This window comes from Varroa jacobsoni, unplaced genomic scaffold (genome assembly GCF_002532875.2).
Source record: "Varroa jacobsoni isolate VJ856 unplaced genomic scaffold, vjacob_1.0 contig00626, whole genome shotgun sequence".
NCBI lineage: Eukaryota > Metazoa > Arthropoda > Arachnida > Mesostigmata > Varroidae > Varroa > Varroa jacobsoni.
The window spans coordinates 1-134,573 of NW_019214501.1; the positions used below are offsets into that span (position 1 = coordinate 1).

Below are 134,573 nucleotides of genomic sequence, written 5' to 3' on the forward strand. Positions count from 1 at the left end.
TATATATATATATAAGTTTGTTCACAAACTCTCGTGTGTTTGACTACGATGCATGCTCACTCCCACTAGTTGGCTACACGTCGCTTAACGTACTTAATACATGTAAAAATAACTATAACATTCTAAGAAAACTTTCTTTTGAGATCTTCTATAGACGAATTATTCTATGAAATATTTTTTAACGAAAAATGATTTTATACAAAAACTGATTCAGTAGTAACGACAGCCTTCAGCTACCTTTTGCGTCGATGGCTCATGATGATTTTTCTCTCATAATTTACGCTGCATCGAGAAGTTTGAAGGGGCTCAATATTATCATATCTGCGGCTATGTTTAAAAACTTTTCCGCATCAAGACATCGATTACTAAATCAAAATGGGTGGGTCAACGTCTGCCAGATACTCTCCTACAACGTACCAAGGACCTGTCGCCGCCATTCATCTACAGATATTTGATTTAATAACGAAAAATGAAGATTTGGTAAGATTTGAGGCGATGCAAAAAGATCAGTATAGATAGATACTACGTATTAGAGTTACGTCTAGTCTACATATTGACAATTTCGTGTCTCTTATCTCTCAATTCATTTTGTATTTCCTCTAACAGATGGCGCATTTTTTATTCTTGTGTCACTCATTGAGGGTGAAATTGATTGAGACCGTAGCACATGAAGCCGCTCACTGGCAGAGATATCCGTTCGCTTCGTTTTGAAAGCGCGCCGTTGAGTCACGGCGCATCATCTCATTAGTTGAATGATTACATTGAGACGCTTCAAGACGTTTAAGCATTCGGATGCTTCGCTTACGGGGATGCCCAGTCGACATCTGTATCTCTGAGAAAGGATCAATGACAGCAAGATCAAAATCAGCAACGGCGCCAACTTCAAAATGAGAGAGCGGGAAGTAAAAAGCCAGAGTGCGAGAGCAGCCTGTCACAATGACGATCCACTATCGTTACCGTTTTGGGTTTTGCAATGTAAATAAAAAAAAGTGAGAGATTCTATTTGAACGTAACGGAATGGTTACGTTTCGTTCGTATCCTTGGCCATGTGACACGCTCGCCGAACAGCGGCGGGCCGAAAATGAAGCTCGAAGTTGAGCTCCAGTCGTCGCTGACGCCCACCTAAGCAGCGCAAGCCCCACTTATCTGTTTACACAGTGTCACGGAAAAGTGGCCGCAAGATGTCGCAATGGACGAGCGAAAAATAGACCGCGACAGACAACGAACAAGAGAGGCAAGGGTAATTTATCTTACAACTTGTTAATGCATAACCAGTGGGCCGGCAATAATAACGATGACGCGATCGCTCACGGCGATTTCATTGCAAGACATTTTGGCGCCGATTAATAATCAAACTCTGTCTTTGTATCTCCCTCTCTTCTTTAAATGTTCCTCTAGCTGAACCTCTACGCTTTCCGAAATTTTCCCCATTCCCAGTTTCTGTTCGACATACGCATGCGTTTCACTCGTACTTACCCTGGCGGCATTACTGCCACACTTCAGTTTGACTATTGAGTGCTCGCGGCAAACATGTCAAACTGTGTGTACTGTGATACCATTTCTACAGTAACTATGGCTGCCGCTGAACTTCTGTTTCTGCTGCTGCTGCTGTTGGATACCAAATGATTTTATTTATGTAATCTAACGTCAACGGGACGGGTGGGCCAGAGCAGGGGTCGCGCCGATAGCGGCGAACTCAAAGCGAAACGGGCACTGAAGAAGGAGAGATCGGCTCAACGCAGTTTCCCAGTTCCACTACTGCTTTTGCGTCAACGACAGTAACCATTGCCGTAGCGCCCGCTGGCACGCTGAAAGGAAGTCGTTCGCAGCGGATGCTCGGCTATTGCGCCCCGTTTAAGTTGCTGCTGACGCCGTTACCACTACGCAGCTGTAGCGGCTTATGGCTCAGTTGTTACTTTGACCTTGGTAAACGGGAGAGAAGCTTTGAAAAACAAGAGCAACAAACAAGATAGCCAAACCGTCACGACAGCGGTGGTAAGCGACTGAACGGTACACCGTGAGAGTACTGCGGGAGCCCATCGTGAGATACGAAAAAAACAGCGTAAGAATACAGGCAAAAACGGGATGACGAAGAGATCTGCAGTAGAAATAAGATTAAAATGCTATTGCGAACGAAGTGAGCTTCGTAAAATCATTACCGCTATTAAGCTAAATCGTATCGTATTGATGTCGTGGAGATGGTAAAGCAGAACAAAGACGATCTCGACGAGGCTAATATGCTCTAAAGAACATGTGTTAAAGGAACATTATGACTCAATCAATGTAACTGTAGAAAACAGCCGAAGGAACATGGCGAGCAACAAATCCGAAGATCTTATTTGTCCATACAATACGTGCACAGTATTAAAAAAAAAAAAAGTAAAATTATTGTAGTCATCATTTGAAGTCACGGTTCGATTTATACAGTGATAATCGTTCAAGCCACTATATTATTATGGTATCTTGTCCGAGACGTTCTGTGTTCCGTAAATGCAGTAGAACACATCTTTACTCCTAGTACGACACGAAAGTAACAAAGGAACGCTAAAAGTTTTTGCCTACATGAAACGGTTTCGAGAGCCAGAAATGGCTGTTCTTCTCTACGCTCATGCCTGTCTACTATCGAGGTATTTAGAATATATTTATTCTAGTTTTCCAAGTGTTCCGAACGGTCTTTCAGCAAGCTAGAACGGGTATTAGGTGCATCCATGAAGCGGCACCTAGCGGTGATGACACAAAGTAACGGTCACTAGTAAAATCCTCTAGGATCTTCACCGAAACGTCCAAATCTACTAACACTTGCCCCCTAAAAACGTTTTGTTCATTAATATACCTAGGTTTGTTTAATAATGTATAATAAAATAGTGAAGTCAAACCAGCTAATATCATTTTAAGTAACACAGCCTAATAACAGATTTGAATAACCCGAAAAGCTTCAGAAATTTAAAAAAAAATCCTTAACAGCACCAACAAACTTGTACTTCGACGCCGTAGTACTTCAGCATGAATTTACTAGTACTATACAAACAAAGCCTGAGTTAGTCATACATAGTCCGTCGAAATTAATAACGCAACGTTACACATCGGGGATTATATGCAAAAAGACGCCAGAATACCGTACACTATCGAAATAGTATTTAGATATAATTATGAGTAAAATGTCAGCCAGTGACGATTTCGCTATTTTGTACAAGGCCCAAACGAACCGGGAGTATCAAATGCATGTTCCCGTCATCTTGATTTCAGCGTCCAATTCGCTTAGGTCACTCACATACAAAAATACGTTGCACCATTACCGGCGTCATCGATAAATGTTTTAATATCACACAATTTTTAGACTTACAGAACAATATCATTGTTTTTTAATAATGTACAATTCGTGTTGCTTCTTCTCATGGCATTATACTTGAGCCCATATATCTTTCGAGTAGACGCTATCAACGAGTTAAATCTCCACAGCAGATAAATGCGTGATAGAACCGCGTTTTTTTTTTTTTTTTTTTGGCAAAAACCGACCATACGCGCTGAGAAGTTTTTCGATTGTGCGATTGATCGCAGGCCAGTTGTTACCGCTGCCGTCGCTGCCTACAGAATTTACGCAGATTTATTATTGTATTGGTAATATCAAGCGCAAGATCCAATTAGGGGCTGCGCGGTACCAACGGTGCCCACGGGAAAAAGACCTATGCCGACGCCATTTAAACCGTGCGGTCGCTCTGGATCGTCTGGCGAATTTCGTCGGCTTTCGTGGACGATTAGTTGCAGGGGTACTCGTTACCAGATGATGATACTAACGAAAAGAGATCAATTTAAAAAAAATAATATCATTTATACCTTTCTAGCTAATTTGGATCGTTAATTTCCCATCGCTATCGAACGAAGCGAGCTAAAAGAGAAACAATAGTCTAGATCCCTTGAATTTTTAACGCTTATGAATCTTGTTTTTCTACAGTCCTGTAGTTTTACATATAGAACAACTAGTTGTATTTGTGTAACTGCGGTAGACTGAAAGGTAAAAACACTTCTCCAGCTGTATAGAGAGTCACAGATTGGATTTCCAGGGCGCGGTTGTCGATTGGCTTAGTTAGTGTCGAATTTTTATAATTACAGTCGTATTTTATCTCTACTCTATAACCTGTAACGTATGAGCTAAGGGTGGGCATCGAAACGGTTCAGCCACAGTGGGCTAGCTGGCTTAGGCGGACTGGAAACAACGTTCTTGTCCTATTGCGAACAGAACTATAAAGGTGTATCTCATGCATTCAAGGTGAACAGTGTGTCTCTTGAAACGAATGGTGGCGCCAAAAGAAGCACGACGCTAACAAGCCACATGCGCTGAACTCGAGCAGTCAATCATGTATTTATCATTTTACAATAAATTACATTTAAAAGTGTAACTCATTACATGGCGGAGTCGGTCGGTATCGATGGCTTGATCGATACGACGTCTTGCCTTTGTACTAGTTGTAAGAAGCGAAAGAAAACAAAACCATCTCGACTGTGCAGGAGTCGCCGGGCCGTGGCACCCGACCTTGTTTTAAGGTGAATACTTTCGCAATCCGTCACAGCGTCTACCGATGCCGTCGTGTTCGTTGACATAGGGAAAGGAACAAAAGGTCTGCCAATCATTTTAGCATCCACGCGCTGCATTTGTAATCAGCCAACACAATCACTCAGTTAACAACTAAATGACATGATGCCCACATACTTCTCAAAGCAAATAGATGTTTTTCGAAAATTTCAGCTGATGAAGGTAAGCAGTATGCTAAAGAAAAAATCACAAAAATCGTCAGGTACGTTTTTGTAACTTTTCTACATAAAATTAAATGACATTTAATCCAGCTAGTCACGAAAATCGGCCGTCAGTCATCATCCAGACGAACTGACCGAAAATTTGAAATTCAGGACGCCGAAAAATCTGTTCAAGATGGACCTGTTCGATTTATCCGTTTAGGGAAGATTGGATCGCGACTAAAACGCACACAATTCTTCAAGTCTACGCCTCGCAAGACGGGAGAGGTCACTCTGCACAACGCAGTTGATGTTTTGACTCTGTAATAGATTCTTTTTTTTAAAACTTAACATAATGGAATTGAGTGCGTTGTACGCAACGTCACAATGTCTGCCTCGTAGTAAACATAATCGCATTTATGCTTCTTGTAGATCAAATAAGGAATTATTAAAGCGAAATATCGAGCCTGCCTTATAAATAGGTAACGTGTGCGGTCGATCAATTGATAATTTCAAACAAGGTGAGCCTTCGAAGCAAAAACAACAAATAGGCGACAAGATCTCCCAAGAATATCGTAAGCTACTCTCCCGCATATTACGATAGATTGGTAATTATAACAATTATTATTAAATGGAAATAACGAGCGGGACTATCCGCGTTGGCGATACTCACAGCGTTCTAACTATAGGCCATTCCCACGGAATTTTTTGCGAACATCCGACATACACTCGTACAATGAACGCGTTCGATCTTTTTCGTTACGAGTCAATGTTAAAGAGGCGAGTTCAATTTTAAGTCAAATCAAGCCAGACTTACAACCTTTCCCATTCCACATGTGTAAGTAGTAACTCGAATGGAAGCATGTTTTCATATGTCGAACAGACAAAGTCCTTAAGATTAACGACGATATCAACGACGGTGTAGTAAAACAACTTACTTCGCTCCCCTTTTCGGCTGCTTCACAGACTCACGAAGACCTAAACCGACTAACTTCGTGTTCAACGTGGAAGACCGACCGTATCGAGGGACCGGCCGAAGACCATTTTTCAAACGATTTTTAACTTGAGATAACTAACTAATCGAACTGGAGTGACTCCAAGGCTTCTGGCTACACGGCTTCGACCAAAACAGAAGTCACCATCTTCATCGCCATCCAATCCGAATACAAGTATACCAACTGCTTCTTATAACGCCTTGTTGCTGACTGGGTTCTTGGAGGCTGTTGAAGTTGCCTCCGCTGTTGCGTGCCATTGTTGTCTGTAAGGGACGGTGACCTTGTCTGCCGACACCTCCGCTAGAAATGTACCTCGAGAACCCCCATAGCCATTGAAGGCTGCATAGGACGTAATGCATTAGTTGCCCGATCCGTGTTGCGGCCAGTCCGTTTGTTCACAGTCGTGCTCATGAAAGTTCACAGGGTGACTGAGCTAACATTTGCCTGTACACCTTAAATGAAAAAGGTACTCGATTCCTATTAAAGAGAGAGGTCATCAAAGTCAGTTTGAGTGTTATTGTTGTTACAATATTTCGAGATACAGAGTGGAAGAATGTCTATGTCTCGTTGTATGTAGGCGCCGAAAGTTCGCTTCGGCTTTCGTACCTCAGTCATTTCGGTTGTACACTAATCAGGATGGATTGTGTTACACCTTACTCCGAGCTCACCTTTGCTCCGGACGATGTACGCGAGCGGAACCGTCCGGCGACCATCAAGTGGTTTTCGAATAGTGTCGACATTTAAAGGAACTAGTCGGTCACACATGTCGGAGCAATTTGCGTTCTGCTACATGTTATAGGGCTCGTCTATTACCGATATAGTCATTCTATTTTCGTGCTATAATTAATATGACACGTGTGGCCTTATTTCGTTTCGGACTTTTCTATATAGAACAACGTAGATTTACATGTTTTTATAATATTTTACTAATCTAAAAGCGTTCTGCAAAGGTTCTGCTGTTCTAAAAACCTTTTTATTTCGGAAACGTATCGTGTGTATATAATAGTCTTACTAGTTGAACGCACCTTGATTATGTTAAAGGATGAAGGGGATAGAGAGGATCAACAAAAAGGAACGTTTCCGATACACTATTACGTAACGAAACCAAGTCGAACGAAGCTGTTATCTTATGATTGGCCAACTATATCATATAATTTACGAATATATGCATAACAGGCTCAGCATAATATATATATATATATATATAAGCTATATGGAGTTTTACAGCTTTTTGTTTGGCGAAGGCTTAAAAATCAGCTGCCGGTGATTATAAAACAGATTGAATTGACGGACTGCGCAAGATGTCGCCACTACACGGACGCCTATAGTCTTACAAACACGGATCACGCATGTCGACTTACACATACTAAGGCCCAAACAATTGGTTCTAACGAGGCACCTGATTTCAACTTTGCTGGCTCACTCCCAGGACCTACAACCGGTCAAAACCAGCCTCTAAAGGAGTCAGCGTTCCAAAGCAACGCTTACTTGCTTGGAGTCGCATAAGCCATAAGTCTACGGATTATTATTGCCGGTTTCTCTTTCTACCAGGTTGGCAATTGGCTCGATCTCAAAAATAGGCCAGCTCGCTCGCTGAGTTCAAGCGAGGATTTAACGATAGCCGCAAACTACCCTAGTTCTCAGCAGACTGCTAAAAGAAAGATAGTCCAATTGATTTACGCGATTGCGTTACAAGCTTTCGGCTTCTTGGTGTTGATAGTAGCTATTGAGTTCATATATCTATATATATATATATATATATAGTTGCGGGAGTAGAGATGTGTGTCATCCTTTGTTAGGCTCTTTTGACCACGCTGACCTCTATGAAAGACTGCTGGCATTACGGTTGTCGGAGCAACCGGCAAACGCTTGCTACGATAAAGCTTTATTGGACGACACGCAATTCTGAAGTTAGAGGCAATCCGAGAAATTGAACGATTTTCAAATCACACCCAAAATGAGCACGAATATATACTCCTATCTTAGACTTCGGTCGCTGAACATTGGAATCGTTACCTCTGTATCCATTTAACGTAGCTATTCTAAAGGGATTTCGCGCCCTTTGAGGCCCCATCTATACGTTATGCACTCAGGTGACTTACACAATATGATTGTAAAACGGTTATTAAAAATGAAACTTCTTACTGTGACGGGTAACTCACTGTCATATATAACCTGCAACCACCAAGTATATATTTTAAGAGATGCGTTCAGAAGCATACACAGAACCCAAACTCTCATGTTGTATCGACTAATGAACACTCTGTTAATTAATACCGATACGAGAAAAAATACAGAGTACAAATTAAATAGTTTCAGTGGATTAAAACATTCTTTTCATGTTAGGGTGAATGTAGGTGAACCTTTTACAGCGGAAACAGGATCATAATTGGGTCAATGACTTTATGGGCATAAATACAGTTTAAGTCCTTAGCACACCCACTGTAAAAGAACCACATCAAGGAGAAGCAATCCATAGTCCGAGTCTCCTGTCCTATATTTAAAAAAAAAGAAACATACGGAATGTACCTCGTTAGGTAGCATTCCGTAATCAGGTTTTACTGCAAACTGCTACTTACATCACATTGATAGGGTTTTTAACCGTCCCCAACTTCTAGACACGAACATATTTTTGTGTGCTGTCATTGTAAGAAAATGGACATTTTTGTGAGAGACAGAGAGGAGATTGAGGAACATGGCGATCTTTCTGTCTCACCCATTCCGTACAATCAATCATCATTCGAAGTCAGAACAGCGGCGATATGTCATGGCATCGGGCATCCGCTATCGGTTTTCTCTTCACAGATTACTGCCCCATATGATCCCCTTAAATGGGCCGGCTCGCTTTGATTCAACATTAACTTAGAAAAACAGTGTTATTTAACATTGAACATATGTGCTTAAGTATTAGTTACTAATCAGTAAACATGAGTACTCTCAGCACTGATAATGGATTAGCTATTACAATCGTTTTTTGTGTAGGTGCTAAAGGCCAAACATCTCTCGCGCGAATTATAGGCTGTAATAGTTCCTTCCTATTGTATCTTTATATACCACACTATTGCAGTCATTGTTCATTTGATCACTTGCGGTCTTTTCATGCTTATGTCCAACATGTATATGAAAAATATGCTCTCAATTGACTGCGTTCCATTTCTCCGGAAACGAATGTCTCAGCGCGCTTCACTGATGCCACCGGTCACGTGACCCTGGCAAAGGCACCGACGCGTACCGACTCACGCACAAAGCGTCAACGACGACTGTAGAATGCAGAGCCGCATACAGATAGAACAGCGGCATGACAATTCAACGGCTGTAGCGCCCCCCCGCGTCGGAAGGGTTCAACGAGAGGTTAGCCGTCCTCCTATCCGCAACCGTCATCGACATAGCTGAACGCCAGCAACTGCATTCATGAGTTTTTCCATCGTTGTTACTTCCAGCCGCACCGCCATAACAGACATGGGTAGGCGTTGTCGCCGAGTTGTGATTCTCGCTGCCGCATCCGTCGGTCGCCGAAACTCCTGCTAGTGCCGTCGGTAACGTCCGCGTTAGAGGAGTCAAGTCGGTGGCCCCTGTTGTCGCGAACTTCATAACTCATCTCTTATCTTCAGCTAGAGGCAGCGCGAGATGCGCCTGCTACTGACCCGAGAGCATCAGCACCGCTAGCAAAGACGAGTATAGCCGAAGCAGATTGTGGTTGCGTCGGCGACTCAAAATCCCAAACCAGAGATCCTGAACGAAGCTGAGACCAGGCATGGGACCCATTAAAAATGGGAACGAAGAGTCTCGCTAGCGGCGCGTACAACGAACGTACACATTACGCCAGACTTCAACCCCATGCGCTATGAGGGAAAGTTGCGATCCGTTTACTTTACTCAACGCAACACGACATATAAATACACCCACGCAGATATGTGCACATCGCCTTCACTGAATGCCTTCAGTGAAGGCGGGCAGGCCGTGGGCTAACTTCGGGGACACGTTTCGGCCAGCACATTAACCTCAACGACGACGACAACAACAATAACGATATTAGTAACAACAACAGCAGCAGCAAAAACAACAATGACATTTTCTCTAAATGGGCCGACCTTTCACCGAAACATTTTGAAGACAAAGGCGCCTAGTAGAGGAACATGGCCGGGCCACGACAAAAAAGGAGAAAGACAACAAAAGAACTCGCGAATATAGTTTAAATTACGGTTGTATGAAAATAAACTGTTGAAAATTTATACATCGTTGTATCTTGCCGACTGACATGGTTGAAACTGTGCCGAAGGTTACTTGGTTTGATGCCGTTAGCTTTGTTTGCAACGCGTAATTATAATATCAGTATCTTAGTTAAGCGTTAATTTAGACGTGTGCCCCTTTCAGGACTAAATAAAGTGTATCTGCGTTCGGTGTTGAACTTTTTTTTTTGAGATGGCTTGAATGATACCTTTACGGATGATTGTCACCAAGGCGAAATCTATTACGTGTGAGTCAAGCGTCGGACCGAGTCCCGACGGCCGAATTAACCTCCATTAAAACTAGAACGAACTAGTTGTCAATTTCTCTCTCAAGCATCACTTTTTACCAATACGACACTTTATTAATTAGTCCTAAGGTTTTCCGCTTTCACACCCAGACAGCCTCGCGTACGATTGAGTTTACCTAGTGGGCACGTGACCACTACATCATGCCCACGCGGCATCTTTTTCAAGTTCAAGTTAACTTAAGTTTGGATCTATGGACTGCGCGGCGACCGTTATAACTACTGACCATAACTTCACAATTATATAAGATAGTATTTACAATTAGAATCGGGGAAATGCGTAAATAGGAAATGTGATAAGTAAATGGGATTTTTGAGAGAGATCAAATAAAATACATTTAGCAATCCGTCAATCTAAAGCAAGACGACTAGTAGCATGCAAAACAGACAGAAGTTCCCGTGTGTGATCCAAGCGTGTGGAGATCGTTGTTCAATAAATATATACATCGTTCGCTGACGTGGCGTTATGGCCAGCGTTAACCAGAGTCCGTCTACATTAGTGGCGTCATCTGTAGCTTTTTCGCTGATTATCTTTCCCCCTTTCAGCACATGGCAATAAAGACATACGCCGCAATAGTGACAACGAAAAACAAACGTCCTTTAGGCATCAAAATAAAATTAGCAACATCTGAAGATATCGTGAACGTCGTGGCCGCCGCAAGCTGAATCCTACCATCCGCTCGCTTCCTTTCAAGTTGAGAGGGAAAATGTAAATTGAACAAGGGCGAAACCGCAACGCCAGACCGTCTTTTGTGTCCTCTGGACTACTCCGCCCATCTCTGACCAAATGTTCTCAGACAGCGCAGTTGAAAGGGCAATCACCGCTTCGACAAGGCGACATCGATATAAGGATGAAGCAGAAGAACAGCGATATGGGCAAATGTGCTCCATTCGAGAACGATCGGACAAACCTAAAGATAACATGGGCAGCAGTCGGAGTAGTGGCTGAGGCAGGAAATCGTGAAGCCAGCTGAAAGAAAAAAGTTCTAAGCCGCTGAAGGCGTTGTGGATTTTTAGGCTTCTTCGTTACTCCTGTTAATACTATTACAACTAGTGCAGGTTTATTACCAATAACAAGAGCAAATGGCCATGGAGTCCGTTGCTGTCGAGCAGAACCGAAGATAAATCGACATATTGATGTTTGTTTTTTCTTATTGGACGCCTTTGCTCTGCTGTCGCTGCTGCTGCCCATGGCCTTAAACTAAGACAATCTTCGGCGTTTTTTTGTGGTTTGGAGGTTTTTGACTGGTTCATTTTTTGGGATACGCCGCGCACAACATGCCATGGCTGTATATGATGAACGTATCTGGCCAATTGGGCGTTGTCTATGGGCCCATACGATAACTGGATAGAGATTTTTCGAGAGGGGAGGGAGGGAGAGAGAGAGAGAGAGAGAGAGAGAGAGAGAGAGAGAGACAATTAATAGATTACATAATCTATATCCATATTAACCATAGAGGAGTGTCGAAAACTATGCAAAAATAGTGATATTGTGGCAGACTGGAAACGGCAAAGTAATCCTGCTTGAGCTGAAACCTGGACTATAATAGGCTTACAGCGCCTCTCGGTTTGCATAAATCTATTCTGTTACCTATTAAAGATAAAAGAAAATTACGTTAGATCAAAAAATCAACTTTAACAGATGTAAAGAGCACTTTGCTTCCGGCTCAACACTCCGTGGCGCAATTACCACTTGCACCTAAAATTACTTTTGTATTTACACATACCTCTATACTATAATTGAGTTTTACATAGTTACTTAAGGTAAGTTTCAGAAAATATAGTAAATCATCAAACTATAGATTGTGCGAGAGTGTTTTTCACTTCTAGTAATTACGAATGGGTCAGTTCCAATGATCTCGCACTTTTTTGCTGGTCCCTAATCGTCGTTGCCACTTCAAGTTTAGGCGCCAGATGCCTGTGTTGGTAGAGCAGCCATAGGCCAAATCCGTGAAAGGACGTTTATTGGAAAACCCATTTAAGTGCCAACGCCGCCGTTTGAAGAAATTTGTCGCTCTGAAGTAAAGAGGTTTCCGCTTTAGCCGAATCCATTTTTCATCCTCAGTCGCCCACAAAGTTCCTGTCGATTTGGGGACTTGGCCTTCCTGGGCCGCGGTGAAGTTTTTGAACTGCGTGTGAATTTGGCAACGGTCTGACAGCCAGTTCATAAAGAGCTTAATACAGTTGCTCAGAACGGAACTATATATCCGATTTTGTGAATGAAGCATGTCACAAATCCTGGTAGCATCATCGTACGAACCTCGAAAGTTCATTCTAAAGACGCGTTTTTTTCCAATTTAGTACATTGGTAAGGGTAAGTAAAATTTTTCCCCTACAATCTTAACTTTCATCAGACAAAGTGGCGACCTGTTTCGTCATATTCCAGCATAACTCTTTGACATCATCCTTAGCTTTCATATGCTTTTTTGTTGATGGCGTTATGAGAGAGTCATCGCACTCATTCGTTCTCCATCTGGTCGAATCGTTTGAGCATTGAATAACAACAGTCCGATCAACAAAACAGCGAAACGAGTCTTCATCTAATACAACAAATACAATTACGGCAGAGCTACACCGTCCTCAGTACGACGCCATAGCAGCAGTAGAACTGATCGCTAGCATATGGCTAAGCGCGATTAGAACACGATACCAGTGGAACTATAGGATACAATCTCCGCATTCGTTGTTATCACTCTGGTATCACCGCAGCTTCGATTGGTACTTGGTGTCATTCTTACTTTCCAACTCGCTACAAGCAAGACTACGAACACTGGTTCAGCCATACACCGAGAACTGACGACTTTGTAACCGAGGGTGTCGCGAAGTCAGCGGGCAGCAGCAGTCAACACTATCTCTAAGGGGATCTGAACCGGAGATCGAGATGGCGATGAGGCCGTCTGATGAAGCGTTCGCTTTGGCTAGTCTAGTGTTCCTTACCTGTGATTGTCCTTTACACGCGATACAAACAAACATCAATAGCTGGATAGACTTTCACTTATAGTGACTGCAAGTAGTCTGGTGACAGCATTGTTGCAGCGTTCTGCTTAGACCGTGGCATTTTCATTATCTTGACCTTTTCGACTTCTGCGGGTGCCTCGGTTTTGTTGGCTGTCAGCGACAGCGGCCAAGGCTGGCTTATGGGGACTTGAACTTGAGAGAATCTCGAATCGACGGAATCAGCCCGCAAGATAGATACAAGGAGCTCGCTAGACCCCGCTTCCAAAGACTGTCCTTGATAGGTGCTCAAATATCGAACTGATCATCTGCCGCAATCGATATGGCAATTGACTGTACAATCCACGGGTCCGGAGTCATGTTAGTGTAAGTCGTTGCTACTGTTGCTATTGGTATTATTATGATCCAGCGAAGTTAACCGGCCATCGAACTTCGAAGATAGCCCGAACGCGATTCACGTGGGCAACTGGACGAACTACTGGATCAGTAACTTTATTTCGATGCTCTAAACGATTTAAACTTATTAAGCAGTTGTGTTAGAAACGTCCACTGTCAGATCGTTCATTTACCAATCAACTAACCTGAATAGCGACAAAATAGACATAAACAAGTTATTGATAAATGACGCGTATCAGTGAGAACAGGCACAAGAAATCAATGTTGCTAGGCTTTATGCTTAGCAACATTGCTTAACACATGCTTAGTCGGACAAAGAACTCATGACAAGAATAATCAGTAATTATGATGCTGCATAATGCTGATATAGTGCCGCTAATCGGAGCGACATGTTGAAGCTTTTGCGTGTTCGAATCCTCTCTAGCTGTTTTTCAACAATAAATTGGTCCATGCATCTGGGTTTCTTATAAAACAGCGTCTTTAACCTGTCTGGATACCGGATATTGACATATGACATCCTAAATTTCGTGTTTACTGCACTCGCTTTTCACTAGGATATCGAATAGAAAGTAGAACAAATAGACCGACCGTTTGGCTAAGCCTTTTAATAAAAGGATGTCCTATCTAACTGGCCTTTATTTGTTTTATATCGTAACTGGTCTAATGATTTATATCAAGCTTGCATCGAATACACGCTGAGGCTATCAGTTTAACCTTTCGTTCCAGTACATTATCAATAAAAGAGTCAAACCTCCAATTTACGCAGCTCCCCTCATTGTTAATTTGCGAATGCTGGCTTGGCCCATTCATGGACCCCCCGAAGTAACACGCTTACAGATGAGCCCGCCGAATACAGGGGAACAGTTAGGTGTGAGCAACCTTGCTCTGAAATCTGACTCCACTTACTAGTAACTGTTACTCGCGTAACTCTGAAGCTATTCCTGAGGGGTAGAAACATGGTGAAGCTGCGTTGTCGACCGCACCAAACGAGAAAACAGTCGACACATACGACGAAGGTGAACTACGAGGAGTTAACACAAATGCAAAACACGACCGGAGCTGATAACGAAGCACGACGATGTAAGCGCGTTTACTTTCACCGACGAATGCCTGGTCGATAGGTCCAAAGGCAGACCTCTTCATCTCTTTTTTTTGGAGCAGGAACACAGCTACTGGTGTTCGATACCGATGAGTAGTTTACCATAGAGAATTACACTAAACCGATGGTGAATTTCACGCACAAAACACAGTATATGTCTAAAACATGATCAGTTTGCTTTATGTGTTCGTATTGCGTTCGGAATTTGTGTGCATTTCACAGATTGACAGGCAATGACGCTATTAATAAAGAGATTTGTGTCTGTTTCTCTGGTAGAAACGGTTATTTTATCCATATTTCCTTTTAATGGTCGGGCGACATGTACGGGGTAGATACGTGACGGTGTCTATACACTATAGTTTAGTTGAACGATTGTAAAAACCGTTCGGGCTCGTTTACGAAAGCAATATTGGCGGTACTTCGTGCTGCGTTTCAAATAAGCTCAGTTCCAATGCACTGCGTCTATGCTAGGTTCAAAACAACTTTAGGAATCTTCAAAAATATTCTAGACACTGATGTGCTATTTATACGTAAAACAAATGGAAAAAAAAGGTGTAATTTTTATTATATGAAATGCGCGCTTTGTATGTCCAACGTAGAAGGATACAGATCTTCTCGTCACAAAAAACAGCGTGTGTCTGCCGTCTGCTACTTGAATAGCGCCTACAGTACATTCCATACAACCATTTAGGGGTTTTAGTTCACACAGCAGGAAGTAGCGCTAGCACTAACAGCAAAAACTGCAAGACAATTCTATAGAGATCACGAGACAATTTCGAATGGACACGCGCGAAATCACCGTTTCAAGGTACATCGCCGCTATTTTAGGATGTTCTGATGAAAGTAACGGTTACAGCCTATTACTCTGCATAATTAGGCAGGCTGTCATTGGTTAATTTAGAATTTTGACCAGCGTTCGATGGGCATGATAAAGAATACTCGTAAATAACCGTTTTTCTATCTACAATTTTATTTAAGCTGTATGATCTCGGTGACCGGCTTCATCTGTACAATTGCAGACTGGCATTGGAAACAACAAAAAACTAACCGAATACAAGCTCGCACGAAGTTAAGATAGTTATTTAATAGCGGTCATGCGTTGCATTGAAAATCAACATCGAATCGGAGAGATATTTTTCACGCAGTTCCATTGGTGATGTTGCTATTACTCTAAAGGTGGTTTTTTTTACACTTCCATTGTTTCTCGCCTTCAAAGCCTTTCGAATACACATGGTGATAACAGATTAAGGGAAGGCGGCGTCTTTCTGATCATTATATTTATACGGTCGTTTTTTTCGAGATTTACCAAATCGTGTTGGTATTGTCGGAAGCTCGTAAAGGCCACCGTTTCACAGGGTTTCCTTACCTGTCTCTTAAAAAAAAGGTTAAACGATTTATACAGCATAATATAGGCAGTAACATAAAATCAAAGAGCAGAGCATTTAGGATTCAACGAGAAATTCCAAGCAAAATTTTTGTTGAAGAACGGAGTGATACTAATATTCAGTGTGTTTTTCAGATCATAGTTTTGAGATATGAATTGTACATGGTAGAGGTCAATCTGTCTAAGTCTCTGTCATTTTTACACTGAGGGTCGAGCAATGCGTGTCCAGTAGTTACACGTTCGAGATACGAAACGTTTAGGTTTATGACGCCCTTCGACTGCATCAAAACGACACACTTTAGGAGGATACCTTTTTGACGCTAAAACTAAAGATTTTCTTGGAACAGTCCGTCTGTATTCGGTTATAAGAAGAAGTGTAATCGCTATGTCTTCAATTTGTTGTCGCTCGATTGAACGCAATGATGTAATGTAGGCACAGGTACTGCGTCGACTTTTTGATAGTTTCAGCAACTTACGATTTCCACTGCGTGTTATTAGGACAATTCACGACTTTACAAATTGCCTATGACCACCATCAACCGATGACTATCTGGCCGCCCTTGCATCAAAGCAATCACCAACTGCTTCCTCGGTTTAACAGTACGCACGAACACTCGTGTCGCACCTGAAGCATCGATGACATCACAGAAAACCGAAGGGTAGCAAATGATACAAAAATTTTCTTCGATTATAAAGTAACAGTAGCAGTCCTAGTATAAATTAGATATCTAACTATAAAGCGATTCTTCATGGTAGTATCGTACGTAAAAGTGGAAACATTTACTAGCAACCCTTATATGGGTTACTTATATATTAAGTAGTTATGCATAATTCGCGGCAGAAATGAAATCATTAGGATAATAAATATAAACATAAATAGAGCACAATCGCATATCCAAATATCCCTGATTAGCAAAATCTAACGATATCTGTAGCTTTGATAGCGTAGCAAGCGCTCGATGACTTACGGGTCCCGTCACTTATCGGTTGTGGCGCCCTAGCAAAGGGGAGCCATAGCAAAGTAACACGCAAACTGTAAACAGTCGTTGAAAAAAGCCAACTGGGCACTGATAATGCCAATATCGATAAATGTCTCCTTTCCGACCGTGCATCTAACAGGAAGGACAAAACGGGGTAAGGCATTCGCTTCAGTGGTAGAAACGATGTTAGCCATGTATTAACGTATACTTCCCCTTGATGATTTGAAGCTTTTCGACAAGAAACAGTATGTTACCATTGACTTTAGGCATAATATAAAGCAAATTAGTAAATGAATTTTATGTATTACAAAAGGTCAATCTAGCTAGCTTTTTTTCTAAGCAATGATTACGTGAAAACCTCAACACCTTCTACAACAAAGAAAGCATTGTGTATGATTAAATTTGTTAACCAATTATCAGTTCGGTTTCGTTGCGCGTTATCGGCATTGTACCAAATTTCGCGTGTGCTATATACGTACATCAAACGCTCCCGCTTTCCTTGCTGTTCGCTAACGTTTGCTCAGAGACAAAGGGACTTGATTCACTTGCTACGGAGCTTTTCCAATAACTCCTTTGTCGTGTGATGTCCATTGGATTATCTTCATTAGCCATTTAGTGACAGTTTGAGGCGCCCTCTGTGGTGCTCAATGAAACTGTCAACCCAACTGTCATTGGGTTCCTGTCCAAATAAGCCCGCACACAGCGATCAGCTGTTTTGTCGAAACGGGGGATACGGGTATGAGAAAACCATGTGTTTACTTAGCAAAGTAACAGACGGTTTCTTGAATTGAAGTTAATTTGCATAGGTAGTATTATGGGTGCTGTGAGACAAAGGTTACTAGAGATTTTTACTTCTTTTAGTTGAAACGCTGGCAGAACCGAGTTTAGTGGACTAATGGGGACTGCATTGCCGCAGCTAACTGTTTAGTTAAACGATTAAGTACACAGAAGAAACTTGATGGAGGACAAATCCTGGGCTCAGCTTCTGAAGTCCTAATAATGCAACCAATGTGGAATAACCACGGAGTTAAAAATCTGTATGGTTAAAAACTTGAGACAGGCAAATTTCTCAGGCACAGCGCTTTTGTTAGTACCGTTGATTTCACTACCCCATCAGACAATGTGATTTGAGTCGTCGTTGATCTTCTTAGTATTTAGTAAACCCATTTACATGATTATAACATACCATCTTGTTAAGTTTCTAGTTCTAATAGTGTAATTTTTCGAATTTGTTACAGAGTTTCCTAAATTAGTCAATTGAACATGAATCCAGAGGTGATCGTTTTGGGAGGATGTGTGACCGATTTTACCGTGTATACACCGCGTTTGCCAGTTCCCGGTGAAACTGTTGTGGCTAAACTTTTCCAGTACGGCTATGGAGGTACATATTTAAATAGCCTGAACTATGCTACGTTTCGCCTCGAATTTCTCCAACTTAAGCCATCGCTAGTATCTTGCTTCTTACATATCGTTCTAAATTAGATTATTTTGAATTTTCTAAGTACATATCATTGGCACTATAATACATAAAAGTTAATTGACTAAGCGTTGTACTATTTCTATTTAGGCAAAGCTGCGAACTCCGCGTATATGTGTGTGTTACTCGGAGTACATACGATTCTCATAAGCAAATTAGGTGACGACTACTTTGGTCAGAATTACTTGAAACACCTCGAAGCCATCGGCATCAACGTCCGTCATGTCACAGTTGAGAAGAACTGTTCTAGCCCCATAGCTAACATTACAGTAGCAGACAGCGGCGAAAATTCAATCGTCTACTTTCCGGGCTGCCTTGACCGCATTGCCGAAACTGATATTAAAAGTGCTGAGAGTATGTTTAAGAGGGCAAAGGTAGGTCTTTGGCCCCAGCAGGCCTGGTCAACTATTTCAGTAACAGCTATATATCCTGTGCTTCATGTTGTTTGTGTGCCAGCGCTAAACGCATATGTTAAGTGCAAGATCAGAATACGTGCGTTTTCCACGAGACGTAAGCTAACTTAGTAATAAGTTGATGGCTAGCTTAAGCAAGCTCATAGTATATACTGAACAAATACCAGATCGAGTGCCCGTAAAGCTCTGATCTGTAATATGTTAATTTCACTTTAAATCGCCTAGTGATCATTGCGTATAGTCGAAGTCACATATTATTGACATAAAATTAAAATATGCGAGATATGTACTTGCTTTTGCTATCCATACATCCCGGTACATGAAACAACATATTATTGCTACACCAACAATTCCGCATTGATGCTGTAAAATTAGGGATAAAAAATTTACAAAAGCGTTTTGCGTTGCTTGGCCACGCAGGTATTTGCTTGTGTTTTTGAAGCCCCAATGACGGTTATTCGACTCGCGTTGCAATTGGCGCGTCAGCATAGAATGATCACGTACGTAAACGCAGCTCCGAACGTGTCCGAATCTCTACTAAAAGACTGTCTTCCTTTGATCGATTATATCTGTGTCAACGAAACGGAAGGATCTACCCTCGTATGTACGATTAAGGGCGAACCTCAAGGTCTATTGAGCGACCAAGAGGTTGTTGACTTTCTATTGTCTGCAGGGGTCGGTACGGTAATAATAACCAAAGGAAAAAAAGGCGCAGTGTTCTCTCAAGAACCGACCAAACTGCAGTCGGTTGCGGCCGAACCGGTTACAAATGTTGTGGATACTACAGGTGCAGGCGACGCTTTCAATGGTAGTTTTATTTATCACCTAGCTCGAAATATTCAACTTCCACTTGAAGACAAAATTCGTAAGGCCTGCGGCATTGCATCGCTCAGCGTTCAGAAGAAGGGCACGCAGCCGAGTTATCCGAAAAAAGAAGAACTGGCTGACAAATTTCTTTAAACTGCCTATCCAATTTGTGACAAAAATTTGGTTCTCTGAAATAAAACAGAATGTATGGATCCTTTGTGTGTTTAATAAAGGATTTCTATGAAAGGGTCGCCGATAATAATTAGGCGATGCAGCATCCGTATCGTGCACTAATTGTATGAGTTGACGTTTCTATTATTATATACTTACATTATGGATTAACATAGCTCTCAGTCTATTCAAGCTTAGGTAAAAGGTTTCATCTGACTGAGGTTCAACTGAACTATCTTCGTATTACTCACTATCAGACAAAATATTAGATTTTAATACACTTGTTTTAATTATATTTTTCGCTATAAAAACAATATCCAGCCAATTGCGTTTTGATGTAAAATCTGCACTGACAATTTTACCGAAAAGCACCCTGAACGTGGTACAGGTTTAGCGTTACTTTAACATCGTTCGATCATATGGTGGATGCCTTATGCCCTATATTCATATATATATACGAAAGTAGAAAGATGGTACATTTAGATAGAATTTACGCATACAATTTTGCTGAATGAATCGTGGAATCCTCGTTCTCATAAGACAAATCTTTGGTGCGTATTGTCATTTTTCAGCATTTCGCTTGCTCATCCGATCGGCTTTTGCTTAACATATGTTACCTAACACCCCACGATACCGTCGAACTCGATTGCAACAGATCACTAGATAAACTACTCAGGGACGCAGCAGTGGCATTTTCCCGCACTTTTAGGGGTTGTGGCTATTGTGTATATCAACTAGCCTGTCTTAGCAACAATTGAAGAGACTGCGACGAATCCTAATACATCGATAGAAGTTTCTATACCTAAATAATATTTCTAGCCAACGCTACCTGCTGTAGGTCGTTGTCATTGCCTCTGTTATCATTTACAAAAGAGACAGACAGTTGAGCGTGAGGTATTCATAAATAAGGTGATGTTTCAATGGAAACTGAAGTGCGATTTATTTACAACGCTTAAGAGGTTCATGTAATTCAAGCGGTATATCTGTAATACGAGGTAACGTAACTGTTGATAACAGAGCTCTTTAAAAAAAGGAATGAAAAATAATACTGGAAGCATTTGGTGCTATCACGACATCAAATCAAGACAATTCTTTTGCTACGATCTGCACAGGGATGCATCATCTCTTCAGTTTACTCAAACCAGTCCAAAGTGCTTTCAATATCTTTTTTTGTAAATGTATTTTAGAAATGAACATTTGTGTGTAATTAAATGCTTGACTGAGTGTTTTCTTAACAAAAGCAAACATTTTTACTGGAAGGTCTTTGGCACGCAAGTGGTAATTCCAAATAAAATGTATAGAAAGACATTCAATAGCACTTACTAGACCCTATTTTGAGTATTTAGTTGCCAAAACAGTAATTTGCTTTGAGGTTGCGCGGCACCATATTTTACATCCTTAAGTTATATGTAACACCGGAACTGGATACAAATCGTTCATGACATATTAGTCATCACATATACGAAGATACGAAAAAAGAACGCGTAGTACAAATTGGATGAAGTTTCTGCCGCTGCAAAGTAGGCTGTTTCAAACTCGTCTCCAGGCCAAATACGAAAGTATTGCCTCCTCTTATTACATGTTCACTTATACACTGCATATTTCATACAATGTATCTGATCCATTGTTTATGCCTTGTATCTTGTACTGCAGAGCATCCTAGGAGGATGTGTTACCTCACAGTATAGATCAAACTCGGAATTTCCGACTCCCAGGAGGACGCTTGCCGCGCATAACTTCCACTGCAACTATGGCGGTATAGGCATTCAATTGGAAATGCGCAAAGAAGTTGCCTAGAGCAATGATATCGAATCAACTTAGAGAGAGGTTCTGTGAGGTACATTGTACTGCCCAGAACTACCCTCAAGAAAGTTTGACATGCATAGCATGCTTTATAAATATGGTGGTGATTTCTCTGAAATTGAAGTAGTGCCCTTGAGGGGCTATTGCATTTGGGTATTTTATAATAATAGAAACATTATATTCATATTGAGCAATATTCGGGAGAGGGTGCTACACAGGGCCTATGTGTTTTCGCACCGGTTTAAATATGGCGCTGCTGACAAATTTCAAGATGATCAATTTGAAAAAAAGTATCTTAAAAAAATGAGCACGAAAGAAAAAGTATGAATGAGTCAGTATAGAAAGAAATAGTTTCAGCCCATTATGCGATGTCGCCGTAGGAGCCACTAGAGGTAATGCAGCCTGCTCGCGACCGAATGACATCAACCTCATGTCGATCGCGCCGAAAACGTGTTCGCAAAGGCAGACTGTCAAAAGCATTGCTTTTGATTAAGTTTCTGAGTCTAAAAAATTGTAAGCTAACTGAAAGGCACGTTGAAGAGTGCAGAGCTCTGCTTATTAGATCCTTTCGCTTATCCTGTGCTAGCAAGCACTTATAGATGATTGCTTGCGTGATCTTTTCAACAATTAGTCGCATAAAAATTGCATAGATGTTGTAGTAATAATACATAAGGCTTTGCATAAAGTAATAATGCTATAATAAAAATGTTTAGAAAACGGTGGCTTAAAAAAGGACTTATGATTTTTGATTGACAAACCGCTAGTCCGGTTATGCAATATGCACTTACTGCCTATTTAACGATTTACTACGAAGAAAAACTAGAGATTAATACCGTTCATCTGCAACACAGGTATTTGCATGTGTTTTTCACACGCCGAACCGTACAGTTACCGTGGGAACACGTCATATACCTATGAAACTTCCTATGTGTCAACACTGAACAAGTTCCCTTCTCTTGTGGGCTATCTAAGTGTCAATGAAACCGAGAGTGCTATACTCGTTTGCCAAATTCAGGGTGAACCTCTACTATTCAGGATGAAAGACTACGAAATTGTAAAGCTCTTGCTTGGAGCGGACCTCAGCATTTTACTTAAAATAAAGGGCGTCGAGGGCGACGCCGGTATAAGTTGGCACCAGTTGAGTTAGTCTTGGATGCGAATGTCATGATCCGACAACTGCTGAAGACGCATTCAGTGAAGGTTTCGTTTGCCAACTCGTGTGAAACAACAAATTTTCGAGGGTAGACATAATTCACGAAACGTGGGATATCGCATTGCTCATGATTCAGAGAAAAGGCACATTAGGAAACTATTCAACCAGGGATGGAACACTCGAGAGGTTCTCATACACACGCTTTCATGTCGTCTTGTCGAATAAATAAATCATTACAAAATAAGAATTCCCAAATATATAATATCTGAAATACAGCGGCCAAATAATCAAATTAACATAAGTCAATTTCATTTATAATAACAGTGGAGGAACCATATAGACAATATAAATATAGTAAGCAAATATTCAAAGTGATCCAGCCTTGAATGGAAATTTTGCTGATATTTGAATTGCTCATTAGACGCATATTCAGTAAGTCTCAACCTATTGTAGCTTCTCTTATATCGGACAGAAAAAATACCAACAGCGTTTGTTGAATATATATATAATATATGTGTATATATATTGTTCGATGAAAGCATTCCATTTCAATGGTAGTAGTGTTTACACGCAGATAATTGAAATATCATTCTGTGTATATTCTGCGAATAGGTATCAAATAAAGTGACTCATTCAAATTGTTGCCATTTTTGTACAACAAGCTCTATGATGAAAACTAGGCATTTATTCAAATATGCAATGATATTTACAAGAACCTTATTGAGAATATTAGATGAGAGGTTCAGCTTACATCTTCCTTTCAGTAGTAGTTCATAAGGTCAGCTGGGTAGGAGTAAACGCTTCCGAGCCAACCCTGTGAAAAGATTCCTGAGCATAACATTCGTTTTATTTAAGCTGCATGGTGTGTTTCATAAATACCTCTTTCTTATAGTTTAATAAGATCCAGTAGGGATTTTCCGTGCTTTCGGAGCCTTTGCCATATATATACCGTTTATACAACTTGAGCAGTATTAGCAAGAATCAATTTTAATAGCACTAGTCCACAAATCTCCTTCATGATATGAAAGGAAATATTTTCAGCTTATAGTACATCCATCCACAACGATGTCGTTTAACATAAAGTAAACAGCAAAGAATCACACAATCAGAATTGTATTTCCAATGATTGTATATGCGATAGGTTACAAACGGCATAGTTCCCGGTTTCCAATGTAGTATTAAGTAGCGTCAAGCGGCATCTGTTTCGTCCTCATCATCATCTTCAACCTTGACATCCTCAATTTGCTCTTCAGATTCAGTGTCGACCTCTGCCTGAAACACGTCTTCAGTGTCATTGCGTTCGAGTAACTCGTCAGCTTCATGAATTATCTTTTCTTCCTTGACAGTGTGATTACTGCTTTTGCCGTTTGCCTCATGATAATTGGCCGCCGTGATACTTCCCTCCTTCGCATCGTGCCCGTTCTGTCCATCATCAATACCCTCCTCCTTGATTTCCACTTTGACTTTTTTACGCCTGACTTTAGGTTTTGGTTGACCCCGGTCGTCTTCTTCGTCCGATTTTTTCTTCTTTTTCGGTAATATAAGCCTAGGCAATTTCTCTACCCATTCGCCGGTATCCTTTTTAGTCGGATCGAGTTCCCGCCGGTACTCCGGAATTGTGTAGTCGAGTTTTTGAAAAAGCCGTTCCATAACCTCGTCGACATAGTAACCAATTTTCATATCGCATTTTTTATCTAGTTTCGTGTCCTGGAGATTTACAAGGACTATCTTTGCGTTGGGGTTGTTTCGTCGGGCCTGCCAAATTAAAAATGAGAAAACCCTTTGTAGGCTCAATCGTAGTCGGATATTTTTAGATAACACGAATCGTGGTAGAACCACAAGCGTGTCTAGATTATATGTGTAATGGTACATCATTTCTGCCAGTAGATCAAGTACGATCCAATCGTGCAATACGAAACATACGATGAAGCTACGATAAACTACTGAAAGCTATGACAGTACCTGTAGAGGCATAGTGCCCACAGGCAATATTTGCAAAGTACTCCCGAGACAAAGTACAAGATCAGCCTGTCGACAATGCTCGAGCGAAGCATTAAGTCCTTCCGTTGGGAGTTCATCTTCCCAATCGAGTATCGAATCACGCAAGCGGCCACCCCGGCATGACTTCGCGTTGCGACCTAATCGTTCAGCTAGGCAGGGTTCGCCAGTTAGCTTTTGTCCAACCTGCAAATAACGGGAAATAGCAGACTACAATTGTTAGCTACATATTTTTAAACTAATTAATATAGTAGTTTAGATTCGCTAGAAGCGACTAAAGGGATGATAAACGACCGTTATTAAATTGTGTTGCCCATTTAAGCGAAAGAGAAGTGATTTCATGGTTAACTTCAAGCTCATTTCCTACCGTTCGAGTACACCTTCTCCGAATAAACTGTTTGCCGCACTTTTGGCATCGATCCACAAACATATTTCCGTGTACGTCCGTTAGTCGACTGAGCGGAAATCCACTTTTTGTGTGAAGACCGTCCACATTTTGTGAGCAAATAAACTGCAGCTTACCACGGCGCTACAGTAAACCAAAAGCACCGCTATTATTATCAGTAATTATTGTTGTTATTAACCAATGAACTCATCTTTTTAGAGCTCACTTTTAAAGAAAGCAAGTACGAGTTCTATTCGATGCAAATGAAGCCAATATTTTCCTAAATTTTCGTCAATTGTCATTCGACCAGGTTCGACTGTGTACTGAATAGTACACGGTTTCTGTATTCTAATTTTTGTAGTTAACTAGTCCATTGAGTAACTACATCAGTGAATATTAATGTAACGTAAACGTACCTGAAGTTCAACTAGGGCCATATGTGTCTTTGTCGGAATAGCGTCATCAAAAGAAATGTTGATCGTTGGCTTCTCACCCTGCTGCTCTTTTGTCCAGACGCCGTTTGGACCACTAAAAATAATACCAATACAACAGAATTGACGACAGTAAAGATATTATTATTACTACTATAGAAGGTGATTTTTTTAACAAAAAGTAGTGCGAATTAAATTCGATTAATCGATATTTAACTGGACTGTTTCCTGCGTAATGTATACGAAAAGTAACAAACGTTTTGCTACTGTTCAAGACAAGAGCATTCGGAAGTAAAGTTGGAATTAAAAGATTAATGCATTCATTTCTTTGAAAGAGGGAGAAAATGCAGCTTGCTAAAGCAGTTTGAGTAATCTCTTTTTCTCTGCCCTAGGTCGTCTGGCACGATACTGTCTGTAGCATTTAATAGGTGACACCGTAAATACGAAACTAAAGTAAGAGGCAGAAGATCCATTAATAAGTTCATTCTCTAACTAGATTAAGAATATTAACACTGTAACTGAGGTTACTCATCCATTTAAACCAAATGGAAACTTTTTAGATTAATACAGCTTTACTATAGAGATACTCTTGCCCAAAGTAGACGCTGATAAAAATAAAAACATAAGTGCCATTTACCGGAAATCCGGTATTCCAGCCGATGTCGAAATGCCCGCACCGGTGATAACCACCATATGCTTGCAACCTTGAACCCATTCTGCTAATCGCGATATTTTGTGTTCCAATTCCGCTTCGCTATCGAATACTTCAGGCTGACCGCATTTACCTGTGAATCACACATTGCAAAACCATCGAAACTTGCCAGGAGCGTATTTCCTTAAGACATGTTCGGTGTATTTACCCAAGCGTTCTTTGGCACACCCTATCCTCGAGAACGCGCTCTGTGAAATGGTTTAACTTCTTAACTCACGGTTCCATATATAATACGCTAAAACCTGAAGTTGAAATCGTCTAACAGAAACCCGTTCGTACCCGCAGTAAATAATTTTAAAATATTTTGAATTTTCAATCAAAAAATGCCATGCTATTTAATACTGAACAACCACCAATCAAGGTTGTTTCTCTATGATTTTCGAACAACAGTAATAGCCATTCTTTTCTAATCGTTACCGTCTACTGAACTGTTACGTTGTTACACAAATGCAAACAGTTCTTCTTTCTTTTGACTTCATTTAGGTCACCCAGAGAACACACCTTTGTACTCATAAGGTGAAAGGCCATTAGCGTAGTCACACGACATCTTAGTTAGTCTTATTCAGAACAAATAACCTGAAGAAATAAGTAAATTTGTAACACACATCACGCCACAATTCCCAGAGAAGTTTATTTTTCGTTCCCGTTCAGCGTAACACAGCACCTGAGGACAGTGGGTTATTGGACCTGCACACCCTGTTCGACGAATGCGCTGGAAACCGAAGCGCTTCTCATGTATTTGTTTATATTATTGACATCTGTGTTTGATGTTGCCCGTCATTCAGCCAAGAGCAGAAGCTTTGCTACATTTTGGCAAATCGTTATACTCTGACTAAATATGACATAAAACACTCCGAATCACAGTATTCCGGTAATGAATATTGGAGACGAAAAACTATCTATAAATGTGTTGTTAGCTTTTCCATTTTATAGCAATATTTCTAAAACCCTATGTAGCGTCAAACTTATAAATGGCATCATCGAACCTTCTATGTCGACTGAGGAATTAAAGATGGACGGAAGCAAGAGTAATTGAGAAAGAGAGTCGGCACGAGGAATTTGAACCGGCAAAAGCACAATTATATATCATTTCTAACAACTCGCCGTGCTGGCCAGAGTAGGTGTCAATAAAGGCGAGGTATATTGAGGGAAGTGGAAAACTGGTTGTACAAGCACTGGTTCAGTACATGGGGTCTATCTGAGGTGCCCGTGTGAAGGTTGCCTGCGCACAACGTACCTGGCTCGATTGACTCAACATGGTTGTTATGACGAAAGATCTTATTGTTTTAATGTGTCACGTAGTTGCGTGAGTAACAAAGGATGAGTAGATTGTTGTTATTATGTTTTGGCGTAAACGCACAGCTGTTCGCAGAAAACAAATAACAGGATTCGGTTAATATTTATTTGTGTTTACGGCAATAAAATTGTATTGTGCGAACGTATGAATTTACAACTCGGAATTAAAAGCTGATCGAAGGGCGATAAAACGAGTACCTTCACACTGCGCAGTTGCAGCAGTTTATGGGACAGTCTGGCAGAGTGTATTTGCGCGTGATTTTATTTGCTAGACAAATGAAATCGTCGGATTAATCACGACGAGGTGAGCATTGACGATTTTCTTTGCAGCAGCCATATAGATCATTAATACGTTATTATAAGGGCAAGTGAAAATTTCCCCACACTTGTGGTAAATAAAGAAAAACAAAATGTAAGGTACAAATGCTCTTCAATATCTGAATTTGAGCTTGATTAAAGAGAACAAAAGTTATGCTAACGAGAGGAAATCTTAACAACGGTGCTGCGGTTAAGAGTTTATATGCTATTGATAACATAGTGTTTTCTTTTCTCCAATAGTCAAAAACTGAAAAACGTATAATTTCGTAGGCTAACGTATGTTAACAATACTTTTACAATCTGCCATGATATTATAATTATGATGAGAGAATAAAGAAACCACTGAAAAAATTAAAGAATCATTGTTTCCTTTTATTTTCCAAATTGCCATGATCAGTTTGTCCAAACTCCAATAAGGTCCAATAAATGCTTTACTAAAGACAAAATAGCTTAGTTTGGGAAAATTTAAATGCGCTAGTCGTCTAAATATGTCTTTCTCTAAAATTAGGCCATGACACTCGCTTCTGCAAGATAAATGCAAAACTCTTAATTCCAAGTTCAAGGATAGGGTGTAAGCCTGTCACAATTGAAAGCCTTTCTTGCGTATGTGTTGCCCCTTAACTATTTTACGTTCGTGGGAATTTCTACTTATCTCTGCCGTTTTATTCTTAGATGTCTTCCAATATCCAGTATCGTGATTTGATCTCATATCTTCAAACATTGGAGTCGGCCATCCTCAACCAATTATACAGACATCCCGCTACATGTCTCGCGGTCTTCCGGAAATTGCCTCCATTAGGTACGACCATTTCGAGGGTTATCCGACATTATTTAGATCTTATAGCAGTGCAAATGTTCGCAACAACACACATCGCAAAAGTCCATATCAGGTAAAGTTAAGTTTTTGTCACAAAATTCGGTAGTGCTGTAGTTGAAATAGGCTTTCATCCAAGATTAATGCTAAACATGCATCTTTTTCTTTCTTGAAGTTCCTTCTGAATATCTAGTCTCAGTTGTTAATTTGTAAGCTTTCTTTTCTGCATTTTTGCCTCGCGGGCAATGCAATACGGTGGAATGATGAAAACATTATGGTCGATTATGGTAAGTCACTTGAGCTTTGTAGGACTGCAGCTTAGGGCTTAGACACGCGCACAAGGCAAAGAGTTTGTGGACTCATGACAACGTGACTGGCCCAAACGCAGAAACTTATTTTAGACAGGAAGCTATTAGTTTCTAACAAGAATGTACGGTTTTTTTTTACAGCTCGCCATTACGTGATTCGTCTATTGTACATTCGGCAGGCTGTGCCACAGGCCGTAGTTAGCTCATGGTATGTGCAGGATGCAGTTAAGGAAAATATTGCCGCTCAAGATGCCCTTAAAAGCCTGCACCTTTTAAACGAAGTTAATTTACCAGGTCTGTTTTTAACAAAGGACCATACTTAGTAATATAAATGAATATTCGTAATTAATCGACATAAAATTCATATATATATAGTAGTTTGAAAATTTTCAATTTTATTTTACTCCCTTGGTACTTTAACAGATGTAAAATAAGCCCTTGTTGTTGGTGATGGTGATATTCAGTAGCTGAAATGTTTTAAAATTGGTGGAATGTCTTGAGATAAAATATTTTGAAGATGAATAGAATTTCGGTAAAAATTCTCTATATTTTGCATTTTATAACAGTAAGGGCACAAACGTTGTATAGCCCCGAAACAAATGTGCTGTCTATAATCAAGATGTGTTACCGGAAGATATGGTTCCCTCGCATTCGCTCCGCACGTTTCGACGCGAAGGAATGTTTCTTGTAGTGGTCGGTTAATCACAAAAAAATTGATGCAAAAGTTGAGCAAGACCGAGACATGAATAAATTATGACATTATCAAGGAATTTAATATTCATCACTAAACTCTCTTAATCCATTTGAAGATCTCTACAGAAACGCAACAAAATCTAGCCATTTGCAGTGGATCACGGGGTGATGAAAAATAAATTACATACAACAATAATTTACAAATAACAAAAATTTTCTGCACGATCCGTGGCAAAGCTCGGGTTGACGCCAACGAAGCCAGTGCTATGCGTTTGGCCGTCGTGATTGAAAAAATTGCGCATCACGAGATGGTACCGTGTGCTAAAACGATTGGTTCGGGTTTTTACTGTCAACGACTAACACGCATATACATAAAAATTTACGTTTTATTATTTATAATTTACGTTTACAACATAAACAATAATATTCATTTACAGGTGGCTTGCCCGGTTGGATGTTGAACATCAACTTCCAAGAAAAGCTGAAAGAAGCTTTAGCTGGCGGTGGGGATCCCTGGTTAGTGTACGGAGAGTTGGACAAAGATAAACATGGACGCGATGCGAAGTTCTTAGATCAGTATGCCAAAGAACGGTGGGATTGCGTACTTCACTACATGGTTGGATCCGAGGTAACGCGCAAACTGAAGTCCGATTTTGCTTGTGACCTTGTAAATTGTTTCAATTAATTTATCATATGGGTTTTTATCATATGGGTTAAAGACATGCTACTTTGCTTAACTGATTATTCATCTTTCCGGTAAGAGAAGTCATTAACCAGTTAAAGTTACGTGAAGATTATTAACACTGTGGCCACGCTTTTGTCTCATTGTCTTTATGTTGAAACCTCTTACTCGTTTTCTTTAATAACAAAATAAGTATTCAAATTAGTTTTGCACAATTGGAGATGCCTCACAGGTACCAGCGGAGAGCGGAATCTCTCACGACGCAATCCGGATTCTTCTTCACTCAGGACTTATGCGGCAGGATGAAACAAATGCAAACAAGAGCCTAATCACAATGGAAGGCTTTCAGTTTTTATTGATGGATACTGAAGATCAGGTGTGGTACTTTATCCTGCAATATCTGTCGACCGTCGAGGGACGTGGCATCTCCCTTGTGGAGTGTCTGCAGTTTATTTTTCAACTGAGTTTCCTCACACTTGGTAAAGATTATAGTATTAAAGGAATGAGCCAACCCCTACTCGTGTTTTTGCAACATCTGCGCGAGTTCGGCCTGGTTTATCAGCGTAAACGTCGTTCAGGACGGTTCTACCCAACACGACTAGCAATTGGTTTGGCGTCAGGCTTAAAGGAACTGGACGCAAACAAGGAACTCACCGGATCGAAGGATGAAGAACAGGACCAGGGCTATATCATCGTCGAAACCAACTATCGAGTGTACGCGTATACCGATTCACCACTGCAGGTTGCGTTAATTTCACTGTTTTGCGACCTCTCGTACCGCTTCCCTAACCTAGTAGTTGCCACGTTAAGCCGGGAAAGCGTTCGACAGGCGCTCAAAGGCGGAATTACGTCCGCCCAGATCACGCACTTCCTCAAGACGCGAAGTCATCGCGTTGTCGCTGACCGTGAAGAAGGCATCATACCGATGACGGTGTCAGATCAGCTACATTTATGGGAGAAAGAGCGAGATCGTTTCAAGATGACAGAAAGCGTTCTCTATTCACAGTTCCAGACACACGCCGATTTTGAGATGCTTCGTAACTATGCAAACGATATGCATGTATTACTGTTTGAGAACCCGCAACGAAGGCTAATGGTCGTAAGCAAATCGGGCGATAACGACGTTCGACATTACTGGAAGCGTCATAAAAAGGAATACGATTGATTTATGATGTTAATATATAATAGTTATTGATGTCATGAACCTAAATAAACAGTTCAAGCGATAGGTATAGTGCGTCGGAATGAAATACTCCACAGAAAACGCGATTTTGTTGGGTATAGTTCACTGATTTAGTGTCATTAATGCTAAACAATAATAAATATGCTACGTAACAATGAAAACGCATTTTAAAAAATTTTTCAAAAATGCTTTAATGTTGGCTCACGGAGCCACGTGTACTTGACATCGTGCTTGGTACTTCTCCTGATAGTAGTATTTGTTTTTATATCACGTACTTAGATTCTGCCTACGGCATTATAGAATGCTTTTAGAAACAACGCTGTTTTTAGGGAAGTTGTATCTACTCGTAATTGGCTTTGCTATTGTTAGGGGACATCTATATACCACTCCGTGTTTCACTGTAGATTAACTATACTTTCAGAAAAATCCACAATTTCTAGTCCTGAAAGTCATAATAACTAGAACTGACTAACCGCACCACTTTAAAAATTATACCAGCTTAAACCTTCCAAATCTAGCCCGTTGAAAGGTCGTGGATTTTATAAATAATATAGTGAGAAGTACAGTCGCCATGTATTTGATGGGAAAAAATTGTAAACTCATATGCCTCGTCTCAATTTGTCTCACCAGCTGTTGTTCGAAGAGAATGATTTTATTGAGCTCCCTAATGAAAAACAAGTATCAGGGCCAACTTTCAAACTAGCGTTCTTATAAAAATCTTATTTATCGAGAACGCATGGAGACTAAATCAATGGAGGTTGTAGAAGCTTCGTGGGAAGTTTCGCAAATTGTTTAATTTAAATAATGTTAAATAGGTTGTGTTCAGTCTCGATCATAATGATAATAAGGTGATAAAATTATTTTAAATTCTATTAGAGAAAAATTTATAGAAATAGTAAAACATAACTTACTCTACTAAACCTTTGGTGAAGAGTGGAATAGATACAGGAATATTCGCTTTGCCGCTATTTTTCGTAATATTTTTTTGTTAAAATATGTTAAAATATTTAACACTTCGTAAAGTTTAAAAAAGTCTAGGTTGGTATAATTATCTATTTTACATTATTTTTCTTCAAGGTATTCCTATATATATATATATATAGGTATATTCTATCAAAGTATTCCATAAAAATTACTTTAGTCGTTACGTTTTAAAATAAGCTCTCGTAAATGACCCGGTTGATTCTACAATGTATCCGTTTTATGCCCAATAGAAGCCGTTATGACTTGAGTATTTGAGTATGCCATCTGAGCCCGCTACTAACTAATTCGATCGATATAATATAATTAATTACGATAATTAATAACGATCGAGCAACTGCGGACCCTGGCTATGGCTACTACGTCTGTTATTAAATTTAGAAAGCGCCAGCCGATGTAGCAAGCCAGTTGGACTAATGCATCTACTTTTTGCGGACGAGTTTCCCGTTTAATAATATAGTCATAAAATGCTCTGCTTATCAAAGGAAACATTCATTCCCTTTTGTTATAACAAGCTCTCAGATTAGTACGTAATGGAGTATGTTGTTCTTCTCTCTCATAAGTGACGACTGTTATGCAAAGAATTTACCAGGTCTTGTGCCCCTGTTTTTAGACCTAGTAGTAAAGCTAGTTCACCGATCAGCTAGTTTCAAAGCTACCGTGAAAACTCGAACAACTTTCATGCTATGGAAAAGTGGCCATAGCATATTCCCTTTTGAAGGAATATTCCTTGCATAAAACTGGCGAAGTTCCAAATTAATTTTACAATGGAACCTTTATAAAGGAGCCACAGACGAATAGCTCCGTATTAACGTGAGTGCTGCTATAGCACACGTGACGCTACAGAACAGTAAAACAAAATCCACAAGATCTTATGTAAGAATATGGAGAATCTAGTTACGGATCCTCTGGAAGAACTTTGAAGAATTTAATGGTATCAGTGCTGATTGGTTAAGTTGTAAAAACACCAGAATCAAATATGGTAGATAACATGCTGCCGTATCGAAGACGTATTTTGCAACTTACGTCACCATATTTCGACATGTTATTCTCTACTTTTCCAGGTATTAATCACGCGACGGAAGCGTAGTTCTGTGCATTTATCCAAACAGCGGCACGACTTGTACTAAACGCATCATTTCCTACCCCTTGCATCATAGCATAAAAAGACATGACATTGTTTTTTTTTTATGCACCCTGTTATATGGCTATAATCACTACCCAAATATTATTGTAAATATTTGTTGAGAAGCGTGCTCAATAAAATGTTTTTAAGATGGACTTGTGAAAACGGCTATAGACGATGCTAGTTTATAATTTTTTATTGTTAAACAGGCAAAAGATAATGATTTATTCACTATAGGTCCACGTAGCGTTCTGCTGTATTACATGAAATCGGGCCCGGGTAATAGCCTCTTCACGAGTTATAGTTAATTTGAAAAGCGTGCAGTAACAATAATTTACGCACGGTTCTCCAAGGCCAACTCGACATATCTGAAGCTAACTATCATGGTTACGCTGGATTCTAGTACAAATAATAATCCGTGTATAATAAATTCCAATCCATCATCATGAATATCCGCATATATCGATTGTCTAAACTATGCATTATGTCGTTGCAATTTCTTCTAAAAGGAACTCAACATCTGTGTCACGTCGTTGATGACAACAACATATAGTCCCACAAGTGCAAAAATTAAATACGATCCGTCAATTTAACTTGACAAATATACACATATGCTCATTTGTACTGTTTTAAGGCTTTCAATTTCCCTGTGAAATTACTAATGACGGCATGAGGTTTCATATACGCTCAAAATGCCTCAAAACGCGTATAGCCGCACTTTACCTTTATTTATATATATATATATATATATATATATTATAATTTAATATATATATATATATATATATAACTTCCATATGTCTTGTGCCACTATGTATGGTAATTTAATTTGAATAATTTGCCTGTGTTTCCGATAAAGGATAATAGTTTTTTTTCAAAATAGGATGTATGATAACGCCTGAGGAAGGAAAGCGTTACTTATTATTCTGATTATTTGATCAACCGTGTCCCCGTGATGCTATGATGGTAACGTGTTGCTCGCGAAACCGAAAAGACACGTGCTCGTCTAGGTCCGAAAGAAGGCGTAAGCACATGCTATTTTACGGTGGGAACCAGCCTTGTGAAGCACTGCTAAACCGCGGTACGGGGTGCAGAACTCGAGTGTATTCTATTTACTCTAGCTTATCCAAAGTTTTTCTGCTTAAAGCAGCTAGAGCAATAGATTACGCAGTGTATGAACGATTAGAATAAGCATGTTGGCATATCGTACCACGGGCATATTCGTTTCTTGCAGTCCACAAATTTCTTGCGAGATACAAGAGCACTATAACTTAACCAATTAGTGCTTGATAGAAGCAGACGGTTGGCAACACGAATGAAAACTTATCTTGGCTATACAAGTTTGTATACGGCAAGTGCATAAAAACATCTGGATATGCTGTTCTACAGCCGATGATGCAATAAACTATCCGTACTATACGAAGTCTTATGAAGCTAGTGCAAATCGCTGGATTTTTACAATGTGATAAATAATTGAACTAGCAACGCCTATATACTGCATACCAGATCCACTCTGCCCCTCTGCTGTAAGGTGATGAGTGTAATTTTTTTGCTTTCATATATTTTGTGCCACTATGTATAGTAATTTAATTTGAATAACGAATGTTTATATCTTCCCGCAGTGTGCAGTTTGCAGTATTCTACAGAAATTGTTGTAAGTAACCGACTTTTTTGAACCAGTGAAGCTATTTTCATTTATTATAGTTAATAGAACTTCAGCATTGTTAGCTAGAGACAAAGGTCAAATACGCGAAAACGCAGCACCGAGAACCTCAGTCCCGAGCAAAGTATGTCTACATGATAATAAATTCTCATAACGTAGTCGTTTCGTATTACTTCGACCAGACACAGGCGTGTGATATGAAAGCGTTTTTCAATGTGAATCACCTGTGAAATAGATCTTACCATCCACAGCTAGAATATGACCTTTAATAAAGGTGGCTGTTGAACACGTCATGCGTTCTTCTAACAAAATTAATTATAAGAATTTGTTAATAATAACAATAATTTCTGTGGATACGTTTGTATTTACATTTAAGTATATATATAATATTTGTATTTAAATCTAAATTTGGGCATTACACTTTTTTTACTATGGTTTCCCCCATATTTTTTTTATTTGTCAGTATTGGGTATATAGTAATTATGTAGAGCATTTAAACATTTGGGTTGTTGTTGCTTGCTTCTTTGAAATGACTTTCAGCTAATTCGCTCTAATGGTGTAATGAAGGAAAACTTTAGCATATCTGACCCTTTCGGCCTAGCCGGGGGAGTCCTCTATTATAGTGAAACATTTCCTACAAATTATGCGGAGATATTATTCATGTAGGTAACATTTATACATCATATACTATTTTACTGTTACTGCTATCGTTTACTTTAAATCTCGGGTTCAAAGATCTTGTATGCTATTGTTGCCCGGGTACAGTGTGGTACAGCGCCTATTTCAGCCATGCTCAAACATATTCAAAAAGTTTGAAAAAAATCACTCAGAAGACCCGAGATGCTGCTTATAGCGCGCTCATTGTCTACGAGAAGATACAGGCGGATGCTTGTAGCCCCAGTTTGCACGATTTGAAAATTGCCTTCCCTCCAAGGCTTAGATTTTACCCGTCATAATAATGCTCTGCAAGATGGATGGCCTTATCTATTCGAAATCCATTATTCTAGTGGGTACGATTTGCTGATACAAAAATTACTATACATTCTGTTACTGTTGTATGATTAACTCAACCAGCAAAGAGACGGTGCCTAAATATTTCCTTTATGAAATCGTTGAATCGAATCTACTGGCTCACGTCTGTACACTACTGATGTCAAATAGGCGTTTCTTTTTCATAATTATTGATTGCGCCATATAGCTCGAGTGAAGTAAACTTAATCCAGATAGAATGCACATGAGAAACTGAAGCTAAATGGGTGGTACGTATGTCAGAATTGGCTGGACGTTGATTTGACCGGCCAATAGTAATTATTAATAATGTGCTCATCGTCAATCAAACGTAGATCAGGTAAAGGAGGTGTGGCATTTGACAGTTATTGATGCAAAACTCAAAACGGAAGTAAATTAGACTTAAATCTCAATAATAATAATAGTAGCAGTACAATAAAAAGCAACTACAGCGTATCATCTTGCCAGATGTGGTTTCCAATTTAAATTAAGTTCTATATCATTCATTAAGTTAGTTCAATTTAAGTTCAATTTATCTCTCATTTACCAAACCTATCAAATTATCTATCTTTGAAATAACATTATGTACAGGTCGACATCTTTGAGTAATTGAGAATCTTCTGGCGAAATGAGCGTTCTGAAGATGCGTCAAACCACAAATCCAACTTTCTTCCAATTTTTATGAAGCATTGTCCAAATATGAAAACCATTTGCGACATAGAATTTGTTCATAAGGCTCAACTGAGTAATATATATATATATATATATATATATATATATATATATATATATATATATTAGGAGCTCTTTACGGTTTTCGCTCTAGCATAGGATTAAGCTAACATAAACGTAGATAGTTTTACTTTCCAGGGCTCATAAAGGGATATGCAGGCGTTAATCTAAATACAGCTTGCTGGTTTAAGCCGTAAACGAGCATATTTGAACACCTACCTTGAAAACTTAGTTTCCTTGGTCTAAGTTAGGTACTGGAACAACTACTTGACATTCGAGATAAAAAAGAAGTTTCAGAAATGGATTAAATCCAACCAATTTATTATCACCGGGTGCTTGATTGCTTCAGAATAATAAATTGACACTTTACGTATGGAGAAGAAAACTTTAGAAATAGAATAGTTCCGAGCCGGAAGGTTCTAAAATTACGCACATGTCTACCTGAACAGATTATCCTTTGGTGGTCTATTTAATAGTGAGGACTATAAAAATTTGCCTGGCAGCTTCGATTGGGATTCGCATAGTAGAACTTACGAACCGCTCCTGCAACTACTACATTTATGCTGCCACTATTCTTAGGTTGTGATGCTAATATGTGTATGCTATACTTGTAATCTTTTTTAAGACAGAATTTTTTAAAAACCAAATTAACATAGACACTTAGTGCAGTGTCGAACTCAATCTCGGCAGATGGACTTGGTTCCGTAGAAGCGGTAGATGTCTATGGATCAATTGCCGTGGCGTTACATTCCAATATTTGTAAACTTGTCTGCTTTGTTTACAACCCCAGGGGAATGAACCTGATTCTCTGCTGCCGCCCGAGGCACCCTTTTTCCTTCAGAACTTCTTTGGCTGTGTTCGCTCCGAGTTCCCACTTCCCAGTGATAGAGTGCATGAATGAACTGCACAAATTCTCATAGTTTTATCGTAAGCTACTGGGAAAGGGATTTTGTTATGAAGAAAGCATACTTCTTGTTTTGCTCGGTCAAGACCTCGTTTTTGGCTGTTATCCTCGCAGCCTCCACAGTGAGGTAGGTTAGTTACGTGTCGACAGAGTCATCTTTGCATTTTGGTCGCAGTGGACACATATGCTGGATTCGTAGCCGTTTCAATATGGAGTCCCTTGTCCAGTTGTGCGTTTTCTAGCACACTTCACCACGAAAATCTGCATGGCCAACTGTTAATAAACTTAATATAGCCAAACGGTATCTTTATAGAGTATGTCGACTGAAGGACACTGTGGGAATCTTTAGAATCAATACTAACGGTACTACAAGTCTTGTATATTTAAAATAGTGACGAAATTTATCAAAAAAAATATTTATAGAATGATTACATTACAGTCGATTATTGATATTATTATTTCACCAGCTTGGTGTAGACAAATCTTAATCGATGTACCTATTTATTTATTGTTGTTTGCCAGCACAGTACGAAACATGAACTGATAATTTTAACAGCCAGCCTTACAGCTGACGTACGTAGCACCTTTGAACGGCTTAAATTTTTCCGACCCGAAGCTATTATAAATTCTGATTTAATGAAATAGTTACTTCTCTAATAAAAAACAATTTACTAGACTTATTCTTTATCGATAGACATCTTTATCTCGTTTTATGATTGTGATATTCTATTTTCAATCAACGTTTAAATGTTTAACCCAATTTTCTCAAATACACGTAGGCTAACATTTTTATGCCATAACACGAGAAGCTCACAAAGTGCCACACGCCAGGAAACGTGCCGCTTTCACTTTAGTAGACAAGCACATAGAGAACATCTGTGGTAAATAACGAAGCGTTTGGAGGTCTCTTCATTTGTTTGAGGCGATAGTGTACGAACAGCGGTTCTTGGAAGTCAATTTTTGCTCTAAACATACAAAAGGAACAACATGACAAACTTATAAAGTTCATCGTTCGCATTTGAAATATTTTATCGTATTTTATGCCGGATAAATAGAGGAGGGTGTAGTCGGGGTACCGTTTTTTGCATACATCGTATTTTTTGCGAACTATCCCAGTTATTTGAATTATCCCAGCTCACTGGTCTCACCATAAAACTATGAGTAGATGTCTCTTGGCTCCGAGGTTTTAAAAAATACCCACAACACATAAATACCGTACATATTTGTCACATTTGAACATAAAACGTAACATTTAGATTTCGTTTTCTCGAACTACAATAAATACATCATTTTTTTGTAAAGCACGTTAGAATGGACGTACTGATATTTTGGCGCTCTTGAAAAACAAAAACATTTATTCTGTCTTCCTTACCCAAACTTTTTCAAGGTAAAACTTGTGGCAGATAAAACACCGGTGTATATACAGTCGTTCTGCATAGATACAAGCCAGGACACGTTAGTTTTCTTTAGACATTCTTAAAGTACAGAAGTTTAGTTCACCTGCTCTTTATGCCGGTTGCATGAAATATTTATTTTTCATTTATTGAAAAAATTAATTTTAGTATTGGAAATAATGTTTTCGATCCCATGTCAATTCATCACCGGAGTATTATTTTCGTAAGCAGCAGAAATACTACTGATATAAACAAATTGATGCGAGAAATTTTAAGGTTGCATGCATAACAGTTAGAGCAAACAGAATCTCTAGCAAAACACTTTGGTTAAAGGGGGAATGGAAACAAAAAAATTTTTATTGACACAGGTAAGGCAACTAGCCACCTCAATGACTTTTGTATTATTAACTTTCTTATGCGTCATTGCGCTCTCTATAACTGCCCGAACACGCTGTCTCTTCCAGTAGTGATAGGCCGTTGAACCACCGAAAAAATAATAACGTTTCTTGGCTTTAGCTTACCCTCGAGCCTTTACCCTCTGTCTCACTAATACTTGGCCAGCTACGGTTACTAGCAACGAACGAACACAGAGAGTTCAAGCCATAGCTCCTCTTCTTGCTATCTTCAACGATAGAGAGATGACAGCAGCTGCAATAGAAGCCGTAGGAACACCAGCGGCGAACACTCGACATGATCTTCCGCATCGTAGACGGTTCTTGGGGACATAATGGGGTCAAAGCTGTCATGGGATAGCGACCCGACTGGGATAGACACCGTCGACACCCAAAAGAATCTTCCTCGTGTAGCCTTCCTGGTAAGCAGACGGACAGCGAAAACTTCTGTATAAATAGTAAGAAATAATAATTTTGTCATCGGAGAAGGCTAGAACTGTTGTTGCTGGTAGCCGTGATACTTTCTATTCGTACGCACTAGCGATATCCCGCAGAGATTCTGCCCCAAACGGTGCCCCCATTACTCTTATCCCTGTTGCGTTGCAGCCACATGCGTGTCATTGCTATATAATGCTCCCCATAATATGTGCATGTGCATCACTTCTTCTGGAATTTAGGGCCTGGGCCTTGTCCGGTTTTGGGTGTCCAGTTAGGCTGCATTGTGATGCATCAAGCGGATGTCACTTACTTCGTTTGAATAGAATGACCAGGACAACGCCCACGTCCGATGTTGACGAACTGGACAAGGCAATCACTGTGATAGCAAAGTACGACGATGACAACAATAGCACATTAACATTACCAATAAGCACAGTCAAGCACAGGCCATGGCCGCTGTTGTTGATGGCCCAGAAAGCGTGAGATAACAGTCTGTTTTTACCGATATCGTAACTTGCCGGGGGCCACACTGAAGCAGGAGACCTGGCTACATAAGAGGAATCAAAGCTGGCGGTTAACAGTATAATGGCCACGTGAAAAGGCCTATCTGACACGGCTGGGAGGTTAGGAGGTGGCAGAGCGACATGAAGGACCGAATGCTCATAGATGAGACTGATGAGGAGCGGGCCAAGCGATTCCCCTGAAGTCATAGAACGAGTGGCTTCCGGCGATCGGCGTAACACGAAAATATGGGTCACTAGTAAGTTGAAGTTTCCGAAAAAGGTCAATAGGATCTGCTGTGGCTAGCCAACACTTAGCGGCACGGCAGCGTAAGTAAAAAGTATTGCCTGCCTTGGATCTTCTTCAGCAGGCGCTGCTATGTTTTGCTACGGCTGTGCATACGTTAGTAAGGTATCATATCTGGAGTATTTGAATTATAAGTTTTCGCCTCCGACGTTTCTTGTAATTAAGGTAAATAATTATGATAATGACATGAATTTACGTACATCGTGATTAGGTCGACATGAAGCAACGACCTAAATGCAGACTGACACACAGTGAAAAAAACGTTGACAGTAATTCGTGGTGAAATGACGTTACCTTAGCCTCCTGAGTTTGTCAGCTCAAGTCGTATATTAAGAGTGATTAGAAATCTTGCACTGCTACTATATATGCGGGTCTTAAATATATTTACTCATGTTCTGTTTAAAGTTTCTTTTACTTGTCACACGTTTAGAGGTATATTTTGCTTGGTTGCATCCGGCAGTTGCTGTTAGCCTTAAAGGATTAACTTTTTAGGCAGACACCGAGGGATGAAACACATGAACTTTGGTGACCTGTACTTGTGATGATAACACCCATAACATCAATATATGAATACACAAACGACGCTGGAAGAAATCGTCCACTTCGAGTTTACTCCACCACAGAAGTTTGAGCGATGAACTTTTCGCACACAAAAACAATTAACTTTTTCTAAGTGCTTCACCAAATTGTTTACAACAAACGGACCGTTCTTATACGAGCAAGCCTAGCAATTTTTTTTCTACGACAATCTTCAAAATAAGAGCCTTTTCGAGCATACTATATGCGAACATAATGCAGGAAATATTGGTTCTTTTTCTTTTCTTTTAGTCATTTAGAATGTTACCTGAAACGGTCAGTTTATCCGAACTGTTCTAACACCTTTCGTTTTATTTGGGCCGACCAATAGCATTAGGCGCCAGAGGAAAACCACGCCTACAAAATGCTTCGCCCTAGAGTTCAACGCGTTATTAGAAATGGCGTTTTGCAGCCCTTTACCACCCCTGTTTCAGTTGATAAGCGTCGAAAAGTCTCCATCGTGACCGTCCACCGAAGTCTTTACTTTTACTCGTAACTCTCTCTGTCGCTTCTGACGGCAATAGAAAATATCCCAGGAACCTTAGTCACTCTTGATTTCATTCTCGGTAGCGTTGGAGAATATAGAAAAGGTAATGTGGTTGAAAAAGTACAGCTGCATGGACTTCTATCGTACAAAAATCGTATTTGGATGTGTTCTGCAAGCTATCCACCACCTACACATTTTATAAATTGTTCAGTAGCTATTAATTTGCAGCTGAAATGTATAAGGCAGATGAAAATCCGCGGAACTTTGCCAATGGCTAGTAGCAGCGGCGAACAGGGCTGGTATAAACAAGGTTCACAGAATTTCAATTGTATGGCCTTTCTCTATCGGCCTTTATTGCAGTTTTGTCTATGAGAACCCATCTCAAATACACAACTGTTTTGCGTCGGAATCAAAATATGTGATTTCCTTTACGCTCCAGTGCCGCACTACACAAACATGTTTTACATCTAGTTAATAACGGTTCTGACATACACTATCGCAAAAAGTCTATAAAATGTTAAATTTAGCCGTACCACACGAAAAAACCTGATCATTAATAAACTATCCAGGAGTTTTTAAATCGAGCCTCAATTGAAACGCCGGTGTGTTTTTTTCTTAGCACTCGTAACCCAAATCTCCTTTACGGATAGACTTTTAAACATGCCTTGATGATCAATACGCGAAGTTTTTAAAGATAAAACTGAGCTGCAAGTTACCTTATCTGATATTGTTGTTAACTTGGACACAACTTGAAACGTCACTAAACATTTTAGAGCTAATCTAGGCACAGGCGTCTTATACTAAGGCGGCTAGTTTGTTAGAACGGTACAGCAGTAGCTGCACGTAGGGTCCTATTCAATACAGTGCCTAAATGACTTGAAGTCGGTAGTAGATCCTTCCGCTTTAAGGTGCGTGAGGAGTCCTGAGCTAGCTCCTTTAGTATCTTTTTTCTGATACACTGTCTCTTGCTCTCAAATTTTTCTTTTACCGCAAAGTATGAGGACCTTCAAAGAACGTGAAGAAATCTTAAGGGTTTCAATGTTGTCCTAATGAAATAAGCATGTGAGGACAAGGACATTCAATGATAATGAAACTCGTTTAAGGCCACTCAATTGGCCGATCATCGTCGTCTTCTTTTGTTTTCTCAATAGCGATAGTTAAAGATCAACAATAGATATGTATTTAGCCTCAGAGCTTTCTCATGGTTATTAATTGCTAAAATGGTGAAATATGGATTTCAGGCACGCGTACAGCTCGTAAGTAAATACCGTGCAAAATGTTTGTGTTCCAGTTATACTAACGAACAAAATAATAGCTGCTCTCGGAACACTCAGATGCCAAAAGTGCCGTTAGCTTATCGGTTAGATTCAATTGCTGATTTCGTCTAAAGTTCACCTTAGGAACGGTATAAGTTAGGGACCGACATAACTGAAACTTCACAACTAGAAAACCTTCAGAACCTAGCCGTTCATTCGACTTCTCGGTTTTTCTAGCATTCTATTAAGAAATTGCACCAAAAGTATACACGGTATGCAATTACAAGCTATTAGTTTTTGAAAGCAGCACTGGGAAAACAATCTAGTGTGTGCACCGGATTATCGAACGCGCGTTCGCTTGAATGGATATCTCCATTTTAACGTTTTCCCTTCTTGTTTTGTACTCGTTGGACAGCACTAGTGATATGAAGCTCTCCACTGCATTTGTATGAAATAAAAAAAAAGTAAGGAAGCGTTCGACTGGCACCTTCTGCACTTAGTTGGCCTTAAAGCAAACATCGAAGGTCCTATTGTAATTAGGCCAAGCGAAGATATAGGAAAGGTCACGGTATTTAAACTCAAATTTCGCTTCTTAGAAAAAAGTCCATGGGAGACAAAACGCGGCTAATTTTTCTCAAATGTGGCACTCGATCCGTTTGATTTAGTCTTTGAAACAATTTCACCCACGCGTTTCTACATCAGATTAGTTAATTGAATGTCAAGAAAAATAACAGTATCATTGCAGAGTATTGATAAGTATAAAGAAGCGCCCAATATGATCGGTTTATATGAAAAAAACTCAACCTTTCTTAGTTACATTGAAGGCGCGATGGCTTCGTTTAAATAGTTACAGAAAAAGGTGTTTGTGAAACCACTTGTATTTTACAAACCCGAGAGGAAAATTACTGTTTTTACTGAATTTTACTGCCTGCCCAAGTAAATTGAATGTCACTTCCGCGTCATTAGGCAGCGCGATAATTGACCGGTTTCTACTTATAGCGTACAAACAGTTGAGAAAAAATATAACATGAATGAGGGCAGAAATTATATTCCCTCATACAGCCATAATTAATTATATAAATTGAAAAACCCGCTAGTCATCCTGTCGCAGACTCAAAACTTACTGTGCATAGAATATTCGCTTTAAAAAGTTCCAATTGTAACAAGCATGCTCAATTAACGATCCTAGCTGATCTTCTAATCCTTTTGTATCGCAGTCTGCCCAGTATCACGGGTGAATACCGCCTGAATATGGCTTAACTACTTGCTCAACATCCTTCTTAGACAGCGAAGTAAGAAGCAACGAATACAGATGCTTCTCATGACCCCAGAACATAGGCAAAAGTTCAACTCCCCATAAAGACGTCGAAGAGCCTAGGAGAGCTGAAGTCATTCGGAAGGATTGGCCTTAAAAGGGGTTTAGAATAGGTGGCGTGATATTCGGAGGACAATCGAGACGGAAATTTTCAATTGTTTAGAGATCCAGGGTGCACATGCGGTGCTGCCATTGAAACAGAGCTTTAGTGAACCGAATTTAGTTGCTGCCGCAAATTCATGCGTTCAGCGTGTATCAATAGCTGGAAAAATAGAATAGACCGCCAGATCAAAGCTGGGCCATCGTGGAGGCTTGGCCTGACAACAGTGCTGGCCTTAGATACAAAGATGTTTTACATTTTCCCGCCTGTTAGCTTCTACCTCTAAGGTATTCAACTGGTGGAATGGAAAACGAGTGCTGCCCCGCGCTTGAACGTGGCATCACTTTGAACGGAACTTGAGTGCAGATTCCACAATAATGACTATTGAAACGGTGTTGGGTAGGCGGTGCTAGAGACAAAAGGTGCTTGAGTTAAAACATGTATGAAGATTAGGCCAAAACCTCACTACACACGACCTATAGGAACACGCTCAACTTAAATTTCGCCGAAAAATTAAAAATACGTTTGCTCTTACGGACAAACTTAAATATGTCCGTGCTAGTTCTATTTATCCGCGTATAGGATCTGCAGAAAGTGACACACAAGTTTACTGTGTACATTAAACTTTCTACAATATCGTTTTTTCTATTCAGTTCCTGTTTTAGTTGGACAGCTACAAAACAAATTAAACTGTTTTTGACAGTAAAATAAAAAAATACATACGTTTTCTGCCAAGCTAAAATGATTGTATGTTACAATGCATAGGGATAAGGATCAATTGTTGCTACGCGTTAATATTGCTTGCGGAGTCAAGTATCGTGTATTAAGGACCAATAGGTCTCCGGTTCTAATCTGGTCGAACACATGCAAAGCGATGACACCTTGTACTTGTAAATTTGTTAATAAGGTATATCATTATATATATTTTTTTAACTATGAGTCAGACAGGTAAAACACGCATTGTTTAATGATTAGACGACGTATATATTCGCCCTAGGGGCTTGTCCGTCGGGGAGAGACTCTATTGACTTTGGAGTATCTGTCATAGTTGTAGGCTCATGGGCGCCAGAGTATTCATTCCTAATATTAGGCGTTGATAACGTTATGTACCACAATTAAGCGTCTCAAGTATTGTATTTATATTTGTTACTTCTGTATCCACAAGTTACGGCATCGAATTTGTTATAATCGGGTTTCATATCGTAGCCTTTTTTTACTTGTATTTTCATCGGGAAGCGCCAATATGGCCCATACGTTTGAATCCATTTTAAGGAATCACCGGCAAAAAATTCTAGCGCCTCCATCGAATAGTGGTTTTTTTCTATGAAAGAAGGCCTTGTAGATCGTCGTGCCTGAATGCCCCCAAAAAGACAATCTTCTGTTACAACGAAACATCTAAAGAGTAACTCACGTGTACACACCATCAGTGTACATGTAGCAAAAACTATTTCCCGTAACGGGAAACAATTTTTGCTGATATCGCAGCTGATCCTTCTCCTCCAATGAAAACAACAACAAGAGCAACAATGCGATATACGAATAAGCCGCACTCCAAATCAGGAGCTGTTACCGGCGGGGCGCGAGATCACGAAAAATCATCCTCATCGAGCCTTCAGGCTTTACGCGTACGTAAAACGCGCTTCTGCGTACGCATTGTGAGCAGAACGTATGATTAGGCGAATAAAAGCACAAATGAGACATCGGTCTATTCATTTCTGGACTTGTAAATTTGATGCTTAAGCTCTTCTACATCGGTTAACTGATCCTGGTAATCCATATAACCTTATACTGGTATAGTGCCTTTGTTCGGTGGTACAAAGTTAGTTCAATATGTTAGCTTTTTGCAGAGGTTGTAATCTCGATAACTACTTAAAGAAGGATAAGTTGAACTATTTAGATTTTTATTAAACAGCGAAATATAAAATTGTTCTTGTCGATTGTTTCTTATTTAGATTTACAGGTGGGTTAGCGTCTAGTTCGTCGTTTGGCTGTTTCAATTATCCAGTACAAGGAGCTTAAACCATTCTTATTTAACTTACTAGAAAATAACTTTTAACTATTCATATTGACACGGCAAACAGAATTAAAGTTCTTGAATGATGGCTTTACACAATCTTAAGTATATAAATATTTTTATGTATTTTAAAGAGGCTGACCGCAAAAAAACGCTAATGCGCCATTGGTAATTGGGTAGAAGAGATTTGCCAACACTTGAAATGCGTGCCCAATCCTAGGTTGGGCGATGAAGCTTTGGAGCTTCTCTAGTATCACCTCAAGACGTCCTTCATCGCCGGCATCCATTCCAGTAGCCTGCTTAAGCAGTTCTGAATATTTTCAAGATCGTTGCTTAGCATGACCGCGGGGTTTTGATTGGTGCTGGGATTCTTGACGTATAACACGTTTTCCGTTATCCATCGCCTTTTATAGGCATTCCTCTGTCTACCATTCGGGGCACGCGCCTGGTAGGGATCCAGTAACCCCTGCTTTTTGCGCCATTGGGGTTTCGTGTCTCATTCACTGGTTGGGGCCCTCCGGAAAATATGTATATTATTCATCCAAAATGCCCGCAATATCTGTGCCATTTGGATATATGTGGGGTAGATAATTTTCCTTTCTGGCTTTATCGCTATTATCGCTTACGTTTACGATGCAAGATGTAACTACTCACGGTGAAAAACAGTTCGAACAATTCATGAATCAAAAGCTATATCACTTAATTTCTTGCCGCATATTAAGGGCGTGTGACAACACGCTTTCGAAAGACCGCTTTGACTCCATCAAACATGCATTTCAGTCTATACGGTCCTCTCGAAATGGACTAGCCAGAGGCCATGTTGGGCAGTCTTCTGTAACGGTTACAATCTTGCGCATAGAGCCCTTAATCGAATACTGCTCTTAATACGATTGATACCTACGCGCGGTTTTGTCCTTCAGTATCCTTACTATGAATTTTACACATACGAGAGACTATACCAGTGAGGTTTTGTTCTTCGCCGATATATACCATATAGATAGCAGTCACTGGCGATTAGTTGATGAAATCGTTCTCGTTTGGTAAACCATTTCCAGTCATCATAATCTATGCCATCATAGCAGCTTGTTTAGCAAATTCTGTAGCCTACCGCCACTCCCTTTATCTTAAGATGAGTGATGAGTATAGGTCACGCACAGCTGTGGAGCTCAAGAGCTCGACTCAATGTGGCTTTGGGATCTACTCGCGTGTCTATTGTGGGGGAGCATAAAGCTCACGTATGATTACAGCGTGATCAATCCTTTATCTCTGCGTCTCCGGGGGACAAGATGCCTGGAACTGCGCTAGCAGGCATCTGGAATGTCCAATGTCACATACGTCAGATTAAGAACTGTCCAACAATGTTGGCGCAAAAAATTGCGGAAAATACAACTCAGAGTTTTGCGAAGCGATGCCAATTTTTAGCTTATCATCGCAAAGCCTATGTTTCGAATTAAAGGACGCATTTGTCCCTGTAAAGCTACAGCGAAGAAACACAAAACACAGACTTCATCCCAAACTCTAGCCTGTAGTCTCAGCGCCCTTGTTGTTACCTGAGAAACCAGCTGTAGTGCCTGGGTGGATACTCTGACCACGAGGATTACAAAGGAGTGAAGGTAACAGTAAAATGTAAACATCAGGACTCATAAAGCACTCTATGTTTATGTGTAGTAGGGCACAGAAGCACAAAGCCTTGTCCCGGCGAAACAGATCGCAGAAGATAAGCATATCGTCCGTCCAGCCAAGCAGTATTTAGTCTGGCTCTACGCTGATGGCGTAGGTCAACGGCTATTGGAGTGACTATGTCGGTGTGACCATATGCGTATTGTTGAACTATAGCCAATGACAAAAAGTAAAGGAAACGGTTTGCGCATGGCCATTAAAGTGTCAGAAGTCAAAGCCGAGTGAAGATAACCCTTTGCACTTTGCTGAGGATAACTCAACACTTTGTTGCGAAACAGAACAAGTTGCGGATGTCTGCAAGAGAAGCTTGAGATGTTTGCTTTAAAAGTTAGAGGCCCATGGACACAAAAAACTAGACTCAAAATATAAAGGTAAGTTGCAGCCAAATTCGGAATATAACACAGGCCGGCAGTATCAGTTCACCAGAAGTACTTAGCTATATAGTGGTATCGCATTGTTCATTGTTTGTTACACCGGGAAACAGAAAAATCACCATTGACTTAATAGATTAACGTGTCAAAATAAGACCTTTTAGTACAATTTGATACAGGTCAATCGCAAATGTATGTATGTTTCAGTTAACCGAATCATCAAAGGTAGATCTACCGGCCATTAATGTTATTGCACTATCAATTAAAAACAAATTTATTATACGAGAAAGTCGCACCGCGTAACTAATAAACGGTTCGTAAATCCTAATTACGTACAAACTTATATCCTTATCAATCATTTAGCAGACGCGTATATTTTGCAATCTGTAGCAAAAACATACAGCTACATCAACTATAGCTAAGATTGGCGGTATCAGATCTACGAAGTAAAACCTTTCCGCAGTAGCGGACGTCAGACTTAAAACACCCACTTAACTGATAGCGTATCATTCAAGAAATTTACGTGGCTTATGGCCATTTTGTGATTTTAGCGCTTTTTCAGGAAACTCTGTGTAAGTATACGTCAGTCAATGGGAACAAGCAGAAGTCTTTATCGACACTGCATTTAAGACAAACTTTATGGAGTTATTAGCAACTTACTCCGAATTAACTTATCGTAAGAAGATTACTATTTTATATCGATTTACTATAAAATACAACACGACCCAATTTAAGGATAATTTAATTTAGAGTTTCGCATTCATTAAAACGCACAGATCACAATGAAACTTGTTGTAAATATTGATTAATTTGATAAATACATTTTATAAAGCTGGCATAGTTATAGATTAATCTAAGCTTATACAGATAGGCTCTGAAGTTGGGCTAACGAATTGACTTACTGACCCAATTTCACTACATGGACCGACGTGATCTCTGCTACTCCCAATCAATCTTCGAGTGTTCACAAACGGAATTTTTGTCTGGCTTATGGTACTCGTATGTCTTGCAAATCAGACGATGAAACCTATGGGATTGTAAACCTAGTGATAATACGTCTATTTGACCTATTCATCCGCTTCCAATTGTTGTCAGTCGTAAAGTCAGTACGCGTTGTAAAAAATGACAGGTCCTATGTTCTCCTGTTAACTTTCTGGCTGTCGACGACTAAGCTATGAGTTAATGAGGTTTTTAGAAGATAAGACGTTCGGCGGATTTTTTCTAGGAACGATGGTGGATCGCGTGAAAGCCAAATATCAGTTTTCAGAACGCCGGTTTGACTCTGTCAAGGTTTTCTGAATGATCTAAATCTGTAGGTAGCTGCTAACGCAATCTTGGGAGCGAATCATTTGTGATCCGTGTTCACTCTGCTGGTTTCAGCGGCCATTGAATCGTGGAAGCCGCAACCAATATTTTTCTGACTGTTTCTTCGATGTGTATAACAAATCGTTGTGGTTAAACCGAGGTACGTAAAGGAATCAAGTCTTTCGAGAACTCCCTCGTCTAGGGGAAACGGGTCACTCTCGCGAAGCGTTCCTACCTGAACTTCGTAGCTACTGTCTTTCCCTCATTAATTTAGATGCCAACGTCCATGACGTTGCCGTTCAGTATTTGTATTGTCTGCCGCGGATCAAATCGGCTCCCGCGTTAGCCTACGATTCAGGTTCACAGAGGGATGTGTGAGCGTAGGTCATCAAAAGAGGAACAAATGGGGATTTAGATTGTCCCCAACGCCAAATTTGTTTGTCTGTTTCACCTCGTGTTCCTTGGCGACCTCATCGTCCACCATTACCGGGTTTCTCTGTGGAATATCTTTCATCAGTCCTAACATGTTGAGCTGCTCTCCCTGCTGTACCAGCTTTGTCAACGCAATGCTTCTGAAGTGGAACGCAGCTTTAAAATTGACAACGGCAGTGTAGACGAAATACCTTAAGTGCTTCAAGATTTTTTTATATCTTCGATCAGAGTTTTAAAGGCTGCCATCATTGATTTAGCAACGCGAGATCTGCGCTTGGTAGAGACACTACGTTTATAGTTATAAATTATGAATCCATCGATCGTTTATTTGAAGTTATAAGTTAGCTATGGGTATTATATGAGAACGACGATGCTTATTTCTACATTGAGATGCATTTACGATATGAGTCGCTAGGCGCGGCGTGGTACCTTTGAGTGCATTGCCATAATGCCCATTAGGATGTGGCAACTGCTAATTAAAATTTCAACGTTGGCAGATTCTTACTACGGTGTATGATGTTTCACAGGCAGTTAAAATGATTAAGGTCCGCCTAAAATACTGCTCAGTGACTTAAGTATTAAAAGTTAACAAAAAGCATTCGGCGATTTTGTGTCGGTAGCTGGTTGCAGCTAAGTATAGAAGGTCAGGAACAATATGCGGAGTAAATAGTTTTTAACAGTATGACTTGCCGTAATATACAAACATCTTGGTCATGTCCGTGTTTTCAAACTCTAAGGCTTTCCATGTCATTTTAACCCACTCAGGTATACAGTGTTTCGTTCCGCACATTAAAAAAAGAAAGAAATTTAAATCGCGAAGGTTTCCTCTATCTTAAGAAACAGACTGACTCGTAGGCCGATTCCGCTCAAATCTGGAGCATTGACCTTGGAACTCTGGAAATGGCGCTCTCGAAGAACTTTCTATATACATATATATATATATATATAAAAAGTAATAATTTTTTTGGAAATTATGATAGTTCGAAACTTTCGCCACCAATGCTCATATGCTAAGCACATCGGGCTGACAATGTTTGATATAGTTACAACGTCGATCGAGCACCCTATCGTGACCTAGCGCTTTTCCTCAACGACTAAGTAGTTTAAAAACTGCTCAAATATCATTTCTGTTTAAAGAACTTACAGGATTTCAAATGCTGTCTAAAGCATATGCTCCACTTGTCTGAAACTAAACCAGAACATTTCTGGCTAAATTAGACTACAGATGAAAAACTATTCTCTAATAAAACGCCCGTAAACATCATTTTCTCAGCGATGTGTACGCTATAGCCGAGAAACAAGTTTTCTGCAAACGGATGTGTCATATGTTCATAGCACCGCGATGCCAGAAGTATGGCGATCTGCAGTTACAGATAACTTAACTCGTCTGCATTATATTGCTGCTGCGACGTTCTAACAGTATATCACCTTCAGAAAATCTGCGTTTGTTTCGATTCATGCCTAGTAAGTTGCCCTGGATAAGCAAGCAGGTGATCAAAAATGGTCGATGTTAAGTTTCCGAAAATAAGCTTTTCGGTCTGATCTAATTAAGCTGCTATACCCTGTACGGCGCTCCTGAAAGGTTGCTTAAAGACTTCCCAGTCTGTTTACTAAAATTTAAGATACAGTCACTAATAATAAATGACAGTGTCATTTCTTCGGAAGATCTGCCTTGCTAGCAAAAATTATGTAACAGTCTATTTGTCCACATGTCAGCTGAGGTTTTCTTACTGCCTAGAGTATTATCTCATCGATTTATACACCCGTGCAGTTCCAAATAGAGATTTTTCTGATCCTTTGCAGGACTCCGATCCTAGCAACGGCCGGCTTTCCGCCAACTTTCGAACGCGCTGTACGGACAGGCTTTTTTACACGACATAGGGTATATGTCAGAGTATTGATATGGAAAATAATTAATAGCGCAAGTTACTTTTATAATAAAATAGTTCAACAATAAAACTTGTAAATACGAGCTGTTGCTGAGTTTGGTATATTAGGTTACCTGGAAATATTTAACAAACTTGACGTATGTAAGGTAACATAATTCTACTTCGATATATGTTAGATGCTTTCCGTTCCGGAAGCTTTTTGACAGCTGGGTTCTGATGAGTCTCATTGGCTTAATCTCGATCGAAGGTTCGTTTTTTTTTTTATTAATCCGAGCCGTGAAACACAGGGATGAGGTCGTCTGTTACCTTTGAATAATAATATTTGTGGAGGTCGCCGTCATGCTATACAACCATAAGCTCTTCAGGAATTGGAGATGATCGAATTTGATCGCTCCTGCCGTTGGAAGTTGACCCCACTTTCCCGTTTGACCCTCCTCTGGCGGACAGATTGACTGACGCGTATTCCTTTTGCGGTAACCACAGCTTCCCCGTCCGAACAATTGTCACTGGAGTACGACGCATGCGTATCAGTTCATCCTGCACTTGGCTCAAAAGGAACTAAACTTCTATTCTGTCCTGTACTAATAAGGTTGTTTACCTGTTTCATCTTCGGTGTTCTCCTTGCAGTTTCATAACAAATTTCTTGAGAAATCTTCTGTCGAGCCTACAAGGTGAGCACGGTCGAAGCTTTATTCTGCTCAAAAGTCTCAATGATCAGAGCTACCAATTTCCGTTCATAAGATCACAGATACTAGTAGTCGTAGAAAAGCAACGAACTCATCTAAATATTTACGGAAGTTTGCATGCTAATGGCTGGTAACATAAACGTTATTCAAATACTTTGATCCTGTAAATGGTTCCGGACCAGCTAATAGTTTCCGTTGAAGGCAGGCTGATAGCTTAACTCCATGCACAATGATTAACATATTAGCTCTTTTCAGAGAACTAAACGCTTTTCGCGCGAAGGCGTTTAAATACATTATAACACATGAGTCGTAACGCCAGTTGCCGCAAAGGGAAGCCTAGATTCATTTGAAATATGCACTTTGGTCCTCGTCAACGGCAGCTGGCTTCTGGGCGCGGGCATATTCTGATCCTGGAAAACATTGTAGCAACAATTTGTGAGGTGTCCACGTTACGAATATCTCGGAGATACCCTGTCAACTTGCCGAGGACGCTACAAAAGACTAAAAAAATATAACTTCAAGTTAAAAGAAAAAAAACGCTTTTCATTACAAAAATTCTTTATTTAGTAGTAACGATAATAGAAACATCCACAATGAAAGAGAGTTATACGAAGAACATTTGGCTGATCTCGTCCTAAGCAAGAACTCTTCCTACCTGAATCAGAAGCCTACAAGAGTTTCAGGTAGGTCCCGCACGAAACACCGCTAGGAAACCGAAAGCGCGATTGGAACGACCACAAGTCGGTATTACGGCTGCCCGATTTGATGTATCAAAGGGATCTATTAAAGGAACGCTGACTTCTAAAATCTTGGCAAGATTCACGATATTCTTGAGAAGAAGTTGTGCTTCAAGTCATATGTCAAATACTGCTTACGTTTTCATAGCTAAGGTTTGTTTTAGTATCCAGCTAGAGTAATGGGTGTTCGGGGGACCCAAGGCTCCCACGTGGTCACAGTTTCGGCGATAGTGGAAATCTGGACAGTTTAACGCGATGATTTCTATTTGATTCGTTACGGAGCTGCCCGGTACACGACGTATAAGGTTCGGATCCTGTTAACGAATGTATGTCCCAACGGAATTAGAACATGTTTACAAAATGACCAACAAACAGATGTTACAAACAAAGTGAAGCATGCCATGGATCTCTGCCCTGAGGGACATTTTAAGCTCAACTGCCTTCTTTGTTCGAAAACAGGGTGGTTTACAACAGCTACGTGACCACTACTACTCTAGCTCGAATGGCTACAGAATGTGAATATAAATAATTACGTCGTTGACTATCGTTATGAGAACTGTTATAAAAAAACAATGCTTTAAATAAAGCATCGTAGCAGCGTTAAGAGGCTGTCTATTAGATTCACCTACGGTTACCTGTAAGGAGGCAGAAGAGCGGTCGCTCGTTTTCGCACTTCCTTTTTGTCTCATCACCAATCGAACATGGCTTAGGCTTTTAGATGAAGTATCTGGGCATAGAAGGAGTAGCGGAATGTTACCCGTTCTACTTCGTTGATAAAAACGACTCTTACGCGCTTTTCAAAGATGACTCGTCGACCTCCGCTTATTTCTTCACAAATACTTGGTTGGCGGATCTTCGACTGGATTCAATCTTGAACCCATTCATCTATAACGGAACTATATTACTAGTAAAAAAAAAAAAACAACGATAAATCACATTGCTACAAAAAATCCATCGTAATATTAGCGCTGGGAAACAGGATCCGATGCTTACGGCTTGTACCCTTGTAAAACGAATTACTTTTGTTTCGAAGAGTACCTAGTTGGCAAATCAAGTTGGAAGATTAGGTACATCTGACAAAAGCCCGTTGGCATTACAGAGACTGTGGCCACGATGCCTCACGACCATTGGAATCTATGTAAAGTCTCCGATAAGCTTCTGTAGCAACTTCTCCGTTTAGACGAAACTACGTATATTCTAGAAACTGCTGACTTATCCGTTGTCGAGTATCACGACCACCCTTTTCTTCTGGGGTAAGTAGTTAATTTTTATAACTTCCTTTAAATAGTGAAGCCTGTCAACTTTAACGCTGAAGTCCTTTGCGTACGTCTGATATCCGCAATAATATCAGCGTGACGATGCGAACGCGATACGGAATTCGACAGTGTGTTCAACCTATCACTTCGCAGTCATTTGAAAGTAGCGAACTTAAAATAGGACCTATTATTAAAGTTCAACTGGGAGTGCTGTCGCGGTAACTACATCGATGATAACCAGTATCATGTAGGTTTCACAATAACAGGATATTTTCCTTTCTATTACACGACTCCAGATGGAGTGTAGGACACAGAGGCAGTACAACTTTATTTCTGAAGCTTAATCCGTTTATTATTATGGACTCGCTTTAATGCACCTGTATGAGAGGTTCCAGCTAAAATTTTCGGTTTTCGGAAATACTAACGAAAGTCCAACTTTCATCAATCCTTAAAAATTCGTACAAGGAAAACTAGGACATGAGTCAATTCGTTATACTGAAGTTGATATCAGCTATTCGCAAAGGACTAATCCGCGTATTTATATATATATATATATAGACACATATGTATACAAAATTTAAGTCACTTGATTCTTTTAGCGACGCTAAATGCAGTTCGATAGGAGCTGCTCGTTTGCTAAATCTGGACGCTCATCCTTGCCTTAATGTCTCTCAAGCTTTATAAGAGATCTACATATGCCGAATGTACCTAGAAAAGATGGAGTAGAAATTCTGTTTATGCAAGATTCAAAAAACGAAATGTATTGTCTCTGCCGTTTCCAGTGAATAAATTGTCATTTATATGTAAACTCCGAAACGCTATATAGCAACTGTATACGAGCAGAAAGGAAGGACATCAATATTTTTTAATGCCACGAAAAGTCTAATACCAACAAACTTAACGTTCAGTGGTTTTGTTGAGGGTAAGTTAGCTTTTTGTAAATTGCAACCTTCACTTTTACGAGCTCGCAAAACTTGCTGGGAAAAATGACAATTCTCATTTTTTTTTAGGCGTTAGATTTTAAGTGATTCTCCAAAAGCTTTACCCATTTTGAAGGTTTAATTACCTAGTGTCAGAACTTATAGCTAAATATGATGAAGATATGACACTGCGTGCTACTTTGATCGGTGCAGTACACGTCGGACGTTTGTTTGAGGTCTTCTAAATGGCGTTCTAATCTAAAATTGTCAAAAATGGTGTCTTAACCTATGTCACTGATTCTTCAGATGAACAACACATTTCTTGCCTTTCCTTTGACGAAGAACGTTCCTTTGGAACGAAAACGGTTTTTCTAAGGTCTGTTTTGTATCGTTGTGCAAATTTCGAAAGACTTTGTTACCTCGGAATTTGTCGCACGCTAGTTGAGATAATTGCCGAATAAGATCCGATATTGTCCAAGAGCTTCGTAACGGCGCAGCTTCTAGAGGACCAATCAGTGCAATGATTTCTTTCGGTATTTTCTATCCATGAATTTTCTAAACCTAATCAAATCAGACTAATAGTGAGCAAACGAAAAATACGCACCCTAGCTGCCGCGTACTTGCCAACTAAACGCTTTCTGTGCCACGGCAGCTCCTTGTCTCCAATCCCGTAAACCTTTTCGCTATTATAACCCATGGAGCTTACAATTGCTGATACGACTTTCAATAGGTGTCCAGTAGAGGTATTTTACAGCGGTGCTTACACGCTCAAGGCACGCCCGCCATTCAGAGGAGGTTTGCGTCGCTCTGAGACGCTGAATATTGAGCTAAAGTTATTTAGATCTGAAAAAAAACTGTTTGCCGATGTTCCCGGCTAAAGTCATTCTAAAAAAGAATCAGTGACAGTGTGCTGAAAGCTGTTCCTCCATATTAGGATCGGGTTCTACCCTCTCACTAAGTAACGCATCTGCGTCACGGTAGAGACCTGAGATTTCGCTGCCATCTGCGTAAGGTGCACTAGATAGCATTTAAACCCAGCCTCGATCTAGAATCCCTTCGAAGGACGAATTGTCCTATCCCATTTTCGAAAATCAGTAAACCGATTAGTTAGTCGGCGAGGTTTTTTTGTTGGCGCTAAAACGTCTCCAAGCCAATATTTTCCGCGGCATTCAGTCCATTCATATATGCTGCAATCATCGATGTTGGAAATACTCCTGTACAGCAAAATTTTTTCTAATATAAATATCACAGCCAATATGATCAAATTGTCAACAAACGAACTTTTCAATTCTCAGGCTGGTTTGATAGGCCTTATTACTCAAGCAGTTTTGACAACCAGTAGATAGAGGCCATTCACAACCCCAAAAAAGGTGACTGCCGAATTTTCGTGCTTATGATCTGCGTCCACCGAAAAATTTCTGCCAGCCAATACGAGCCATCTCGACGTTCTTTCGCACTCAGCCTGCCGGTGCAAAAACTTCCTGACATCTTCACAGACTTTGATCGCTGAGCTAATCACGCGGCGCTGCAAAATCCGTTCAAGCATTCCCAATGCCCGAGGAGCTTCGAGGGGACCGGCTTTCTTTGCGGCCTTCAGTTGAAGCTGCGCACTTCCTGGATGGCTGGGGGCGACCTTGCCACATCGCCACGTTCCTCGAACGACGCATAGCCACCGAAGTCCGGCCCTAGTACACATGCAGCGAGCGATGAACACGACGTCACCTGCTTGCACACTATATGCTGCGAAATTCCCGTAAGCAATAGTCCATCCGTTCTGGTTATCGACACTGCTTACGAACTCCGTAAGCCGATCGACCACCTGCCATGGGTTTTCGTCGACAAAATCATTGACAAAATCCACCAACTCTGCCAGCTCCCGGGTACCGAAAAACAGATTGAGTAAAACGTCAACCCGACGTTTTCCGCATGCGCTAGTGGCAGTTTCGCACAGTGCATTGATCAGGGGGCGTCTCCAGTCGTCGAAATGGTCAATGGTATCATAGGTACTATTCGCTTGTGACATCCGCGGGGCGGGAAGTTCTGACTTTGGCGTTTCTATTGTCGCGCGACTCAAAACGGTTAGTTTCTCTTCCATTCGAAAAGTCGATTCAGCTGAGAGTCGCGGTCTCTTCTCCACCGGAGCCTTGTCAGCTGCTGAGCTGTCTGCAGATAGCATTCGTGATTTTAACGGAAACTCAAAATTCTCCTTGTCCTTCATCCTGCACGAAGCAGAGAATGAGTTCCTGCGCTGTGTACCCTGTTATTACGTTTTGATTTTGTTTTATGTAAATCAAGGGAAGTCCAACTGCGGACTGCTACTTCGATTATGAATGACGGTAATAATACACGGCAACAATAATAGCACCCACTATAATCAACCAGTAGTTCTAGCTTCCGCCACGACTTCAGTTGTTTCTAACTGTATTGTTTTGAATTTGGTCGCCTTGGTTTCCTTCTCTGAGGGCCTGCTTTCTTCAGCACACAGGTGGATAAGCAGCAATTTAGTATCGTTTTTGTCGAGAAAATAACGATTGTCGAAGCGTTCGCACAGCCGCAAAGGACTTCAATCTTCTAACAATTTGAGTTCTTGGGTAGAAAAGTCTTCCTGCAGCTTTGGTGAGAGTTATCAGATTTCAGAATATTTCAATTATTGTTCCCAGGTAATTTGTCATAGGCGGACAGCTCGAAATGTCCTTAACCCTGAAGTCTGCTACGGCATTCGATGCCATCCGCATTTTGAATACCGATGCGCTACAGAAACGCAGGACCTAAAATGAGAGTCCGAAAGTGCCTATTGTGTACAGAACTTGGTATTTAAAGCTACGGATGCTGGTGGTTTCAGTGATGCTCGATATTCAGTTTATAGACTGCTCTTTTTAAGCCTTTTATTGAGATAGCCTGTTTGAGCTTCCTTAGAGTTCCTGCGCGCTTCAGCAACTGGAGTTATTTCAACAAAAATTCGTGTGTATCAACAACGTTTGAGCCGTTGGCACCTTTTTATATACAGTAGACAATAAGTTATAATTTTTTTTTGTTAAATATTAATTTCAGGATTCAAGCGCAGATGCACTTAATTTAATTTGGAGAGTCTGGTCATTATATCTACAACTATACGTGGTACCTGAATATAACGATTGCCTTTTTACTAGAAAAATATACTTAGGTATGTTTTATAATTATCCTACCTTCAACAGCGACGCAAAAGGTAGAACTTTGGACTTTATTCTGCATGCATCAGGTAACATTTCACTGGTTCGATCTTGCCTTCAAGTAACGCGCTGCGAATATCGCACGTGGATGAGATACCAAGACGCTAATTTCGGTCTTATAAGACCGAATAAATGACCAAAGGTAAGTCAAATTTTCTGTAAAAAATAGCGTCTTTCAGCTAGACAGATCTTACCTTTAAAACGTGTTACTCAGTTCGAAGGGTCACAGCCAAAGCTCGTTTGTCTTGGGGGCAAAATAATGTTGAGACTGGATTAGCAGACTAGTGTGATTCCTTGTTTAAGCGGTTGACCATGGACCCCCACCTACTATTTATAGAAATTAAATTTCGCATGTTTAAAAAACTACTAGAAATGTTAAAGTATCTTGCTTCACGGTTTGAAGCTAATACGGCCAAACCCGTATTGTGTTGTATTGACAACATAGTCTGTTTAGTATGTTTGGGCATTAGAGTTGTTATTTTTATTCCTTTTTCTAGGTTACTCCTGGCCCAGCGTCTCATTTAACTGTACTATGGGCTGAGGAAGTGGCGACCCGAAAACATGGAAGTTTCCAGAAGTAATTACCGGAGGGTTTCTTACGGCCGTTACGGAACCTACTACGCCGTCGAGCATTCAACTTATGTTCTCTACCGACCCATTTGAGTTTGAGTAAGTAGAGTCAATCGCACGTCTGTTCAGGGATTTTTTCGGTTACACTTAAACTAGCTGCAATTATATTACTAAACATTATGGATGTTATTATCTCAATACAATTTTTAAAATAAATCTGTTTTTTATTGTTGTAATTCGGTGCTATTTATATATATTTCCCATGCTTCCCCTTTTACCTGGTTTTTCGTTTATCTATTCCTCATATGTCTCAGTGTTGCCAAAAGCCCTCTGACTACACGACCCTGTGCCGTAATAGATCCGAAGCAAAATGGGATAAAGTAAAGATTTCCGATATTTCAGAAGCAGGAAAAACCACTAAATGAACACGCATTGGACTCAGGGCCCATCTGTTTGTACGGTGCATATTTGGTCCGTATTTGTGTCAATATGTGCACCTGTTTATACTATGTTGTATACTATTGACTGTGTGCGACATTTTTATGCAAAACGGACCTTAATGAACAGTCGCGCCCAGCGAAGTCCAACGGTCTCCCGTTCTGTTGTTGTTTGTTCCAACAGAAGCCATCTTGAATGACTGTTGATAGACAGGAATATTGTTGCAAGTAGAAGTTCCCTCGTGGTAGATGGAAGCGACGCAGAGTTTGAACGGCAAGGCAACAAGAGCAGATGATGCCCTTGGCTGCCCCTTCACTCCCAGTTTCTTGGTCCCCGTTTTAACCCCTGCTCCTCTTCACGGGCGCCGCAGTGCAGTCATCTGCGATCGGGTACCTACGTGGTTGTCTGTTACCGCTAAATGCCGCAGGCAAACCTGTTATCAACTTGACGATTATGGAAAAGCTTGGTGGATCCAGTACAGGTGTAAGGGATCCTTTGGTCGTAAAGGTCCGTTTTTGATAGAAGATAACACCAAAAATTGTCTATTTTGTGAGCAATCCTCTGATCTATAATGATGAGATCTACAAAGACAGTCAATTTCTGCGGTTCAATATCTCATATGCAATAACTCTCTATTTGAGATTTATAGATTGGCTTTTGTTGGAGGGTCGCAGTACATCCACTTGTTGATTTTAACATTTTAGTCACTGGGCACGTTGAAGACAGCGACATGTTAAGCAGTTTTATAATTGGTCTTTCGTAACACTTTTAACAGCAGAAGTACATGCATTTTGTATTAAGTCAGCTTCTTTAATATGGCCCGAATTCATATGGGGAAAAGTTAACGGCGTCGATGATAAATTCAGCTTCGCAACCCACAGCTTCTTTTTATGACAAGCCTTGTCAGCGAAAAGTGTTGCCGTTAAGTTCTCGCCAGTTGCAGATGAATTAACTATTTAAGCTCAAAATATATTTGCACGTGGTTTTACTCTGTGAACGCTTTATGAATTAGAATTATTTTTTGCGCCTACGTGCGATGATGGATTTCTGGATTTTCCTTCCGAACTAACTAGAAACTGCTTCCACTAGAAGTAAGCAAAAAAAAAGGCTCTCTTCTTTAGAATTCAGCTGGCGATTCAGATCGCTTCGTAAAATATTCACCTCTTTAGATTTCATATATAATAAAAGTTTTTGGACCAATTGTTTGACGAGCAACAATTGTCCAAGAACTCTTTGATCAACTCCGATTTATCTGTCAGACCTTAATTTGACCGTGAGGCGCGATCTCTTAGGATGCCCATCTTGCTACCGTCTCTGGCCAATGACCGATCCGCGTCCATCTTAACCGACCCACATATCTGCCCAGTGTAGTTGAGACGTAGAGGAGAGCAAGAACGAGATAAGAATAATAAAGAATCTGGGTTTCTCCGTCTGTTTAATTTGGGCTTGGTGGTAGCTGTTTCGCAACATCATGTGCTGTATTCTCAACTACCTGACGACCGGCGGGCCAGTTCATCATATTGTAACGTTGCCCCAAACAGTGAAGGTATATTCAGTTATGGGCTAGCTTCCCACCGTTGGACCAAATCACGAAAGCCTAAAAAAGCCACCTAGAACCATCCTGTTCCGCCTCTTTCTCTAATAAATTGAGTTTAAGATAATGAACAGCCCTGCAGTATTAGAAACATTTGCGGGGGCGGTGCCCTACATTGGTTATACAGCAGCTCGTCGCCTTGAGCCACTTCGTCATTCTTTAACTTTGACAGGAGTAGCTCAACTTTGCCAGTCTGTGTCGACAACACAAAACGAATGTTAAATGGAGGAAAGCAAGCAGGTCTGAGGACGTTATGCGGTGTTGCAAGGTATGGAATAATGATATGGGGGCAGCAATAGAAAAACGAGGAAATTGAAAAGCCTCGTCTAGTCTGATGTTTCTGTTTTTGATTATTAATCTCACTTAATCAAAGGACCAAGCGTATAGTTGTTCTTACAACTGCTAATGATTCGAAGCGTCGCGAAAAATGTGTGAAAACTATCAAAAAGCGACGTACTTATAAGCGAACGAATAGTCGTCGCTGAAAAAGTTGCACATACATCCATACGGGCGATTAAGCAGGACTCAGTGGTCTTCGATCGGTCGGTTTCGAAGACGAAATTCTTTATAATTAGTTTTTATTTATATATGAATATACATTAACGTTTGTTTTAAAATAAAATGAAAAAACAAATAATCACAAACACAAATCAAGCCTCAATTAGATAATATCGTCCAAGATAATAGTGATGTAATACAAATAACTGTTTCATCCGCTTCAAGGCCCACCTCTAAGATATTTCTCTGACTTGTTCTCTGATTTAAAACAAAATTCTGGAAAAAGGAATGAAGAAGGATGGCACCTAACATTCGGTTGCTTAGTATTCCGCATGGGTGTATACGTTTCTATGCGTCTGGTTATTTATTATTGAACCTTTCATAATCTACAATAGATTGTAGTACCATTCATTGCAAGTTAGTCAACGAAAAATGGATTATTTTGATTTTCATAATGTTTGAAAAGTACAAAAAAAAAAAGGCATTTTTTTGCAACTTCCATGCGCAAATATGTGTCGTGCTTAACCGCAACACGATCAGTGGAGTATGCGCAGCCAATACATGTTAATTCAGAGTAAGGAACGTGTCCGACACACCGTTAGAAATTTGACATGTTTGTTCCTACTGTTGTTTTCGACGTGGTCCTATTATAGGAAACATTTATATTGTTGCATCATTTCGTATATGGATTTGTAGCACTGCAATGCATCCCATACATTGTCGACGCCTCAAGATATATTACTCACCTTCAATTTTTCTGCTTCGGTTTTCTACTCAGGCCTACATGAATCACAAGAAGCGTAAGTGTCCGTGACGGAAAACGATCTTATACGAAAATCCGTCTCGTTAACCTAACAAAGGCAGAGGCTTATTAATCTTGCTGATAAACGGACTTCGGTCGAAAAGGCTCACGCGGAGCGAACGAGCAAATTAACTGTCCTTTCACAGCTGGGCCTTGCCCAGTGGATGACGTTGATTAACCTCACAAGTGCGGACAGAAACGTTCTGTTCACTGCAGAAACTACGTTCGGCAGAATGGAGTAGTTTACCGAGTGGTGATATCGGAAAGGCGCTTGGGAGAACGTTTGAAGGCATAATTCGTTTAAAAGGTTTTTCGAACGAAAGGATTGCTGTCCTTTTAACTTGAACCATTACTGCAACGACTCAGAGAGGGCGAGTTAGTTCAGCTTCAAAATACAAAAACGTCCAACGTTTCTATAACGCTAGAGGCTAATAGATGGCTTGACTTAGATAAAAAGGATGCTTTTCGTCAGAAGAAACACAATCGATTTGTTCCTGCCGCACAGATGCATCTCGTTAATGCGAACTTTTCGTTTAACGGCCAGTTAAATATATCTTCTTATCACACCTGCTTCTTCTCTTCATTCAGGTCACTAAAGACATTGTAAATTTCATTTCTCTTGGACTTAAGCTCCTTTTTGCCAATGATGATGATCACGAAGGAACTAGTTTTTCTACTATATCTTGTGTTTTATACGAGCGATTCTAATAATCTGAAGTAAAGATGTGTGTTCATAGCACAACTTCTGAATGTACACAAAAGAAGGGCTGTAGAAGAACGCTGGATGAATAACGTCCATAAACAGCGCAAACTGATAAATCGTCCGCGAAATTCCGGAAATCGATTTGGAAAACTCGGAATATACAAACCCCGCTCAAAATGGAGAGTAAAAAATATTGTTAGTTAAATTTCAAAGCACTCAACCAAACGACCACTTTTTAACTCGAGCTTCCGGTTTCTTTGCCTCAGAGCTTTTCTGATGCCCACATAACGTGTTCGTTTTAACTTATCGAATTAGATAGCAAAGTAAAGTCTGCGTAGCTCAAATTAGGATCTCTCCAATTGAGAGCTGAATAACTCTGCACAGGCTAAAGGTTAAATCGAACCGGTATTCTAGATGAATCAATTTCATACACTAAGAGGGCCATATAGGAGCTCTGTTAGTTACTGGCAGTCATATATTAATGAGCTTCACTGATTAAACTGAAATTACTTCTAATGGTTTTTTTTTTCTTTTCAATAAGCAACTGGCCCACGTCATTCAATTTCAACGATGTGATACAGTAGAGGCACGAAATATCTTACGTAATCTACGCTTTTTCGGTTATTAATTACGGACCTGAATCGTCGGACAGATATGTGTTTCTCAGTGAAGACAAGTTACATAACACGGAACGTGTTCAAGGAAATCAAAACAACAGCTTTCTTAGCTTGCAGTTCCATTTTTTTGATCAACCCACAGTTACCTAACAGTAGCAGGACAATAAGTTGTATTCCTTTCTTCTAAGTAATATGTTAAGTAATTCAGTATCTACTAAAGACGTTTCGTGATAGTGGAAAATCTTGATATTCCAGCAAATCGTGCTTAGGGAATGCCCTTTCGTCTCGTGTAGGCAAAGCTCGAACTATCTGATCTAGTCCGATCCCGTATAGTTTTAACAGCGAGGCAAACGTATGGTACAGCCATACGGCATGGTTGGTTAATGAAGACCTATTGAAATGAAATACGTAGTTTTGTCATGCTTCATAGGTTAATTGATCCGATACCGGACAACTTTCGGAACAGGTAGGCTTTTCTGGCCTGACTCGAATGAGCGATTTAGCGCCTAGCGTGCTGGCGATTACAAAAGCGTGAGTCATTGCGTACAGAGGCATATAATCAAAAACCCTATGGCATTTCAAACAAAAATAATAGCCTCGTGCGTGTAAGCGAAACACATCCGATTCGAAACCGACAGGTGTTTACTTGCCAGCTGCCATTTTCCCCGCATCCCTTCTCCATGCTTCTTTCGAGTTTTTGAAAGCAAAAAAAAAGCGCCCATAAAGATTATTAGAAGTCTTTATGGGCGCACCTTTATTGGAGAATGTTGCACACTAGTCCATCTATTTAGGCCCAAATACAAGCCAAATATGAAATCCTTTACAAGGATCACTTTTAAAAAGGTTTCTTCCATGTCGTTTAAGATGCTGTCGGTCCTGATTTAAGTTTTTGTCAGGTCTGGAAGTATGATCTCGTTCTCATCTAATTAGTTCTTCTTCACCATCTTCTAGCATCTTCAACACCAGACGAAGTAGTGTTACATCAGTCAAGGGTGTAGAACGCTCTCTGCCTCAACGCGTGTATAGTAACGTCTGATTATTCCTTCTTCACAGTCTACGCATATAATTCGAACGATATGCTATTGTTTAGCGATCGTTCCATAGTTTCCCGTGTTGTCCTTCCCATGATCATATGGCCGAACGACCATATGATCAACATGGGAAGGTTTGTCATGTGATAAATATTCCAGCAGAGTTCTTGCGAGTGTTCGATCTTTTACTCGTCAATAGATCGTTTCAAGGATGATAAACTACCCTATACAGCCATTCTCTCGTTCTAGTTGAATAGTTCTTCCCTATTTTTTCCCACTATCTTGCATACATATAGCTCAGATTTAAAGTGCTCATTTCCTGCTTATACATGGCTTATAGACGGTCATACTGCTTAATGCCATGTCACCTCTGGGTCCTCTTCCCGCCTGAGCTATACCCTATATTTCCCGTGCAGCGCCCCGAAAAAAAATCAGCAATGCATAACCGCTAAGCCGCTCTAAATATTGATTACGCAATCAAATGAATCACGCCTTAATATCGGCGTCATGATAAATAATGCAGGTGTCTGGGAACAAGTGCGTTAAGGTGATACCCTTCCCGCTATTGTGAACCAAGTAGGTTATTGTTGTTGCCGTTGTCGCTGTATGATATTACAGATTCACAGGAAATAAGTTTGAAATCTAAAAAGGAGCTGAGGGAGGGATCGTGACAAGCGGCAGCCGATACGAGGTAAGTGCCTAAGCTGCGCGCATCTTCGCTTGAAGCTGAGCCATTCTCATCAATCAGGATTCCTTGCGTAGCTCGATCACGATTTAGATGCTCACCCGATTACTGCCATTCATTGCTTTTCTATCTGCAGCTTCTGACATTGAACTACGGCGACCCACAAGCTCTGAGCGTTCTACCATCATCGGTACCATTGCTTTAGCTAATAATCGCTGGGATCTGGGGCCTATTCACTACAGGCGGTGCGAGTACGCAATAGCCAAGATTGGAAGCATCCGCGCACTGCGTCTCTATCCTTTAAGGAGCACCCCGAAAATGTTTCATCCTTTTTTTTCAGCCGCGTTTCAATGATTACAGGCAAGTCGGGCGAATCGGGCGGAATGACTGGCATCGGGTCGATTACTACCTATCGAGACGGCGACTTTCATTCCAAGGAGTAAGGAGGGAATTGGCTTCTTAGGCCTATGCAGTTATCGCTCTCAATATTCATATGGTCTGAGCTCAAGAACTTCTGTACCATAGCAAGTCCTTTATGCGCCACTAGGTTACCTAAGGTTTATTCCTACTCGTTTTAAAGTAGCATTTTCCGACGTGATTCCAAAGGGATTTAATCGGGAAGGAATGAACGGTGAAAACTTTCAGTGTGGTTTAATCGAGCCAGCCCGTTAGAAGCGAAAGACCCTGTAGTGAGCTTATCGAAACGTAAGCAGTGTAAGTATTTGAGTTATGCCCATCTGTCATATTGTAATATTAATATCAATCGATAGGAAACTACTGTGGGAGGCTCGCACTGGAATCTATGATTTGTCACTGTTAAGTCTAATGAAATAATTTCGAGAGCATCGTATCAGTTTGAGGGATCTGATCTTGACTCCAGTCAGGACCTTCACACTTGTATCGTAATTCATATCGTCTTTGAAGGACTTCGGATAAGTTCGTATGATTATCAGAATTTTTTAGCCAGCGACCTGCCGCTTACGTTATGTTGAATGAGTGAGAGGTATTCTCTTATATGTTAGCATACGAATACGCTCAAAAACACCTGCAGCCTTATGAGACATATACACTCGCTTGCTTACCACACATATTATAGAGATTATCTATGCTATCGTTGCAACATTCGAATTGAGCGACAACTTTGTTTGGCTAAGGCGGCGAGTACGTAAGACATTAAAGCGATGATATTGTCGAATGGCAATAAAGGTTTTTCAAATGAGAAAAGTATAAAAATGATAGTCAAAGCATCTTTGAACGTTAAATGTTCAAGGACTAGCTGCATTGTTAGCGAAGTACTAGTCGAATTATCTCTTACCTTTACTCATATTGGTAGCGTTTTTTGCCAACCAGTCCACTAAGAAAGAAAAGCATGTAAAATAGGGATCTTCGAGGATCCTGCAAGTTTTCATTGGGTCGCAACTGCTGTTGCTGCTTCTGCCATTGTTATACGAACTGCCACCTCGGCTCGTAGAAGCGAAGAGCGTTAAAGTTGGTCACGAGCTGCGGCCGAGGTCGTTCTCCGGCGCATGGTGGGATTACAGTCAAGAAGTGAATTATCGTTCGCGATACACAGCCGGCTATCGTACTGCTGAGTTTGCCAACGACACCCCGCTCTATCCTCAAGCGTTACCTCGCATCTTCGACGCGCCTTACCCGCACTTTTCCTTCAGGGTGGCTTAGGAATCGTCCTAGCAACTATTGGTCGCTCCTTTTTGTAGAATCCAAGCTGCCGGCTTGCTGGTTTAGACTCGTCCTCGTGTTTAGGATGAAGGACCCTTCAAAAGTCTGGAGAGTTTCGAGGTTAACCCCGAAAAACTCAACCCTCCTCGCAATCACATTCAAGCCGCGGGAGAGCATCCCCGGCTTTGAGTCGCGCGTGGCCGACTTTGATGCGGGCCAACACACGCAATTCTTGCAAGCGCCGACCATTTCGCCATGTTTCGGTCGCAAGTAGTTTTGGGGGCCAGCGGTAGCGCAGCCCCTATCAGAGCCACAGCCAAAACGACGACGCCAATATGTGCTCGCTTTGCTTTATCAGCCAATACCCCCCGAGGGATTAAGGTCATATATATAAGATCCGACGCGCGGTATCAACCGAGAATGGACGCTTTCGAAATTGGTGTGGTGGGGACACGTTGACTGTGTGCGGGACGCTCAGTAAGCGATCTTTTGATCGCCCAAGATTTCAGCCAAGCCATTTACGCGTATATATATGTTCGTTCATGTGCAGGCGCTTATGTGTGTGTACTCTTCGGAGTGGAAGATATCCTTGGCGTGTAAATGCAAACTATTCGTCATTATTTTAAGACACTTGATAACGACGCGGTGTATATATATCGGACATATACCGTCTCATCAACGTCATACGCTATCCACGCAAAAAATGCGTAATTAGGTGAAAAGATATATGTTATATATATATGAAGTTTTAACCGTAATAGTGTGTCTATGCACATGGGAACGAACCTATATTATTAATACATAACTAAGCGTACAGGGCCAGACTCCAATACGATTTTCTCATTATGAGCTGAGATCATCACTCAGTTCTCTTCGTTTAGTTCCGGGTTCACTTTTAGGTAGGCGTTCTGTTCAATGAGCTCTTTTCTATACGCATGTACAACGAGTTAACTCATTCTTAAATAATTGTTTCGCTATGGATCGGCCACCTGTGTGTGCCGGAAAGAGTGACGGGCCGCACAGTTTGGTGACTATGTCGGATTTAAACCTTCATACCTGTCGATCTGGTTAATATAAGCGACAGTTTTTCTTCCATTACAGATATATATGACTTCTTATATAAATGAGTATCGTTAATCTAAACCTATAAATATCTCCGGTTTTATTCATGTTCGATACGCGGATTACTATACATACTGGCAATGATAACATTTTCTCCTGTTTATGCCCCTAACGAATTTCCATATTTACTCTGGCTTGCGGATGAATTGCTAGAAATTCAATAATCAATCTGTAGCGTATGCTGAAATCCTCAGGATTTCTAATCCGTTTTTCCCCAATTATTCAAGACGTCGATTACTACCCTATGGTTTTACTAGTCCTTTGGCCGATTTGCCCCTGTTAAGTTTACCAGTGCCTATAAGGCCAATGAAAAATTGAATTTATGCAGATCATTTTTCGCGGATCTAATAAAACTGTATTTGCGCGTAGACGTACTATCAACAATCGCAGTAGCATCCATGATAACATCTGTAATTATTTAATTTAAAGGAACAACTGTTTGAATACATTAACCAACGATGTTTTTTTCTAACATATTTTATTATTAATAAAATGAGCACCAAAAAATTACATTATGGGTGTTTTTTAAACAGTACTGTTAGTTGGAAGCGTCGATCATAGGCCCTCGGAGATGTGTTCGAGACTCTGTAGTGTGTTCGTAATAACGAACATCTAGACAAAGTGACCGTAAAAAGCCCCTTTAAATGTTTATTAAAATTGGAAAAAAACAAGCTAGTACCCGTATAGCTCCTCTTAACCACCCTGTAGTATATCGTTCGACTGTTTCGTGCAGCTACTTCAACGGAACAAAATACATTTTTTGTTGTTACATACATACTAATGATCGGATACCGATTTGTCTTAGGAAATCGTCTCTACTTCTCTATCGGGCAAGGAAAATTTGCTGGTTGTGTTTATCCACACGAGTGATGATAGGCAATTTTATAACGACTGAAGACAGATGTCTACCTCATATCCTGCAAGCGAGATTGTTATTAAGCGCCCTCGTCTAAAATTATTCTACCATCCCAAGCCCGTATTTAGTTATATAGGGGAAATGTTTATTTTTTTCTTATCTATGGATTTTAACATTTCAGTCTAGCTTCAGCAATTTCCGTATACTGCATATAAGCTGAATACACATAACGCTTACATATATTGACGTAAATATACCCAATTCTTGTTGAATTTAATCGTACTATAATAATATATCTATTAGCTTTATGTATTTGCCGTAAATATCCAGTGATAGTAATATCAAGCTGGTAAGTTTCAATAACGGGATTTCACAGTATAATTATTTCTATTATGTAGAACGTTTGTGGAGCAAGCGAGCACATACGTCCAATGTAAATATGGCTTATACGGGACGCCAAGTAACAACAATCAATACTGACTCCACATAGAATATACTTGGCTGGAAACTCGGAAGCTGCTGTTTAGCTTCAAGCGAACGGCAGGCTTGAGTCAATATAGAGTGTATGTGACATAACGTTACGTACTGACTTTCATAAAATTTTAACTGCTTTCAATGTACCTTAAAAGAGTGTCCTGGCACAAACAGAACTGATGAGTTCAAGCTTGTTCGTGTAGCCCCGCCACTTCCAAGCTCCGTACTTGATTTCTAACTGTATTTAACAGCAGTAGCATTAATGGGTTAGTACTACTGTGAAAACCTACATATAAAGCATAAGAATTCAACGTCTACATTTCGCCCTATAACAATTAGCACGAGCTTAATCTATTAGTGCCCGTCAGTGATCCGTCCCGCAATGGGTCAGGCACTTGAGCATCATCTGTGTTTGGCCCGTCAAATAGTCTCTCTCTGGCGTTTATCCTAAGAGATGAATGAAAAAACAAGTAGGAACAGAAAATGGTGTCGTATGCGAGCTGCTTGATCCTGCTGGACGTTGCGTGTTTCTCCCAGTGTCGCAGAAGTAGCCGTTCACATAATTATACGTACGTGTTACTGATCGGAACTTCGTATAGTTTACGTGCGTTTAAAAACCCAGATGATGGTCCACATCTGGCACTGCACTTCCCGAAGATTTTTACTAAAAGTGCAGTATCAAGCGGCTCGTTGTAGATGTGTGCCAACATCAGAACAAACAAAGATTCTCTACGCACGATTGGTGTCTCACGCCAATCGTGCACTGACGTTACGCTTCAAAAGAGCGGAACTTGGAGCTCGAACTGGGTTCAAGCCAGAGCTCCTTGTGGCGGCAGTAAAGATCGCTAACGGTCCTCTATGCCTTAAGAAACTTGAGATTTACTCGTTGGTAAGCCTGAAGACTATACGAACCGTCGGAAATTTCTCCTCGTCGAGATTTATGGCTCAGCAATGAACCGAGCCGTCTCACTTGATTGAGAGCGGATCCCCATAGATAATCGCCTTTCCTTCCACGGCAAAGCCTCGTTCTTCTTTGACAAAAACGACAAAGGTATGGCCGTAGTATAGGCCTGATGGGACGATCTTGTGTGCGCATTGGCCTGCTGCATACGGGCATAGTCGCATGTACATTGATGGCTGTATAGGCACATCGATAATGCTACCAAGAGGCGTTTACGTACAGAACCGTTGTCCGTTTACTATTTAAGCTTATGATGAACTGATGTTGTTATATGATGTGCTATGATGCTGACATTGTCTTTGTATTGTTGTAACAGTATGGCAATTGCGACTAACAACTGAATCTACTTAATTGATGGCAAAAACGATCGATGACCGTCCGATAATCATCTTAGAGTTAGTAGCTCCGTCGTGGCTAACGGAATCGATGACTGATCCGACGATTTCAAGCGCAGCAGCCACCCCAGCCAGTTCTTTATTAAGTTCGGCTGACCTAGAGAGATTTCCTCTAAGGTATAAGTTGTTTAGTCGAAACCTGTACGGGTGTATTTACTTACGAACCTAATGAAACCCGTATCTGAATGTTGTGAAATTTCAAATACGTCTTATAAACCTTTTTCGGCTTAATATTTTATATGAGTAGAGATAGTACGTACGAATTTCGGGCACAGACGTGACCATTTAATATTTAGGGTTTATAGCATTATAATAATGATGTGCAAAAAACGACACTCGTTGTAAAGGTGAAACGAATACACGCCATCCAGTCCAAGTGTACGCGAGCGTTTCTATTAGCCTGAATACCGCAGGTCAAATTTTTTTTTAGCTGATTTTAGCGAGGCTTACTTATGACTATGGAGAAATATTTGCCTTCAACAGTTAGCTGCCTGCGATTTTCGTGTTCGTTATGGGTGGAGAACGTGTGCTCTGTGGAAGACCCAGTGGGCTACGGCTGCAAGAGATCATAGGTGGGGTCCTCGATACGAAGACGACCCAGTGATGGGGTAGAGTCAAAAAGGTTGAACAGGCTCAGATAGGGTAATTGGCTTGGGAAAGATTCTCTTGTGCCCAACCATCCACCCACTTGTACCTGAGCGCTGACTTGGCTAGCTAAATATGGACACCTGCTGTTGATGCTGATGAAAGTCGTCATTATGAAAAGGCAATGAAATAAAATGACCTGAATCTAATAGACTCTGCCCTGTTTTCAGGTCACGGATGGCACTGTTATAAGGTTAAGCACGGAAAGACTGGTTGCGCGGTCTTGTCGTTATTAGATCTGGCCAAAATGTCGAGGGTTGCCGTCATTGAATCACGCAGAGTCGAGCTTGAGAACTGTAGCTGTTGCGCTGTAGATAGGGGAGAGGTCGTGTGGAAGCATCATAGAAAGCCGTCTGCTCCGGACAACGAACCAAACAGCGAAGATAATAAAGCAAAATTGATAAGACGGTATCGTGAGACGAGACATATTGCGTCGTCTGCGCACAAGTACCTTAACTAGTTACGAAGAGCAAAACAATATAGAGGGGAATGAGAGGCCTTTTTTGAGATAGGACGAACAGCGAACAGAGGGATGCGCGCACGGTCAGACATACGTCGTTCAGCAAATGGGTGGGACGTTAGCAGTCGATCACCTTAGGTTCGAAGGTAGAGTTAATCGGGTAGCTATGTAAAAACTGGAAGGAGTGCAGCCGCCGTAGCCACGCCCAGTTTAATTATCCACAATTACAGATACGTAAATGTGCATACGATGGCATTTTAAAAGTGGGTTGAGGATAACGGAAGACAAGCGCACTGTCGACTCGAAGCGAAAAACAACCGCAATATTAAATCTACTAACAATTGTATCCCTGAGTTGAACGAGCTACCTAGGTTGCTTTCCAAGCAGAAGAGTTCAAGTAAAGGGAGCTTCTAACAATACGGACACAGTGGAAGGCGACAGTTTTATGGAAGGATAAGATACCTTGAAGACGGATATTGTGATTGAATAAGAAAGAACCGGAGGTCGCACAGACAGAGTCGAGGCGCTCCTTTTACTGTATCGTTTAATTATTTCGAATTTTTGAAACATGGAGGTTTGCATTCTAATTAGTCTGTCGCTTTTCTTTAGAGCTGGGGCTCACGGCTAGGTGTGTTAAACCTATGACTTTTATATCCTCGTATCTGAAGAGGTTTCGATTTTGTTTAGGCCACGATTGCGACGAGAATACGCAATTGTATTGTATTGAGAGTATAATTCACTCCTCTGTATACTGCTGCAGAAATTTGCTGACTATTTAGACAGAGCGCACGTTTGTATGTCCCAGTCTGCCTTTTTATTCGTAGATTCAGATACCAGCTTCCTCATTCAGATATGAGCGTTACGTGATTGGTTCCACGATGTTTTGGCTATTTTCATCTTTGACGTTACGTTCTATATTGAAGTAGTTCATGACGGTAGCTTCTCCTCAAGGGGGATTTTTAGCCGAAGGCCAAAACCTTTAATACATTTCTATTGGTCCCTAGCGGTTAAAGTTTATTTGGAAGATCCAGGCTGTCTGCTGGCCTTTTTGCTTTCGTTTTTGAGTTAATTGATCGTGGCTAAATACATACTGTTACAGTTAACAGCAGAGCGTTTTCATAAATATTCATACGGTTCCTCAACAGAATGTTCTTTTAAGACCTTTCAGCATTAATAACCCTCATACGGGCAATAATGCCCGTAGCACAGCGAGGACTGAATTCTAATATTTTAAGAACAGGAAGTGCAATAATATTTACGTATCTTAAACGTGACTACTGGGCAGACGGCAGCTAAAAAGTCAAATTATTTGTGAAGCTCTGTGAGTTCGAAGTAAGAATTGAGCCCGTAAACTCACAATTGCGAGTCCGGTGCTTCACCAATTCCACCATCGCAAGTCGGTCGAAATCCTTTTTTCGACATAATTTTTACCCTTGGCTAGACAGAGTCACGGGCACCACGTACGTGAACGGTTGGCTTTCAAATCACAAGTCAAAATCAAGCAAGAACTGGTATCTCTGCCGTCTATGCGACCTCTACGGCTGAACGAATTTACCTAGCACGTGGGGCGAAGGTACTTTACAGCCCAGTCGTTTGATTTAGGCTAATCTAGGTGGTCTTCATTTGCTAGAATGCTGAGATCCACACTTATTTCTGTATGCACGCTTCGAGCTAACTGTCAGGTTGCGTTGTCAAGTGAGCTCGAGTCGAACGATACTGCAATGAAGAGGTGGTCGGGGGTTGAATGCCTAGAATACTGCAGGCTTTGAGAAAATAGGATACGCTACGTTGTTTCGACGTAGCTTCACAGTCAGCCCCTCCTAACAGCTCACAAGTGCGTATAGACGCGTTTTTTTTTTTACATAAACGTGTTTAGTTTCTTCTTGGTCGCCTCGTTTCTTTTTGATCAACAGAAACTGCTTTTCATGGAGGGGGTCGATGGAACGGAACCGAACTCAAGTTAGTATAGTGAAGTTGAGTGACACTGCCAATAGCTGAATTACCACCACTTCTTTCGCGCACGTCCTAATAATTCCTTAGTATGCGTCACTGCTCTCAGTAAATCCTGAAACGATCTCTGAGTAAGCGAGTAACTACCTGTATAATGACCCACTTCCGGCAGTTTCTTGGACTGCAGCTAAACTCAAGCAGGACTACTGCTTAGCTCTAGCCGCTGTGCGTGTTTACAAGTAACGTCTATGCTATGGCGAAACCAGTAATGCATGCTTGATGAGAATAACTAGTCACGGGGAGCCGCTGCTTCGAACATCGCACCTTCGCAAGGCCCCAACTTCAGGACGCAATCCGGAAGGTGGCACAGGTAAGCCAAGAGTAGCCTGTTGATACGGCATCATCCGCTTTGCTTGATTCCAGAACGTTCATATTAGAAGTCTTATGAAAAAAATATGTATGTAGTCCTTGCAATGTGATGCGTTATGTAGCATGTAAAGTTTAGAGCTTATTCGCAAAATGTGTTGAGGAAAAACCGCCAGGTCTCGGTGATTTAACGGACAGTGTTATGATGCGCGAACTTTGTCCGAGACACCTTGCAAGCGCCTAACACAATCTTTATAGACCGTGTTAGAATGAACTTATCACAGGATAAAAAATCCGCGCGTATATTTGAATTGCTGTGACACTGACAAAGTAGGATAGTCATAGAGTATATATTGGTTATGGTCGTCGCGAGAAGAAACTCTTTATACTTAATACAGAAACATCAAAGTTAAGGATCGCCTGAGCTTGAGCTGTCAATATTCCCGGAAAGATTTCATAAGATTTAAGCCTTCTAGAGCACCGGGCTTTTAACATCTGATGCGATTGCGATTAAATTGAGTATATTATAACTAGTGAATAATAATTAATAGGAAATGTAACTCGGTAAATCAGGAAGAAGAGCCATGGACTTGCCCACTTTTTACCCTGAGCCTAAAAATTCAAAATGCATCTAGCACTACTTCAAGCAGAATGTTGGGGTTGGGCCGTTCCCAGGTTACACCTACCTATCCATCCTTGGCTCCAGTATATCTTTAATGAAACTATTAATAGCAATATGTTTTTTCGAGTACTGCAAATTATGCAATAGATTGCTCGACACGGCGGAAGTCAAAATCAAGTGAAAGGTCAGAAAAGGAGATTCTCCTTTCAAACCAACCATATTTGTTTCGCCTTTCATCTATGACCTTTTTTCGTTTTTACCCTGTCCGGTCTTTCGGGTCCGAACTCTTCGGTCTCAGCTAAAAGAAATGCTTACCTTTCGACCGCTGGAAAAATGGGTTTACGCTCTCTTGTTATGCCGGTCCACTTCTCGATCGCTTTTTGGTTGCGCTTCCTCTTATTTGCCTTACTCGCTTCTTTCCCAATAATGGCAGCAGCAGCGTTAGTAGCACACTGATCGCTCTGACACTGATTGTTTTTTTCTTATTATTTCCCACTGTTTACTCAACTGCTTGTTGTCTTTATCTGGCCTTTATTGTTAGTTGGCGATTAGTTGTTGGGACGGGGCGCTTCCTGGTCGGCTGATGCTTGCAGAGTGTGTACGATCACTGTAGCCATGGTACGCTCTGCTACCCTTTTCGTCCGCACGTTGGGTTCGCCCCCGCTTAGCGTCAACAGTAGGAAAAGCCCGGCACCTACTGGCTGGAAAGGTGAGGCAGATGTAGGAACTTCGTGCAACTTCGACTGGTTACGCAATGGAAGTCTAAGGGGGCTTTTCTCTTGGAGGGAACAGGGTGAACGCATCCAACGTAGAAAACAACCTGTATAGAGACAAGGAAGTAATGAAAAGGGAAGAGAAACGACGTCACAGCGGAAGAGGCAAGGGTACACTAGTAAGGCAAGCTGCAACAAAAAGAAAGACTGTAGACGCGCAAGAAAGCGAAATGCCAGCTTGTAGACACATACGGATAGATACACAAGCACTTATAAATACACAGGAATATCCACATTGAAACAGCCACATGCGCTTCAGGAGGTAGTCATAGCAAGGGTACAAACAAAGTCGAGGAAAAACGGGCATTCGAACAGAGCAGAGGAGAAGGTGAACGCGCTTTTTCCCTTCACAGCTCCCTACACCAATTTTTATTGCTTGAGTGGTAGCGCGCCCCCCGTTCCTCTCACCTTCATCCTTAATGCGACCCCTGCTACCCCTACGGAAGCATGACCAGTAAAGCGTCAGCACTTACCAGTAATGCTATAGTGTGTATGCGCGCAGTGGAAATGGCGCTGTTGCTCCAGGCCGCAGCTGATTTGCTCCTGCTTGTTCTTGTTGTTACCGCGAATGGCTTTGTATGTATGTAATTTCGCGCCGGTGGGTGGGTGGATGGCGGCGAATCGGTCGATTTGACGCCTTGTTTTGCCTTATCTTTTTTTCTCTTTATTTCTCCCAAACGTTTGCGGTTTATGCCGCATTCATCTCTAGCTTTCAACGTTGACCAGCTATTCTGGGTTGCCGATCCTTTTGCAACGCGTTCGCTGATCGTACGCACACTACAACACAGGACACAACACAGGAGAGGACTGCACTATTGATGTGGGCCATTAGAAACAGGCAAGCAACAGTAAATCGGGAACAAAAACTAAGGAGGAGGTTTTCGACAAAAGAGAAAGCGAGTTCGATGAAAAGTAAAAGATATTTTTGTCTAACTGCAAGGATACCTTTGATTCTCCTTAGTCCGGTACTGTAACTCGAATTGGCTGAAAATTTCTAATTAGTTTTTTTTTGTTGCAATGGGGCATCCCGTAACAATGTGAGCGCTACAAACGAAGCTGACTTGCAGTAGATTTCTCAAACCCTATTTGGCCTGAGTTACCAAATTAAAACATAATGAACGTTTAACGGCTTGAAATTTTTTTAAAAGACAAACTATAAACGAATGCTTCTATAACACAGTACTTCTTGTATCAGTTCGTTGTACCAATACTCGATCAAAAAGAAACTTAATACTTGATCAGTAAAAAAAAGGTGTACGTGGTTATATTTATGATTATCCTACCAAACTTTCGCAACGTGCCTACATATTTAGTTTATTTTCTATTTTTTTTTTGTTGGTCGTTTGCAAGGGAAACGTCTTGAAAAGTGAGCCCAGAAGATGAATGAGTAAAAGAACTGAACTGGTGGAAGTACGTTCCACAACTTTGGCTCTCTTAGGAGTTGTTGCTATCTGCTCTAGCATTGTTGTTGTTGCGGCTGCCCTGTCCTAGCACCGATTGCCTAGCCTTCGTTTTTCATTCGCTCTCTAGGCCTTATAATTTCCCTTGGGATTCGAACCGCAATTCGTGCAGGGTGCCGTATTATTTGCAGGCGAGCCATTTGGGAAAACACTCACCCATCCAAAGCAGCGTTATGGCTGGGCGGCTTACCCTGCTTACAACTGCTTAATGATAATTTGCATGTGACCACCGATGGTAGCACCGTCGAACAGTAATTTATCGATAGTCCAACAGTTCGGCGCCAGTCACATCATTCGGTGAACATTGACCGTGATGATGATAACGAATCGGGTGAACTTTGTCCTTTCTGAGGTCATCGCTAGAAGTTCCCTTCGATCAAAATGTCCTGGTAGACGTAAGTTGTATAGATATTACACAAAATACATCCTGTCAGCCTATACAAAAAATAACCTATTTCATTCTTATGCGTTAACCGGCATGAACTAGACCATGAGACCGCTAGTTTCACTACGTACATCATGATACTTTTGTTATCAAGAATATAAACCCTGAAGGCCAATGCCTATCTGATGACCCTATCTATACCCATCATGGGTATAAATAGGGCTGTTTTAGTGCTACAGATATTTGTGATAAATGATAACAAATACAATTCTTGTAGCCGTTTGCTGGAATTAATTGTTCTTCCATGCAGTTAGTCAGCAATTGCCTTCGTCTCGCATCGGATACCCAAGTAAACTCTACTAAGCATCCATCTTCGTACGTCCAACGGGAGCCATGTTATTCCAGGAACTGGATTCGATGGGCACCGTAATATAGGTGTCTCGTAAGGCTTTCAAGATTTTTCCAAAAAGATTTAAGGGGTCATAATAATGTTGTAGAAACGAACTACTGGACCATTGTATTAGTCTACTCAGAGCAGCCAAAGCTTGTTGCAAGACACTTTTCTGTAGTGAGGTTCGGGTACACGCTACTTAGGCTGCGTGGAAAACAACTTGTTGTTACTATGTTGTTTCTTTGGGCGGCTAATCTTATTTAATGGCCGACTTCATAATGTGAATTTTAGAGAGAAGAGCTGTAGGCATCAAGCTCATCATTCGCGTTCCACAAGTGATGAAATTGAATTGCCGATAAATAAATACGACTCGTTATCGGTATTACTCCGTAGTTATTGAGCAATTTTGCGAAAGGTCCTACATAACCAAGAGCCGTTAAGGACCAAAGCACAAACAAACCTAAAACGATGCTGAAAACTGTGTAGAGTTATTCGGTACCGCGAGCATATGTACGTGCAGTATTTGTGGCATACTACTAATTGCCGCCGCAGCGTGCTGTTGCCTCTATGCGGCAAAATGAGCCCTTGCAATGTTATCCAGTAGAGAAACTGTGCATGTAGCCCTACGGCAGCTAAGAAGAAATATTTTCCCAAGTTTCTCGAATGATCGTCAACGGTGCTCCTCCTATTTTAATTTTTACAGAATTACAAATGGTAATCATCATACAGCCAGCATAACAAAAGCTAATGGTTTCTCCGATGATTTGCCTGTATTTCAGCTTCGTTGGTTAGCTGCTGATTAAGAGTTGTCACGGATTTAGGTCTACGGTAGAAGCCGTGCTAACGAAGTTACCATCACAAATGATGTGGGCAAAAACTGTCAGCAGGCTCTAGTAACGTTTAGGCCTTAGAAGTTATAATGACATACACTAGAAGCTCATATTTGGCTCTTTTGGCCTCTCGATCGTTGAGCTCATAGGACCTAAAACAAGTAAGGACACCCGTCAACACAAGGAGCTTAATTGCACTGCCAAGAAACAAACATGTATTACTTGGTGACGGCAACAAAGGGCGTGAGTGATGTTACCTCGAAGCGAACTTTTCTATTTATGCAATAATCGGTATAGCCTGCTATCTTCATGTAGTTCATGAAGATATGCCCGCACGATGGCTTTTAAACATGTCCACTAAGCACAAGCGTCTGCAGTTCACTCTGTGTATAATGAGAGCAATACTATTGAAAATAGAAATGGACCACGATAGAGAAACTTCTTGAATAATAATGAAAAATCCGTATTATATAGATTTTTAGGTGACTATATAACGGTAACAAACGTAGATGAAAAGTACTAAGAAGTTAGTATCAAGGAAATATGGAGAGAAATGAAAATATAGAATAACAAGCTACATTTATATTTGCGTGCAGCGTCATTATTTTTCAAAATTCACCAGTATGTTTCAAGTTTTGCGAAGTGACCCTACGCCCGGATTCGAACCTAAACTACAATGTATCCCTAGAATCATCAGATAAATACGTTACCTAACAAGCTATTATGGGGCTTCCACATTCACCCTAAAAGCTCACAGCCATCCAACTCGTTGAGCACAAATCTTTCATGTAAATATTTGATTTTGGTGTCGCCCAGCACAACACATTAGCCTTACAGCAGAATGCACCTTTATCTCACACAAAAACTAACCACGGGCACGGCAAACAAACTATTCAACGCCACAAAGTATCGATTAAAATGAGGCCCTTATTCGAATCACATCAGTTGGTCAATAGTGCCATTATGGTTTTCTTCTCAGCGACACTTGTGGGCAAGTCCGCTTTCGATATCTTATGTTGGGCCCTAGTCATTGTTGCCATCATCGTCAACCCTATTGCCAAAGCATTGGCCTGCCCTTGTCCGCTTCCATTGCATAGTTCCGTAACGGCCTGGCTTATCGGACACTGCCATAGGGAACTATGCCAGAGGGAAGGAAGGCAAATGCGTTTAAGGGTCTAGGGAATCATTGGAAAAAGGCGGATAGGCTCGGAAAACTGCTGCCGCTGGGAGTCAAGGGAGCCAAGTATAGGGCCGCGCTTGGGCCGCTTGGGTTATCATGCGACTGAGCGCCAAACTGAGTGGGTCATTATAAGGGGGTAGAGGGCTGGCAAAGGCGTAGGAGAAAGTGGGGAAATACTCATATGAAAGGATAACTAGCCATAGGCGAAACGTCAACCCATGCTAGCCAAGTAGGAGGATTGTACCGAGGCGCGAACCTTCGCCCTGATCCAGAGGACATAACGGTGGGCAACATGGCCTCAGGCAATGCTTTGCACGGGCCGGCCGCTCTAAACGATCCGACGGTTGGCCGGCAGCTAGCTTGCTCGCCTCGCTTGACAAGGACTCACTGGCTTTCTGACTTGCTTGCTCAGTAAGGCTCCACTGAGTTTCCCATTTTCTCTCGCATTCTCAGGAAAACCTACCCTTTCCACGGCTCGTACCATCCACCAACACCGACACCCCCACGGCTCTTCAATGTCCTATAGGAGCTAATCCTGACCACAAATAGATCCCCTGGACTGCTTGCACCCCTGCCGGTTCGCCCGGCCAGCGACTACAGGCCCAGGGATTGATGTGCACCGAAATATCGGCGTAGAGGTTACGGTCGAACAGGACGAAACAGGATGCGGTTGAGAGTCGTCGGTTTCCTAACATAGTCTCTATTACTCTATCCCTCTATATTTTGCTCCTTATGTACTTTCGCCTCTATCACTGGCTGACTCTACTACCCCGACTACCAGAATAGATAATAGCTTATGGGCAACGGTCGCCGAGCCCGCCTGGGTTTGCAGCGTACTCAATATTGCGGGGTATATTATAGACCTTATAGGCCACCACCATCTCCGCGGACCATCAAAACCCGCTGTCGCCTCAATTGCCGACCTTGCCCATGCCTGCTACCCTCAGCGGATAGTCATCGAATTTGCTGGCTGGTGCACAATGCCACGACAGGTCTGGAACCATACGACGAGCACAAGTCAACTGCGGCGGCGGCGGCCGCTGATGCTGCAGGCGTTGTCGTTTTCGTCCAATGACGCTGCCACTGCTGCTGCAGTCAAAGCCTCCGCCGTCACACTCACGAATGCGTCGTCTTTGACGGAGGCACGCCAGCTTCTTTTCGATCTGATTCCCCAAAACCTCCTCCGTCCTTTTTCCTCCTTTCTGACGAGCCGTCAACGTTCCCATGTTGAACGCATCGTCAAAGTAGCAAAGAACGCGACGGATCACGTGTAGGAAAGCTGCGATTGTCCTTTTGAAAAAAAAACGTTAGAACTCATTTATTATGTCGACGCGCGTGTCGACGCTGCCGCTAGGCGGATGGCTGAATGGTCGTGGAGAGATGGGGAGCAGTCATGTCGCTACGCAAATGCGCCTTCGAGCATATGCGGCTGCAAGGGCGAAGGAAAAACCCGACGAGCTGCTGGATGGGTGAGCGGCAATGGCAACGACGATGATGAAAGAGATGGAGTGACGTTGGTTGATTCCGAAGTGGGTTATGGTGAAGCAAACGCTGTAGGACAGCAAAGAGTCTTGTTCACGTCCGGCTATTTCTGTCGTTGAGACAGCCATAGCTGCTGCTTCGGTGGCTATTCTAAAGATGAATGAAACGGTTGGGCTATACATGTTGGTATTGTTTATCTACATAGAGGGCTGGAAGAGGGACAGCAGTGGTCGGACGTCTGGTAGAAGTAGCGCGGATGGTGTTAGCATTGATTGACTCTGCCTCAAGGATATCTCTGTATGCAATGGCAAATTGGTTTATCTGCTTTTGCGTAAAATGTTTAAGTGTCCGAAACCGATTGGTAGCCCTGTTTCAAATGTCACTTGGGGTTAAACAACGATATTTCTTTATAATTGTTGCCCCATATGTATAAATCATCAGGAAGGACGTTATTCCTCCTCTGAAGCGAAGAATCGCGGACACCCTCTCTTGAATACTTGTCTTACTCATGTCTACTTATCGACCAGGATTGACGGAGGTGTCAGCCCGGGGGGTTTGGGGTGGGGGTAGTGGTTGGTGTTGCATTTTTGCGCTGTTCACGCATCTTGCATCAGAGCCAGCCCATATGTCGGCCAATAGCAAAGTCTTCGCCTTCTTCGCCATACACCTTGCGTACACTCGCTTCGTGCCTTCTAGTTGGCTCGGTGATGCTGGCTACTTCTTCTCATATGACTCAATTTTAGCCAACATGTCGACTATATGATGGGAATTTTGCGGTTCCTCCTTCGCACATTCACATCTTGCTGTCCACCTACTTCGGCCTTAGCTATTTCTCGGTGCTCACCATACCTTTGCACATAAAAAAGGCAGAGATTAATGTTGCTGTTAAAGGTGCTTCTAGTTGCTGGTCGTACAGCGTTTCGTTGCAGGCCAACATTATCAGGGACAGAGATACATTAAGCTTAAGCCATGTTCGGTGTTACTAGTGAAGAAATCAGCCAGCGATAGCCTAGTACCAAAAATACGGTCTAGCCGAGGACATGATGAAAAACCTCTAATTGATACGCTATATCAAATGCGGCTATGAGTGCTAGAGTAATGAAAATAAGCATGCTTTTCCCTACATGCATTATCAGGTACCTTTATAGTGTTTGACGGTAGATCACTTTCATGATTATTTGTTCCTTCGTATTGGAAATGGGGACTACTTCTTATCCTATATGCTTGTTGAGATGCACATGTTATTAAGGGCCACAAAGCTTTACGCTTCATCTCTAACTAAAATTAGCTGATATTTCTAGGTAATCCTTACTAGTCGTAACTAAAGCAAAAAAAAGATGGTGAAATTTTCACTTAGAAAGGAATATGTGTCCTATCAATTTGTTACGTCCATCGGTTTAGCGGTTTTCATGCAGATATATATACAATAGCTAAACAAGAAGGCCTGTAGATGAGAGCCTTCGGGGTCTAAAGTATTTAGGTTCACATCTAACGGTTCATAATAGATGATCAAAGGAAGCTGTTATGTTGAAATTTTCTGTTTCTCCTAACGTAACGTAACGTAACGGGACGACTGAGTAACATCAGCTAGTCAGTGTGCATCAAAGATTGCTAGATTATACGCGCGCGTTAGCTATTGCCACTAAACCATACATCCATCATCAATATCAAAACAACTATATATAATATATATAAGTAGGTATGGTAACGATACAGGTTAACGTGTTTGTGACAGCTTGACTTACATTTTATTTTGGTAGCAATCCATTCAGATGAGAACAGCTTATTTTAGAGGAATCCTCTTATATTGGCGTCGGGCCATCGACACGTTTCTTTTGCATACATCAAGTAACACATTTGTCAACTATTGATCGTATTTGTCGTTGAAACAGCTAGTTAATATAGAGACCATTTTTCTGTATCTAACGGAATCCGTCTCATGATTAGAACGGCTAATTAATGAAATAATATAATTGTGAAGCCCGATCGTACCCTCTAAAACTGTATGCGTTAATAATCCCGTTTTCGCATCCATTACGTGACATATTTCTTTCATGAACGGAAGACGCTGACGTTTCTAATACAGTCTCAAAACAGAAAATTTCACTTGATCTTATCAACGAATGTTCTGATTGTGAAACAAAGAAAGTCATCGCAAATCTTGCCTGAATCCCCTACAGTGTATCCATTCGTGGATGTCGTAGCGAAAAAAAAAAACACATAAACATCAATCGTGTTTCTAGCCATTTCAAGTTGAAGAGATCAACTGAGACTTGCCAATCGGCTTTAGATCAATAAGGAATAAGGCCATACATTTGCCCCTCACTGTTTCGCCTTCTGTGGCATCTTGTCACCGTGACGTCTAGCGTATTCAAATGTGTCAGGTCGTTAAATTTAAATTGGCACGAAGCATCAGCCAGACATAGAAAATCAGATAGACACACACATTGATATAGTACGCTCGATTTGGTAAAAATCGGCCGAATATTTGTGAATTTTAGGTTGATCGGTAGATTTTTGATCCTATTTATCTTCGAATGACAACAGTGGAACGGCTACGTGTACTAGAAATACGTAGGGATTGTGTAGAAAATAGGAACTCATAGCGGCTTGGCGGAGGGATCGAATCACACGGATGTAGTAGAAAATATACAAAACAAAAAACGTTTTGTATAAGGGTTAAGCGAGTTCTGCGGCGAACTCGTGTTATTTTATACAGGTGCCCTACGATTGTTTAGAAATTTGCAGTACCGAAGCGATAGCTTTCCACAAATTCTGACCTGCACGAAAGGTATTTAGTGGCGAAATTTGCTCTGCAGATCATGACTATCAGCAGAAAATTCTCTCAAAAATCTGCCGCTTCGTAATCACCAATTTTCCTTTTAATAATTCGTTATTTCAACCACAATGGAATCCGAGACAGAATTCTAAAAAAGGTATATCTATCTCGAAGATTTATGGGGAAACTGGACGATGGTCCAGTCCGAAGGTTAGATCGCATGAAATTTAAGACAAAATTGCTTTTCATTAACGAACGCAAGTGCTTACCAACTCCGTGAAAATAGTCGGTCCTCTGCTTTTTCTAAGCGCCTTCCGCAGACCGCCTCCTCCCATCACTTATCGTACTTCCATATAAATTCCTTGTGACTGTTGTTATGGTAGGTCTCATCTTGGTAACTAGACCATAGATGCGCTTACCCTGTGTCTGCCCCTATTCGTTCAAGTCCATATAGGCAGAATTCGCCAGTGGCATTGACACGGAGGGCTGAATCCTCACTTTGCGTTTACTTTTCGGCATTTCAGAGAATTTACGTTATCCCAAAACCGCATTATTTTTCAAAGGGGATCTTTTCTGCAGCTCTTTATCTACAACTTGTCGATGGTTGAAAATAATACTATCTTTTTGAATCTTACGTAAGAAGTTAGCTGATGCCAACCCTGAACAATAGGCAAATTCGACAGTAATGATACAATAAGGATAACGAGTCTCGTTTCACCCAACGCCAGCACTGCCAATGTATCAATAGCGTAAGGTCTAAGCAACAAGTGCAATATACGCCACTCTCCATCTAAAACTTTGCTAAACCTAGTGCCGCCCCCTTTTCCCCTTTCCCATCATCAGATTTCAGCCTTCGTTCCGAATTGTTTGATTGAAACATGGCGCTACCGAATGATGTCGGCATCACTACGGGTACTTTGCCACTCTGGTAAGTTTAAGTTTGCTAGTGAAATCGAAGGTCACACAACAGGAAGTCAACTATATATACATATATATATGTACGTACGTTAGCACCTATTTCTTGCGCTGCGCACGCTAGCGGCGGTGGTTCATTTTTAGAAAGAAGAAAGAATTGCCTAGATCACATTCACATTTTCGTCTTTCTCTGTTCTCAACTCTAGCTTAGGGTCTGGTTATCCTCGAAATTCGCTTCTCCGTTCAGTTTGTGCTAACACAGCCTTTAAGTTTGAGAAGCAAGGTGCCGGGGTTGCGGCCCTCGATAGATCGGCTTATCGCCACCCGACTGTCAAGCAACTCTAACTGAGGCAGTAGCCGGGATTTTACACACTATCAAAGCTAACAGTAGCTGGGTGTGGAGCTCTTACATTCTCACTGCCTCGAAGACTTTCCATTGAATGGAAAGACAACATCGGCCTGTGTGCGATTGTGCAGGCCCATTCTCTGTCCTGCAGCCGACGCCCGCTACCCGTCGGTCGTCCTCAGTTAGCCAGCCAATCGTTCTTAGCTCTCGATCCGCTAGTTTGGACTAAAGTCGGGTCTGGTAGAACTGGGTAGTGTAGACGGAATAAGGCGGGTTTTTGGGCTGGATGAGCCGGGAGAGGTGGCGGGGGTTGTGGTGTCGACAATAGAGGAGACGTCGGCTGCATTCAGGAGGGTGAAACACCCGTAGCTTACTCACACCGTGTACACACACCCTCCATGCAGCCCTTGTTGATACCGCACTGATGGGAAGTTGCTAGTGAACTGCGATTACTTCTGTTACGGCCAAAGTTCAGTGCGGTAGTTTCCAAGCAGACAGCCAGTCTAGAGGGTTTGCATCAACTCGAACCTAGTAGCTCCAACTGGGATCAGTGAAAAGAGCGGTAGAATACAGCAAGATGATGAAGCATCTTGAGAAGCGCGTTTCTGCGAAGCAGAAATGAGAGAATGTCCTGGCCACCAAGCAAGCGACCAAGGCCCGTGGGGGCCGAAATGGGACAACGACGAACGACGTCAGCAATGACGTGAACGAGGAGGGGAAAAATTTGGAAAAGTGAAGAGACGACAAAACGAAACGTAGAAGAATAAAAAGATGAAGAAGCCCACTACCGCCACCGGTACCTCCACACAAAATGCCTATCCCATATTGTTAGTTGGGGATTTGGCACAGATGTGGAGAAAAAAATGAGATTTTTGCAGACCTTCTTGTTAGGGAAGGAACGACCAGAAACGAGGATAATGTTTTTCTCTTTCTCTCCGTTGCTTTCCCGTACGCGTTCTCTCTATTTCGAAGTGAGCCTGCTCCCTGCAACAGCAAGCTGGTCCAGTGAACGACGGCCTGACTGTACCTCTAGCATTACAATGCTTGTTGTTGTTGTTGTTGTTGTTGTTGCTGCTGCTGCTGCTGCTGCTGCCGCCGCCGCCGCCGCCGCCGCCGTCGTTGGGCTGGCAATTTTAGCGAAGTGCTTTAACCTCTAAAATACACCGGTGTCTGCGTTGGATAGCGAGATGAGAAGATTGTTGCTCGAAAGAAGGATTTTGAAATTGCAAAATATCACAGCCATAGCATCACAACAATCCGTACTAGTGGTAATATCTAGCCCAAATGGGAAACGTAGAGCAAGCGGAGACGTGTTGTATCCATATGGTAGTAAAGCGTTTATCTTAAATAAAAGCTGTCGAAATAGATTGGCATCCATCTATACTTGCGACTCGAGGAAAACGTTTCATTTTTTTTTCTTTCAAATACCTAGAATCACAACAGGTATGCAGTAGGAACTCTTCTCTTCTAGATCATACACAAACAATAAGGCCCAGGATTTCACGCACCAAGAAACTGGCAACCTCGCACCGCGACGACCATATATTCGTTTCGGTTAGTAGATATCTTAGTTATAATACTTATTCAATCGTTTATATCGGTATCGTAGCGGTTTCGCATCGCATTCACGCGACAGAGTAAAAAAACCAGCATCAATAAATGTGCTACGCTGGTCGTTATGCCATTCTAAACAAATTCATACAATCGAGATTACCGTTGTACCGTTATGCTTTTGATTGTTATCATTGTATGTTTGCTGTTATCTTCATTTTTGTTAACTTAGTCGCCGCCAGGACTTCGTTGGTCACTTGACCCTTCAATCAGGAAACAGCTTCAAAATGTAGTGTATACAGTGTACTGCTCCGGCTGTCCAGATGTCTGCTGCTGCTGCTGCTGCTACTGTTATCTCGGACAGGACAACGACGCCGACCTTCTCAAGTCGACAAAGAGCGAGTATTGTTTACGGATCAATTCTTCCTCTACTGTCAAGCCCACGTTTGCTTCGTTTCCAGCCCTCCATTGGCAGCAATATTTGGCTCTAGCTTCGTCCGGTCTGGTTAGATCAGTACTCCCTAAAGTGCTCTCACGTATGCCTCAGCATTGCTTGAAAAGAAGCTTCAACATTATAAGAATTGAGACACGTCCACTTGCAGCCGCGGCCGCACGTCCGGATCCTGAAGCGCGGTTCTCACCAAGAGGATCTCAGTTTCCGGCGTGCTTTTGAACGAGATTTCTTGCTCTCCTAGTTTGCTTCATTCTCTTTGAATCCCGACGAAGCGCTTTTGCTTATCCTATTTCTACCGATTGGACAAAATATAGCTGTTCTTTTTTTCGTTCTGTTTTAGGAGAGGCTAACCTTCCAAGGGGCGAGCCGGCAGCAAGTCGACATGCTGACCTGGCTTGTCAGTGTTTTTTGGAGAAAGAATGCAAGGCTGTCCGATTGGCTTGTTCCCTCTTCTGTTTTACGGATCTGTAGAGCCCGCTTCCACCTTGCATTACAATCGTGCATTCTGCAGAAGAGCAGCATATTCTACGACGCATTGGACGTTAGATGCTCAGAAAAGTAACAGCTTGTCGGCTTCAGAAAAACTGTGCTGAGTGTCAACTAAGACGCTGCCGAACAATAAGTAGGCTAGCGGTCACGCTGCACTAGCTGTTTCCTTTCTTCCTGCGAGCTTTTTGTTGACTACTGCCAAGCCATTCTTTCCGGCCGTCGCACATCCCTTTATTTTTTTTCTATTCTGCTTAAAAGGGCTATCCGAGGAAAGCTCTCTTAACAGAATTGCTGTTGCCCATTCCGTAATTTACAGTCGTTACATAGGTCCCATGTGCCTGTGTACTTAAAGCGGCAAGTTAACTTATTGTACTGATCGACTTTCGCTATTTCCGGTCGTATACAATACTGCGTATGCAATAGTTATCGCGTTATTTTTTCTACAAACAAAATGCTTGTTTCACCAGCAAAGACGAACATTGACACACCTAGTACGTTTGATTCACAGTCGCGTCTTACATGTTCCAATATATAATACATCATTATCTATATGGTCCAATATGTTTCCAATGGGTGCGCCTGCTGCCGAGCCGGTCGAGTTACTTTGGTTATCCTTTGCTTTAATCGTATCCTACTTAATAATAAAAGACGTATTCACATCTAACCTAAAACACTGTGTAAATCTGCAATACAGTCACTGTATCCTATTATCGTTTCAGCCTAACAAGAATATCGTACCTTGTAGTGAGATGCTGTCGACCTCGGGGGTTTCCTACCAAAAATAAAGCCATTATTTCCATCGTCGCCTGGTGCGAACCGGACGCACCAACTCTTTCCTCGCTAGTCTAGGCCATCTTTGCTCGCTGCTACTATTGCTGCGCATGTCTTGTTCATTGCTCAGAGGCCGCTATCCGCGCACCCTGTATGCTCATCTTTTTCATATCCACACGTTCTCGTCTCACCAGCTTTGTCTGATGCGTAGTCTATCGCTTTTCTATGGCTTCTCTCTTCTTTATTCAGATTTCATCCATCATTTGAGCAATTTTCGAGCTGCGCAGCAGCGTTACTTCCGACGGCCTCGTCGGCTCTGTTCTTGGCCGCTGCCATGCCGGCAGTGTTTTAAGGTGGCAAAACTTGACAAATGAATAAAGGACGCCGTGCCTCCTTGTGCCTGGACGTTTGAGGAGCGGCGTTGGGCAGTTGCATCGACCGAGCTACTAGCACGGGTAGCTGCGGACTGATAAACTACGCCTTAACTGCTATAGCTTGGCTTTTATTCTAGCCAGACTACCAGTCTGCACTTCAACGTCGGAGTTCAGGTCAAAGCCGAAACGGATGAACGCTCAGTAGCTGTCTTTTATATCATCCGACACTGCTAATGCTATTACTATTATAGTGTGGCTAGCGGCTCGGGAGTTAATAAGAAGTTACGCTTTGAATATAGAAGGCCGCGTTGAGTTCTTTCGCGCTTAGAGGCGCTGAGGAGACGAGGACAACAGCAGTGGCGACTATGATGACGAAAACACTGCTCTTTCGTCACGCGTCTGAGCGACTTTCCTGGCTGTTATCTCTAGCTTTTAAATGAACCGGTGATTGTGAGTAACAGAGCTTGTCGCGCTATTGGCAACTAGAAGGAACAGTGAGTTGATGCCAAAAAAAAAACGGGCTAGACGGGCCTGCAGCGCTGAGAACTTTAAAAAAAGCGTGGGTATGTAAATCTGTAGTTGATTTCATACCAGGTGTATTCGATATAATGTGCTCAGTGAAAGTTGCTGATAGTAAAAGCTTGGAGGCGTTAAACATCTAAGTTGCAACCATTAAATTTATTGATTCTTGTGTGGATACTTCCACAAAGAAGGCATCGTGTAGTTGGTTAGGCTACTATTGTGGATTGCATGTATTAGGCCTCAATGTATTTGTACTGCGTGAGTACCAAACGACTAACCCTTGTAGCCTTAGGAACAAGTTGCAATTTTGTAGTTAAAGCTACTTATTATCGTAGTTACTACAACTTTGTACTAGGATAACCCTGTAATATAGACTTGGATTGGAAAATTGAGAGCTTTTGTCAGGAAAGCAGGACACAGTTATTCGATGTGACTCTATCCCATAGAATTATTTAGACAATTAATTTTTCAGTGCCTTTATTTTTAATATTTGGTAGAACGCTTTCCATGAATTGGAACCATGTCTTACCTACGTTCATAATATATTCTAGTTACGTTATTTATTAAATCATTTAACGCGCATCGATGAGCCTGCTACAGATCATAGTTAGAAAATACTTAAGGGGCAGCTTGCAACATATATACTGTAATGCTTAGGCATAATATTTCCTAGTTTGTGTCATGTTGACTTTACTTACGATGTCCCGAGACACCGCTATAATGTCTCAAGTCCCCGTATAGTCCTTCACAGGAGCGCCAGCTCAGCGCATTCTTTTCTATAAAGTTTAGTGCAACAGCTCTTTCGTTGTTTCCTCTCTTTGTCTCTGTATCAGCTTGCCTCGAGTAACCTTTTCAGTAGGTCGAATGCCATAAGCATAAGTTTCCTTGAGGCCCCCGCCCTGTCTAGACATTGGCCTATTGTACGGGCATGCAGACCCTTGCTAAATAAACTCACGCAGGACACGAATCCTTGCTGCTTGTCGATACTTTCGTGCTTGACTGCCCTGTCTTTACATCCCACTGGAGACGACCTGCATAGATGACCTTGGAGCTTCTTCGACATATTCAGGCGGCAACTAACATGCTGACTGGCTTAGGGCCTACGTCGCAGTACTGGTAGAAGTACCGGCAATAGTCCTAGTTATAGACCCAAGAGTGGTCCTTTAGTCCTTCATGAAAACTGAAGAAGGGCAACGAAGCCTGACCAAGAGCCCATTAGAGAAAGAAAGCTTATCGGATGTGCGGCTGGCTGACCCAATTACTACTGCTGCTGAAGCAGGACAGTCTTTTGCGGACATAGCGTTCATGGTCATGAGTGGCCTTGATTCAGGACACTCGGATTTGGTTTCGCGTGGCCTCTAGTCCAATTCAGCTGTATGCTACTTTTATTAGGACATATAGTACCCGTTCTATTAGATATAGTTGGTTCACTGTTATACTAATGGCATTTCAGTGATACGGCTATACGCAAAAGTATACTAGTATTTGGCCTGTCTTAACAGTTGGATGGAACTTGAGAACAAATATAAGTTTCTTAAACAGAAATCGCTCTTGACTACGTATGCTAAGTTTTGCCTTTGGCGCTAGGGTGGGTATTGAATCGTCATGTTCGAATTAGGGAGGATAATTATCGCACTTCGTTCAGCTGCGCTTTTCTCTTCTAACGCTTTTTCCTGTCTCAGTACAGGCGTAATAACCAGATTTAGAATGTAGGTTGAATATGCTGCACGTGCTTAGCTTTTTTCCTCTGGTAATTTACTATATTTAATCTTTTAGTACAATATATTATGCTTATAAGGTACATGCTATCATTGCGCCAACATACAGAGCCTTTTAAATATGCTTTTGGATTAAACATACCTGCTATATAATACGTGGCTAAGTAGCAATGAGCAGACGCGGATCTCGATAAAGGTGAGAAAGTCGACGGTTGTTCAGGTAAACATTGGTTTCTAAGAAGGTTGACCTTGATAGGCGCTATCGTAGCCTTGATGTATGTACTACATATTATACGACGTTGTATATATTATATTACTATGCTTATTGCGTGAAGGTTTTCTTCAACGTCACAGTAATTTTATTTGCTTATAAGTATTTCATATTTTGAATTTTAAAAACTTATGCTTCGATAAAGCTTTGCATAATGAGGTCCTAATGTTTCTTGTTATTGCTCGTTACGTGTCCTACCACCTTACGCAGCCAGCGCTTATCGCATACTTCTACGGACTTTTCCGAACCAATGCATCCGTCCGTTGCACAAAACGGTTCACTAGCGAACGCAAGAATATGACTGCATTGGTGTTACCGCAGAACAGAGTTATAGAAAAAGGAAAATCACAGAACCCTACAAGCGTGCACTTTTCGAGCGAAAATCGGATGGCCATAAAGCCGTCACGACAATTTCCTCCTGTTGTTGGTATTTTGGAAAGTCTTTCATTTTGTCCATTCGAACAGCCATAGGGAGACAGGCAGGCAAACGCAGGCCATTCAGGCAAGAAAGTTTTTCGACTCCTTTTTTTCTCTCGTCAAGTTTCGTTTTGGAATATGTCAAAAGTTTCTGCCCTTATGCGACAAGTGTTCGCGATACTATTCTTTTGCCCTAGCTGCTATAGGCGCCTGGCAAATCGACGGCGCGCGATGAGGGTGTGAAGGCCTTAACGGTTTCTATGGCTTTCAAAGCTGGCGGTGCGAACTCGAGATGTGGCATGCGGTCAGGCTCTTGACAATTGAGAAGCTAGTGGAACGAAAGTTGAGAAAGACTTAACAGGGAACGTAAGAAAGACCCATAGATGAAGCTTGTACGACGATGGAGCGAAGGGATTCTTCACTAGAGAAGCATCTTAAGTAGACAAAGTTTTGCGGAGGCCTTTGTCAACGGCAATTCATTGATGTATACTTCTTTGTTAGCGAAAGGTTACATAACAAAAAGCTCAGTGGCAGTTTATTATCTAATATGTATGGGGTGACGTCAAAGAATAAGGATACCAAGGGTAGTGTAAGGCGAGCAGAAACACTTTCACAGAGCAGCCATACGAGATATGATTACGTTTAAAAAAAACATTTATATAGTCACTTTATCGAACGTGTCTCAGTTTCGCCCACAATAATTTGAGCTTTCTTGTACTGGAAGGCACGAAGAAGTAGCACACTAAATAGGTCCTTGACCAATGTCTCGGATCAGGAGACCGCAGATATTGGGCTGGTTAATGTACGCCTTCAGCTTCTTTCGCAATACAATGCAATGAAAGTTTTCATTTTTCATCTTTATTTCGCAATGTAAATGCTGTGACGCCACATATGGACGTTACAGCGATCTATTCGCAGCCCCTGTCCAACTCACGACTATTTCTCAGACGAATAAATGTACTCTTATTGTAAAGTGGGCTCTGTTTGACAGTGGTGACGGGAATGCGAAGCCGTTTGGCCTCAAATGATTGCCTCCGCTCTCATACAGGCCCCGATTCCCCACATAACTCTATACAGAGGTCTCCCCTCATCTTCCTTTGTGTCACATCGCTATAATCAGAACGCAGTTAAGTAAAATTTCCCGGGCCCCACTGGCACTTACGTTGCGACAAATGGCCGACGATTAAAGCGAAAGACTCACTAAAAGAAGCGGAAGAGCTGGGGGAGAATATATTTGTCATGGAGGTACAGCAAAGCACCCGGCCCCATTGACCTCTCATCTGGGCACCCCAGTTAGCTAACTTTACGGGTTCCTAGTATTAATATTGATAGCACGTTTGCCAATATATTAAACAAAACCAAAAACTTCTATCAGACTCCGACGCCGCTTCGTCGAGCGCCTTATTCGCAACTAGTGAATTCGTCCACCTCGGATGCACTGTAAAGCACAGAGCGTTCTGTACGAACATAGTTTGTGTTACTAAATCAGCACTTAGAATTTTCTGATCTAATCTGAACCATAGAGCGGAACGAGAATGTTGATTTTAGAGTAAATCGACTTGCAAATCGCGTGTCAGTGTTATTGTAGCATTGTTAAGCACAATCGTGCTTAACGTATGTTCCGAGAGTGATCTGCTGTTGAAATTCCTTTCCGTTTGAAATTATTAAAGCCTGAGGCTACCCACCCTGCATACGTAAAGAATATGAGAATTTTACTTATACAGGATATTTTGCGGTAGCATAATTTTCTAAATAGGATGTGTTTGTATCATCAAATGAAGTATGTTCTTGAACTTCCTCACTTTTCCAAAAATATCACTTGCTCTATACTGTTCAAGTTATACAAACCATTATTTCAGAATATTAGAAAAAAGCATTAGAGAAGAAGCATTCGAAATCAGAATTGGGATATCTTAAATAAAGATAAACAATTTATACTATTGAAACCAATGAGTATTTACAAATTTTCCTTTTGTTCTTTGTGAATTATTATTAGTATTTCCTGTCGCAAGTTGTTTCATTTATTAACTGCTGTCAATTTTGCATTCAGTTATTTAATATTGTTCTTGCAAGTTCTTGCTATTTAAACAACTATGTTTTTTTATCTTCCCTCGGACGTTAATTTCTAAAGGATCGCAGATATGAAGCCGGTATGTATGGGGTGTAGTTTGGAGAAATGAAGCATAAACAAACTTCTGTTTTTGCCAATCAAGATGTACTATATAAGGTAATAAAAAGCTCCTGCCGCCATATCGCAATTTTTTGAAGCCTTATTTATTCGACATTTGTCACAAAGCATTAAATTTTTAAGGGTAAAGCAACTTAGATACTTGGGATGCTCCTTCTTATATCTCCCACACGCGGTAGGTATGTACGCAAAACGTCTGAATACTTGTATTCCCTTGAATGATGACTAACCCAGGCCTGTTCTTACTACTTTCTTAAGGTTGCCTCTTTACATGGATCAGCCCCTCAGGATCCCATTCAGCCCCCTCAACGAATGAAGGGTTGCATTCATCTTGTTTCTCTTCTCATTCAGTTTATTCAGGAAGAAGTGAGTCCGTTAGCATCAATGGAAGTACGAAGAAACTTCTGCTAGCGTGTCACGTGACTCTCCGGTCTTGTTAAGCCGTGCTTGTTCATGTGTCGGACATTAGATCGCTCAGAGAAGCCGTGTATAGATGGAGAGCTCGTCGTTAACAATGAGAATCTGATCAATACATTTTCTTCTTTCCTTGTCTATAGAGGACGCGGAATTCTATTCACTGATCCAAGACACGATCACGACTACCACCAACATCGTCGCCAAAGTTTTTCTCCTTCGAACAATCAGCCCCCGATATTAGTCGTGTCAAACATTCGGTCTTCACCAGGGGACAGAAACCCTCCTCCGGCTTACCTTATGTCTAACTTTTATTCATCCTAGCCTCGGCCTCATAGTCGGGCCCTAGCCAGACCAAAGACTATAAGTTAGGCAAACTGCCGTGTGAGCGTCACACCGTCGGCTGTGTTTATGAGATCAGGAAAGAACTCGGCTTCGTCCTATTATAAGGACGTTGGTGATCCATCTGTCGAATACACGGCTATTTTGTTGCTCTTCCTAAGCGGGAAGCCAGCTGGAAGTAGGATGAAAGGGCGCAAAAATAGAGTTCGAAAAGACGGACAACGGGTCCCTTTTCCCTTCACGACAGCCGCTCAATCCGTAGCAGCTCAAACGCATTCTAGTCCCCAGCAATGATCAGGAATACAGTCGCTTTCTAGATGTACCAGCTATTGCAAGCATTATCATAGAGAAAATATTCGATCGCCATAGTATAAAGGTCGGAAAGCCAATATCATTCTTGATATTCCTATCATTATATTGCTTCTATTCTTTAATCTATCGCACATATAGCATCGCTGATTCCTAATTATTATTATTATTGCTATTAGTATCATACCCATGTGGGTTGTCATGAGTTGGCAGCGCGTGCCTTTTTTTTTTTTTGTTGTTTTTTAGTTTATTTAGTTTATCTATTTAGTTGTATTCATATGCGATGGGAACGCCTAAAGCACCCGAAGTCATGCGACGCATTGTTGATCTGCATAAAATATCTCCATGATACAGGTGTTATCTTCATGGGCGCGTGTGTAACGACAGGACGATTATCTATTTTATTTATCTATTTTAGGAATAAATGATAATTTGTTTTTCTTTATCGAAAAAAAAATCACTGGAAACAGTAGTATATAGATATTATCTGGTTATTAAGCACGCGTATTGAATCCAGGCTTGTATCCATACAGTGAGTATTGCCAACGAGCAAAGTTCACTATCGACGAGAAGACCAGCTTGGATTTTATATGAATGAGAATGATTAAGAATCTGTCTATTATCATAGCCCTGGTCAAGCTGAATATAAAATTTATGCAAAAAAATTATTAATAAAAGATTCTTCATTCTATAGATATACATCTTTCTCTATCTATGACATATATATATATATATATATATATATGTAACTTTCTTTTGTTTTAGTTTAAACTTATTCACCTTATGTCGTGGAGGCTAATACCACAGTAAGTACAGCTTTGCCGTTATGGAGAAAGCATTGCTATGGTGTGTGAGGTATGACAATTTTGGTGACGATTTGCTTAATCTCTCTCTCGTTAGCTTGGACTCTGCTTTTTTCTTCAGTTGCCAAAAAAAACTCTAAAAAATTATAGTTTTTTTTTTTGGCAACTGTAATCGTCTATGAGAAAAGCTTTGAGGGTTCGACAAAGATAACTAGCTGTAAGCATTAGAGAATCCACATTTTTTGAGTTCGGGGCAGAGTTAATACTTTACTTTGGCATTGGTGAGAACAAGTGTGTACATGTATGTCGTGTGTTTAAGCCGAAATAGAACGGAAACTCTATGTTACGTACACGTTTGTTATACTACAATTTATTGGCTTTATTTATTCTGTGGCTTATTTAAAAAACACAAATTGTTATGCCAAATACTTGTTTGCTCCGTCGACTTTGCCGACATGTTTTCCCTTTTTAGCAACGGACACGATTTCGAAGAACTAAAATGATGAGATAAACGAGCAATATAAAATGTAGCCACGATTGCAAGCTATAATCTAGAATCACCAACTTCAAGATCATAATATTCTATAACCAGCACCATAATGAAGTGCCCACTTTGATCCTGACGCCTCCATGTCTCCCCACCTGGCCGGCACAGCATTCTATCATATGAGCTATATGAGTTTTCCTGTCAGCTTTATCGGACCTTCTACAGGAGGCTGACCTTTAACTTACATTTAGATGTTGGTCCTTTTTACTAGGCTGACGTTTGTTCGTTCAGATGGTCGAAGCTTGTATTTGAGCCGGGTAAGCTCTTCATTCACATTCTCGCTGTCCATTTGCTATTCGACCAGAGTCCTTTTCTGGACATATCCATGTTGCCGGCAGCCGCTTTTCAGACCAAGTGGTTTTTACGGGCCTGGCGTCGCGACTAGCATGAAATAGATGAGATTCGGAAACGGACCGAGAGACCGGCTGGGATCGCTGTTCAGCTGGCATAGAATACTAAAAGTTTTTAAAGCAGAAACGCCGGATAAAGCAGGTCAAGTCTCAAAATCCTTTATTTTCAAAGACATTAGCTATATCTGTTTTTCCAGCGGTCACAATGGGAATTTTGCTGCCTGAACTTTCGACTGTGAATTTAGAAAGTCGTGGCGTAATAGAGCCATCTCGATTTAAGTTAGTACAGGGAGGAAAGTATAACTGGATTGAAAATAACTCTTAGTTAATCACAGGGGATATATACATTACAGTATGATATTTACATGCTTTCACAAACGTCCGAACGAAAATAAGACTTGAGATAATTATTCGAACTTGTTTTTCGGTCTACGAGGAGAGCATCGACTTAACCTACGGTCTAATTTTCACGAATAGTCTAATGCAAATGAAAATAACTAGATGTAAAAACAAGGACATTATTTGATTAATAGAATTTTCATACACACAATAATAATTAAATTGCTCATAGTGAAATTACCTAAGGGAATTTTGAGGGCTATAAGGCTAAGGGCTCAAGCCTTTATAATCCCTTTAAGATATTCAACCCAAACAACTTCGTAGTGGGATAGAGCTCCCAAAGAGCATGCCCACGATAGATCTAGTTTGTTTGCGATAATCATAGAGTTCAATAGTTCAGCGCCGCGCTTGTTTTGCATGTATGTGTTAATCGCCAACTTTCTTTTACCAATCTCAAATTTTCATGTAATTCAGGACATCTGCAATTTCGAATATAAGGCCGATCTTTCGGTTTTCAATTTTGATACGTTTCTTAATTAATTCAGACGATGAAAGGGTAAACTGATCTCGATGCAGAAGCAATTCTCTAACAAACCGGTACTCTGAGAACAAGCAGAACCGACCCGTCTTGCAAGCTAGGAAGCTTATGCTGCTTACTCCGTCTAGAATCGAAGCAGGGAAAAAGGAAGGCTAACGTTCTTTCGTGATGTTTTGCCGTAACGCTCTGAAAGTGTACATTTACTCCGATAGTTAAGATATAATTAGACAGATCGATGTAAAGTAATCTTTGTAACTAATATGATAAAAAAATCATTTTTAAATATACATAAAATTACATAATAATATTGCTGGAATCGCCTTGATCAACAATAAAATAAAGAATGACATAAAGAAGAGCTTTTTGAATCTTGCCTTAAAGAAGGCCAAAAAAGGTTAGATCTTTGACTTTGAATCCGTTCGAAGGACGCCGAGAGAAGCCCGCAGAAATATTCAAGTTAATAACCAAAATTGAGGGGTCATACTTCATTCGACAACTTCAGAAGAAGCTCCTTCTTTGTACCCTCTAGAAAAACTGCGCGCTCAAAAGTAACATCCGAAGACGCGAATTTTCGGTGTACTTACGGGAAGTGACTTCCGCATGCTGTAGGACTTTAGCCTTCGAGCTTATGTACAGTGGAGAGATCAATCAAGTATGGCATGTATTTCTCTAACTAAATTTAACCCTTCCTTGGACTTCCTCTCCTAATGATACAACTATTCTGGACAGGATTAAATTATCGTTGGAATTCGTCACAGCACTTGCTGGTTTCAAAGAATCGTCACTTTTATTTTAGATATCCCATGACCTACACGGTGCAATGGCTGGCCGCCGAAATGAGATTGGTTTAGAAGTTTCTCAATTCGCTGTACGGACTCTAGATGGCGCCTATATCCTTATTTACTATTTAAATATTCCCTTTTTCTTTTATATGTGAGAATGAGCTAGCTAGCAGTTGTGTCATTTGTACGACCCTTTCTTCGTTTCTACTTTTTATGGAAAGCGTCTGCCATTCCAATTTTCTTTTGTATCATTGTTGACTCTAGCCTTTTATCAAACCCTTTTTTACGACAATCTAACTGTTCCCTACTTAAAGTCAAGACCTGTTTCAAAATCAGACAGCTTTTCGAGCATACACGCATCGTCGCAATAGCGTGTATATAAATATATATGTATACATCCCTGTCACGCCCTAGTTTCTTTAGCTTCACTTCATATTATATGCGTAGTTCTGACCCTCGATATTCGCTACGAACATTTTCGAAATGTTCCACTTCGGCTGCTTAAACTTAGTTGGTTCCTGCTTCTCCTGTTTTGTGCACTGCCGCATGCGGAGCATACCGAGGTTCGCTGAAGTGAAAGTGCACGGTGAACTTATAACGGTATTACGATTTCAGGAATGAGGATCACTTCCATTCGATTCTATTCTTTGCCCAGCTCTTGGTTTGACTTCTTCCAGGTTCTGGCTAAAGTATCCTTGCTTCCCACTAGACGCAGGGGTTAAAAAGCAAGTACGGAAGGCTGCCCACGTCTGACTGTGGTGACCATATCTCGATCATGGCGCTCAATGTTTGACTTCTTGATTTCTACCTCGCTTCACTAACCAGCGCTCCGAAGCTCTCTTGGCCCGCTGTCGCCGGTACCGATCCCCCAGAGCGGCAAAAAGAGGCCCTGCTGGGAACGCTTTTGAAGTACGCTAGTATGTAGCAGGCCGAACAAAGGGAGACAAGAGTGCCAAAAAAAACGACGCTTTCCACTGCTGATTCGGCTCTATTGCTTCTCGTGTGTTAGCCGCTGCTTTGCTAGCGTCGTCGCCCTGGACGGAGGTCACAGTAGCCAATTGAGTTCTCTATTTATACGGTTATTCTAAGCCTTAGCACCGTCGACAGCCAATGTTGTTTACTGTTGAAACCGACCGCACTATGAGCGGACGGGGAGGCTCAAGGAGTTCGCCTTGAAGGCCCTGTCATGGCACCTCACATAGTGCAACATTTGAGCTATGTTTGAACGGCCAGAAAAAACTCCCGTTAACTCCGCTTACATTTGCGATAATACTGATGCGGTGATATTTTATCTGTTGTATTTTATTTCTAACAAATACAATAGCCCACCAGAATTCTGAGTATAGGTACTATATACTTATATTGACACCATACGGTACATCCAGCAGATATGACTATTATATCGAGTTCAAAGTGTAATATGTGGTATAGCAGTAAACTACAAATACCGTCGTTCAGCGTGTACAATTTTTTCTCAAAGATTACAAGGTTTCATTTCTTTGAGTGCGACATATTTTTTTAGCGCTCTCGCCTCTATATAATAGCAACACAAAGTAGTTCGAAAATTCTTAACCATTAGCAGATCACCACAGTAGTTTGTGACAGGACCTTTCAATGGGGTATTGTTATGCCGGTCGGTGTACGTTTTGCAGTTCACCTTCGAATCCTATCCCCATCATTATTCCTGACTACGGGGGTGCTCTACGGTCGCTGCGGCTTAATTGTCTCTCTCTTGATTTTTTGCTATTAGCGGCCATTGTGAAATGTAATCACGACCAAGTGGACGCTACTCCATTGGGTTTTTTAGACAAAGCCCGGTCAATCAAGATTCACAGACGACGAAGGTGCCGATGTCGGTTATTGTCCAGCCCGAAAAAAGCATGAGGCTAAACGTTATTTACCCGTCTTCATAGATGACCAGTGGCCGTAAGGGAAAGCCACGGGTTAGTGTTGGCGTACGGGCGTTCTGTTGAATAGCATTTCTGAAAATTATTCGCTTACTGAGAACGGGATGAAAAGGAACAGTAGAATAGATCGTTTTCAGTTTTCCGCTTTTGACCAGATTTGACCTAGACACACTACACTACAGGCTCGACCTAATGATTCTCTATCAAGGCAATGGCAGTCGCAACGGCGGTCGTGAGCAGGTGCGGCAATTCACCTATCAAAGAGCGGAGGAGACCTTCTGTATGACAATAACAGACTTAATAGGCCGGAGGCTTATTTCGGAAGCCCCATCCGTGACATGTCCACTCAGCACGCAAGGTGTCTGTGTGGATAGTATGGATCGAACTAAGCAGCCGGCTTAAACTGCAAGCAAACTTGGACAGCCAGCGCCTAGCCTCGATGTAGCATAGGTTTGCCGGGAAGCGATTTAGCAAGAGTTGGGGGTTAAAGTCAATTAAAGCCTACCGTACCTTTTTGCTTTCATCGGCACTGAATTAGAACCCCTACCGGGATTCGGATAGCGAAACGGGAAGGAATGAAATAGAGAAGAGGAAGCTAGACCGCTTCTGAAACTGGAAGAAGCGGAGAGAACATACCCGTACAAAAAGAACCTCAGACATTAGTAGTCAAGCGGTTATGACAAACGCATCAGGTCAATTGACTTTGGTTTCGTAGCTATGTTAGAGAAAACGACTGTCGATCGTTTAAACGCAAACTTGGACTATGCAGAACAACGACATTGCTCGAAAGAAAATCAAGCCATCTCGGCCGTATGGAGTCGAATTTATTATTGATGGAATCGAGCTGATCAATAAAATCATGTCGCTACCATGTAGCATTTGTCTCTGATCAGAGTTTTGTCCGTATATTGCTAACGAATAAAAATTCTAGCTAAATTAAACTTTCAAAAGATAATATATTATAGTCACACAGGTATCTTTACCATCCTGGGTATATTCCAAAATATCGGCCCAAACAGACTTGTTGATAGCTGGCATTTTTTGGCGCCTCAACAATCAGTGGCTAATAGAAAACAAATGAGGACTTCAGCTCCGGATCACCGTCAAAGCGACGATCATATGGTGAACCAATGGAGCTACAGTCAACGCTTAATAAACGGCATACTATTATCCGCACATGTAAGCTCACTCTTCTAAATTTAAACCTCCTAAATTTTGCCCGACTATAGCAAGGTTTCCCACTTAATGGAAAACACATCGGCATTTTTGTCTGTCAATAACGCTTCTGCTTCATATTGCATAAGAAAACGGAGATTACGATGGCCGAAGGGATATGTATTTTAGAATAAATGGCTTTATTTCCTTGCAGCCTATTTTGCACTCAGTGTATATATTATACTTTATTTAAGTAGTGATTCTTGCATTCGCTAAACTCCTGATCTCCAAGAACCCCAGCAGCGGGGGGTCAACTAATTATTATCCAAAAAAACAGGCGGAGTTAATTATAGGCCAATTAAATACCGCTCCATTATGAGATGGGAAAAAATATTTTTTTTCCAATCAGATTTCACAAAACAGCATAAAGTATTTACATAAAAACGTTCTGATGTTCTAATATATAGGATCTGGCAGAAATCGCTTTAATAAATCGCTTGACAATTTGAGAGTCTTCATTAAGCCCTTTTCTATTACATATATATACTCCGAACATTCTAAATAATGTCGGATGACAACTCTGAAACTATTGAGCGGTTTCATCCGCCTGCATATAATTGCTTGTACATAAAATATTCTTGTATGTATATTCCTTTTGTACTATACGTAGTATATATATTTGCCTCGGCTACTACAAAATTGCAACGAGAACTATTTTTGAGGTATTTACTATTTTTTCCATTAAAAAATCAATCTAGAAGAGCTATAGGACTAAGTTTGGATGGCAGAGATAAGAATATTGATGAGACACAGGAACAATCATCGAACCTCTACTAATTCGACTTTAACGCCCTCGCCAGTAAAGAGGGAACTCTGTTTATATAATAACGCCCATCACCACGATCTTGAACGGCAGCTCTACCTGAAACGCCATTCGGCTAGCCACTTTTTTCGTAAGGAGTCATTCGTTCCTAAATAAGCAAGGTAAAATATGCCCTTCTGGCCGGTTTAGTAGTCTAAAACAATTTTTATTAGGACGAAAAGAATATTCATTAATCTATAGTATATAATTTCTTTTCCAGCTAAGGAGTGAGCTATTGAGTTATCAGTAATTAGTCCTTTACGCAGTTGCCTCAGATCGGCTTGACCGTTACTACACCGTACAGTTGTGATATATTCGAAATAATTCCCGACAGGCGATGGACAACAAGAACTCAGCAGCGCCATTGATACTGAAAGATTTCAGTAACGTGCACAAAGAGACAACCGATGTTTTCGCTTTTTTTTCTTTTTATTTGAGCTAGTTAGCAGCGTAGCGTTCTTCAGACATGCATCCCTCCAGTTCGAAGGATACAGCGCTGAACGCTATCCCCTATAGTCGGCATAGCTAACAATGGTGATGACTGGATGACGCGGAATTGTTACAGAGCAGTATTACTACACGTAGTATCCTTCAAATGGTCAAATCTAATGTATCTGAAAACACGAAAGCGTATTTAGGGACGAGGTACCCACTTCCGTGTATCGAATTTTGCCATGAAATATTAAATAGAACTTAATTGAAAAGCCAAACATTCGCGCGAGCTTGGAGTCAAGGAAAGAAACACGAAAACGGTCCTCTCGGGAGCGTTTAACCGTAGATCCGTCCGTGTAATGAAATCGAAAGTCTGAGAACAACTCGAAATAGTATGGTTTCCTGCTAAAGAGCCGAATAGAATGTCATGTTATACATTTAAATCATCTGCGATGGAATCTAACTGCTTTCGTGATCTGATAACGTTCAGAGGCTGACACTCATTGACGGAAACATGCTAAATTTAAGTTTCCGGCTGATCACGTCTGATATCAAAGTATCTGGGTGACACGCTCCAGCTAATTGATTCAGACGGCGGCCCATCGATATGAAAGGTAGATTACTAGAGATGTATTACTAGCGAGTTAGCTGTGCATTGACAGCTAATGCTACGACGATGTCTATTCCCAATTCTCTGTTGAAAAGACAATCGCTCATCTTCTACGACAGGCCGAAGCGAACTGATTCACTCAGAAGCTATAAAAGGTAGACAATTATATTACAAACAACCATCTAGTAAAATCATCTAAAAGTTAAATCGTGTACAGGTCGCTTGAGGCAGTATTACCCTATTTGCGATTACGATTACCTGCTTCAGAGGGTGAAAAAAATTTGATGGCCTTGGCTCACCTCAGTTATTATTGCTAGCAATGACAACAATAAATCAACCTAAATAGCTATTTGTAAAAAATGATTCCGGTTTGCATACGGTTATTACTTTCAACAGTTGACGCCTCCAGAGACAGATAAAAATGGAGAAAATGACTCGAATAACAACAAATAGGTGAACTGAATTAATAAGTTGATGAATCGGCTAAAATCTGCTTTAATACACCAAATCAGAATAGGTCTGACCAGTCTGTGCCAAGTGCGTCCGGGGTGCCTGCCTCGCCCGTAGGGTATCAATTACGAATTATTTAATAATATAATTGATTCTAGCTAGATAATATAAAGAAATAGATATCTTCAACCTTATCATAGTGGCTAGGTATTCAATCTTGTTGTTTTTGAGAAACGAAATCGGTGTTATGGTATATATATAACATACCATATCCAGAAGCTATTCTGGTAGATTTCGAAATTAAATAATTTTCGAAATACGCGTTGTTACTAGGCGAAATTAGCGGATAAATACTTGAGCATTCTTATGAGAAACTTATGAGTCGAAATTGGTTGAGCTTGGTCCACAAAAGATGAATTTTCGTTTCTAAAATGCATGCCCAAGTGAAGACAACAGCACTACAGAAATGCATCGATGATTGAATAAATGAAAGCGTCCAAACGTTTCAAGAACAGGGATTGAAATCTCAAATACCAGCAACGAGGTGGCTAGATCAGTAGAACGACTGCGGCATTGCCGCCATCAATGACTTAATATCAATCTAAAGAATACATAATAAACTAATAATAATAGAACCAGATAAGATTTTGCAGGACGTTAAGACTATTTTAACAAATTATTCTATAAAGCAAATCACAAAGGCATTTATAACTAGAATAAATTTATAGTAAAAATTAATTTCCTTTTTCTCCTTGAGTAAAATGAAATTTATCCAGAAATAAAATAGACGGTAAATATGGATATAGTACTAACTTAATCAGGGCTCTGTTGGAAAACTGGTATTTCATATGTAGCATGTTACACAATTATAAATCAAACATTGAAAATGCAGACACTACATGAATTGGCTCTAGGCCAGCTAGAAATGTCTATAGTATACCTCAGGGGCAATTTCTGGAACTTCCATTAATAATAACCTTGCTTGGAGCATACGATCTCCATGGGGAAGGCAAAGTTCAATCTCCACCGCTAACCGGGAAGGACCCGGGGGAAGAAAGGGTCTTACTGTGAAGTGAAATTGAGCTCAGTCACAGTCGAACAGGTTCGGACGTAAGGTGATGGAATTACCTGTTATGGGCGACGGGGCATCTGCTACTGCAGGATATTCGCCGAAAATGAAACCCGCTATCCTCAGTTCTTCAAGAGGCTCCAGCACCATTGACAAAGCAATCCAAAGCACACAGTGTGGTTACTTGGTAGCAGCACCAAAGCTCATCGCTATGCTTCAATTATTTTCTGAATGAAGCAAGGGAACATTCAACGTTGGCTGCAATCTGCACAAACTCCTGAGCTAAGTCCGTGTGTAAGTTACGGGGCTTTCAATGCCCTAAAAAAAGACCACTGGTGGGCAAACGTATCTCTTTATCGATTCATTTCAAGAAGCCATAGATAGAGCAATCATATATAGGGACGCGAGCGGTAAACATAAGCTGACCGAAAGCCTCCACAGGGACAAGGATCCACAAAATAAAAGTGAGTACATGTTAAAAAATCGTCATTAGCCTAATTAGTTGAAGTTATTTAAAATGCTAGGCCATCGGGGGTTGGGCCTAACATTTTTTGGCTGAACGGGGTTTAGGATGCCAGTTAGGCGTTTATGAATGATTCGATCGCTTCTCTTGAGAAGTGAGTAAATCACTCTAATATTACTACATATCTTATGCAAATTTATTCCCACATCTCGACATCTTGACGAAGTCAGACATTGCACCCGAATATTTGTAGATTCATTGCCCGATTTGAATAAATAGTTTGAGCAGATTATCAGTTAGAGGTCGGCTGGGAAAAGTCTAAAGGCAATTGCTTAGGAAAGCCTAAGTCACAATGCGAAGTCCGACAAGCATTTCAGCTTTCCGCTAATGCACTATATTATTCGTCTCGCTATGGGAATAATGGTCCGGAATGATGAAGGTACCTTGGTGTTTCCTCATCATCAGCTAATTACCTTACCTACGGCTACCTTAGAAACCGCAAGCCGTAATATCCCATCAGATCATTACACGAGTGAAGAGGCAAGAAGGGCATGGTGAGGCAGGAATCGATTCTACTAATGTTGTTTCGCCAAAGACGCTCTAGCTGCCCTAGATATATCGGAACGATACTTGTTGACTTCAGGCCACATACGTGCAATACCTGTACATATACCTGTGACATCCGATAGATAGGTTTGACAGGCTTTTCAGTGATGGACGACAACGCCTATTTTAAAAAAGGGAAAGACCTTCGACTGAACGATATACTGTCCTCTTACCCTCGTTATTCTGCTACATGGTTTAGGAGGTCGATTTAATGAAACTACGAATATGGTCCAGCATTGAACTGTACTATACTAAAAAAAAAACCATGATAGTTGTAAAAAGAATCAGCAAGATAGAAATCTACCTACAATATTCTGTAAAAGGGAAGCGAAAACTCCATTATTTTCTCTTCCATTTATTTGGCCGTACAGTGCAGAGACATTGCTAATTCTTTCGTTTGTTCAGCAACTAATCTTGGCATACACAGGTGCCATTACTTGATTTATTGGCTCCTTTTTCGTGCATGCATACGTCTGCTCACGTCAACTGGCCTCCATCCTTCGATCTGACGATCTTCGATCTCTCGACTATCTGCTTAGTCGTCAGACGATGGCAAAATTAGAATTAAAGCGAGCTGATGAGATACCTTCGTCATCCTAACTGTTGGCAACTGCTGCCTCCGCCCTTGTAAGATGGATAGATTAGATCGGCTCTGTCGATCGATTTACAATGCTTTACAACGCACCAGTTGGGTTTCCTCATCGTCTTTCGAAGACCAGCCATCCTGGCGCGTTCCTCCAAATAAGACCTTAGCAGTGTTCGTAAATTGTCTGATCTCCGCATGCTGGTTTGTTCGTTCTCTGATCTGCCTGGCCCGCATCTCATTTCTCATCATCAAAGGTCGGGCTGTGTAGAACTCTGAATATACATTCCATGGCGCCCAACATTTTTGTTCCTCTTAACACTAAATTTACAAAAAAAAAAAAAGCAAACAGACTGTGCACCCTTCGACGAAGAACCACACGGGTTTGAGAGGAACTACGAAGAACTGCACCTTGTAGACAAAGCGCTCACAGGTTTGGGGCATTGAAGCTAAGCCTGGCTCTGTCCGATCAGCAAGGGGTATCACAAATAATGTCAAACGCAAGCAAAGCAAACCGCATTTAGGGATAAAAAATCAAGTTTCGTAAAGAATCCTTAGTACTGTGTCGATATTGCAGGCAACAGTATACGTATACAAGATATAGACTGGTTCGTGATCGGGCAGATCAACGTGGATTATGGACCGTACACATTAAATTGGTAAATGGCATTATTTGACTATTTCGAAACGACCGATGGAAGACCAATATATTGGTAGACGGGCAACGGATGATGGAAGAACTACCCACCGTATACGCCATAAACATCGGCCGATATGCGCACACACCATCACGTGTGCGTCAGCTTCGGTCGGTAGACACTACCGATCGTCGGTCAGTCTGCTTCTTCGAAATCTTCAGGCTACGGCCTTATGTCAGTCAACGTCTACAAGCCGTTGGCCTGGCCGACTCGAGCTGTGTTCTTAAAGTAGCCTCTATAGAAATTATTGCCCTCTGGCCACTGCTAGTACCCTTTCAACCTTCACACCTTAGCAGTAAGTAATAAAGGGCCTGCTTCCATCGTTATGTTAGGCGCCGTCAGCTGTACCGGCTTTTTACAGTTTTTTTTTTACCTTTTAGGCACACGCAACTTGTTTTCTTTGGCCTTCCTTGCGCATTCTCTTTATGATGTTATAGTAATGTCTGAATCTTGGCACTTGGTTTCGACAGAGCACAGAGGAAACCGAGTAAACGAAAACTAAGTAATTTTCGAGTGAGGTCTTGTACTGTCTTGTATATAAGACAGTACAAGCATATAAGGAGCAAGTAAAAAAAATAAACTATATAAAGAGCAAGACAAAAAAAGAGCAAAAAAGGTGGGAGCGAGCTCAGGACGATGTCTTCGGAAGAGATAAACGCGCCTTGTCGAAAAAGGAAGAAATTGATCTTTTTCCTCTTCTCATTCTCTTCGGCCTTTTTTACTTTTAGAACCCTTCAACTTCCCTTAGCGGCTTGCAGCAGTTAGCTTGAAGCCTTAAATTTCAAACTGGCGACTTATTTCATCTACGGAAAAAGCGGTCCTTGATCGGAGAGGCACCTCGCTGAAGCACAGAACGAACACCGGATTAGTTTGCGATAGGTGCTTGAATGTAGATATGGATCGAAAAAAGGAGATTGACGCCAGAACTCATACTTCACGGCGAGACGCGTCTATAGTGGCAAATTATTCAACTAAAGGAGTAAAAAAACGAGCAACAGTCGCCGATTGAGAAGTCGTCTAGCCCCCATGTAATAATCCAGATGGATCCGCGAAAACCAGGTTTATTCAATGAGGCATACCAGAAAGCAATGAATGTACAGGATTCCCTTTTGAATCAGCGAAATAGGTGTATCATATATGAACGAAGCACTGCAACAGTATAGTAATGTAAATGCAATGTAAAGCTGAACTTTCATAGGCAGAACGTGAATATCAAGCCATGTGTAGCTTAAAGCTTACCGGTGGTCAATTCTATAGAACTTGTAGGTATGATATCAAACTAAATCTGTGCAAAGTTACTATACTTACAAGTAACACAGAATCATGTAACGACTGTGATGACTAGCATATACTTATGACGGAACATGACATATAATCATTGGGGGGATATGAGGGGATTTTTGGACAGCCGAAGGAACGAATAACGATTTACGGAAGTCGGTACATCCGTTCGGTGCTAATACAAAAATCGACGTAGATCCGACATGTATGTATATATATATCTGTCCGCAAGCATTACTATCTACCCGACGAATGGCAATTTTGCCTATAGATGTCTATATGCGTGTCGTAGGCGTGTGTGGCTATATGAACTAATGACATTCGTAGTGATCGCAACAATCTACGACTGCTTTTCCAGAACGTCGCTCATCTATAGGAGAAGTCCAATCCACACTGCAATGCCGTAGTTACCGTCGTTATTATTACTTTTACCAGTTAAATCCGATGATCCAGCATTACATCGAAAATGTTCAAAGGTAATGTGTCAGGAAAATCGAAGTAATAGCAACAGGTACAAAATGATAGTGGTCGTTTTATGACGTCGTATTCGCACACTCGGTTTCCTTTACAAGTTACAATTAACAATGCATAAAAATAAGTAAAGGACAAAGTCGTATCTATAAATATCCGCGTCCCTGATAATATGCTTGGCCATATAATATAAAAGTGACACTTACCTGAATAATTCCTGCGAAACGTCGTTATCTATACGTCTCTGATACGTCCGCATATATGATACATTACAAAATCTAAAGCAATCCATAGGATACTGGAAGCGAAAATTCTCTACAAGCTAAATTTCACTTTAGTTGTTGGCTGTTTGTAAGAATCCCTAGTGAGCAAATGATGGCCAAGCAAGCATAGACAACTGTCTGTATCGCAAAAAATTCATTAGAGTATACCTAACTAAAGCTCAAGCTTTTTTTTTTAGTACTAACTACGGCCGACTGCAAAGCTGGACAAGACAAGCTGACCGGCAAATGAACTACGATATTATTAAGTGAACGGGGCTCAAAGAGTAGGAATCGTTGAGAACAGCTAGTGAACCGGATCTTTTTATACTAGCATCGTCTATCGTTCTGCAAATAACTCGTACGAGGCAAGCTAGATGATTTTTTTTTTTAAAAACATGGCTGGAAAGCAACCATGGAACTGGCTAACATAGAAATTGAAGTTTCTTTTTTTGCTCAAAACGATGAATATTTAATAGGGCGATTAACGTGTGTGGATAGATTCTAAAATACCATTTTAGATAAGTGGTATATTTCAACCGGTTTGTTGTCAGTTAACGTAATAAAATATACTGTTTCTAATAACCACGAGCGCAGCCGCCGTATGAACAAGACGCATTCATGACGCTACGGAAAGGGTGACTGTATCCCCCAAAATGGCTGAGTGCCGAAGCATTTTAGCTTAAGCAAAGTTTGTGACTTGAGAACTATATATTTTTCAAGCTGAAAGGTACTCTTCAGTCTGCTCATTTGAATATTGTATCACCATACTACTACACAACAAGTCTATAGCGTGTAGCAATAATTCGTTTAAATTGCTGGTTAGCTGGTGGACTCCAGGCAGGCCTTCGGAGACTGCGCTTTAAACGGTCCAACTAAAAACGGAAGCGTGTCTCGGAAAAACGGACCTCGACCTGCTTGATAGTAATGAACAATTTACATAAAAGCTTACACCGAAACAAGGCCTAGTAGTTGCGTGTTCCGCGTGAGGACAACAATCAGTTCGAATAACGCAGACCGTCTTGTGCATATTTCCAGATGCCATTAGGACTACGCCTTTCTAATGCTTTGTTTTCAACAATACGCTGCTCAGATGACGTTGTGCTATGACGTCTGCAGTTGTCTTACGTCTGATATTGATTGAAACTAGGCATACCTTTGGTATCCCCTGATGACGGATAACAAAATAGCTAATTTCTAGGTTTTCGACTCGCTTCTGTGACCTGAATCAAGTCAGCACGAAATAATAACGTCGTTAGTTAATACGTATATTTGTATTGTATTGGATTGGATCGATGTATAAATAACTTCTTTTAATAGCGACCCGTATTACGAAGTAGGACGAAACACTACGCACCTCATTCCACCTACTGTACCTAGGTAAACTTCAAAGCGCACCTCAAAGATATATCGTATGCATTGATACGTTCCTATTTTCTTCAAACAGATTCATTAAAAAAGAAGAGTAAATATTTAACGTAGCCAATAACTTTTATATTTTTGCCTGCAGCCCTATGTTGCTGGTCCGTCCTGCTTAACTTTGTCTTCCAGGTTTGGCGTAAAAGGTGTCTAGCGGACGCCTACCTCGCGCATAGCGACTGTGTTGGCTATTAGATGCTTCCACAGCACCATACGGCTGCATTTATTCTTAAATGCTTCACTCGCATTTCATTTTCCCTGTCGTATTTTGCCTGTTCTATTTACGTATTCGTTTGTTGCCTACGTAGAAGTGCCGCTACCCGTAACGAATCACAGCAGCAGACTATGCTGAGGAAAAGTTTAAATCGGCTGCAGGGCCACCACAGTAGTGGTCTCATCTAGGCGTTTCGAGACGCGGTTGCGACCGATTCCAGAAATATCCTTTAGTAGTGACGGGCGCCAGACAATGTTCTTCCTTTTCCGCGTTGTCTGGAAATTTGCGTTTGTGGCCTCTGCGGCAACTGAAGGCTGTCTACTACGACTGCGAAAGTGGCAATATAGTCCCACCATGCGACCAGGTACTCGAAGGGCAATTGTTTAGGTCAGACCAGCTGTAACACCGCCACACCTGCGACTCTACGACGCAGATCCGCCAGGCTTTTCTAGAGTACGGCCAACGGCGGTTGGGAACACGCGCGAGCAGCGAAATGCGACTAGAAGTCTATATATAAAGGTCTCAGACATATTGGAGTTTATGCATGAAATCACTGGTTAAACCGACAGACGTTGCTGTCCTCAGCGGTCGTAACAAACACTCACCGCGAACGTCAAGTGAATAAAATGCATTTTCACTATGTATCCTCTCTTGCACTCTGTTTGGTTCTGGCTCTATCTCTCTTCCCTGTCTTCGGAGACTTTCGTGTCGCTCGACACCGGTGCCCAGCTCAGCTACACAACCGGCAGCAACGACGCCCGGGCATTAGTTTTCCCTCGTAGAAATTGGTGGGCGGATTTATTAATCTGTGCACGCAAATACTATGCGGTACGCGTATAGAATCAGGAAACCCAAGTGATATATGCAGGTATGTACGTATGTATGCGTATATACATGTATATGTATGTGTATACATATATATATATATATAGTATGTACGGCAGAGCACAAAACGTCATCTAATATACCGTCACTCAGAAATTGCAAAAACTACTGCTTTATATGACGCGTTCTTCTTTTCGTTCGCATCAAGATATCTTTCGCCTCATAATAACAGTAAGCATAAAAACATGTACAACGTATGTCAACATCGTACATATATAGGGGGTGGGGGTGGGGATCTGCACAGAAGGGCTGAGCCGGTAGATATAAAGTGAAAGCTCTAACAAAGAGCGGCTTCGCCTGCTTCTCATAATATTTTCCTTGTCTCCTCAGTCTTCCTCTTTAAGTACAGGCCTGGCGCATTATGGAGATGTACAGGTGTACTAGGGTTAACAAGTTATTTTTTCAGGATGCTAGCTTCAGTCGTTACCGTTGCTTCGGTAATCAAAGTAGCGTGCTGTCTGCTATGTTGGTTTGCAGAGGAACCACATAAAGCTTAGCAGTAACTCTCTTTGTTTCTGTCTCCTAAAACTCTACCGTTTTCGGTCATCTTTTCCGCTGCCAATGTTATCAATGTTATTTCGTCAATTACTAACCTGTGTCTTTGCGAAATGTTGGCCAAATAGCAATCGAATAGTAAGAAGTACTTAGCCGTTAATCCGTTTTATCATCAACATGATTTCATGTTGAATAGTGAGAGCAGTGAAATCAAGGAAGTTTTTATCTGTGATTACTATGAGTGGCGCAGTCATGCAGGGGCATACTTACACACTCAGAGGCGAATGAACCATAGACGGCCTGTTTAAGTTCTATCTTACGCAGAAAATGCATCACTGCAACTCCAAAACAAATCATAGCAACATAGTTTAGAGATAAGTTGATCTATTTTTTTAACGCACTTTTCATATATTGAACAGTTTGACGACGCCATTGTGAAATAATAAACGTAATTCAATATTCATTCCTTGCTGATCTCTCTCTCCCATATGAATACCTATGGCAAACTTTTTTCAGCGTTTTCTTAAACTGTGAAGTTTTTTCAACTTTTTCTTCCTAACGCTTGTATATAAAGTAAAAATTTAATGATGAGATCGTTCTTGCACTTGTATAAAATTAGGATTAGAATACCGCGTTTAGATTTATATCTATCGCATTTTTACGCGAGAGGGGGATCTTTAGTAAAAAAAAGAAGCCCAAGAAAGTACCATTGTACCTTGCCCTTGGCTTGAAGATATGTGTGGGGCCTGTGCATAGGTCAGTGTGCAACATTTACTATGCAATTAGTCCTCCTCATCGTTTCTTTCACGAATAGGTTGGTAGCAAGGAGCGAACCCGACCTATAAAAGAATGCATCAGTAAACAACAATACCTTTAGGACAGAGCCAATAACGAATTCGGTGTTTGCCTCCTTACTCACCAGTTTGGCTAGTTTGTAAGAGAATCTCCGCTGGGTGTCAAAAATAAGGCTTGATTTAGCAGTTCAGTAGTGATAGTAACATCGAATAGCAGAACGCCTATTTATATAGTCATGTAAAATATATCTGGGCTGATTATATTCTAGTAAATAATGTAAAATAGATATAAACATAAAAACAGCCAAGAAACGACACGATTTAAGTATATTGGTTTGGCAAAAATTTCAAATTTCCGCGCAGTAGTCAATCTCTAACTAGCCTAGATTTCCTATGATGCTTTGATATTTTCGTTGAGTAACATGGTCTAATTTGATTCAACTTTGTTAGCTTCTGTCATCTAGGGACACACAAGCGTGGTTAAGTGAATCCTACTAAAAGAAGTTAGAGGGATACAACTACCCATACCATTGAGTATGTGATCAAAAATGATCGAAAGAACAACGGATACGCACATACTGTAAAGAAAACATAGTAGAAACATCTTTAAATTCAATATATTTTGTTCCAACGTGTGATAAATTTATACCGTTGGGCTGTTGCAAGCAAATCTAGCGGGATATAATATTAAATAACCTTTGAACTACGCGCGCGTTAGCAGACGAAATTTGGCTGCCAAACAGCCCAGTCTTGTAAAAACAAATAAGTGAAAACCGGTTGACTTTATTCCAGGACAGATAAGTTCAGGTGGAGAAAAAAACTTTTAGCCTTCGAAATCAATTTCTCACTTAGTAGTCCAGTTATTGTTTATCGAAAGTCACAGCAGTGCGGAAATGTACCGAAAACTGGTGAGCACATTAGGCAAAGAGACGTTAGGCGAAAGCATAACGCGTAAATGTAACAAATGTTTCAAGAATGAAGATTGTAGTGCTAAAGACTAACGAGGAGTGACTATATTTCGGGACCCAAAAAACAAGAACGTTTTGTCGCAGTTAAGAAGGCGTTTCGCGTAGCCAGAACTTATTAAACAGGCGTTTAATAAGCAACGTATTACAGAATTATAATTCAAAAACCGAAAACAACAAAGATCCGTCTAAAATGTACAGTCGCCATAATGATGCATGGTACCCCCAACCTGAGAAGAACTGGACGATAGAACGGCGTCGCACTAGAAAGAAGTCGAGTTCGGCGGCATGTCTAATAGATTAGAATGTAAGTTGACTGTAGCAATTGCAATGGACATCAAACACATCTGCTATAATAAAACAATTTTTTTTCTTTGCTAGATTCGTTTATAATAGTATAATATACCTATTCTAGTTTATATAATATACCTAATCTAGTTTCACCTCTGTCCATTTCATGGATAAACATAATCCCACATAATATCCATGAACATATTTGCACTACGGTATATTTCTTACCGTTACGCATGCGTTAAACATTGTATACTGGTAGCAAGATACGGAAAACGGATGCAGGTTCAATAGCAAGGCTATATGACAATTTCATGTCAAAATTGGGGGAATGCATCACAGGACGGATTGTTGAACATATTCACGCTCCCTTTTCACTGCGACTATGTGCTGTCGTCTAATCTTGACATGTAAAATATATGACCCGTTGCAGTTGCTTCTCACCAAAACTTATGCTTTTGTGAGTCTTCGCGTAGGTAATAGCGTTTCCGGAAGAACGACCAACGATAGGTACGTCTAATGGCATTGAATGCCCAGGGGGATTGTATTGGATGCGAGATCATGGGTAAAACGCAAAGTCTGGCTAGCAAATGGCCATTTCTTGGAGACAACGTTGAGTTCACAGAGAGTATAACCAAGAGGTGACGGTATGCGGCCTGAGTAGCACAAAGTCCTAGGGAGCAGCTAAGGCCATGTTCCTGGCCGATCAGTTGATAAGGCTAATGATATCATTGGGGTTCCATTGAAGCGAAAACGATCCATTTCGGATGTTGCAGTTGTCTTCGCTATATTATTGTTGTTTCTTTCTGGGCTGTTGAGTTGGACGCCATATCACTGAGAGGTTTATTTTGCCGAAGTGGAAGATAATTCAAATGGTTTCACTTCTAAGCCCGCAGCCGCAGGGCTCAAGGCAACAAAATGTGTAATTTTTTTGCTTCAGACTTTTCTCGTTCTTTTTCTTGATCTGTTCAGTGTATCGTCTGAGTGCAAAAACGGCACCAAAAATGAATGAAACTTTATAAAAAATTTTTAGAGAAATCTGTGAAACAATACAATAAGCGGCTTAATACTAAGTCCACAATGTAGGCGCCTCTGTTTTCTCCACTAAACTATTATACAGGTGGCAACTTCGGCATTGTTCTTTTCACCAAAAACGAACTGCTAAGCATTCAAGGCCAACAAGTCAAGAACGGATATGATGACGAGAGGTGAGTCATGGCACAAAGAGCTTGTCTTTTACCAACACAAATAAAAAGTTAAAGTCAATTGTTTAGGATGGCAGCGCTGGTATAGAAAGGAAGAAGGCGAATTCTATGCACTTTTGTCTCTTGGTCACTTCGTTCTTTCTATCTGCCTCTATCAGGCAAGAGTTTCTGTGCCTGATAAAAGAAAGAGGAGAGACTACAACTGGGACTGAATTTTCTTCTTACTTTTTGAATACTATCCTCGCTAGCCACTAGCCGCTAACGGTGGAACAGGCAGATCAGACAGACTGCGATGGACGAAGTGCGCAGCGCAACTTAACGACGGACCAGAATCACCGAAGCTACATATATGCATGATCTCAAACTACTCATGAATATTCCAAATACCGCCGTTGGAACTATGGTGTCGAAGTGGCTTTGGGACGTAGGGAAGAGTCGCTTCACTTGCGACAAAGGAAGAATTCACCACTGTGCTAGGCAGTTTCAGAGCCTGGACGATGGCCCTAAGTTGTGGAGAAACTGTGGGGTATCTGAAGGTTGCAGGATCTGGGGTGCAGGAAAAGGTTCTACTAGAAGGTGATTACTTCAGCGCTGTGGGTAAGAATTAGGATAGGCACAGCGTCGCCGTACGCTTCGTCTGGTTCTCCTTGAACTTGCCTATCCGACTTCGTCCCATATTCTCCTGCCCGTTCCGTCAAACTCCTCTCTAATGATGACCTCGCAGAGATCTGATGCGCAGGGACTGCTTCCATAGTGCATTATAATGAGACCGTGCTGATCCGTGGTAGACGCCCCTAGCCCTTCGACTTGCCTGCCCACGGAGACTGCTTTGAGGAACTGGCACATCGGCAGCACGATCGGAGGATAGTGGCAGATGGGGGTGAAGGGTTGGAAGTCGCCATTACCTCTTTTCATAGGCGTCTCTGAGATCACATATCGGCCACAGTTGCCCATGAGGCATGCATGATGGTTGGTGTGGTTAAAAGTAATGTTTAGTGGTAGTAGGCTTGCTTGTTTAGTAGGCTTGCCAGTTTTTATCTGAATGCTTTGTTCGACTCGACTCTGGCGCCGGCCTCATGCAAACCAAACAGCATGCGCACAAGAAGATGGCGAGATAGCGAAAAACGGAGAGAAACAAAGAACTAGAAAATGCCCTTGCTAGCGGCTTCACGGGTGTGGTTTTATGGCCAACAATCCAGACAGCAAACGCGAGGCGGGGCAAAGCCATGCGTCGAAGCCGGGCGGAAGCAGTGGCGGAACGGGTCATGTGGCAACACGAAGAAACGACTTCCGCCGAAGTTTTTGAAGTGTCGTTTGGAGTTTGCACGGGTCTAGCGAGAACACAGTGGTATCGGTCGGTAGCTTTCAACTACCAGCTAGCTCTGTCGGTCTGGCAGCCTCTCTGCTTCTGTCTGTCGGCACGAAGCAGTAATTACTCTTCTTCGAGGGCGACGATGAAAGAAAAACCTGGGCATCAACGATGGCGGAAAGTCAGTGTTCCTGGGTGAAGTTCTGCCCTTTTAGCGCCCTGCTGATTAACTCTGTGCCCGGGATCTTCTTGACCTAGTCTTACCCCCTAAAGCTCTCCCTGACAAAGTAGTGGTTCCGAAAGAGACGGAACGGACTGCGGAAGCTAGAAAGAAAAGAGGAGATAAGGAATACCTCTTTCTACACATCTAAAGATCTGCCTTCGCACGCCCTTCTACCAATGCCTTGCTGTTTGATACAAGCCTGATTGAGTCTTAAACAGAACCATTTATGGTTGCCATTGAATGGCCGGGCACAGAAAAACGTCTAGTATGTTAGCAATGTTATCATCAGACTGCCGGGACTCAGTGATAGGGGCTTGCGGGATGGAGATCTAAGGGCACGATCCGTGAATTGTTGAATCTTCAGAACTAAGAAGTCACTGGATGAGTGCGGGTACACAGAGATATTGGATCCGAAATCTAGGCTACTACATAGCCGTCATTACCAGCTTGTGTAGGGGAAACGGAAATGACGTGCTTAACAAGGACCGTTTCACTATGTCTTTTCGTATCATTGAAGTCCAGCACCAGGCCACGCATCCAATAAACACGACCACTCAGAGAGCCAGCAGCACCACGCGGGTGGGTATGAATGAAAAAGAAAATAGCCGGCGAATGGCTGGGATAATGAAGGCGATAATACTACTCAGCCTGATCCAAGCACATATTTGCATCAGACTGTTACAGAAACTCTTTTTAAGAGGGGTAATGCAAGGGGAATGAAGGAGACGTTAGTGTAGCTTGACGGCTCTTTCTCAGTCAGCTTAAAGTCCAACGTCATTTCAACGACACCGCGATACGCATTTGCGTCGACGGCAATGGAACTGAGAGCGCCCGTTAGCCTTCGACAGATGACATCACATGCTTGGGAGATGTGCCTGCAACCTTGCGGTTTTGTCTATCAGATGCGCATCTTTCCTGCCTCTATTTTACGTTCTCTTTTTCTTGTATGAAAATATCATGAGAACCTTTTTTAACGGCGGTATTATCATAGTACCGAGAAAGACCTCTACGACGAAAACCAGCAGGGTATTATTGCCTGCTACTGATGTTCTGAAGCCTCACAATTTATAGATTCGCTATGTCTGATACGTTTGTTGCCTTCACATATAGTCTTCCGTGAGTTGGATCCTTGAACGTACACCTTCACATGTGCTTTAGTTGGGTCGTCTCATTCTCCTTTACTCTGCCCAGTCTTATTTCGTGGGTTTCGGAATGAATCAGCATACAAGGTCATCAATTAAACATGATCGTTATTGGGAAAAGTTAGGGACGAAGAGAAATGTTGAAAACGTAATAGAGTAGCAGTAAGACGAGGCTATGTTCACAATACGTATGCACGTGAACGGCCTGAGGTCCTTCTGGCAACGTCCGCGGTTCCTCGAGAATAACTAGCTACCTCTGGCGACCTGCGCGAGTAAAGTAATCAACAAAAAAGTTATTTCATCAGATGTTTTCCGTTGTTTTGCCGTTATATCTAGTGTGGATTGCTTATAAATGCTAAAAAAGGTAGCTCGGCATTAGTCTAAAAGCATACCTAAAAAGTTCACTAGTCTCTTTTCGAACACGGTGGATAGCAGAAACGCTAGTGCCCTTATCTTAAGCATGCAAACGTACCCGTAGTGACAAAAGGTGAAGCCCCTTTCAATAAATCGACTTCTCAATCAGCGGCTAGGCTGTTTTCTTTAAGGCACTAGAAATCTTAGAGGTCACCATTGGGCCTTCAACTTTAAATTAATTAATTAACTAACTGAGCTGAAAGCTTCGATAAAGGTTCACTTGTCATGAACGATATATCTTCTGGATAGTTTACGTCGTAATTACTGCATGGATCTCAGAAAAAAAATAATTCGGTATGTCTCTTTAGGAGAACATCTTTTTTTTTGAGTGACTCCGAATCGAATTTTTGAGAATAATCTAATTATATATATAAAATATTTATTATAAACTAGTCTTGAGATTTAACAAAATCAGTCAGCCATAGAGAAGAAGACCAACCACAGATAAAATAAAAAAAGAATGACCTTTTTTCTCTGTCTAGGCGTTTGTTCCTTATGATGTCGTACAACCTATCTGCTAGCTTGGATCGCATCCTCCTTACAATGCTATAATATTTATTCATTTTTAATGATTTAATTTTAATAGTATCGATTAATGGTATAGTTGGGCATTTGTTATTATTTGTTCATGGTAGACAGACACTATCGGCCCTATGAAGTAAAAAATAGCTACAGAGATCTCTTACGCGTAGCAAATGTCTCCTGCGCATTTATACAATTAATCTTATAGTGTCAATTACTGCGAAATAAAGCGCGCTCTCTTGTTCTTACGCTCTACTGTTTACTGTACCATTACAGCTGAACTTGGCCTTATAACATTCAACCAAATACCATTTCCTTAAATATAGGCAACGGAGCTAACAATTTGTATTTTCAAATCTCGAGTCAGCAGAATTTTTCCTATTTGTTGCCCACGTCGGGCAATTTTAGGGACGTTTTTGTTCGCAGCCTTCTCTTTCTACTACATTGTGCTACAACGACGATTTTTGAAAGTAGAAGACCTGTTTGTCGTAAATACAGAATTCAAGCATTACATTGAACGTCTCTATACTTTACATTACGTTGACTTGACTAAATAAAATTTTTTATAGACACTATGAATCTCAGTAGCCTTAAATGTTGATATCTATGGTCGTCTAGGTTGTTTCGTAAGCTATTAATAGTAGAATGTTGGTCATTCACTGATCTCATAATTAAGCCAGACGGTTAGAAACGCATGTCTATTTTCATGTTTAGTTTCATAATTAAATTTCGTTCTAGATACCATGCGAAGACCGGCCGCGTGAAACGCATATAACGCTTACAGTTGGAAGCGTACTTTCCCCGTAAAAAATAGCGTATATTAGACACTCGGCATTATTTTTCGCTGACTCACACACGGGCATCGTTCTGGAGAGAGATATATATTAAAGACTTCGAGCTCTCCAAAAACCATGAACAGTCTACATTTTTCTTTAAAAAATAATAATCGTGCTTATTGTGGCTTATCCTAGCAGAAATGTATGTCCCAAAACGTAAAATCTTTCGTAACACACGGCTGACTAATAAGTGGTTCTTAAATAAAAAAATCGATTTTTAAATTGGTTTAACTTCGTCAATTGCATTTATTTAGGTAAAGCAATAAAATGGGAACGTGACAATCCGCGCAACTGAGGGAATACACTTTCTATGCTATCAGTGACTTCCGCTTAGTTCAATTTTATTAATAATGACTTGCTATCCTAAACCACCATCTGTATACCCCTTACTTTTGGAACATTTCATTTGATCGTGGGCATTGTACATCTAACCGCTTACGATTAAATGTCAGTGGTTTAGTTCCAATGAGTACATATGCAGTTAGTTAGCTAAAAAATTTCCTTTCTCGAACTTGAACAATCTTAGTTGAGTAAAGGTAACTTAATCTGTATGGATATGCGCAGCACTTAAATTACGTTAAGCTGAAAGCTTTTTAGATGCTACAACAAAGACAAGTCGGTGATTTCTTCAAAATGGATTATACCTAGACATCGTATAGTCAAAATCATCTGAAAACACCTGGACGATGTTAGGTATAGTTAAAAACTTGAGACGATGTTTTGTGGGGTAATTCTGAGCAACAGTCAGGGAAAACGTACTCAAGATTTTCTACTGAAATTTATAATCTTTCTTGTACTTTGCTAAAACCTGTTCTTCACTAATTTCAACGCACCTAATTATGAACAAACGCTGTGAATTTTCTGTGCTTTATTGAACTGGATAGCAAAAAAAAAAACACGCACATAATAGAACAGTCCGTTGGGCCTGTTGCAACATGCATCAACGTTACGAATATCCTCGAGAAAAGACTGACTTAGCTATTATCTAATTTTTTAAAGTTCTATTACTTACCGAAGAAACGAATCGCGGAGCATTTAGCTTATGTTTGATTCATTAAAGCTCGCTCTCAATGGAAGCCGTGCGTTATTTTTCTTCGGTGATAAACGGACACAGTACGGCGGAGCTACAATACTTACTTGCAGTCACAATATACAGTAATAATAATTATTATAATTATATACGTACCTCGAAAATAATACCTCGAACAATCGTCTTAGTAATTTACCCTTAGGTAAATTCCTGGGTCAAGGTAGCAGTATTCTCTGATTTACGTTTTTGCAACGAAATATTACTTTGTTTCTAGTTAATTATTTCATGAATAATTGCTGGAACTCTTAATCGAATGATTAGCTTATGGATCAAGCTTGCGGCCATTTTATAATCTGAATCCTGAAATTTGAAGGCCGCTGGTCATGTCAGCTGCAAGGTCAATCGAAATCTTTGTCGATAGGACGTATTTTGCCATCATCGAGCGCCTTTAGTTAGTGCTTTTTCTTGCCCATCTGTTCTGAATTCGATGTAATCTCCTGTGCAAGTGACTTGCATAGTTCTGTGGTAAATCCCAACCTAAGCAGCTGATCCTACCGGCTCACCGCTGTCCTCTTATTATTCGCGAGTTAGGGCACAGCATTGGTATGCCTTTTCCATCACCATCTCCGTTCATTTCAATTAGATATGCTATCCCTAGGTCATCTATTCGCTGTTTCAGCTCATTCTACATAAAATATTGTGGGAAACAATGCGAACAGTATCCGACAGCGGTTTTCACTCGGTGAAACCGAGGAACGGCGGTATGTGCTTAATATGCGTACGAGTGATACCCACCACGTAGTAATCAGGACGAAAGAGGCAATAATCCGATGGGCTGTTATTATTATTCTTAATGAAAATAGGTCACGGCTTCGTAGAGCCTGGTGTGTCAAGGTTTGTGGTCAAAATTCCACGACATGCATCGAAATATCTCAAGCATCGCGTCACTACCATCCATTTCCCAGAATTATTGCAAAAAGAGGTTATAGCACGCAACAAGAGGTGCTTAAGGAATGAATGTCCATCAATACCCGTTTGAACAAAGTGGCTAGACTAGTTCGAAGTTAGCTGAATTGCCTTTTCTCACTTACTTCGTCCGACCTAAAGGATCGACAGTCTGCTGCAGTTATCGGTAAGTAAATCACTGATGTGATGTAATCATTCAGTTGATCCAATTGAGCCCGTGAAAAGCATGATTCCTTTAAATCAACTTGCGCTATACGTTATTGGGAGCTTTGCATCGCTATCTTTGCCTGGCAAGAGTGTTTATTATTCGTAAAAACTCTGCCGCCCGGTATTTTTTTTTTATTAATTAACGACGTATGTTATTTTCCTTTCCCACTCAACGTAATTATACATTTGTTAACTATAGTATTTTGATAATACTTCCTTAGGTTTAAATGATCTAGTTCAATCTATTTTTTAGAATACAGAACAGATAGGGTATTCTTCCAGCCATGGGTAGAGAGTGCGGTTCGTTGTCTATGGCACGGGACATAGAACACTTTCGTAGATACAATGACACTGCGTAGCGAGTATACGCTAGGTACTATACGCATAGCAAATTACTCTTCTATCTAACTTAGCCAAGCCGAAATAAGCACTTGTGACGACAAAGGCTTCATCGTGACTGGTTTTTCCGAACGTTTGTTGCATGGTCTGCCAAATTGGATGAACATTGCACAGACCGTATTAGGAGCATGCGGAAGTATACTGCCATAACCTACAGAGCAATGTAAGGTAATGTAATTCTAAAAAATGCTAAGAAGTAATAAAAATATTAATCACAATAACAGTATGCCCACCATTGGGTTGTCCTCACGACATAATCTACTAAAGCCCAACCCGCTAAATTGGTCACTCTACTCTTAGTGCGGGTAGCGTACTGCATCATTGGCAAGAATTTGGAATAGCCAGAACAGTTCATCAATAATAATAATAAAGTTAACATATTTGGTTTGCGAATTTATAGACGCAATAGCGCATTTATTTGTGTTTTTGGGATTAGGGTAAGTAGTCGTTGATATTGCAGGCCATGCTTCCCTACGAATCGTAGCACGTCGAGGAGCATTTCTTCGCTAGTACTGAAGTACATAGTACCGCATCAATAACAAACAGCCTACCTTCAAACCACAAATAGTCGCTATGCAGACTTCCATTCAGTCAATGATATCGATTGTCAGTGGTTCGCTATAGCTATCTGGGTATACCTTGCATCTTCTTGTCTACACAGTAATTATAGTCAAGGGGCAATAGTACACTTGGTTATCTTGGGCGAAAAAGAACGTGAATAGCAAGAATCAAATGATACGCTATGTTAGAGTGAACAAGATCCAGTTTACGTCTACCGCAATATCTAAGCGTGTGCCTATTTTCATAGGTTGTATAGCGGCTGATACTGCAAAAGTGTGTGTGTGTATATCTCTCTATAAGTATGTCTTTAATAAGAATTAACTAAAATTCGCAAAAAGCGTCTTCCCATGTAAGGGAAATAAGCAATGTTATCCGCAACGTAAAATTCAAGTTCCTCCGAAAAGTGTTTCAATAACGACTCCCCATTAATAAATTTTATACTTAGTAGATGAATCGCATACAAAATATATTAAAAATGTTCTTTTTATTTGCGTATTTTACAATTACGCTGTTCCTTGTTAGTTCAAGCAATGGTTCCTTGAAAAGTAGGGTATGTTTTAGGAATTCTTAAAGGTTGCCTACAGAAGTCATGCTTTACATATATGCTTACACAAAAGTCACAGACATCTTTATCGGATAATTAAATGGCATATATAAAAACAAATAAAGTGTAAACTATAGGAAAAAAAACTTCGGTATTGATTGTCATAAGAAATAGATGTTCTAGTTGGGTAACTTTCGTTTGAAGTGGTTAAAAATTATAAATCTTCATTTTTTAAATAAAAATGTATGTTTATCTGTTTTAATAAGTAAGTAGTTGCTACTTTAGCTACTTGACCTATTCTTTTCTATAGTCTGTAAATATTCAATTTAACTGCGTTGCATCAAAAGCGGCATATGAACTAGTTGGTCAATGACAGCGACGACGACGACGACAACGATAATACTAGGAACAGGAACGACATTTGTGCCTATTTTCCTAAGAACAGTGTAACAGCCCCTCGTTTGATTCCTCCATAGAAAAATAGAGAAAAAGCTTTGGTAACAAGCAATAAAGACAACTTGCAAAGCAACCCGAACTGAAAGAAGAATATCGCCAGACGGAATTATTCTGTGCCGATTCTCGGCGTTGGTTCGGAGTCACGTTTGAATACCTCCGCTGCTGCTGGCTTCGGTTTAGTAGTGTGTTATCCCTTTCCCCTTTGAATCTGGCGCCCATCGATCTCATGTCCGTCGATCCTCAGCAAACTACAATTCGTTCTAACTCTCACACTATGATGGCTACGACGCCTTAAGGCTCCGTTTGCGCTTGGCTCTCTCGCCCTTTCTCTGTTTTCACGAGCAAAATATCCCAAACTTGCCCAAGTCACACTTGCTTGTCTGCTACCTCAGTAGCTCGCTCGCTGGCTGGCTGGCTGAATTAAAGTGGTTGAAGCAGAGCTAGTAATCGAATTTGTGTAACTTCTGCGACGCTTGGGCATACTCGGGGGCGATGTCCTCGATGCCCGCCGAAGCCTCGTTCTCTTTTACGTAGGGAAAATCAAGCAAGTCTGAATCAAACAAGAAGAGACTAAAGACTATGGACTAAGGAGTAGAGGTTCCACGGGGTTGCTGAGCACAGGAGGCGTATGATCTCTGCTAGTGAGAATTGTATAGCCATCATCGTAGATGTTGTCAGCCGGCCATTACTAGCCGGAGACTTGACGAGGGGAACAAATCCGCAATAGAGAAACAGAAGCCGTAGTAGAAATCAGTGCCTATTTTTCTCCAGGGCGATGCCAAGCCTGCGCTGCACATATCGGTGCAATGGTACCAGCAGAAGCTGTAAGCACCGTCCCCAATAAGCGTTGATCTCTATGCCTCTGGGCGTCAAGAAAAGTGCGCGCCTCCCAGACAGCTGTGTATATCGAGCATTTCGCTATAGTGCTATAGCCTCCTGTATTTCTAAGCTAATGATAAGCGCTACCGCGAGTGGGAGCGTAGTGCTTAGGAAGACGAGCAAAAATATCAGCGCTGCTGCATGAATATCCACTACTTCACTACTTCAAACCGCTGGCGTACACCGCGAGCTGATGCGACTCCTGCTGGTGCGGGAACAGCAGTGGGCGTATCTGGTTTAGTTCGTCTCGTCTCACATTGCCAACGAGCTGGCTATATGGTATAACAGTTCACGAGCAAAGACGACCGCAGGGGAAGTGGGTCGGAATAGCAGCCAGGAAGTGAGGTTCTGCCACTGTTGCAGCTCCAAAAAGCTCCTGCACAGCTCGTGCTAACGGTCTTGCGCGTCGTACTAAATTTAAATTCAAATCGCTGAGGCGCAACGGACGGGGGGTTGGGCATCCCCAAGGCTTCTCATCCATGCGCCTTAAATACCCCAAAACCCAATTTGAAGAGGTATGGACAGCGAAGGATTCATGGCGACGGTGGTTGGGGGACGGGGATCTTTTAGTGGGCTAGACGAAGGGCTTTGTGAGGGGTTAGCTAAAACAGAGAGTTGGCGTTGGCAAAACGAAGCAGCCGCGTGAGCAGCGTTTGCCACGATCTCTCGGACTGTACAACACCAACGCCAAAATGATAGCACCACGGACGGCGCATAACGGAAGTAGTGGTCCCGTTCCTTGGCGAGCAGACGCGACCAGATCCGCCGACTTCTTACTAGCTTTTGGCTGATTGCAGTTTTTGCACGAAGACACCGATGAGTCCAGAGCATCGTCACTACAGGCGTGCCCGGCCGTTGATGCCTCAGCTGCATAAAGGGAGAGAAGAGGCGATCACTGCAACGTGGGGTTTTGCTAACTCCCAGGAATCGAATGGGAAAACTGGAAGGAGAGTGAAGTTTAATCAAAGACAACCAGAGGGAAAAACAAAGAGCGAAGAGAGACCTTACGCGATCAGCGAGACAAATACGACAAAGAATCACTGTGGCTCAAAGTTCTGGCTTTTGACGTCCAACACGGAGAACGAGAACGAAAAGATCCCGAAAATAATCTCGAACGTGGCTGACATGATAGATCTTCAAATAAGACTCTACTTTAAAACTTATTTAAAACAACGCATTGTATCGATGGCAATCAGCAGGAAGGAGAATATGCTTACCTAGTCTATCGAATAGAGAAGAAACGAAGCAACTAGATACAATTGGCGAACCACATATTAAATACTTAGAATAAAAGGGCTCATCCTATTTTATTTACTTTAATAGTTCATATTTATTTTCTTGCTTTCATCGGTACTCGTAATAATTGTCTAGGCATAATTCGCAATGCTAGGGTTCCAAAAGTTGGCTGGAAATCGCAGTTTTCGTACAAGATGACCTAAATTTAAATAAAACTACTATATATAAAAGTCTAAATATATTTCGATGGTACTAACGCATAGAGTAATGTTAGGCTTTACCATGAATAACTAAGCATGCAGCTCTGATTAGCCAGTATTCATTATCACACCTGTTATGTGGTATCTCCAGTTAGTAAAGCTGTTTGTCGACATTGTTGGCCTAATATCTATAGTGTAATAAAGGTAGGCTAGCGCTTATCTATTGTAAAAAGTCGGCCTTTTTAAGTTGATCTGGATTACATTTAGATTTTTTTGCAAGAAAAAAGCTTTATATGTAACTAGAAGTTTACGTTACAAAGGCCCCAAGTAGAGAGTAGAATAGAGTTACTCTAAACGAAGGCTCAAAATTTTTCTTTCAATGAATTCTGCAGTTTCCAACTAGAATAAAATCTATTACTAGAGTCTTAGAACACCACTTGGCTCACATAAATTATTGATTAAATAGCATAAAAGAAATTAGTTGAAAAACAAAGTTGAATAAGTAATCAGTCGTCATACAGCGAACTTGAGTATTAAATACAAACATTTAGTAATATAACGTACCATTTTTTTTAAATACAAGTACATTTATCGACCTTAAATAAGGCTTGCTTAGCTTGTACTCTCGGTTCTACGCCGGCTTCTACTAGTCAGTCCAACGATCTTTTTTTCTCGGCACATGCGTCTTACGCACGCGAGACGCATTTGAAGAGATTCAGTCGAATTTTCCACTAAATCGCCTTCCACAAATACCCATTAGGCTTTACGTGCAGCGGGGATCATTGTTACTTTTACCCATAACAGCAGTCGGCGTAAAGGAGCAGTGGGAGCATACGAATCCGCTGTAATTCCTTTGTTTTCGTTTGCTCTCTGCCTCAGCATCCCGTTTCACCCGGGCCTTAATCAAGGCCAATCACTGTGGAACACCGGAATACCGCGCAACTTTGCACGGTATAGCTTGTCCTATTAGCTGTTTTACCGAAGCTCTGCACTAGAGGCCGTGACGGCCCCCGAGCAGACGCTCTTTCCTGCTCTCTTTACGTTCCTCTCTCTCATTTCTTTCTGCCATGATCCTGTCCTTTACAACTAGAAACACGAGAGCATATGAAACTGGAACTAAATTTTACGTTTCTTGTTTTTCGTGTATTTTAAAATCGCGATCGAGAAAAGCAATAAAACACTGCTAGTGCTGCTGGTCGAAAAATTCAAGAAGGTATTGCTTCTACGGCCACGGCTGTCTTTGCCCCTTTGAGAGCAAAGAAATGAGATTTTTTGAGACGCGTTTATTCGAAGGCGTCGGGTTTTCGCTCAACTTCAAAGGTCACCTTTCAATCGGTGGAGTTCCAATCTATTTGCAAAGGAGCGTCTCACGTTAGAGGGTGAAGGGATAACAGTAGCGCACCTAGGATCTTCAGCCGAGACGCCTCTTCGGCTGGTCGTTTGCTTTGAGAGATAGTTGAGTGTGTAGCGGTTAGCGGCTGATTCAATGAATAGAGCAAGTAGCGCGTCGGGATTCGGATGCTTCAACTATCTGTTGCAGGTATGTTTCGGCAGACAGCTGTCTAGCAGAAGACTAAACGTGCGGGAAAGATAAACTGCAGCGGGTCATAGATAGAAATTGAACTAGAGGAGGATGCAAAAATCAAAAAAAGATTTTTTTCATAATTTAGGCCGCCGCGGGCCGATGTCCTGGCGGTGGTTAGTGGCAAGTAAACACAACGGGAATAGGTAGCAAGAGCAACGATCCCATTTCGAACAGTTTGTTCATCTTCTACGATGCGTTTCAGACCATCTGCATAGGTACGTAGTGTACTTCAGTCTGTTCGAAACTGCCGGCCTTCGACTATTCATTCCGTTCATTGTGGTACAATATGCTTCTTGCTGACTAAACCTTGTATGGTGGCTGTAATAAACAGCGTGATAGTCCGTGTTTATTCACGCAGTATGTGAACTTTTCGATTGGATAGGTACGTCTTTTTTGTTCTAATTCTTCTAATTTTCACACGTATTTATTTTTTATTATAAACTTTTGTTTCATTAATATTTTATGAGTAATAAACGCACACTTTTACGGGTAGCGATGCCGATTTCCGAATTCGTAATTCTTGCGACCGATACATATGTGAGCTCTAATTGAAATCTCGTTGAGGCAAATTAGCTCAAATTAAACCTAACCTATACAACCTATTTAAGTTGCTTCGTGTGAGCCAAGCTTGGGTCGCCGCCCATTGTGACATCCATATGCCGCCAACAATCAAACAGGACACTGCGTTATTCGTTATTCTACTTTTCCATTTTTGCTCTCTTCTTCAAGCCGTATATTCTTCATATGAAGTATCCCTTCATGTCGCTACCCTAAGTCTAATTTTTCCGTTCTACACTTTCTATATTTTGCACGCGTACGAGTGAATACCTTGGAGATTCCAGAGATAGTCCTGTAGAGTCTTCTTTAGCCTTCTACAACAGATCGTATAACGAGATTTACGCGTGATTGTATAGACGGACGATGGAATCTTTCTTGGCCCGCACCAGAGGAGCGCCACCCGACCCAAATGAAAATTTCCGTCACAATCGTTCCTGTCCTTTCTTCTAGGTTTTACTCATACTGTTGCACTCGAAGCTGCAATCGCTTCGGTACGCAGTATTACTTGCCTCGCTCATCTTTCTTTGCAGAGACTTCGATTCCATTTTCCCCGCGTTTGCTTTCGTTATTTGGTTCACAATGTTATGCTGTTTTTACTGCAGCTACCTCCTTGATTGCGAACAATCGCACTTCCGTTATGCTTTGTTAAAATAACGTACGATTTAAGCCTTGTAAGCCATGTGAAGGCTAGAAATGCACGTGCGAGGCATGTGCATTCCCCTATTTTGTATTTCGATGAAGGGATCGAGTCCTGGAGTCCTCGTACATATGAGCATCGTAACTATTACTAGCTGCACGTATAGATTGAGGCACAGGTCGAAGATTAACAACACACTGGGTTGACAATGTAGCTGTGATTTTGCAACCCGAAGCCCTGGTCCTGGATAGAAAGAAACGGTGTAATGCCTTTTTCGAATGTAAACGGTTTTAAACTTAGACCTCAAATACTAGGTATAGGCTATAAGTTTTGACAACGAACGCTATAGCCGCTCTATAATGACAATGACATGGACCGCACGATTTACTACAGTTTTTACAGATGTTTCAGCATCAATAAGCGCCACCAAAAGAATCGCATCGTAATTTTCGAATGATGATTTTTTAGTATGAAAATGTGCTTACTTGTATGGTTCCACTTTGGACGACCCTGCACAAATCGGACTGATAGTTAAGAAACTAGAAAGTTGAATGCTTAAAGTCAGGTCCACGTTTTTCAGCAAAAATCATATAAGCGAATTTGTAAACGACCTATGATACCTATGTTTTTTTATCGGGTTTTTAAGGAGGGCTTTCCAAACCTAAGTTATCATTGGCTACTAGGAAACAGCAGTATCTAAGGGTTTCAAGCGAAAAAGGTTTGATTAACTTATTCGAAGACTGTGCGAACTTTCACTTGCATAAAGGTGTTCCAATAGAAAGTACTCGATACGAAAACGAGTGCATTCTAAGTATGTTGTATGACTTAATGAAAAAAACCAATTACCCAGTCTGTATAGTTACTACTAGGCGATCCGCAATAGGAGCGACTTTTAACTAAGACCGATAGTGGTATCAATTGTATTCGGCAGTAACAGAACTATATCTATATAAAACAGAAGCTGAGCTTGTTTATTAATTCGGAATCAGAAAGATCCGATAAAGCGTTCTCCGCTCTACGCCTTTCAATGGAAAATTTAGCAAATAATTTGGAGAAAACCGGATCGTAGAGCAACCAGCAGCGTGCAGTTACCGTACTTTCATCAGCATATGCCTGGATATCGTTATAATGATATAGGGAAGCACATAATCGCTAAAGCAGCCGTACCGATCTGAATATTTTCATTCTCAATCGATTTTAGCTTACCAAATTGCAAAATGCGCGGCCTGCACGTGATCACTGCGTCGAGTAATATGTTTCCAGCCGACCTGAACCCGGGCCAAGCTGTGTATAGGAGCTAATACTGGAAACCGATAGCCCTCATAATCACCGATCTATCAGCGCCTGAACCAGCTCGGCTATATTACCAACGGACCAGTGGCCATACCATTTGTATGAAAAGTTCAAAGTTGATTCAAGGCTGGTCAAGCCTGCGCTGCTATTGATAAAATTCAGAAGTATTTTTGCCTACTTTCATTGGAGAATACGTTCAGATGGGGAGCGTTAGGGCGAGTTACTTATTTTACCGGTACCTGGGTTATAAACTATAGAGACACACCGGTTAACAAAAAGCTAATACGGATTCCTGATCAGGTTTCCGATCATTACCTGTCCTCGCTTCTGTGAACCATTTGCCCTGCCCATTCCAGCGTTTCCGGTCGCGCCGTTTCTCTAGGTAGTCCCTAGGTAGGTTCATATTTGCATAGATACACACATTGCGGATACGCGGCGCTGGAGGTCGGGAGTAACCTTTTCCAAGACGCCTTATACGGTACACGGATAGAGAATCGTCTCATTATATCGATTAGTGTAATTTTTCTTTTTACGCTATAACTAAAAGGAGCAATGGCGAACCCGCAGATCGGAAACCTATTGAACAAGAATGATGGCGCAGGCGAACTTTTGGGAAGGAACTGCGGGACATTTGTATCTGTCGTCTCACGAGCATAAGCAAGAATAGTAGGCCAGAATCCACGAAAGCTGTGAAAATCAGTTTCAGCAAAGTTGGCACTATTTAACTAACAGCAAAACAACAAAACGGGGTAATTTATTTAATTGAAATGCTTCACTAATAAATCAAAGAAATTTATTATGTGTTCTATATATTCGACATTGAGGATACACGATTATTTATCTATGTGACGTGTTTGAAACTCAAATTGGGAGTCCGTCTCTGGCATAGAAAGCAAACAGCACGTTCCAAGTAACTAAAATATAGAATAAGTCCAACTAAAAGTTAACTGGAGCTGGTAAAGATACCAGTAAACATAGTAGGGAAACACAACGCCTTCACGGATAAGATTGATAACTTCTGCTCCGCATGTTTTGCCGCATGCCTGGAATCTTGTTGCATCATCTTCAGAAGTAAGGACAAAACAAAGGTTGCCCGTTGAAGTGTAAAGGGAAGTTTTTTTGTATTTTTATATCTCTTGACACGCTAGGGGAAACGTGGTGAAAACTACGTGTCACTTTAATACAAAACGGCAATAGCAGCACTAACTGGACGCGCTATTCCTATAAGGTTTCTAGTTCTAGTGCACCTGTCGGGATTACTGGCGTTCTAGATTCACCTAATCTTGACGTATGACCTTGCGCTTTGAAACGTTTCATGCGCGTCGCACATATGTGAACGGTATATTTGTTGCACGTAACAGACAAGTAGATTTCGGGTCGGCAATTTTTCCGTTAGATCATCACCAAGATCGCAGCAGTAGGCGATTATGCAGAAGATTATGCAATATGTGCCGCACACAAATTCCTAAATAGAAGAAAAATACAGAAATGAATGGTTCGAAAGCATAAATATTCGCTGTACAAGCATTAGGGTCGTCAATGCACAAACAAGCACGTAGGCAAAATAATGCCACAGGCCAGGGTGGGCATTCTCTAACACTATAAGGCGAGTAAGGCTGCCGCTCACCTCTAAAGCCATTTGGTTCATGCAAAGTTTCAGGGTATAACATGCAAACGCTGTCCATATACGGGCTCCTGAAACGGGCTCTCGCAGGTCTAGCGGCTTATGCTGCTGTACAAAAGTAATCAGAATTACGTGTCCACCATAGCTTTCGCTCAGCTCCAACTTCAACCACTTCTTAAGGTATTCCTCCCGAGCGAGAACTTTTTCGTCGTTTACCGACTACACTAACAAGCCACGTCTTTTTAGGAAAAGCCAAAATGTTTTCTTCGTACCATCACAAAATTGACTCGATTTCCTTGTTGGCTGATCTCCGACAAGCGTATATATACAAACAGACAGACACACAGATATTTGTTGTCGTGTGTGTAAGAAAAAATGTCCACTATAGTTTGTACACGATATATTTACGGTAAATCATGACAATTCGATCTAGATATAAATAGAAGTCAATGGCGAAACTAGTAGCAAAAATAGGGTATTGATAACTATTATTACTCATCAATAATGGTAGTAGCAATTTATTATTATAGACTGAGGTAAATATTGAGGAGCACGATTGTCACGCGTGCACACATACAACACGCATGTACATTACCTGAAGTATGTTTGTACTTTTGATCGTTTTCTGTAAATTACGTTAGATTTAGTGTTAGATTTAGTTCTATACTCGACATTGCAGCATATGTTTTTGATAGTGGAACAATCCTTTTTACGATGAATATGCAAACGTGGATTCCGGGTTGCATATACTTTAATGATATATTGTGTGTGCATAACATAGCTTCTTCTCACCTCGAACGTTTAGGCTCTAGTAGCTGCAGCAGTTCGATACACGCACGCCTACCGAAATAGGTCCCCAAGGATTTGCGTTGATCTTTTCAAGGGATGAGAGAAGTAGCTATCGGCGCTCTGCTCCATTTATATATCTTTACGTAGCTTCTCCTGGAGGTCGGAAACCGCTGGTGCACGTCGTATGTAGTCAACTTCAACTTCCCACTTACGCAACTTGAGTACTTACCGTTGACCACATCAAGTGAAGGTTGACAGCCTTACATACACCGTTTGCGGAGTATTGGAGGTATCTTCTTCTTCAAACTGAATGAAGATCTTCTTATTCTCACCAGTTCCTTGGGTTGATCTCCCTCGGGGAAATTGAGCAAAAGCCTTTGCGATGGCCAATCGCCTACTTTTAGCCCTGAGGGGCCAAGATGACTATTCGCTACTCTGAATTCGCATTTGGCTATCTATCTAT

The 134,573-nt window shown here is 41.1% G+C and overlaps 4 protein-coding genes and 2 long non-coding RNA genes across 11 annotated transcripts; 3 read left to right on the forward strand and 3 right to left on the reverse strand.

The window, feature by feature from the left end:
• Positions 1–15,656: 15,656 nt before the first annotated feature.
• Positions 15,657–17,637, reverse strand: LOC111271440 (uncharacterized). The gene is made up of 2 exons (XR_002686868.2): positions 17,554–17,637; positions 15,657–17,206 (listed from the first exon to the last, which is right to left on the reverse strand). It is a non-coding gene; the product is annotated as an uncharacterized LOC111271440 (long non-coding RNA).
• LOC111271439 (ribokinase) lies at positions 17,090–19,983 on the forward strand. Of its 5 annotated transcripts, none has more exons than XM_022852225.2 (4): positions 17,090–17,228; positions 18,313–18,455; positions 18,642–18,925; positions 19,385–19,983. In XM_022852225.2, exons 2-4 carry the CDS (start codon positions 18,338–18,340, stop codon positions 19,922–19,924), a joined length of 942 nt encoding a protein of 313 aa, XP_022707960.1. In that variant the 5' UTR covers positions 17,090–17,228; positions 18,313–18,337; the 3' UTR covers positions 19,925–19,983. The 5 variants fall into 5 exon arrangements, with proteins under 5 accessions (XP_022707960.1, XP_022707958.1, XP_022707961.1 ...); XM_022852223.2 differs by lacking the exon at positions 17,090–17,228 and adding an exon at positions 17,233–17,319; XM_022852226.2 differs by lacking the exon at positions 17,090–17,228 and adding an exon at positions 17,722–17,810.
• Positions 19,984–22,797: 2,814 nt separating this feature from the next.
• Positions 22,798–27,165, reverse strand: Sirt6 (sirtuin 6). Its single transcript, XM_022852222.2, has 6 exons — positions 26,926–27,165; positions 26,350–26,497; positions 25,698–25,809; positions 25,264–25,425; positions 24,861–25,082; positions 22,798–24,653 (listed from the first exon to the last, which is right to left on the reverse strand). Exons 1-6 carry the CDS (start codon positions 26,969–26,971, stop codon positions 24,087–24,089), a joined length of 1,257 nt encoding a protein of 418 aa, XP_022707957.1. The 5' UTR covers positions 26,972–27,165; the 3' UTR covers positions 22,798–24,086.
• A 303-nt stretch (positions 27,166–27,468) lies between these two features.
• On the forward strand, positions 27,469–33,994 carry mrn (general transcription factor IIH subunit 4 marionette). 2 transcript variants are annotated; one of them, XM_086972914.1, is made up of 6 exons: positions 27,469–28,024; positions 28,711–28,837; positions 29,302–29,454; positions 30,291–30,481; positions 30,768–33,633; positions 33,764–33,994. In XM_086972914.1, exons 2-5 carry the CDS (start codon positions 28,711–28,713, stop codon positions 31,698–31,700), a joined length of 1,404 nt encoding a protein of 467 aa, XP_086829040.1. In that variant the 5' UTR covers positions 27,469–28,024; the 3' UTR covers positions 31,701–33,633; positions 33,764–33,994. The 2 variants fall into 2 exon arrangements, with proteins under 2 accessions (XP_086829040.1, XP_022707964.1); XM_022852229.2 differs by having other exon boundaries at positions 30,768–33,575.
• Positions 33,995–39,876: 5,882 nt separating this feature from the next.
• LOC111271442 (uncharacterized) lies at positions 39,877–90,188 on the reverse strand. The gene is made up of 4 exons (XM_086972915.1): positions 89,639–90,188; positions 77,112–77,415; positions 76,181–76,685; positions 39,877–40,337 (listed from the first exon to the last, which is right to left on the reverse strand). The coding sequence occupies exons 1-3, from the start codon at positions 89,698–89,700 to the stop codon at positions 76,560–76,562; spliced, it is 492 nt and encodes a 163-aa protein (XP_086829041.1). The 5' UTR covers positions 89,701–90,188; the 3' UTR covers positions 39,877–40,337; positions 76,181–76,559.
• Positions 59,439–66,340, forward strand: LOC147751994 (uncharacterized). Its single transcript, XR_015315318.1, has 3 exons — positions 59,439–59,538; positions 59,894–60,065; positions 66,268–66,340. It is a non-coding gene; the product is annotated as an uncharacterized LOC147751994 (long non-coding RNA).
• Positions 90,189–134,573: the final 44,385 nt, after the last annotated feature.

Coding starts and splice junctions, on each gene's coding strand:
- LOC111271439 (XM_022852225.2), top strand. CDS start 18,338: ATGAATCCAGAGGTGATCGTTTTGGGAGGATGTGTGACCGATTTTACC. Junction 18,456..18,641: donor TTTCCAGTACGGCTATGGAG/GTACATATTTAA, acceptor ATTTCTATTTAG/GCAAAGCTGCGAACTCCGCG. Junction 18,926..19,384: donor GTATGTTTAAGAGGGCAAAG/GTAGGTCTTTGG, acceptor TTGGCCACGCAG/GTATTTGCTTGTGTTTTTGA.
- Sirt6 (XM_022852222.2), bottom strand. CDS start 26,971: ATGTCGTGTGACTACGCTAATGGCCTTTCACCTTATGAGTACAAAG. Junction 25,426..25,697: donor TGGCCCTAGTTGAACTTCAG/GTACGTTTACGT, acceptor GGTTTACTGTAG/CGCCGTGGTAAGCTGCAGTT. Junction 24,654..24,860: donor TGGGCACTATGCCTCTACAG/GTACTGTCATAG, acceptor TTAATTTGGCAG/GCCCGACGAAACAACCCCAA.
- mrn (XM_086972914.1), top strand. CDS start 28,711: ATGTCTTCCAATATCCAGTATCGTGATTTGATCTCATATCTTCAAACA. Junction 28,838..29,301: donor CCGGAAATTGCCTCCATTAG/GTACGACCATTT, acceptor TTTTTTTTACAG/CTCGCCATTACGTGATTCGT. Junction 29,455..30,290: donor AAACGAAGTTAATTTACCAG/GTCTGTTTTTAA, acceptor ATTCATTTACAG/GTGGCTTGCCCGGTTGGATG.
- LOC111271442 (XM_086972915.1), bottom strand. CDS start 89,700: ATGGAAATAATGGCTTTATTTTTGGTAGGAAACCCCCGAGGTCGACAG. Junction 77,416..89,638: donor CGACAGCATCTCACTACAAG/GTACGATATTCT, acceptor CCTGTGTTGTAG/TGTGCGTACGATCAGCGAAC. Junction 76,686..77,111: donor TACACACTATAGCATTACTG/GTAAGTGCTGAC, acceptor GTCTCTATACAG/GTTGTTTTCTACGTTGGATG.